Here is a 131,942-nt window from a genome sequence, read left to right as displayed (position 1 = left end):
AAGATATAAAAGATGTGCAAGAGAGCGGAGGAGGGGCAGAGAGAGGGGAGGGACATAGAATCCTAAGCTGGCTCTGAGCTGATGGCAGAGAGCCTGATGTGGGGCTAGAACTCACAAACCCTGAGATCATGACCTGAACTGAAGTCAGACGCTTAACTGACTAAGCCACCCAGGCACCCCTTAATATGTTTTTCTTATGTAATTTCAATATCCAGAATCTTTGAAGGTCTACTTTTGTCCATTATTTTTACTGCCTTTTCCTTGTAGTTTTCATTGCTTATTTGGTAATGTTTTTTTTTTTAATTCAATTTTCCTGTAATTTTATATAGGGGAATTATTTGAAGTCGGAGTCAATGCAGATTCCTCCAGAGAAGATCTGTGTTTATTTCTGATACACAGCAGTACTTTAAACTACATTCTTGGGAGGTGGGGTGGGGTGGAATGCCTGGTTGGCTCAGTCAGTAGAGCATGCAACTCCTGATCTCAGGGTAGTTTGAGTTCAAGCCCCACACTGGGCATGGAGTCTACTTAAAATAAGAACTAAGTAAATATAAACTACATTCTTGGCTTGAGGTTTCTTAGACCATCCCATATCAGAGTCACCATAAATTCTCAAGGGACATCTTGCATCTATCTCCCAGCACCAAGGTTTCACACAATTTTCTGTGTAATACTGGGAGTTAAGAGCTTACGTTCAGTTCATGCTGAATGCTGCCCTTTGAAGTCTCCATTTTAAGGATTTGGGGCAGGAAGCTTCTTAGACACACACACACACCCGCCCCTTAAGTTTTGTCTCCTGGTTTTCAGGTCCTTTGGGACCATAAACACCAAAGATGAATGTTTAGCAAATGCCCTCCAAGTTGGCCTCAGAACTCATCTTTGGGCTCCAAGTATTCTTTATTAACTTACATTTCTGATATATTTAAGTGGTGTTCCCCCCCCACACACACACACCCCCATTGTTTCTAGCTGTCTTCATCAGGGTGCCTACTTGGTCAGTGTCAAAGGAAAGGTACGGAATCCTCATCTGAAGCGGTAATATCTGAGAACAGACGAAACGATTTAAATACATTCTACAATGACAGATCTTCAAGTTATTTAAAGGGCGGTATGGGATTTTGGTGGATCTTTTAAGGCTCTTTTGACAAGGTCTGTTGGTGACACGCACGGAACGGTGCCCTGACACTGACGAGTCAGAAAGAAGTACTCTGGAGGTTAGAACCTTGTCGTCCTGCCCCACTTTAGTACCAATTTGGTCTTGAGGAAAAGCCAAGTCTTTGACTACAACAGCTGAGATGAAAAGGGTCAGAGGAGGCAAATATTATAAACATTTGTGTCTCTGCAATTCCACTGTAACTTCTTGAAAGCAAACACTGCCTTCTCCGAGTCTTCCAGTCCTTTCTCTCTTCCAATCCTTTCCCTCCTAGTTCTCACCCACCTTCTACAAGAATCAAAAAGGAGCAAGTTTAACCTGCTCATGGTAAACTTTTCACCACAGGCTCTCCTTAGCGCCCAATTCTCACAAAGATCTCACGTCATTCCGAAAGTGTTTCTAGACCCAGAAATGCTTCGTCAAAAACTAATTTAATTCCCTCTGTCCTTTCCAGAGCAAACCTCCTTGTGTTACCAAAGTAACCGCTAGTAAGAAAATGTCAGAGCTAGAAGGATCCTCTGAGATCATCTAGTAAACCAGTCCTAAACTCTCCATCTCTAGCCAAAGAAAGGGAGGCCCAGGGTGTAAACACAGTTGCCTAAAACCAGTCAAATGGGTATTTGAGAGCTGAGTTCCCCAGTTTCCTGACTCCGTAACCGGGATTTTCTTCACCCCCCAAGCTCCGTGTCTTGACATCCCCTGAATGGGGACGAATGGGGGCGAATGGGGGCGAATGGGGACCGGGGAAAGGGGGAGAGACCCGAGAGCTTCACAGGCAAAAGCAGCAACTACACTGTGGGGTAATACCTGTCCCCAAAGGGAGGAAGCCCGGCCTGATTTCACCCTGTGGCCGCGACCCAAGTACAGAAGTCTGCAGCAGGAGAGAGTGACAGAAAGAACGAGCAAAACACACCAAGCTGAGAACATGCGGGGAGGCCGTGAGTCCTGGGGTCCCGGGGCACCACGCGCGCTCGCTGGCAGAGATGGCGACCCGGGGTTTCCAAAGCGCGCCACCTCTCCAGCCTGGAAGCGCATGACGAAAAAGTGTGGGGACGGTCGCAAATCCAAGAACACGAAACAAGCCTCGGAGAAGTTTCTCGGCGACGGTGCGTGGCGCTGGGGCTCCGGCCCGACGCGGAAGGAGCCGGAGAGGGGTAGGGCAGAGCCCGGGGGTCGCGGGAGGAGGTCGGCGTTCGCCAGCAGCAGCCCGGGAGCCCCCCGGACCCCCAGCCCCACCGGAGTCCGGACCTCGAAGCCCCGCCCCGGCCAGGAGCTCCGCCATCCCGAACGCGCCCGCCAGTCGGTGCCAGGAGGACCCTTACCCGAGTAGGCTCCGACTCCGCCATGGCTGCCAGTCGCCCCTCAACACCCGGGCCCCGCCTGATAACCCTCGGGCTGCGTGCCGGTCCCCTGGGCGCTCCCTGCCCCTCCTCGAAGCCGCCACCAGTGCCGTGTTGATACAAGGTGCATTGTGGGAGTTCGGCCCTCCGGCGCCAAGAGCTGCTCCCGCCGCTCGTCCTCACCGCGCGGAGTTTCTAGGGCGCCTCCGTGCGGCCGGAGGGTGAACAGCAGCTCGGCCCTTGGGCCCAGACTGTGCGACCTTAGAAGGGCTCTGTCCCTCCAAGTCAAGGGTAGGTTCAGAATTTAAGGCGAACGCGGGCCTCTTCTACGTGCCGAGCGCTGGGCCAGGTGCTTTGAGGGATATAAAAATGTATACAAGTCAGACTTTGCTCTGAGGGAAGAGTATGTCATTTCGTCGGGGAAAAGAGATACGGTCCCAAATGGCAAGTGGTTTTATTCCATTAGTTCATCTGTCATTTGATTTTCTAGAAACTAGAAATACACTTTCCACATCAACAGTGTGGGGTCAAGGTGCCCAGGCCAACTCACTGTATCCTATTAACTATGGTAATCACATGCCATGGAAAATCCAAGATGGCTCTGATTTCAAGTGTTTAATCCAGTCCACATGTTACTGTTAGTTGAGGTCTTTGGAATTTTGATTTGGAAAGCACGACTGCATTTCCATTTGATCACCCAATACCAAACACGAGTGCAACCATACTTGCCTAATTTGTACCACATTGTCTCTATAGAGACAGGCAATGGACTTCCACTTTGAATTATAGGCCTGAGGCTCTTCCCCAGAAAACTAAACTCTTAAGATCAACAGAAAATTATGTTCACACGTAACTGACTCCTTCTTAGCATGCAGGGCTCAGTTCAGACTTTACCTCCTTAGAGAGACATTCTCGGTCCACCCTGCCCATAGCCCATCCCAACACACAATCTTGATACTCTGATCAAATTTTTTCACAGCATGATCACTACCTGAAGTAACTTCATCTTGTCATTGGTTTACATGGTAATTACGTCTCTCACTAAAATGTCCCTCCACAGTACATGCCATTTCTTGCACACCGATGTGCTCATAAAGATCTCTGGGTTACTGAATGGTGAATCAGAGAATAGAAATAGATAAACTCACCTCCAAGACAAGGTAGGATATCCATGCTAACCAGATCAACAGGGTGGTCAAGCCGAGGAAACTAGTCAGCCGTTGACATACGTCTAGGGTCTGACCTCCTTTCTCAGACCAACAAAAACTTAGACCCAGAAAAAAAATGGATCATGGTTGTGGAGACAGACATGTCAGGACATAGGATACTGAGGTCACCAAGCGGTTCAGTTCTAGAACTCTCTATTTTGCTGCTGTGTTCACCGGGCAGTCTGATGAGGCAGGTTCCCATGTGGCCACTGGGCAACCACATGCAGGGAAGGCTGACACAAATTAGTATCTTTCCACTGGGAATACAAACACCACACCTGAGGGTTGTTCACGGCATTAAAAGGAATAACGTGTGTAAGTAAAGTGTTGATATAGCTGAATGCCTGGTCTATAGCAAGCATTCAGTAACAGGTGATTTCTCACCTGTTTGGTACATTTGTGCTTTGGCGGGGTCCAAGCTTAGAGCTGCAATGAATTCACCAAGGTTAATGGTACCTTCTCTGGTCTCCTAGAAGCTTCCTATTTGTCCTTTCCCAATGACACTCACATCTAGACACAGGCCTTTAAATAAACGTTTAAATAAGGCTCATAATTGTTCTCATTGGTGGCAGTGGTACCAAAGGAACCAAGAAAATATACTTAGTATATTCACCTCTATGTCTGAAAATATACTTAGTATATTCATCTCTTAGTATAGTCATCTCTACGTCTGTAAAATATGAATGTAATATGCAGAGCTGAAGGTGACCTTAGACATTATCTCACCCACCCCCTCATTTCTAGTGACAGAAAAAAGTATCCTTTGAATCACCTATAATACAAATTAAGTTTGAGATAATGTTTCAGAAATGTCTTGTCCTTTAAATTTTCTATCATGCATATGATTTATAGCCTACATATTAACATATATATGTGCGTATATGCCCAAACATTTTTTTTTTACTCAAGAAAGGTTATAGACCGTGGCTTTATTCCACTTAGTTGAGACCCTTTCTATTCTGCTCCCCTTACTATCCTGCAAGACTCTAGATGGCAGAGACAATGTCTTGTGTGCCCCTTCTCGCTCATAAACACCCTCCTGGGGAGCACGCTAGGTTTCCAGGTCAGGGAGAATTCTCGAATGAATACATCTTGGTTCAAACTGCATGCCACCCTCTGGCCCCCATATATGTGTGTACGGACACAGTGGACAGTTAACACACACACATGTGCACACACAGACACACACAGTGTGTCCACGTGTAGTGGACATCTGTTAACTTTGTCAGTCTAGCACTTTTCCCTTCTTCTTCTGGGCATAGACGCACCTTCTTCTCTTTGGGGACGGCTCCTCCCTTGGCTCCAGCCATGTGTACTTGGAAATGGTAGTGCCATCCTGTTGCATGACAATTCCAGGCTGCTGGCAGTGATTGCTGAAGCACCTGACTCAAGTCCAATCATAGCACCCTAGCCTCCTGGCCACAGTGATTGAGCCAAGGGTGGCCGTATGACCTAAGCTGGAGCAGTCAGAGTTCTTCCCTGGGGTCTTTCTAACTGGAGCTGAGAGGACAGGTTATTTTCCTCTCTGGTGAAGTTATAAATATATGAGTCAGGAACAGTCTTGTCCCCCATTTCGGGGGGTAAGTGGTTTGAAAGAATGATCCCAACACATAGAAAAGATTAGAGATGAGAGATACATTTTTGTCTACGTCCAGGATTCGTTGTTCAACTGTACCTTTGAGTGTGTGAATGATTCCAGCTTCCTTCCAGAAATGTCCCCTTTCTCCATAGTTGACTAGTCTGCTTCAGGTAGAGGAACTGAATGACTGGGTGACAAGGAGTTGTGTTTTGTCTGTTTTTTGTTTTTTTTTTTAAGCATATCCTTTTACCCATTTTGAATGTATTAATGTAAAATCTATTCAAAACCCCATAAATGGATTAAAACCTGGTGCCGAAGAATCCCTCTTAGGGAGCAAACAGCATTTTGTTTTGCAAAAGAGTTTTACTGGTCATTTTAATTGTGGGAAAATAGGCCTCAGGGAATGGCTTGGAAGGCAGAAGGTAAGGAAAGAAAGAACTAAATTGCTATCTCTTGGGGCGCCTAAGAGGCTCAGTCGGTTGGGCCACCGACTCTTGATTTCGGCTCAGGTCATGCTCTCACGGTTCATGGGATTGAGGTCCGAGTGGGGCTCTGTGCTGATGGTGTAGAGCCTACTTGGGATTCTCTCTCTCCTCTGTCTCTGTCCCTCCCCCACTCGCTCACACGCTCTCTCAAAATAAGTAAACATTAAAAAACCAAAAATCTAAATTGGTCTCAAAGGGGGGAGGGGGTGCGGTGCCCAGGTGGCTCTGTCGGCTAAGCATCTGACTCTTGATCTTGGCTCAGGTCATGATCGAGTCCCGTGTCGGGCTCCACGCTGTCAACAGGGAGCCTGCTTAGGATTCTTTGTCTCTCTCAAAATAAATACATAAAATTAAAAAAAAAAAAACACCTAAATTGCTCTCCTTAATCAATTAGGATTTGGGGAATTCCTTGGATACTCCGGGAGGGGGTGAGGGGCCTCAGAAAGGAGGAGGAGAGCTACTTTTCCAAGAGGCAGGTGATACAAGACCAAGAGTGGGAGATATTGAATTCCGAGAAATTGCTGATGGTGAAAATTGTTCAAGGTCTTTTAAGAACAGAGATAGTGGATATTTTAGGTCTAAATTTTGGGCCATATGCTGTGCTAGGCTGAGATGAGACCCTCTCTGTAACCACCAAAGTATAAAAGTCTACTAAACATAACATCTTATCTGGGGAAGGAGCTGCCTGGGCTAATGCAGAACTGAGAGGAGACAGCAGCATGAAGGCAGACATACTTGAACTTCAGAATCCAGGAAGCGTGGGCTAATGAAGAAAAAGGAAATTTTCCTCAGTCCCACATCCTTGAGATGTGGGGCAGGGGCTGCTCGTTTTGACATTATTTGTAGGATGGGGACTTAAGCCATTTTATTTACATTTTTTTTTATTATTTTTTTATTTTTGGGACAGAGAGAGACAGAGCATGAACGGGGGAGGGGCAGAGAGAGAGGGAGACACAGAATCGGAAACAGGCTCCAGGCTCCGAGCCATCAGCCCAGAGCCCGACGCGGGGCTCGAACTCACGGACCGCGAGATCGTGACCTGGCTGAAGTCGGACGCTTAACCGACTGCGCCACCCAGGCGCCCCTTAAGCCATTTTATAGTTAGAGGATATTGACCCCTAGGGATGGAAGTTGGGGGGACGCTTGGGTAACCAACACTGGCTCTCACTTCCAAGAATGGATATGGGAGCTCCCTTGAATCTTGAATGGGATACTAATCAAAGATCGTTTTCTTTTGTAACAGGAGAGAATAAACCTAGACAAATTACTACAGTCAGGGGTGAGGTGGGTTTAAAACACACCCAGGGGTAGCTGGGTGGTTCGGTTGGTTGAGCGTCTGACCTTGGCTTAGGTCATGATCTCATGGTTTCTGAGTTCGAGCCCCACATTGGGCTTGGTGCCCTCAGCACAGAGCCTGCTTTGGATCCTTTGTCCCCCTCTCTCACATTCTCTCTCAAAAATAAATATGAAAATAATAAAATACACCTAAAGAAGTTTGAGTAGAGGTTCTTGACCTTTAGGACACAATCATCACACTAGAAGATTCTTATAGGAGGCTTAGTGGGCAGGGAGACGGAGATCCTCACACCCAAGATCCCTCTTCTCAAGAACTACTTTTAGAGGGGCACCTGGCTGGCTAAGTCGGTTAGGTGTTAGACTTCAGGACTTCCGCTCAGGTCATGATCTCATGAGCTTGAGCCCCGTGTTGGGCTTGTGCTGACAGCCCAGAGCCTGGAGCTGCTTCAGATTTTGTGTCTCCCCCTCTGCTCCTCCCCTGCTCGCTCTCAAAAATAAACATAATTTTTTTTTTTTACTCTTTTAGAGATATCCCTCCACAGTGGCTCCCTGAGTTGGTGGCAGATGGAGAGCCAGTCGTGGCCTCCCCCAAATGGTGCCGTCAGGGCCCCAGGCTGATAAGATGCTTTTATTACACGTTTTCCTGACGATAACCACCAGAGATCAATACCCTAAAATACAAGCATAGGTTGGTTCATCTTGACCCTGGGGTGAAGTTTCCTCTTTCACCTTACTTTCCAACAACACCCAATATCCTGGAATATCAGAGTCAGTTATGGTGCCCAGATCCTTGCTGGTAAGAGAACCGTCCCCTTGTGTGTTTTCTCATTTTCAATGGGGTCTAGCTTAAACTTGCTATCTCAAGAGTCCCATTTTCACCCTCTCTGACCTCTCAGAGCTATACACTCTGGGCTTCTAAAGAGTTCTAAAGATTTTTGGGGCGCCTGAGTAGCTCAGTTGGTTGAGCGTCTGGCTTTGGCTCAGGTCACGATCTCACAGCTTGTGGGTTTGAGCCCCGCGTCAGCACACAGCCTGGAGCCTGCTTCTGCTTCTCCCTCTCTCTCTCTGCCCTCTCCCGCTCATGCTGTCTCTGTCTCTCAAAAATAAACATTAAAAAAATAGGTATTTTTTCAAAGTAGTCCCTACACCCAACGTGGGGCTCAAACTCATGACTCGGAGGTCAAGAGTCACGTGCTCTGCTGACTGAACCAGCCCGGCACCCCTGGGCTTCCCAAGAATTCTAACGGTCCTATGAAGAATCTGTGGCCCAGTAGACCCCAGACTAATTGACAGCCTGTCTATGGAATAGTCTTGGCATTCAAGGTCCTCCCATGGCCTGGCCTTGACTCACCTTAAAACTGCATCACTGACCAGCTCTTCATCTCCCAGGTATGGCCAGGCCAGACTGCTGTTTTGTGATCTCAATTCATCCTTCCCCCACATGGCCTCCCACCTCGCCTCCCCCTGCCCCATCCAACTCATCCTGCAAGCCGTGACTTCTCCAGTTCTGGAAGGAGACAGAAGCTCTTAGCCGTGGATTATCTCTTAACAGGGAGTCTGGTAGGAAAGAGTTTTACTCTTGTGTCTTTTTTCTTTTTTTTTTTTAACCATTTAAAGTTTTACTGCATGCATTAATTTTTAAATTAAAATAGTTAATTTTAATTAACACATCGTCAGAAGGAAAATAAAAATCCACCTTCAAAGCAGGACCCCTGACCTTTGTCCTGCTTCAGTAAGTGGACTCCAGGGTCCACACTGAGGTCCCCTGCTGCCTGGGAGAGGTCCACACTGAGTGTCACCACCTTTGATCAGCTCCTGGGGTGGAGCTCACTCTAGGACACGCCCGAGGCCGGTGCCAGATGCTGGGGTGTCTCGTGGTGTAGCCGAGGGGCACTTGATGCAGTGGCGTCCACCAGACCAGGACGCAGGAACCAGACAGCCCTGGCCCCCCCCCCTCACTGGCTCAGTCACTAAACCTCTTTGGGAATCAGCTCCTTGAGGTTAAAATAAAGGGAGGGACTCCGGCTATGTGTTCAGGTGTTTCAAACCCATGTCTCAACAGTGACTTCTCCCCCTTCTTCACACTCTCAACAGCCAAAAAAAAAAAAAAAAAAAAGAAAAAAGAAAAAAAAGAAAGAAAAAGAAAAAAGTTGGTCTTATTCTCCATGATTTAGATTCTGAAAATATTGATTTCCTGCATATGCTCTTACAAGCAGAATACTGCCTCCTCCCAAAAGGAAAACACTGGACTAGAAGGTTCCCTTCTGCTCTACCAAAACTCCACGGAATCTGTTTAACTTCTCATTTCAACTCCTCTTCTTAAGATTTGCCTTCTTCAGAAAGCAGAAGGAAGGAAAAAAAGAAAATCGCAGTCGGGCTCCGGTTCCTCGAGGCTTTACCGTAGGAAGCCATGCTGCAGAGCCCTCTGGCCTTGTGAAAATGCAGTCTGCAATCTGGACACCTTTTATTTAATTTCAAGAACTCCCCTTGCCTGGCGGAAAGGGGTCTGAGCAAAAGCAGCGCAGCGCAGATGAGGGGAGGGTGGAAGCAGGACACTCGCAAACCGGTGCCGGCTGGGCTGCCCCGACTGGGACAGAAGCAGGAGCGACGGGAGGGGCAGAACAAGTCATTCTTGACGCAAACAAGGGTCTTGGGGCGCGCCACCCCATCCCAGTGCCTGGTCATGCAAGATGCAGAAATGGAGACCGTGGCCCCTCAGGACCATGGAGCAGATGCACCAACCGAAGGGAGTCCTTTGGGCGCCTCCCGAGGCGCCTGCAGGGTCTGGGGCAGAGTAGGGTATGCTGTCCACGAGCATGGTCAGATAACAGATAGCACCGGTTGGGAGGCTCAGGGCAGGAGACCGAGGCTCTCAGACTCTAGCACCTGCTTGCCCGGCCCTCCCGGGAAGAGACTCACTTCCTTGATTGCTGCTCCTCGGCCACAGCCTCTCCCTCACCCCTTCACCCTGGGAATAAATCAACTGGAGTAAATCAACAAAGTGAGGTCTGACCCAGGGCACCGGCTGCCTCTGGAGGGCCGGGTCACTACTGTGCAGTAAAAAGACGCACCGATTGAAGGACCGGAGGTGGGAAGAACAGGCTGGGGGCAGGGGACCTACTGCCCGGGAGCGCCTACACAGGAAGAGCCTTTCTGGGAGGCACCAGCCAGGGCATGGCGGAGCTGCTTGGTCCCCCGCCTCAGGGTAACCGGGGGAGCTGGCCCCCCGCTGCTTCTGATTTCTGGTGGGTCAGGGGAAGGAGGCAGGAGAGAGACTGAGAGAGGCCAGGCCAGAATAGTCTCTCAGACACGGGAGGTAGGCAGTGTGTGTGGTGGGGGACACTGCTCTGGGGCCCAGGAGCCCTGCCACTCTTCTTGCGGGATCCTGGGTAAGCCATCCATCTGGGGTCTCTCTTCTCTCAGTTGCCAAGTGGGGACGATCCTACCCCATCCACCTCAGAGGGACAGGCTAAGGGTAAAAACGGCTGACGGATAGAAAACACGTTTAAAAAAGTACAAAGCGCTATTGGAACGCGAGGCAGTGCTGTCGTAAGACACGTTACCCCTTAGCCCATCCCTCATTTCACCGACACACTTTGGCTAACCTACTCGGCATCTCTTAACCTTAGGACCTCATTTCTTTCGCTCAGAAGGCTTCTGGGACTCCCTAGTTGCTTCCCCTGATCACAGTCTGTGACCCCCGCGGCCAATGGGGCGCGCCAGGTGTCTGAGGGGAGTGCCCAAAGACTGTCGCCTCCTCACTGTCCCTCTGGCACCTTCCCTTGGGGAAGACGCTCAGCTGGCCCCTTGGTCCACCCTATGAGATGAGCTGGCCGTCCGTTCAGGCCGGACGGGTCTAGGGGCCCCCTGCCCAACCCCCCCTTGCCCCCCCCCCCCCCCGGAGGACCCTGTCTGGAGTGCAATTCCTCTTCCCAATTTCCAGCGGGCGGCAGGTGGAGGGAGGGAAGGCGCGCCGAGAACCACGAACCACGGGCAGGATCGGGTTGGGGGGTGGGGGTGGTGTTCCGGACTTGCCCCCAGCCCGGGGCCGCTCCCCACCCCCTGCTCCTGCGGCCGGGCCCTCCCCTCCCCCAGCCCAGCCCTAGTCGTGCTCTGGTGGCGCCTGGAGAGGCCGAGGGGCGCCGAGCCCCGGGCCGCCACTGTGCACGCGCAGGTGGTCCTTGAGCGACTCCTTGTAGCGGAAGCTCTTGCCGCACTCGCCGCACGTGTAGGGCCGCTCGCCGGTGTGGATGCGCTGGTGCTTGAGCAGGTTCTGCTTGCGGATGAAGCTCTTGCCGCAGAGCGCGCACTGGAACGGCCGCTCGCCCGTGTGCAGCCGCTGGTGGTTCTGCAGGTGCTCCTTGCGGCTGTAGGTCTTCTCGCACTCGGAGCACTTGTAGGGCCGCTCGCCGCGGTGCGTCATCTGGTGGCGGATGAGGCCCGAGTGGCAGTTGAAGCTCTTCTCGCACTCGGCGCACTCGTACGGCCGCTCCTTGGTGTGGCTGCGGTGGTGGATGATGAGGCTCTTGCGCACCCCGAAACTCTTGCCGCACTCGGGGCACGAGTAGGGCTTGCTGCGCGCGCCGTGCAGGAGCAGGCTCCGCCGCAGCCCGCCCGGGCAGCAGCTGCCGCAGCCCCCGCCGCCGCCGCCGCCGCCGCCGCCCCCGGGCCCCCCGCCCGCGCCCCCCGCCGCCCCCCTGCGCCCCGCCTGCGCCCCGCTCCCCGGCCAGCGCGGGGAAGCCGTCGTCCGGGGGCCCGCCGCCCGCCGCCGTCTCGGCCGCCGGGAGCACCGCCAGGCTCGGCGGAGCCGGCTGCGGCTGCGGCTGCGGCTGCTGCGGCTGCTGCGGGGCGGGGGGCGGGTTCTTCACCAGCAGCAGGCTGTCACCTGCAGAGGAGGACACACGGAGAAGTGACATGCTGATGGCGCTCTGTCCGGGGTCCCCCCCCCCCCCCCCCCGCACACCCTCCCTGAGAGGGGCCCAGGCCCTTAACGGATTTCCTCTGCGGCTATCTGGGCCTCAGCTTCTCCGAAAAAATGAGGGGACTGAGCAAGGGCAGGGGGCATGTTCCCTATGGTTCCGGGGCTCCTTGACCCTCTGACATGCCCAAAGCCACCCGCTGGCTGGAGAGCACCAGAAGCAGGTCCAGCAGGTGGCACTCAGTTAGGAGAGGAAACACCTGCAGAAAGCAGGGGCAGGGATGGGGGGGGTGGGGGTGGGGGTTGGGCTATGTGGAAGTCACGTTGGAAAGCCGAATTGCCAGGAAATAAGAAAACAACCGCATTCTGATGTTTGATGCTAATTTATCTAAGGAGAATCTCTGGACCAGAGGGAAAGAATTTACCAGAACTTATCCAAGGCGAAAGCCTGTCTGGGGGCCTACAGAAATGGAATGCAGGGAGTGGGGACCAGAACCACACGGCCATTTTCAGTCGTGTTTCTTTCAAGCCACTGGCCTTCAGACTTGAACAGCAGCACAGTGCCCGGACCACTGGGCCCAGCCTGCCGTCTCTATCCCCATCAAAACTGACCAGACAACGGGGGGGGGGGGGGTTCAGTCAGTTAAGCCTCCAACTCTCGCTATTTTGGCTCAGGTCATGATCTCGTGGTTCGTGAGTTCAAGCCCCGCATCCGGCTCTATGCTGATAGTGTGGAGCCTGCTTGGGATCTCTGTCTCCCTCTCTCTTTGCCCCTCCTCCAAGCATTCTCTCTCTCTCTCAAAAATAAATAAATAAACTTAAAAAAACCCCAAAAAACCCCAAAAAACTGATGAGGTAGAGAGCCAACTCCATAGGACACTGGCCAGGGGCCAAAGCCTCAGTAACTCTCCCGGCCTCGATCCAGGGTGCCAGGCCTTCAATCCTGTAGGACTGATCGTGGGCTGTGGCCTCCATCGCAGCTGCACCACGGGCCTTGTTTCTCCCTCCACCCAACCTGCTTCTCTCACCCCTTCATTCCCAAGGGGACCCCAAGGAACCACACGCACATAAGCCTCCATTTCAGGGCCTGTTTCCCAGGAAACCCAACTTGAAACAGTCGTAATTTCTACTCTGATAATTCTTCCAACTCGGTGTGCGCATCAATCCACTGCTCTCACCTTCCCGTCATGCACCTGCTCCCCTTGTTGCCCTCCCTTGGTCAGCACCGGGGTCACAGGGCCACGAAACACCCTTTATGCCTCTGCTCTGCTTGCCTGGGGAACCCCAACACAGCAACCATGCTTGAGCAGCTGAAGACGGCTGGCAAAAATTGCACAGATCTCAAAAGGGGCCCCCACCCAGCCTGTCACCCTACTCTACTTCTCAGCGTGCCCTGATTTAGGGGGCATACATCCCACCTCTTCCAGCCGCCAGCCTGAGAACTGTTGTTCCCGCCCTCACTGGCCAGTAATGAATTCAGACTTAGGCACGTGACCTCGTTCTGGCCGATGACACGTGAGGAGGAGGCTTCTGGGTGCTTCCTCACTCCTTCGAGTGTAGGAAAAGAGATGGCCTTTCCTTTCCCTCTGGTCTGGATGTGACTGCTTTGGAAGAGCTGTGCCCATCTTGCTCCAGCCATTCCAAGGAGGCTGAACAAAGAGCTGGAAAGAACCCAGGTCCCGGATAACGTAGCTTCATCCTTGAATCAACCTGAGGCTGAACCTCAACTGCCTCTTAGTTACGTAGTGGAATAAATGTCTTCATTGTTGAGGGCAGTTTCAATCAGGGGTCTAAAGCAGTGGAGAACAGCCTACCAGGCACGGTGGTCCAGTATCTCCCAATTTAAGAGAACATTCTCCCCGGACCCCATGTGCTCCCAGGCTCCGCTACCCCATCTCACCTCATCTTTGGTCCTTTTCATACCAATGTTCTTTTTTTTTTTTTTTTTTAAATAATTTTATTTATTTATTTATTTTTAAATTTTTCTTTAACGTTTATTTATTTTTGAGACAGAGCATGAACGGGGGAGGGTCAGAGAGAGGGAGACACAGAACCCGAAACAGGCTCCAGGCTCTGAGCCGTCAGCACAGAGCCCGACGCGGGGCCCGAACTCACAGACCGCGAGATCATGACCAGAGCCGAAGTCGGCCGCCCAACTGACTGAGCCACCCAGGCGCCCCTTCATACCAATGTTCTTGAAGAGTTATCTACCCTTGCTTTTACTGATCTCTTTCAAACTCTCCCCGCTGAAACAACTTTTTCAAGGTCATCAACAACCTCCAAGTTGCCCAATACAATGGCCTCTACGCAGTCCTGCATATTCAGGCCCCCTTTGTGTTTGTAGTTAACCCTCCCTCCCTTGAGAGTCTCTTCTCTTTAGCCTCTGGATTTCCTCCAGGCTCATACCTCGTGCCTCTTTAATTCTTTGTCTGCGCTCTCCCTAGATCTCTTAGAGTCCCCAGCCTTAAAATAACCTATGTATAATAATTTAGCAGGCCTTTGTCCCTGGTCCCTAGGAGGTAGCCTCTAAATCCTTGGAATTTCCAGGGTGAAAGGAGTGTCTTTCTTATTCAAGGTAGGCTCTGGTGTTATGCTAATGAGGCAATTCGTGGTGAGTGCCTAGATAGTGGAAGCCAAAAAATGATGACTCAGGATCTGGGCTGCCTATGCCAGTAAGACCGTCCCCACGACTGGAGAGAGGGGACAGGCTGGAGAACGATCTCAACCTCACCTCCAGTGGTTCAGTCAATCAGAAGTATGCAAAGAAACTCCAGTAAAAATTCTAGACACAGAAGCTTCAGTGAGCTTCTCTAATAGGCAATACATACTGTGTATTGTCACACATCACTGTGCTGGGACGGTGACACTCCTGATCCCACAGGGAGCAGACAACATAAGCTTCCATAAGCTTCAATGTTTAGGACCCTTCCAGAACTGGTCCTGTGGATCTCTCCTTTTGCTAGTTCTGATTTGAATCCTTTTGCTCTAATAAAACTAACTATGAGTATAGATGCCTTCCTGAGTTCTGTGAGTTGTTCTAGTGAACTGAACCCCAGGGGCTAATGGGAACCCCTGGATGTGTACCCAGATGGTCACAAGTGAGTGGGTTGGGGACCCTCAAATTTGCAGCTGGTGTCTGAAGTCAGAGCAGTCTCATGGAGGAGGGCACTTCACCTGGGAAGTCTGGTCTAATTCCAGGGAGCTGCTGTCAGAAGTCATTGCCACCTACAACCCCAGGTGAATCTAACCCCGAGTTCTCTCTTGTACTTCAGACTCCTGTGTTCATCTGCCTACTTGGATGCCATCTCAGATCTTACAGGCCCAAAGTAGAGCACTTGATTTACACAGTGAACCGGCTCTGTCCCAGGACTCACCATTCCAGGAAACGGAATTTTGGTTCAGGTCCTGATTTCACGGTGTGTGAGTTCGAGCCCCGCATCGGGTTCTACGCTAACCCCATGGATCCTGCCTGGGATTCTCTCTGTCCCCCCACTCCCTCTCTGTCCCTCCCTTTCTCTCGCTCTCAAAAATAAATAAAAATAAATGAACATTAAAAAAAAAAGAAAAAAAGGAAACCAGATCATGTCACTAACCTGTTTCTTCCCCAGGGAGGCCTTTCCTGACTTAACCCCCCCGGCCCCCACCCCCACCTGCCTGCTTCCCCCTCCCCCCCCCACCAAGTCATCACCTCAGAGCCCGGACCGCCCCTGACTTTATCTGGTATGCTCTCGAACTTGCTTGTCCCCCATCACCTTCCCACATAAGGAGCGACCCAGGCTCTTTTTCCCTGCTGTTCCTAAGTACTTGTAATACTGCATAGCACAGGGTAGGCACTGAGGAAATCTTTCTCAAATAACAGAAACTGAAAAAGGCGGGGACCAGTGCTTTAACCCAAGGCAGCGAACAACGTGGGAATTTCAGGAGTGGGCCTTCAAATTGCATTTTGTAGGTGTTGGCATCTGCGTAGGGGAGTCTGGCTCTAGGCTCCTGACCCCACTCGCTCCAGAAGCATCTGGTAGCCACGGGACTCCAAAGTCCTCCTCAGACTTCCTGCTTCGATGGAGCCTCACGCACACTCCCTTCCCTTTGGCTGAATTAGATTTTTCTTCCTGTCTTACACTAGCTATCAGATATAATTGAGGAATCCCTTTTACTACAATGTAGTGTCCAATCAGGCCGAAGTCTGACTTTGGTCAAATAGGATACCAGGTCTTTCTTGCACACCCCGGGGCAGGGGGAAGGAGGCTGGCAGAGACGGGCATCCTAGGGTTCTGTGTTTTACTCTAATTCCACTACCCTCTCCAGTCCCAAACCCTCTCCAGAAGACGTGATCCCACGTCTCACCAAAAGTCCATCCCGTTGTCCTTGAGAAAGGACGTGTACTCTCTAAACCTCAGCGATACCACAGGTGAGATACTAATTTCAAGACGAACAAGCGGAAGGCGGGCCCCCCCTTTGGGAGAAAGTCAGGAAGCTCTGATAAGAGGCTCTGGTGACCGGGCCGGCGGGAGCATTTCCCGACACTCCCGTCTCCCAAACGCCAGGCATTGCCTCCCAAATGCCAAGGTTCGAAGGCCTCCCAGAGAGAAAACAGCACGAGGCAAATCGTTCTGTGACTCAGAATATCCAAACCGAGTAGGTAAAATGGTCTGCTCACTTGCAAAGCTTTGCAGTCTCTGTATAGACACCCCTCGATCATTCCCACGGCCACACAAGGTCTCCAGGAAAAGGCTCCTCCAGGCCCACGCACCCCCAGGCAACTTGGAGAAATCAAGTGGTCGTGCTGAGGGACGAAGGTTTGGGCAGAATTCCTGGCACGGGGTTTGATGAACTAGCACCTACGTCTTCGAGGCCAGAAACGGCCTCAGCACCATCAAGAAGGGAGTGGAAAACTGCGGTCACTTCTTCCTGGCCTCAGTCAGTCCCCTGGCTTGCCCGGCCTCACCCCAGCCCAGCAGCAGGTCGGAAGAGGACCACTTTAAATTCTATTTTCAACAAGGGCACACGCGGCTCCTCTCCGGCTCCCTGACCAGTCCTCCAGCCCCAGCCAACTCTTCCAGACTGGACTCAACTGGTCTCACGGAGAGCGGGATCCACTTGCCTGGGCTTTAAAGGGCCTTCCCGATCAGAAATCATCTATGTGCTCAGCTCTTCCCTGGATTCTAGGCTCTTGGAGGGTTTCAGGAGTATGGACAGGGAGCATACTGACCAGAAGACACTAAGTCAGCCATCTCGAGGGCAAGGACATAGTGCTAAGTCTGGCAAGGAACGCCAGCCAGATGCTAAGGGTGTTAAATGATCTGCGAACATATGCCTAAGGTCACTGGCCAATAAGTGAAACTTCAAAAAAGACCCAGGAGACCCAAGTCATGTGAGACGTTTGGTCCCTTACCTACTGGGGGAAAAAAAATCCCCTCTGCCTGTTGGAGCTTTAGTATCTTTACCAGCTACTCCGGGAGGTCAGCTCAGGGCTGGCTTGGGACTACGGCCAGCGTCTTCTAATTACGTGAGCCACCTGGTGTCATCAACTCCTGCTCAGGCACCAGTGGCTCGGCTCTCTCCCAGCCCCCTCTCCTTTCCCTGCTGTTACGAGCTGAACTACAGCCCCCCAAAAAGAGGTGGAAATCCAAACCCCAGGTACTGCAGAAAGTGACCTTATTTGGAAACAGCCTCTTTCCAGACGTAATTAGTTAAGATGAGGTCATACCGGAGTAGCGTGGGCCCTGACGCCGTCTAACTTATGTCTTTAAAGGAAGACGGCCAGGAGAGGACACCGACACGCAGGGAGAACACCACACGAGGGTAAAGGCAGACATGGAGCCATGCATCTACAAGCCCAAGGAATGCTAAACGCTGCCACAAACACCAGAAGCTAGGAGGTTTTCAGAAAGGGCATGACCCTGCCGACCCCTTGATTTCAGACTTCTGGCCTCCGGAACGGAGACAATACCTTTCTGTTGTTCTAAGCCACCCCGTTTGTGGTGCCTTGTTAAGACAGCGCTAGGAGGGGCGCTCAGTGGGTTGAGCGGCCGGCTTCGGCTCAGGTCATGATCTCACAGTTTTGTGGGTTCGAGCCCCACGCTGGGCTCTGTGCTGACACTTCAGAGCCTGGAGCCTGCTGTGGATTCTGTCTCCCTCTCTCTGCTCCTCCCCCACTCGTGCTCTGTGTGTGTGTGTCTCTCTCTCAAAAATAAATAAACATTAAAAAAAAGAAGACGACAGCACAAGGACACAAACATGCCTGCCGTCTTCCAAGAGGAAAGGAGACAGTGCTTTGATACAGAACATCACCCTGTCAGGGGGTAGGCCAAGGCAAGCAACCAGCCCTGTGGACGACATACCCAGGGGCCCCAGGGGACGCGTTACTCACTGGGGCCAGAGTCTAATCCGAGCTCTCCTTCCATGGAGTCACGTGGGCCCCACGGGTATGGCTGCTCCTCCTGTTTGATCCACGACAGAATGTCATGTGCTGAGATCAGAGACTCTGTTCGTGGAAAGAAGGCAGCCTGAGATTCTGTTCATTCCCACTGAGCAGCCCATCAAGGGTTAGAAAACCCTCACATGCAAGGCCCGCCGCCCCGGCTCACAGGGCACGTGGCAGTGGGGCATCTTTGTCTCATTTCCTGGCCTCCTCACCCTCCCAAGCGCCCTCACGGATGGGATCTCGCTTGTGCTCGAGACATTGAGCTGGCCACGGAGGAGGAGGCTTCGCCCAAAGTCTGTGCAACTGCAGAACCCAGATGAGAACCTGCATCTTCCAATCTGTCTGCCTGCAGGTCCACAAGAGGCCAGAGGGAGGTCTGGTGTCTGACGGCCCATGGGACCGGGGTACGAGTAATAGGACTTAAGAACCAGCAATGGCAGGGGCGCGTGGGTGGCTCAGATGGTTAAGCGTCTGACTTCAGCTCAGGTCATGATCTCGCGGTTCCCGGGTTTGAGACCCGCATTGGGCTCTCTGCTATCGGCATGGAGCCTGCTTTGGATCCTCTGTTCCCTTCTTTGTGCTTCCTCTCTCTGTCTCTGTCTCTCTCTCTCAAAAATAAATAAACATTAAACAAAAAAAATGTTTTAAGTTCTAAAGTTGAAACAAGGAATGCTAGCTTTTTTTTTTTTTTTAATTTTTCTAATGTTTATTTTATTTTTGAGAGAGAGGGAGAGAGAGAGAACAAGCAGGGGAGGGGCAGAGAGAAGGAGACACAGAATCCAAAGCAGGCTCCAGGCTCCAAGCTATCAGCACAGAGCCTGATGCGGGGCTTGAACTCACGAACCGTAAGATCATGACCTGAGCCGAAGTCAGATGCTCAACTGAGCCACCCAGGCGCCCCAGGAATGCTAGCTTTTATGTCTGATCTGTGTCATTCTGTCACAGAAATATACACCAGTTCTAAAAGTCTTTCTGGTTATATTTATTGCTCAAAAATTGTCATTGCTGAAATAACTGTCGCGTCAGTTACGTTGACGCAATAAACTGTCAATGTAATGATTCTTTTAGAAAAGCCCTCTGTACTTTACGAATGGTTAGATTCCAAAATCTGTATGAAGTTGCTAACTGAGGGACACGCTGTATTCTATCCCCTGAGCCTTTCACTGGCCTTTAACCAAAAGTGATCAGACTGACTTCCCAGCAGTTACAAAACTCAGAGAGAGTCTCCGTGTCCTTGACATTCATCCTGGTATCTTGCTTACCTGAATTGGGGTCCGTTGGAATATCTCTCTCTGCCAGATCCTGCTGATCCCATACGCACGGGTGCTCCTCCTGTTTAATCCGGGACAAGAGGTCCTGGGCGGAGGCTGGTGAGTCTGTGGGGATACAGCAACAAAGGCCTCAGGGGACACGAGGGGGCCTGCAAGTCTGTGCTCTGAGTAAATCTCTCATTTCCTGCAACGATCTCTTTTCCCTAAAATTCAGGCATAATTGAATCACACTAATTAATTAAAGGTTTAAGTCAGCTTGTCCCCATTTAATGGAGCTTTTGTGGCAGAGTGGATACTGTGGGGCGAGCATCATTACCGGTGACTTCGAGAGTCTTTCTGTGCTTCGGGAACTTCAGTCGTTAGAGTAAGAGTCACATTTGAGCACAAAGCTCCACCATGGCCAGAGGTATTCCTCGCGAGGGGATTTTCCAGGAAAATGAGGCCTTCCATGAGCCTTTTAGATTCACCTTTTTATTGGGATTTTTCTAAGATGTATGCTCTCTCTTCTGCAGTCTGCTCAACCTCATTTACTCTTTCTTGTCTTCTTATCTCTCAAAGCTCTCTTTGAAGATACTAATACTGTGATGCCGTCTGGGAGCATGCCTGATGGAAAGGGAACAGGCTTTCCCCCACTCAGATGATGTGATCCCTTACCTGTGGGCGTGAGGCTCTGACTAAGTGGGGGCTGAGGTTTGTGGAACTCTAACCTCTGGATAAGTAATGAGCTATAGTATGTTACGAGATCCTGTGATGGGTAATTTTGTGACAGCTAGGCCATGGAACCCACATAGTTGGCCAGACGTCATTCTAGATATTTCTGTAAACGTATTTTTTTTTTTTCTTCAGAGATTGGTATTTAAATCAGGAACCCTTGAGTCAAATGGACTGCCTTCCACAACGTGGGTGGGCCTCATGCCAACAGCTGAAGGCTTTCATAGAAAAAGACCAAGCACCCCCAAAGGAAGAGGGGATCCGGCCAGCAGACTGGACACGGCAGCGTCCACAATCATTGAAGCCAAGTCCTTAAAATCAATCAGTCTGTCTCTCTCCACACCCGGACACATACCCACACTCACCTTGTGGGTTCTCGGGAATAGTTAAAATAGTTGAAAACTGATACAAAAAAGACAAGAAACAGGACAAGCTAAGCCCGGATGGGCGGCAGATTGCCGGAGCCATGTTCGTGCCCCTTCAGGAAACCCTGTCTCTCTGCCCGCCCGAGGTCCAACTTCTCCATTTCCAGCTCTGGCCTCTGGCCTGGCACACACAATGGACAATGCTGGGGGCCGTCAGACCATGCCGGGCCCTTCCTCTCCCTCCCTGGCTCGGGCAGCTCCTGGACTCACTCACCAGTAATGGACTCCGTGGGGATGGTTCTTTCCTCCAGGCCCCGCTGGCCCCGGACACATAGGGCTTCCTCCCGCTTTACCTGAGAGGACGAATCCTGTGCAGGCACCAGGGGCTCCGCTCCTGGGGAGAGGGAATCATGTCATTTTGGTGTCCTTTCTGAACAACATCACCCGGATGTTCTTGGGGTCAGGAGCACGGCTGACGGCACTTGTGAGGGAAGGACACGGGGGCTTCGGGTTCCTGGTGGGCAACTGCAGGGGACCCCGAGAAGCAGAAGGTCCTGGGAGCAGAGAAACAATCAGTATTCAGGACAAAGGGGTAGGCCTGGCCACAAGATGAGGTGTAATAAGGCCGGGAGAGAGTTCCAGAAATAGCCCAGGCTGGGTTCGGTGCTAATCAGGACCAGGTCAGAAGTTTGACCTCCGTGTAGGAGTCACTGATTTTCACTTTTCACGCCAGTCAGAAAGAGGTGGCCAGATACACACACACACACACACACACACACACACACACACACGCACGCACGCCAGGTCCTTCTGATGTTCCATGGCATGATGTACCAGCCCCGGCAGCAGGCGGCTTGGGTGGAGGGGGACAGATTAGATGAGGGACTGGGTTCAACACTGCCCGCAGCCCAGCAGGCGAGTCACCCAACCTCTCTCTCGGCCTGCTCGTTCCCCCCACTATGTGGGCATAGTGATCACGGCTCTAGCTCCCGCCCAGGGATGGATGAGAACTCGGGGAGACCGCTGATGTACCGGACTGAAACGTGAACGCCTGCAGCGCTGGAAGGCAGGGAAGGGGCCGCTCGGATGAACTGTCCAGAGACAGAGACTTGAGCAGTGGTGGCCGGTGGCTGGGGGCCGGGGACTTGGCAGGGGAAGTAGGAGTGACTGCTCATGGGTCCGGGGTCTCCCGTGAGGAAAATGTTCTGGAACTCGACAGTGGTGATGGTCACACAGCTGTGTGAACCACTGAATTACACACTTTATAAGAGTGACTTAGGGGCGCCTGGGCGGCTCAGTCGGTTGAGCGTCCGACTTCGGCTCAGGTCATGATCTCGCAGTTAGTGAGTTCGTTCGAGCCTTGCGTCGGGCTCTGTGCTGCCAGCTCAGAGCCTGGAGCCTCCTTTGGATTCTGTGTCTCTGTCTCTCTCTGTCCCTCCCCTGCTCACACTCTGTCTCTCTCTCTCTCTCTCAAAAATAAACTTAAAAAAAATTTAAAATAAATAAATACATACATAAAAGAGTGACTTTATGGCACATGAATTACATCTCAATGAAGAGAACAGACTGGCAAGGAGGGGTCGCTACCTTCTAAGGGAGCTTCCTTAAAAAGGACAGAGTTCAGGGGCGCCTGGGCGGCTCAGTCGGTTAAGCGTCCGACTTCGGCTCAGGTCACGGTCTCATGGCTGAGTTCGAGTCCCGAGTTGGGCTCTGTGCTATCAGTGTCGAGCCTGCTTCAGATCCTCTGTCCCCGCGCCCCCTCCCCTACTCATATCAGGAACTAGATCTCCTGGGGACCACACATCCCCTCTTGAGTAAGGAAGGCAGTGAGGAAGGCGTGAAGTGTGAATCTGCCTGTGGTGAGGCCCCAGCAAAACCCCGTATCCATGCGGGCTCCCCATCTGCCCCGGGGCTAGGCCCGGCTGCTCCCAGGCCTCCAGCCTCTCCCTGCAGGCGGAGGTCAGGCCTGGGAGGCTGCGAGCCTGCTCCTCTCTTCTCTCTGCCCAGCTCACCTGGGCCTCCACAGCTGCCTGGCTCTGACCCAACAGACAAGCTCGGTGCTCCTTGGGCCCAGAAGCCTCTTCCTGTAAGTGACTGCCATTATTTCGGTGGTGGCAGAACCGGCCCCAAGAACGACTCAAGGGAAGCCCGTCTTGAACTCAAGCAAGGATGGTGAGGCTTCTCTCCTGCCCTGACCTTGGCCCGGGACTTTTTTTCAGCTGCCATCACCTGTGTCTGGATCCATTAGGATTTCTTGCTCTTCTGGGTCTCGCTGCTCCCACACGCAAGGCTCTTCCCTGGGCTCCGCCTGTGATGGCGCATCCGGCTTGGGCACTGCGCCCTCCGCGTCTAGAATGAGTTGGAGGGGAAGGAAGGACACAGCGAAGTTGACCAATGGATCCCGATCAAGGGTGCTGGCAGAAGTCTCCCTCACCCCAGATGCCCTCCCCACCAGAGGGCCCCTCGATTACGAGCTAATCTCTTATGAGGAACCTTGAGAACCAGCGAACGGATTCCCAGGTTCTGGTGTAGAAACAGCTGGACTCTGAAAGCCAGCAGCAGACAGACCGTGGCTCGTCCAAGGCTATTGGGATGAGGCGTGTAGTCAGGTGCCAGTGATGCGGTTTGGCTACATTCCAGAACAAAGCAGCCCCGAGCTGAGTGCTATAGTGGCAGTTTCTGTAACTGGGCTTTCAACCATCGTGTTGTTAGAATCATTCTATCTTTAGGGCATTATAAGCACAGAGTTTCTTGCATTTCCCTGAGGGATAAACACGAACACCTTGCCTGGGTGGTGTGAACGTGAGTTGGGAAGCGTTTCACTGCCCTCTGCACACGCTGCCTGCCCCAGAGGAGGGAGGGCGCTCTTACCCAGGGACACCAGGGTTTTGTAGTTCTCCTTGACAAGGTTGTTGTAAAGCTCCTTCTGCCACTCGTCCAAGTTCTTCCACTCATCCTCAGAGAAGTAGACAGCGATGTCGACAAATGTCACCGGAACCTGGGCCGACAAGAGTCACAGTCCGGCACCTGCTTGCTTGTCCCCACAGCCTCCCCTCCAGGGGCCACGGGGACCCTTTCACCCCAGAGCCTGGCCTTCGATCTCCACGGCTCCTTGTCCCCCAGATCCCAGCCCAGTCCACCTCAGTGGGGACAGTCCACTCTACTCCCGATCTTCTTATGCTTCCAAAACAGGATGGTCAACATGCCATTGCCCCACCCCCCTTTTTTAACGCACTTAACCATATCCTTTGTAAGTTCGCTTTCAGGTAAACTGGGTACCTGAAGGCAGAGCTGAAATCCACATGCTGCTTTTGGCACTCCAGGTGTCGGAGGTGTGGAAGGTTCTCAGAGGGGGGGGGTCCCTGTCCCCAAACCTGTATTTCCAGTCAGGTTAGCTCGAGGTACACACTTACGTTTTTGTCACCAAAACATGTAAATCTAAGGGCGTGTGCTAAAGCTGCAGGACCTTGACCTCGATGGTTCAACGCTAGATCCCAAGCATCTGGAGGCACCTGCTTTGGAGCCAGGAACTGTGTGTTGAATATGTCGAACGGCTGTTGCCAGTACTGGGCAGCTAAGTCCACTGCAGCCTGGCTCACCCATCGCCAGTGTGGCTCCCTAGTGATTCCACCCAGTCTAGTCTGTTCTCCAGGACTCCTATTTCGGTATGACAAGGGTCCTTGTCTCTACTCCCCTCGGACGCTCACCGGCATGGCCCAGCCTCGCACCGAATCTTTCAAAATGGTTTCGCTTCATGACTTTATTATCTGAGCTTCCCCTCCGGGACACACGGCCTTGTCGTCATCGCTCGCACCCTGGCCTCCCACCCTCCATTCTCCCTGGCCCTAACTGGAGCGGGTCAGGCTTCGAACCTGCACACACCGCCAAGGCAAGCCCCTGCGGCACCTCTGGACACATTAGGTAAGGACAGCCCTCGGGACGCCTGGCCCACTGGCGTCCAGCTCGGTGAGTGGGCAGTGCCTTTACATGAATTAGAAAGGTCTAGGGGCACCTGGGTGGCTCAGTCTTTGGCTCAGGTCATGATCTCACAGCTCGTGAGTTCAAGCCCTGCACAGGGCTCTGTGCTGACAGCTCAGAGCCCAGAGCCTGCTTCGGATTCTGTGTCTCCCTCTCTCTCTGCCCCTTCCCTGTTCATGCTCTGTCTCTGTCTCTCTCTCAGAAATAAATAAACAGTAAAAAAATTTAAAAGAAAGAGAAGGAGAAGGAGAAGGAGAAGGAGAAGAAGAAGAAGAAATATCTAGGGGCCCCTGGGTGGCTCAGTCAGTTAAGCATCCGGCTCTTGGTTTCAGCTCAGGTCACAATTTCACGGTTCGTGGGATCAACCCTCACATCAGGCTCTGCAGCGACAGTACAGAGCCTGCTTGGGATTCTCTCTCTCTGCCTCTCCCCTGCTGGTGCACGCTCTCTCTCTCTCTCTGTCTCAAATAAATAAACTTAAAAAAAAAAAAAACTTCCATTAAAAAAAAGAGGGTACCTAGGAGGCTCAGTCGGTTAAGCGTCCAACTTCGGCTCAGGTCATGACCTCGTGGTTCACGAGTTCAAGCCTTGAGTCAGGTTCTGTGCTGACAGCTCAGAGCCCAAAACCTGCTTCAGATTCTGTGTCTCCCTCTCTCTCTGCCCCTTCCCTGCTCATGCTCTGTCTCTCTCTCTCTCTCAAAAATAAATAAACACTAAAAAAATTAAAAAAAAAAAAAGAAGAAGAAGAAGAAGAAGAAGAAGAAATGTCTAGGGGTCCCTGGGTGGCTCAGTCAGTTAAGCATCTGACTCTTGGTTTCGGCTCAGGTCACAATTTCACAGTTCGTGGGATGAAGTCCTCACATAATGCTCTGCAGCGACAGTACAGAGCCTGCTTAGGATTCTCTCTCTCTGCCTCTCCCCCGTTGGTGCTGTCTCTCTCTCTCTCTTTCTCAAATAAATAAACTTAAAAAAAAAAAAACTTTCATTAAAGAAAAAAAGAGAGCACCTAGGTGGCTCAGTCAGTTAAGCGTCCAACTTTGGCTCCGGTCATGATCTTGTGGTTCACGAGTTCAAGCCTTATGTCGGGTTCTGTGCTGACAGCTCAGATCCTGGACCCTGCTTCAGATTCTGTGTCTCCCTCTCTCTGTGCCCCTTCCCCGCTCATGCACTCTCTCTCTCTCTCTCTCTCTCAAAAAAACAAAAACAAAAACAAAAACACCAGACCCGCTGGTGCCCAGCTCAGTGAGTGGGCAGAGGCTTTATATAAATTAAAAATGTCTTGGGGGTACCTGGGTGCCTCAGTTGGTGAAGTGTCTGTCTTCTGCTCCGCTCATAATCTCACGGTTCGTGGGTTCACGCCCCTTGTCGGGCTCCATGCTGACAGTGCAGAGCCTGCTTGGGATTCTCTTTCTCTTTCCCTCTTTCTCTCTGCCCCTCTCCCACTCTCACACATGATGCCCTCTCTCTCTCTCTCAAAATAAATAAATAATCGTTAAAAAAAACCAACAGAATTGTCTGCTCTCACATCGGGTGCTCATAACCTCACGGGCATCCTGCACACCTATATGCCACCCGCTGAGTGATAGCTCACGCATCACCCATCTTTAGAGACAGAACAGAACTCCTAATTTCCTGGATCTTCCACCAGACTTCGGCAAATCCCCAACCTGGGAAAACCAACACAGACCACTTTCCGCATTTGAATTTCCTGCTGCTAGACGAAAGTCACAAAATTCTGCAGGTGACGCCCACCATACATTCGTGCCACTTGTCCCAAGGCTGCTTTGGAAGCCTCTCGTTGATCTTTTTTTTTTTTTTTTTTAATTTTTTTTTTTTCAACGTTTATTTATTTTTGGGACAGAGAGAGACACAGCATGAACGGGGGAGGGGCAGAGAGAGAGGGAGACACAGAATCAGAAACAGGCTCCAGGCTCTGAGCCATCAGCCCAGAGCCTGACGCGGGGCTCGAACTCATGGACCGCGAGATTGCGACCTGGCTGAAGTCGGACGCTTAACCGACTGCGCCACCCAGGCGCCCCGCCTCGCGTTGATCTTGTTGACATCTGCTGCGCTCCCTGAGAGGCATCTTTCAAACTCTTCCCTCCTCCCAACCCTCCCCTCCCCCCATCGGTCCCAGATTCTGATCACAGGTAGCTGCTGGTCTCACCAAGCCAACCCTCCTGCTAATGTGCCCCTCATTTCTCCTCCATCTCCTGCCCGGGAAACTCAACCCAAACAATCTTTTCTCTCTGACATCCCAGGCTCTCCCGTGTGGGTCACCCAACCTAAGATGAGCCCAACTCTGCCGTGTCAAGAGACCCTACCCTCCCTCTTCGCTTGAAACACACTTGGCACTTTCTTCTCCACACCCCATGCCTCCTTTAACCCTTTACAATCTGGCTATGAACCCCTCACACTCCGAAACCACACCCTGGATGGTCATCAGTGGCCTCTTGTTAACCCTCACCCTTTCAGACCTCTTTGAAAGGGCAGATCGCCTTTCTGGAATGTTCTCCTTGTTGGTTTCCACAACTCTGCTTCCTCCCGCCCACCACAGCTTACTGCTTCCTCTTCCTCCCCCAACCCCAAGGCTCTGCCCTTCCCCTTCCCTGTTCCTTCGCTTTTTCTTCGGCAAATTCATCCCCTGCACCACCTCAGTGGTTACCTCTTTGCACATGACACTCTTCGGCTTTCCTTGTTGCCTTCAGAGTTCAGATTTCCACAGCCCTCTGAGTGGCTCCATTCAGTCGCCTTTTAGGTACCTCAAACTACACGTATCCGAAACCAAGTTCATTCTCTTTTCCAACAGGCCGACTCCTCGGCCTCACTTCATCATTTCTATGAAGAGTCACAATTCTGGAATCATATTCTCACGGTCGGAAATAGACATCCCTTCATAAAAACTTCCCTGGGCCAGGATACAGTCTGAGACATGGCTGGAGACTACAGGGAGCCTACAGTCTGGCTAGACAGAAAAGACTGTGAATTATCTGTCAGCCAATTAACAGACACAATAGAACCCAAAAGGCACAGAGGATCTGAGAGACAACAGCCTTCCTTGGATCTGACAAAGCGGATGCATTTAGCACGGCCAAGAGTACACGATGAATTCTAACTATTACTAGCAACGTTAATTAACTTTCTCATGGTGCTTTACGGGCGTGGGTTTTACAATAGGCCCACGAATTCTGTGACCGTCCCTTCCAAAAGTACAGCCCAATTCTCCTCCCCCTGAGTGTGGGCAGAAGATTCAGTGACCCACTTCTAACAAACAAATTAAGCAGCGATGTGTACGATTTCTGAGACCAGGTCATAAAAGACATTACGGCTCCGTGCCGGTCTCTCTCTGGGGTCACTCAGTCTTGGGGGACAGCTGCCATGTCGTGAGGACACAACAGGCGTGTTGGGAGGTCCACATGGTGGGGAACTGAGGCCTCCTGCCATCAGCCAAGTGAGTGGGCCATACTGGAGACAGGGTCTCCAGCCTCGGCCGAGCCTTCAGGTGACCATAAACTGGATTATAACTTCATGAGACTCTGAGCCAGAACCACTCAGCCAGAACTCCCTAAATTCCTAACCCACAGAAAGCACAAGATGGTAAATACGCTAAATTTTGGAGTAATCTGTTACACAGCCACAGGTAACTAACACACAGCGAGCTTCACAGTGTTGTCCCATCAACAAAATCAATGAATCCTCACAATTCATGCGACACACGTATCATCATTTTCATTTCCCATGAGAATACTGAAACTCAGAAGGACCAGCTGGGCATTTACCTACAGAATCATTTACTTCTCCTTCACTTCTTTCAAAAGAGGGACTGAGGAGGCTCCGCGACAACCAAAAACAGACTTCAGCAGGTGTAGGAAGACAGTACGTGGCAAAAGCCGAGATTCACACCCTAGTCCTCTGATCCCAGACCCCATACCCATCCCATCGTTCTGCGAGGGCATATGTCAACTTGGAACGCCTAACACCCGATCCGATGCACAGAACACACAAAGGTGCCACCGGAGGCCACGGAGCCGGTTAAAGCATGCGGCACGGAGAAGGGGAAAGGGCAGTGTGTGAAGAGATGCCGGTTGGGCCAGATAAGCAGTGTGCCAAACCACACTGAGAAGGAGCGTCTGTGGCCGCAGCGGGATGGGGTATTCGCGGGAGGAACCAAACCACTCTTACAACTCAGTTCTAGGAGCCCGCAATAAATTGCTGTCACGCCACTCTGCTGGCAAAGTCACTGCCTTGGTTGCCTCAGCAGATATGGAGACAGAGGAGACCCAATCCCTTATTTGGAGGTGGGAGCTCTCCAGCTGGACAGAGTCACTCGGAAAATACTTTTGGAATACTGACTAAAGTCAGGTACGGCTATAGGCAAGGAGACACAGCAGTGAACCATGCAGAAATGACATTCCGGTCAGAGAAAACCATCCAAGGGGACAAAAAAAAAAAAAGGAAGTACATACTTACGGTGCCCAATGGCACAGAGCAGGGACAGGGAAAAGAGCATGTAGGGATGGGGGGGCGTGGTTTTCTTGTTTGGGGGGAGAGGCATGGAAGGGCAGACCCCCGGATGGATGGAAGCAATGGGAGGGGGCCAGGTAGGAACTCAGGGAGGGAGCTTGCTAGTGGAGGAAAGTCCCTGAGGTGAGACTGCGTGGCTGGAAAGGAGTGGACAGGAAGGGCGGAGGGGAGAGGAGGTCAGAAAGGTGCAGCTGGAGACAGGGCTCCTGATGGAACAGGGGCTTTTATGTTGCATGAGGGGGGAGCCATTTGGGGGTTTTAAGCAGAAGTAACTGATTTTTTTTTTTAATGTCTATTTTTGAGAGAGAGAGAGAGAGAGAGAGAACATGCACAATTGAGGGAGGGGCAGAGAGAGAGAGAGAGAGAGAGAGAGACAAAATCTGAAGCAGGCTCCAGGCTCTGAGCTGTCAGCACGGAGCCCTACTCATGGCTCGAACTCACAGACTTCGAGATCATGACCTGAGCCAAAGTCAGAGGCTTAAATCAGCCACCCAGGTGCCACTAACTGGTTTATATTTTTGAAGGATCGCTCTGGCTGCTCTGCTGAGAACAGACTGTACAGGGTGAGGGACGAGGATGGAGACCAGGCAGGAGACCATGGCGACAGAGGTTCCCACCAGATGATGGTGGGAGCAGTGGAGATGGAAAGCAGAGATTAGACCATGGATAGTATTTTGAAGAAGAGTCAGGCAGACAGCATTTACCAATCTATTGGAAGGAGGGTTGAGAAAGAAAGGAAGTAAACGTCACCCCAAGGTTTTTGGCTTGAACACCTGGAAGGGTAGAGTCGTCTTCCATGGAGATGAGGATGATTCGGTTAGAACAGGTTTCAGGCGGAAGATGGGAGTTCAGTTTGGTCCTGTTAAATCTAAGATACTAATTGAATACCACTGGATTAGCAGGTAGACATGTGAATCTAGCATTTAAGAAGGAAGACTGGGGAAGAGACAGAGAGAGAGTGTGGGAGGGGGAGACTGCATTCAGGAGCCGACAGCACACAGGCTGCATTCAGAACTCCGAGACGAAATGAAATCATGAGGGAGGGAGCGTAGATAATGAGTCAAAGGTCAACACCCAGCTCCGGACCTCTCCAAACAGAAGAGGTCGGGAAGTGGAGGTGAACCAGTGCGGAAGACTGAGCAGGAGCCACGAGTAGATAGGAGCAGAATCAAGAGAGGTGACTTGGGAGCCATGTGAAAAGGTGTTTCAAGGAGGGGGTGGCTTCCTGTATGCATTGCCACCTTCGGGGCAGAGAGGACGAAGACAGAACTGACTGTGGACATCATGAAGGCTTTGGCAAGATGAACAGGATGGAGAGGTGACAGCAGAAGCCTGGTGGGCAGAGGTTCCAGGGAGAATGATCCAATTACCAAGGTACTGGGATACTGAGAATAGAGGAACACGTTCAACGAGACCATGGAGGACGCAGAGGCAGAATCCAGACAGTCAGAAACTTGGGAGGACACACGGCCTACTTTCTTCTACACCTTTCTTTCTTTTTTTTTTTTTTAATGTTTATTTATCTTGAGAGAGAGAGAGAGAGAGAGAGAGCGAGCTGGGGAGATACAAAGAGAGAGGGAGACAGAAGATCCAAAGCAGGCTCTGTGCTATCAGCGCACAGGGGATCATGGGGCTCAAACTCACGAACCACAAGATCATGACCTGAGCCGAAGTCAGATGCTTAACCAACTGAGCCACCCAGGTGCCCCTCTACAGACACTTTTCATGGAAAAATGAAAGAGACGAAGGAAGAACTGACAGATTTTAAAAGACTTAAAAAAAAATAGCACCTTCTTAAGTTCTGATCCAAACAAATTAATAGAAAACAAATGATAACATGTTTGGAAGACCAGAAAATGTGACACTGACTGGATGTCTGAGTGGGCTGAGGCTTTTGTGGTGGTAGCAATATTGAGACATTATTTCAGAAAAAGACTCTACTTTTTAGAGCTATACACTGAAATATTTACAAAAAAAAAAAAAAAAGACTGATATCTGAGACTGGCTTCAAAATAAAATGGGAGGGGATGTGGGTAGGGATTTAGAGGAAACGGGCCAAGAGCTGACAGCCATTGAAACTGGACAAAGGACAGGCACCTGGGTGGCTCAGTTGGTTAAGGGTCCAACCGCAGGTCAGGTCATGATCTCATGGCTCGTGAGTTTGAGCCCCGTGCTAGGCTCTGTGCTGACAGCTCAGAGCCTGGAGCCTGTTTTGTATTCTGTGTCTCCCTCTCTCTCTGCCCCTCCCCACTCACGCTCTGTCCCCCCCCCCCCCCCGCCTCTTTCAAGGATAAAACATTAAAAAAAAAAATTAAACAAACAAAACAAAACTGGATGACGGGCACAGGACAGTTCATCACACTATTCTATCTACTTGTGTGTATATTTGAATTTTCTATAATAAAAAGATGAAAAAGGGGAGGGAGAGAAGGAACTGGAGACAGCAAATACTGATGACTCGGTTAAGGAATTCTGCTCTAATGAGGAGCAGAAAAATGAGGCACGGGCCGGAGGGAGAGGCAGGGTCTAGGGACGGTTTCATGACAGAGACAGGCAATGTTCAAAGATGTCTAGAGCAACCAGTAGAGGGGGGAGTGGACGACCCAGAGGAGAAAGGGGGAGAAGGCCAGAGTGAGCCCCGGGGTCGGTGAAGGGTGGGCCAGTAAGGCCGCAGGAACAGGGAAGGCAGCAGGCCCGAGGCAGCATCGGATGAATGTGGTGGCTTCACGTGCATCTCTTTTGGGGACTCCCATTTTCTCAGTGGACCAGAAGGCTGGGTCATCGATCGACCGTGCTATGTTGAGGATCCAGAGGGACAGTGGGAGAGCAAATGGAAGGGGGAGATGGAGCATGAATTCTGAGCTGCAAGAGGGGCCCACAGAGGGGACGGTCACAACTTCCTAGCAATTCCAGTTAGCATGGTTTGGGGTGTGTCTCAGCCACGCTCGGATAAGTTCATCCAAAGATAACCAATGACTCATGGTCCTCTGTAGGTGCCAAGGGGAAACCCCAAGCAGTGAAGAGCTGCAGGAGTCTGCAGACACCCAGGTACCTTGGGGGTATTGGGAAAGGTGACGGGAAAGGCCAACAGAGAGAAGCAGCACACGGATTCCGCGGGCAATGGGTAGAGGGCAGCCTCACGGAGCTAGAAAATTCAAGACTAGGTTGTTTAAGCGGAGGCAGGCTTTAAGAGAAACTGAAATCCCACATGGGGGAGCCAGAGAGTTTCATGGGCAGGACTGGCAATTTGAAATCAAGAGTTGTTCCCATGTGCGGGTCCTCGCTTCCATCTCTGCCCGCGCGGACCGCTACGTACCTTGGGGACCTCCCCCTTGCTGCCCGGCGGCAGCCTCAGCACCCAGAAGTTCCTGTTTCTCAGCAGGTTCTCCATGTTCTCCAGCCGCCTCTGCAGCAGCCCATACTCCTGCAGCAGGGTCCCCAGCACGGCCCACTTGCTCTCCATGTGGTTCCCGAACTCCACGGCCGTCTTCTCGCAGTCCGCCAGCTTCTTCTCGGCGGTGCCCGTCCGCCCCTCCAGATTTAGCAGCTGGCTGGCCTGGGCATCCACCTTCCTCTCCACGGCCTGAATGGCGGCCACCACGGTCCAGAGCGAGATCTCTGCTGTGGGCAGCTGGGGCTCTCTCATCATGCGGTCAGGGAAGACGGGTGCCCTATCTGGGAAGGGCGGGAACTGAAAAGGCATCGGTCGCCGGGCATCCATGTCCCATTCTTGAGCCTGTGTGCGGAGCGAGAAAGTGACAGCCTGGGATGAGACCCTATGTGAGTGGGGAGTGGGGCCTGACAACAGGAAACAACGAATCAAATGCCTCAGATTCTCGCCCTTCCGCCATGCCCCCACCCTCCAGGCCACGGTGTTCGTTAATGTCCCCAGTGACAGCTCAAACAGCCCAGCCAACCTTCCCATTTCCTGCCATGGTCACTGGTTCACCTACCTCGACCCTTGGCAGGTCAAGGCTGTGGACAACCCCCCCCCCCCCCCCCCCCCCCCCCGCCTACAATGTCACATATCGCTTTCACAGAACAGCGCTTTCCTCAGGGGCTAGACTTAGTGATGAACTCTCTCTCTGGAGTTGCCTAGTGCTTTCTGTTTCAGAGTAAGAATTTTCTTGTAAGTCATCTGACCCTAATCTTCCCAGCCATCTCTAAGCAGGTTGGGGCAAGAATGATTATCTCCGCCTTCGAGATGATGGAACTGAGGCACGGAGAAGTGGTGGTCATTCTACGGCACCTGGTTCCACCGCCAAATGGGGCAGCTCTAGGTGCCGCAGGGAACAAAAACACAGTTGAGGAAAGTGCCACCATACCCAGCAGGGCTGTGACCCAAGGAGCCACCAGAGAGCCCCAGTGAGTGAGCTGAAGGGCAGCCTGTTTTCCATACACAACTACTTATTCATATTTTCTAAAATGAAAATAGGCTCGCCAGAAAACATTCACTGACGAGGGGAGAGGAGGACGTGCCTAAGAGGAAGAGGAGACTTCCCAGTCCCGTCCTTGCTTCCTGGAGGAGGGGCACCCCAGGGTGCAGCTCTGCCCCCAGAAGGTGAGGCCCCCTGGGTACAAGTTGGGAGCTAAACCCTGTGACCAAGAGGGGGTGGTCACAGTTCATTGGTGACCTGGGAACCAGCCCCATACCATAGCAGCAACCAGGGCTTAATAATGGACAACAGCAGGGATGATAAGCCAATTCTCCTTACATGTGCGATGGGAGGAGGTATCGTTTTCCTTTCTCCCTGTTGCTGCTGAAGAGGCCCTCAGGCTGGGCAACGTGGTGGCCTGCTGCTTAGGGGTGAGCCGGGCAGGCTAGGGACAGGCATGCCAACTGCCCTAACTCTAAGCAGCTGTGACCGTCACAGAGGAACACCCCACAGCTTCCAGGGAATCGCTCGGTGACCTGGGATAAAGGGGAACAGGGCCCTGAATGCCAGGCCCTGCAGAAGAAAGAGGCGATGTTTCCATCAAAGCCATCCATCTGAGCAGATTTAGGCTTGACTCCTCCGGGCCCATAGGAGGAGACAAGGGCCGACAGCGGAAGCTCAGAGCGTCCCCAGGCCCAATTTGCTTTTGGAAGGTTTGGAGACCTAAGGCTGAAAAATGATCCAACACAACGGAGCAGCTCCCGGCTAACTTGTCAGAACCCGGTCGAGAAGCAGGCCAGGAACAGAGTGGGCTTCTGGGGGATCCGCCCAGGGTCGGTTCCCACACTCTCCGGGGGCGGGGGGGGGGGGGGGGGGGGGGGGGGCGGGGAGACCCGTCCAGGTCTCCATGGGCACCACCTCCTCGCCTTTTACACAGTACACAGCTCCCAAGCACTGGCTCTCAAACTCCTCTGCACACTGAGATCCTCACGGAGCTTTAAAGAACTGACTGGTGTCTCCTCTCAACCTTAGAGACGCTGATTTCACTGGGTTGGGGCCAAGTTGGGCGTCAGGAGTCTTAACGCTCGGGTGACTCTAACGTGCAGCCAAGTTTGCCAACGGCTGAAAAGAAGGCAAAGTCACCTCTCGACGGCCCCTCTCCTCCGTCACACCCGGTGCAAGGGAAAACCGAATGACTCGTTAGACTTGGTGCAAGATGGCAATACAACATCCAAAAATATCTTTTTGTCAAAGTGGCTACGGTGTAAACCTGTTGGGGTACGCAGGTGCGCACACGCCGGGGGCCGGGGCACGAGTGCGGCGGGCCGAGCTCTCGGCCGCCAGGCGCGAAGGTGAGCCGCGGTCACAGCTCCGCCAGGTCTCGGCCCCCTTCCCCGCGGGGCCTCCTCCGGGCGCCTGCACCCCGTGCACGCGGCCTCAGGGCCTGCTGCTCGGCGGCGCGCGCGGGCCGGGCCTGCTCGGGCGCCGGGGCCGGCCGCGGGACTCGGGGCCGGGCCTGCTCGGAGCCGCCGCGCCCCGCCTGCCGCGCGAGTCCGCCCGGGCCCCGGGCCCACCGGGGCCTCCGATGCCGCGCCCGCACGCCGAGGGCCCCCGGGCGCCCGCAGCCCCGCGCCCCGCCCTCACGGCCAGGCGGCGCGGCCATGGCGCTGGGCGGGGGCTGCACCCACCTGCATGGGCGGCATTCCCTCGGCCATTTCCCCGCGCAGCGCCGGCTCCTGGTGGCAGACCTCCTCCGGGGGCAGAGCCTGGGCCCAGCTCCAGCTCCCGCTGTCCAGCCCCAGGCCCTGGATGCCCAGCTGCTGAGGCTGCGGCCGTGTTGACACAAACTGCATCCTGGGAGTGCTGTTCCCCGCTCGGGCCGGCCAGGGAGAAGAAGAACGTTTTCCAGGCGCCTTCCCCCTCGCCGGGGCCGGACAGCTCCATCTACAGCCCGTAGGAGCAAACAGTCCCCTTCGGCGGCGCTCCCCGCCCCTGCGCCGCCAGCTCGCCAGCCAATGGCCTCCGAGCTCCTGCCCGCCCGCGGGGACCGGCGGGGGCCACTTCGGGGCCTGGGCCACGCCCACCGCCGCCCCCCCCCCCCCCCCCCAGGTGGCCCTGGGTGGATATGCTCGTTGGATCCCTGCGTGTGGGATGCTGGCCCCAGAGTCCCAAACAATGCCGGGTCCCGATTTCTGTTAATGCTGCAAATATGTATTGGGCATCCCCAAGGGAAATGGTGTCTGACCCTACTGAAAAATTTGCAAGAGTAACTGTGCCTGCGGACTGTATCTTCTGGCCTTTCCCCTTCCTTCGTTCCTTCACGGGCTTTACCTCCCACTCTCCCTCTTCCCAATCCAAATTTACCGCGACCGATTCCAGGCCTTTGCATTGGTCTGGATGACAGAGAAGTGATCTGGGCCAACGTGTCAAAAGAGGGCCGAACTCTTCCTCCCAGGTAAGGTGCACCGTATTTTAATAGCAGCCTCTTCCAAAACCTTTAAATACAGGTCAACATCACTTTGAAACGTCAAGCTAAATCAGAGGAGGAACCAGGGGGAGGCCCTGGTAGGCTGATGGAGATTAGGGTGAGGGGGAAATTCACTCATTCATTCCACAAATATTTACTGAGCAGCTACTATGTGCCCGGTACTGCTTAGGCAGAGGGTGGGCTTTGCAGTTGGATATACCTGAGTTTAAGTTCCAAAATCACCACTCGCTAGCTGTGACCGTGAGCAGTTTAACTTCTGACCTTCCCCTCGGTCTCTTCCTATAGAAATGAAGCAAATGTCTACTCCACAGCTGTAAAATCAAATGAGACGAGAACAGTGCTTAGCACGTAATAGGCACCCAACTAAGGTAGTTACCCCCCAAAGATGTCTTACAATTATCCTTAAAATTGTATCTACTTTGTCTTTTTAAAGGACTGGTTCTTCTCTTCTAAAGACCAAGATCTCCGAAGCTACTTACTGCCCTGTGTAGAGGCAGGCCTACCACAGAATCACCCCAGACTGGTACCCTTTGGTCCTATTGCACTTAGTAAAATAAAGGGCATTGTCGGCCCAGGTGAGACCTGTGCTTTCAGCATCATATTCCGATGAATAATTATCAAGTGGTTTCTCTGTTAGACACCCTTTCCAGATACAGAATGAGTCTCTTGTGGACAGTCGTATCCTCAAGGAGCTTACAGGCTAGTGAAGGTTCTATTCCCTGCATGATAAGCTCAAAGCTACTGAACTCAAACAATTTAAATGTACAGCTTTCACTGTACCAGCATTATTCTAGAACCACCATGCTTGGTGACCACAGGCCACAAAAACCAGTGGTAGCTACAGCTGGGTGGGAGGGAGGGAAGGGGAGGCAGGGCGGGGCGGGGGAGAATGGATCAGGGACACCTCCCAAAAGGAAAACAAGAAGGGCCCGAGGAAGGGGCTGCTGGAGCAGCACTGCCCACAGACCCTCTCTGATGGGTACGCCAGTGACCGATGGCCTGATGGGGCTGAGGGCTGTGCCAGGAAGGCGGGGAGATCTCATACTGGGAGGGCTGTCTGGTCATTAGACCTGTTTCTCTGAGTCACTGGGTAACCAAGAGGCACTTTAAATTATTGAGGGGCAGAGTAAGCAGCTGGACAATGTGGATTATAAAATGTCAAGTATCGTTGTTGATAAACAGCTTTTGTGAGGGAAAGAGACCCAGGCTGTGGACCCTCTGTCTCTCTGGTGGGAACTGCTTTTCATCTCCTCACTAGAAGTTCCATAACTACTGCTCTGGCCAGGGTGTTTGAAGTGATAGATGCTGAACCAGAGGATGTGGGAGAGGCCAAAGGAGAGGGCATTCATAAATGCCAGAACATTTATGTGTTGTGATGGGTCATTTTACACACCAACTTGGTCGGGCCCAAGAATGGCCGGATGGTTGGTAAAACATGATTTCTGGGTGTGCCTAGGAGGGTGTTTCCAGAAAAAAAAATTAGCATTTGAATAGGTAGACTGATTATGGAGAAGATGCCCTCATCCAAGTCATTGAGGGCCTGAATAAAAGAAAGAGGCAGGGGAAGGGCAGATTAACTCCTTCCTTGAGCTGCGACATCTATCTCCTCCCACCCTTGGACATCACCTCTCCGGGTTCTTAGGCCTCTGGACTCAGAATGAATTGCACAACTGGCCTTCCTGGTATTCCAGCTTGCAAGTGGCAGATCATAGGACTTCGGGACCTCCGTAAATGCATGAGCTAATTCCTAGAATGTATCTCCATATACCCTTTTAGTTCTTTTTCTCCGGAGAATCCCAACACGTGTGTCTATCACTTCCTAGGTATTCCTGCTGCCCCCATGCCCTCCACGCCCCTTCAACAACCACAAGCTTTATTTGAGGAAGGGAACCTCCAGATTCACTCAGCGAAGCCAACACGGTAACCGGATTTGCACTCCTATCTCGGTTGTCTCCCCACGCCTAATTTACCAAGCAGGCTTAGGGCCTACAGTGTAACCCACGGGAAGGAGAACAGAGCAGCAGCAGGTCCCCTCACCCGCTGGCGTGTCTGTGGTGACAACTTCCTGTCTTCACGTTAGGCTCTAGTGCTGCCAACCTCCAAGGAAGGGTAACCTGTGGGTGTCAAAGTCGCTGATATCCTAAGTGTGACTAAAAATCAGGCAGGGCTTATGGAGGGGCGGGCACTGCGGGGCGAGGTGATAAAGCTCCTGCTACTTAAAGAGGCAGAGTGCTGATGGGAGGGTCACAGCAAAATGTTTTGTATTCTAGAGTTTTAAGGTCAGTTTGCTCTCGCTAATGAGTTTCCAACATACTTGCCCTTTCAGACCCACCTTTGCCAACGTTTTTATTCAAACTTCAGTGTGTGCGTGCATGCACACACACATTCCCTCCTTCTCACTAACTTCTGAGAATTCCTGCTTTGCAGAAAGTTTAGAGAAAATACTACTTTTTCCCTCCTGAGTTTATTCTTAGCCTACTTCAAGTAGGCATTTCGTCACCTTCTTAACAAGTCTTGGCACAGCAGATGAGTGAAGTTCCCTGGCTCTTCTTCAGTTCTTAATGACTACGGTACTTTGCTCAGTGTCAATAAATATGTGATTGCTTGGGTGCCTGAGTTAGCTACTCAACAGTTCTACTGCGACAGGTGTCCAGGGCTTAGAAACTCTGTGCATGCAGAAGACAGGTTTTGTGTTGGTAAGTTAACAATCGCAGTGTGCTCTCTTGAATCCTCCCGACGGGCGTCACTTCAACTTTTAAGTGTGGATTTGATTACTAAAACTGGTCAAAATTCATTCCAAATGAAGTCCAGTGCTCCTACAGAGTTAATACTGGTTTTCCTAAATGCGACAAATAAGGTGTGAAACCCCGTATTATTGTTAAAGCCGAGCCGGTAAGGACATCACCAAGATCCCTTTTCATTCTTCATCAAACTGCTAGTGTCACAATGCGAGTCAGGGTACGCTGCAGGCACCAGAACGGATCCCATCTGGGCTCGTCCGGTATGCTGACAGTGTGTCACACACCCGGTCTCTCTGGCCAGAGCCCGCAGTGGGCGCAGCAGAGAGAATGCGGCTTTTCCCGCGGCCTCTAGAGGTCCTACCGACTGCGATCAGTCAGAACTTTTTCAACCACCATGCCCACAGCCTTACTTCCTACGAAATTAGGACGGCCCGTTGTGGATTCAGTGACCCTTTATGAATCTCCGATCCACAGCTCCCTGCTCCAGTAAAGCAGGCTAACTGCTCATTTCCAGTCCAAGAATTCACTTTCTTGTTCTAGGATCTTCTAAACTTGCAGGCACATTAGAATCGCGTGGGGCGGGGGGACTTAAAAAAAAACAAAACACCCAGGCTCCACCCCAGGCAAATTAGACCATGCCAGGGTGGGCCCTGGCACAAATTTATTTTTTAAGGTCCCTGGCTTCGTCTCACGTTCAGCCGAGATCAAAACAGTGTGCCTGTCTCCGCCTTACAGGATCACCCTGTGGCAATGAGCATCCCAATAATTAGTACTTATTGGCTAATAAACATGGGACTGATTGAACTATTCTTGTCCATTGTTTTTATCCTGCTGTTTACTCAGTGAGCTTGGCTTGTAGATATTGTTTCTCTTACACAATTTTTTTACAACTACAATTCAACGCCAAGAACTGCCGTATGTAGACTGCTTTCTGTACTTCCTTGATTTTGAATTCAGCCTGTTTAGCCCGGTCTCTCCAGTAATGTGCCCGCCTTTCTAATTTGTTACAATTCCTCATATACATAAAACTGGTTATCTGGCATAAGTTGCTGGTAGAAGTGAACGCATTATATAGATAGGTCTGACACTTTCTGCATCAAGCTTTGTTTTCAGTCTCTGCTCACACATACTGTTCTTCCCACTGCTTCCCAAATTGCCGTCTCGGGCCAGCTTCTCCCCAGCACAGGCAGGCAGACTGGAAGCGAAGAAACAACCGTTGCCTGGCCTTGAACGAAAAGATGCACCAACAACATCCAGGAAATTGTTTAACTGGTCAACAAGTAATTCTGCATCGATGTCAACACTTTCTTAGGCCTGCAGTATGTTTCAAAATGCTTTCAAAGACCTTTCCTCATTTGAGTGACCTATGTAAAGTTAGTAAAGTGGGCATTATCCTCATACTAGGAATGAGAAAACCAAAATGAGATTCAAACTCTGGCCTCCTGACTTCCTTTCCAAGAACTTTTTCATTACGATAAGCCTTATTCTTATAAAAGCATTATAGATGCTGGACATAAAGTATTTTACATTACAAACACGGGGAGGAAGAACCCACTTTCCAAAAAGAACCACTGAATGGCCCCAGCACCCTAGATCCATCATTGTTATTTTGGTATGCCTTCTTTTTGTTTTCTTGTGCTTTAAGTAAAATGCAGTCGAATGTGTACTGTGTATTTAAAACAAAATGTTATAGTTTTGCTGGAATTTTGTCAGTTTGTATGGCTTTGGAGTAATTATAATATGGTTAGAATAGGAGTCTAAGAATGCATACCTCTCCAAGGTGTTTATTCTACTGTGTCAGATGCAATCTCTCAACAGGGCAGAATCTGGGGAGAAACCAGACAAGGAAAACAGGACCCAGATGTAAAATGTTTAAATTCCACGATTTTGGAGTTGGAAGAACCATCGTGTTCTGTCTGCATATTAGAATTAGGAAGATGAGACCTACAAATTAAGTGGCTTGCTCCCTATCAAGAAAACAGTGTTCAGCTAGGCCAGAATCCCGTTTTTAACTCCTGCTCAGGTGGTCTTTCCACTGGATGATTATGCACTGAACACCCATGTCCCTATCAGCACGTGGCCCGTGAGGGATACGAAACAGGATATGGCCTGTGTTCTTGGTTATTAGCTCACTTTTTAGACCAGTTTCAAGATTTTACAGTAAATAATGGCTTTGCCATTAAAGCCACATAGCTCAATGAGACTTTATCAAATATTTCAAATGTACCTGGCAGTTTTTGAGAGCATTGCAGCACGCTGCTTCTGAGGCTTCTCTGATTGGGCCGTATCTCTCTGCCTCCTTTAGTGGTTGATTGGCCCTAGGGGTGAAATACTTTTTTGTTTTGAAGAGACAACTTGACCTAGCTGACAGAAGTCATTGTGTATGCGTATATATAGGATCATGGCCAGAGTTACACATTTGAAAAGAAACTAGAGCGGGCCAGAAAGGGAGGAGTTAACACCTTAGAAGGTAAGAGATTGCTCATGTTGCAAGATACATAAATAGTACCTTCTAGTTCCCTTATGGTAGGGACAATAAGCTCTGGTCTCTTAAAGTCCTAATGAAGTAGACGTCTTTGAAACAGAGACTGTCCCCTGTCCTGGTGGTGCCAGAAATACAACCCTGTGCCACCGTTTGCCCATTCCCAGGCCCACAGACCCTGGTGCAGGAAGCACAGGACGTTTCCTCCTGACCACAGCTGACTGAACCAAGATGAGCGTGCAACCCAAGGGCAGCCAATCCAAGGGTTGGCTGGAAACCTGTGTGACCTGGTATAGAAAGGGGAGCTGGGCCACATCGCAGGCTTTAGAATCTGAAGAAAAAAACAAAAGAATCAGAGCCACGTGGGGTCAAGGTACACAGAAACCTGTGGGAACCAGGAGGTACAGGAAAGACAGAATACAAGAACAGGTTAAACAGAAGCAAAAGACAGCAGTCAAAAAGCTGAGACATCAGGCAATTAAATGCTTCTGTAGAGCAGCCCAGACTTAGGATCGTCTCTCCAGTCGGTCCCGTAACCTTTCTGGATAGTTTCCATACTGACCCCTGTGTTGGCAGGCTCTGAGCTAAGCACTTCACACAGGCTTCCTTTTCCTCTAAGCCCCAAACCCTCTTGAGACCTAGATGTCATTCCATTTTACAGATAAGGAAACTAGGCTCATGATGGTTACATAGCATATGTTATGATATTTCTGATGATGCTAGGACTTGAATACAGGTCTGACTCCGAGTCTGTGCCCATTAAGCTCTACTAACCCACGTGTGTCCTTTAGTTAAGGTGCTGTGCACTTCCCCCTCCCCCTCCTCCCCTCCCTGCCAGTTTGACCTAACTTGAGGTTCTTTTGCTTAAAGAACCTGGTACTTCCCTACTCAAAGGATGTCCTATGTATAGACCCTGTGAGTTTGTAGAGTTAACGGAACAGGGTCAAAGCATCCACCAAACACAGAGAAGAAACCTATCTGATGATAACAGAGTTCCTCATCTATAAGAGCCATTTGGAGAAAGACTTGCTTTGACTCATTGCTATTGAGCAGCCCTCAGACAGCTTTTTGTTGTCTAAGAAGCTTCAATATGGGGTGGAAGGTGGGGGGGAAGGACCAGGGCGTTCTGACTCTCCTCGGAGAAAACCTGAGCAGAAACTGGGTTCTCCATCCCATTTGTTATGAATAAAGGAACCCGGGTCTTTTATTATCAACAAAGTTTTTGCGGACTGAGACAGTGAACGTTTGTTATTCCCCAGTGAGCAGCCATCCGATCTCATCCTGGTTGAGATGGGCATGGTCACCCAAGTCTTTCCAAAACGCTCCAAAAAGCAGCCCAGCAGTCTCCCACTGGAACCTTGCAGTCTTATTTACGTAAAGCACTGCTCTAGCCAGAGCCCAGCTACCGTGTTTCCAATACTAAATTTCCAGCAGAAAGGACCAGAGTCTTCTTTCACTTTCTAGACAAGCAATCAACTTCCATTTATTTTCACACCTGTGGCTGAAACAGAGGCTCATCTAATGGTGACGATGAAAAACTTGGCAAGCAAAGAGTGAATCTGGTTAGAGTCAGTATCTGGATCTACTCCAAGGGGATATGCCTATTTGTACGTGACAGACCTCTTAGCCCAGGGGCAGACTGACGGAGAGCACATTTCTGGGCTCTCGTCTTTCCTATCTTGCCTGGTCATGACAACCAATCCTCAGCTACTTCAACTGCAGTTAAATGGTCTCTCTCAAGAGCCCTCGATGGACCAAGTTTCTCCACACTCTGAAACCTTTCTGTTGGGCTTAAGTTTTCCACTGATACATTTATGCATCCGCTCAGGAATCTTAAGCAAACAAAGTCTAGAGCTGGCCCGGAGTTCTACCTGTTAGAGGATCGGTGCAGGGAAAGGAGACCAGAATGCACAATCGAAAACCCCTGGTGTGTATGGGGCTGAGGATTAGAACACGGACTTCCATCTTTCTGGCATGGCCCTGCCCATTCCCTGTCATTCAGCTTCATGGCTATTGCCATGGCATTTGAACCACCTCATTGATATCTGAACCGTGTTCAACTTCTTGCCAGAGTGTGGGTCCCTGCTGACTACAGTTCCTTGCAGAAAAGACTGTGGGATGTATATGTAGCATTTTAACCCACAGGTCTCTCTCATTAACAAGCTCTGTACCCTCGTTAAATCTTTGAGAGTTTCTGACGTTATCTAGACCAGCACCACACCTAATGTAGGAATCCCTTTCTAGCACACCCAGGCAAATATTCAAATCCTTCCAGAAAAGGGAACTCACCACCTAAAGGTAGTGCTTTGATTCTTGTCCCCTTTAATGAGGAGACAAGGTTCAAACCAGAGCTGGATCTCACACCAAGTTCCTAGTAGGTCACCAGTGAAGCTGGAACCCTGGCTTTGGGAGCCCCAGAGCCCCTACATTTACCTATAGTATTGGTCTAGATTCTAACTAGAAAGCACTAATCCCAATATGCTGGGGTTCTTTTCATCAGTTGTCCTGGTTTGTTCTACACTGGATTTTCTCATTGCCTTCAGACTATAAGTTATGGCAGGGAATCGGGTCTCACACTCATTCTTAGGTCTCCCGTGATCCCTGGTATTGTGAATGCCACAGAGCAGATGTTTCATAAATGCAATTGTCCTCTAAGGGCAGCATGTTCAGACAGAGCCTTCCCAGGAGCAAAGCTAGCCAGGGCAAAACCTTTTTCCTAGTGTGTTTATGCATAGCTAGGCTGGGTGAAGGCTGGGCTAGGTGATAAGGGAAAAATGGGTGCCTCCCTTATCATTTCATCAAGAAACTGTGCTAAGTACTTGCAGACCTTGTTTCCAGGCATCTGAGAAAGATTCAGGGGAAACAAGAGAGGGTAGGAATCAACAGCGTTACAGCCCAAGACTTAGGGCAGTCTCTCCCACCTCAGGCTCCCAGCCGGAATAAAACAAATCGAGTTTGGTCAAGTTTCAACAAGAACGTCTCTGCTTGGATTTGGGGGGGTCTTATTTGGCTTCGCCTGGAGAGAAGCCAGAGTTAGAGATAGAATTTTGGCAGAAGAAATGAACCATGAGTTTTGTTAATTTCTTTGTTAATTTCACTTTTTTTCCTTCCACCAGCCTCATCATTTTGCAGATGAAAATTTGCAGTTTGTACAGGGAAAGGGACTTATGTCCCACTGCAAAGCCACTTAGTAGCAGGACCACACTCCGATGCCCTCCTCTGACTGAATGATCTCGAGCACATGGGAGCCAAGGTCCCTAAAAGCAGAACAGGCAAGAAGGGGCTGTCCTTGTCTGTACTGGTGCTTAGTGCTCAGGGACCCACAAAGCCCTTCAGTCTGCCCACTGCCAATGGGGAGAGCCGGAAGGGGCACGCAGACACTGGTAACTCAAGAAAGCTGCAGGAGAGCACCATCATCTCACTACTGAGGAAAGGAAAGCTGAGAGCCACGGGCACTTTCTGAAACTCCGTAACGCTTCTGGAAAGCGCCGTGATCTTTTCTGCTGATGACTGTCAAGAAGATGAGACAGCAGGAACGGAAAAACCAGCTTATTAGCTTGGAAATAAGGAAAATCTGACATAAATTTTTATGTCATGGTTCAGGCACAAATTTCAGGCTGTTCTGTCATTTCTCTGGGCTCTCTAGATTTTAAAGCTGGGGCTAAGGACACTGCTCCCGCTTTTTTAACGAGGACCTCCACAAAGGCTCCTAGCAGTTTAAATGCCAATAAGAGCCTGAACTCTTCAAATCAAACTATTCAAAGTTAGGAACTGTTCTCCTTAAGAAGCTTTTAAAGTCAGGCTTCTTGCTCCCCGGATATTAAACAAAACGTATTAGAAGAATTAATCTAGGAAACCTAGGAAGGCAGTCTTGAATTCTCATCTCGGGAGAGGCAGTACATCAGCACAGGAGCAGATTTTAGCTGGTGTCAGGAAGGGGCGCACGTGACCCAGGCTCCAGCACTCCCTCCTAACAACCATCTCACCATCAAGGAATTAACCAGAGGTTCGGTGAGACATTCTCATGCCTCAGGATGGGCTTCGAACTTTGGAGGCTCTTCCTACCTAGAGCCACAATCATTATTACCTTAGGACCCTGTGATGGATTACCAGAGGACAAATCTTGCTTCCTAACCTCTCTGCAACATTCGTATGTAACATTCTTATACAACTTCTGCTTAGGTAATACTTTTGAAACGATCGGGATGCTGGGTCCCTTTCCAGGTCTTTCTGGGTTTCAAAGTGTGGTGTTCTTGTAATGTTGTCAAGTTCCAAATTCCGGCGTGTCTGTAGTCAAGTGTGTAAGATCCCAAACTCACGGACGTGCCACACGGCGATCACTGCGGAGGGCCCAGGGGCCAGCGGGCACGGACAACCGCGAAAGGAGCGAGATTTACAAAACCCCCCCTCCGCTCCCTTCCCCGTACCACTGACTGGTCTCTAGACCTTCGGTGTTAACGCCCAGGCCAGAAGTCTCGAGCCCAGTTAGGAGCGGCCCCGGGGGGTCGGGCGGCTGTCCAGAGGGGTCGCTGTCGCCCGCACAGCCCCCGCTGTGGCCCGAGCGCAGGTGGTCCTTGAGCGTCTGCTTGTAGCGGAAGCTCCTGCCGCAGTAGGCGCAAGGGTAGGGCCGCTCGCCCGTGTGGATGCGCTGGTGCTTCATGAGGTGGTGCTTGCGGATGAAGCTCTTGCCGCAGTGCGCGCAGCTGAAGGGCCGCTCGCCCGTGTGCAGCCGCCGGTGGTTCAGCAGGTGCTCCTTGCGCATGAAGCTCTTACTGCAGTCAGTGCACGGGTAAGGGCGCTCGCCCGTGTGGATCATCTGGTGGCGAATCAGGGCCGAGTGGCCATTGAAGTCAATGCCGCACTGGGGGCAGGAGAAAGGCCGCTCCTGCGCGTGCCCCCGCTGGTGCAGCAGGAGGCTGATTTTCAGGCTGAAGCTCCGGCCGCACTGCGCGCAGCGGAAGGGCCTCTCGCTCGCGTGCGCTCGCCGGTGGCTGGTGAGCCGGGCCTGGTCCGCGAAGCGCTTGGGGCAGTCAGGACAGGGGAAGGGGCGCTCGGTGCTGTTATGGACCCGGAGGTGGTAGGTGAGTCTTGACGGGTGAGTGAAAGTTCTGGCGCAGTGCGGGCAGGTGGGGGGCGTGTCACTGGCGTGGGGCTGGGAGCTGCTGCTGAGGTCGGCCTGCTGGGGAAAGTGCTTAGGGCACTGGGCACAGGACAAGGGGTGCTCACCTGTGTGGCTACACTGGTGGGTCAGCAACATGTCTTGGCTGAGGCTCTTGCCACAGTGGTGGCATGAAAATACCTGTTCCCCGGCCGGAGGCGGCAGGGGGTAGCTGCCCAACTGCGTGAAAGTCACTTGTCCCTCAGAGGCTTCAGCCAGGTCTGCGGCTGGACGTCCAAAAGGTGCCATGGACGCAGACGGCTGGCTTTTGAAAGCCGCATCGGAAAAAGCGTCCTTCGCTGCCGGTGGTGGAGAAGAGAAGGTGACGGGAACCTCGGGGCACAGGGAGGCTCGGGCAAGGCCTTCAGCTTTGATGACAAGCTCCTCATCTGAAAGAAAGGACTCAGGGTCACCCCCGTCAATAGCCGTCTGATGGCAACTCCCGGTACAAGGCCTAAAAATGACACATTCATCTACTCTGACTTCTCTTCGGTCGGCCAGATAAATGCTTCATGACTATTAGCTCTCTTTACTTTGCCTGAAAATCCAGTCATTTCTGGCTCTGAATCTTTGCTCATTCTGCCCTCCCTTTTGTAGCCTCCATCCGTCTCTTCCCATCTTCCCAAATCACACCCGACCATGTCACGCCAATCTCGCAAGGCCCAATTCCGGCTTCACAACTGGCTGGAGGCCACAACTAAACACCTAAACTAAAACTGACAGATCTTCTCCAAACTCCTGATTTCTCTTATAGAAGTCATCCACCTCACTCACCCTGGAGACTTAACAGTGGGCATGCCCAGTCCTGGGGCATTGGGGGGGGGGGGGGAGGTGTCCGATATAAATATCTGGAAGAGCACCAACTGGTATTTTTTATTTGTTTCCTAGAGTCTAATGGAACACAGGGCATAGAGGATATTTCAAACAGGCTGCATCAAGTCATATATATGAATGGGTTCCTTCTGACCTTGGGATTCTCTTCTACAATTCAGATGGCAAAATATAGATGGTGCTAAATCTCTGGGAAGGAAGGTATTTGCTGCTTCTGCCGTCACTTTGTCCCACGGGAGAGCTTTGTCAACACTTGCGCCTCTCCAAGGACATTCTTGTCTCTATGGCTCATCTCCTCCCCCCGTTTTTGTTCTATCCTTTCTACACAATCCTCAGATGGTCTTCGCTCTTTCCTCATCCTCCTACTTTTGGTCCATCCTGTGGGCACTTATCTTTCTCCCTCTAACAAATCGACTTTGTCTTTACACTTAAAAGGGTGTGTTTTCACACATAAAATTCATCTCACTTTGATTTCATTATTTCTCACCTACTTGAGTGTGTCCTTTTCCCCCTTTCCCCAGTCTTCTTCCCCGTCCTTGCCTCCACAACACCACCCCCCCCCCCCCCGCCCCGGCCCCCACCTGCCGCTTCCTCAGTCAGTCCTGGCCTGAGCAGAATCTGGACGGGGGCATCTCCGAGTCCTCACTCACCGGCATAGGCACCCTTGTGCGGGTCACTCTCCTTAGCCTCCTGTGGGGCCCCAACCTGGGGTTCTTCCTCTTGTTTGATCCAAGACAGAATATCTGATGTTGAAATGCCAGGCTCTATTTGTGGGGAAAAGAGAATGGCCTTCAGGGCTTGACTCCAAAAGTGAAAATGATCGGGTTGGCTTGCTGAACACTATGTTTTGCCCAAATATTTATCTCCAACTGGAAAACCAAAACTAAACCAGCCTTTGAAAAAAAGGCATACATCTAGAGAACCAGATTTATGTATTTTTACATGGTATACTGAAACCTGACTATTTTGTTTTTTTATTTATTTAGTAAACTTTCACTCGTGGCCCCAAGATCAAGAGCCAAATGCTCTGTCGACTGACCCAGCCAAGCATCCCTTGATTCACTATTTTCATTTTTTTTCAATACAGTATGAGTGCCCTAGGCACACCCACATTTCTAGAATACTTTTTAAGTTTATTTATTTTGAGAGAGAGGGCAAGTGAGGAGAGGGGGGGAGAGGGGGAGAGAGAGAGAGAGAGAGAAAGAGAGAGAGAGAGAGAGAGAGAATCCCAAGCATGCTCCACACTGCCAGCGGGGAGCCCGACACAGGGCTAAAACCCACACACTGTGAGATAGTCATGACCTGAGCCAAAACCAAGGTTGCCTGCTTAACCGACTGAGCTACCCAGGTGTCCCTCACTACTTTCATTTTAAAACAAATCAGAGTTTTTACCTTGGAGAGGACACCCTGACATAATCTAGAATCAGTAGTGCTTTCATTTTGTTAGCACTCTTACTTCCAAAATGTTTTCACCTCTCACAGCTTTTTAATGAAATAATAAAGCAGGGAATGTTTTCTCCATTTCGGTAGAGAGGGCCCCCAGAGGTTAAATAAATTGCCAGTAAGGAAGTATGTATGGTGAAATGCCATATTAGCAAAGGTCTGCTTTAAAACATAGCAGGAAAAAGGCAGAAGAAACAAGATTGACCAAGTTTTTCTTAGATGTTAATTAAAAAACAAATACATTCCCAGAATTACAAACTTAGGCCTATTTATTTTATTAACGTTTATTTATTTTTGGGACAGAGAGAGACAGAGCATGAACGGGGGAGGGGCAGAGAGAGAGGAAGACACAGAATCGGAAGCAGGCTCCAGGCTCTGAGCCATCAGCCCAGAGCCCGATGCGGGGCTCAAACTCACGGACCTCGAGATCGTGACCTGAGCTGAAGTCGGACGCTTAACCGACTGAGCCACCCAGGCGCCCCAACTTAGGCCTATTTAAACACAGATCTGACTCCTTAGAAACATACTTTTCAGGTTCTCAGTTCTAGGCTCTAAAAGATCATAGTACTTTAAAAATCAAAAAAAAAAATTTTTTTTTAACGTCTCTTTATTTTTGAGAGAGAGAGAGCAAGCAGGGGAAGGACAGAGAGAGGGAGACACAGACTCTGAAGCTGGCTCCAGGATCTGAGCTCTGAACTGTCAGCACAGAGCCCGATGCAGGGCTTGAACCTACGAACCACGAGATCATGACCTGAGCCAAAGTCAGATGCTTAATCGACTGAGCCACCCAAGCGGCCCTAAAAATATTTTTTTAATGTTTATTTTTGAGAAAGAGAGAGAGTGTGAGCGGGGGAAGGGCAGAGAGAGGGAGACACAAAATTTGAAGCAGGCTCCAGGCACTGAGCTGTCAGTGGAGCCCGATGCAGGGCTTGAACTCACGGACCGCGAGATCATGACCTGAGCTGAAGTTGGATACTTAAACACCCGAGCTACCCAGGTGCCCCAAGTTCATATTACTTTTGCCTATTAAATGATACAGCTCATTGTTCCCTGAGCCCCCAGGAGAGGGAAGAATAGTATTTCCAAGTCCCTCAGGCCTAGTGGATTCTTCTAGAAAGAAAAAAAGAACAGCCCCCAAACACTTTGCACATAACATGCCTCATTTGGTCAGTACAGAAACAGCTGTGCTTGCTATTTGAGCCAAGGCCTATATGGCCTTTTTTGGCCTAAAAGGACAAGCTGGCAAGCTGAGAAGGTACAGAGAGTAAATTCAAACTATACTATTTCTCAAAAAAGCCTTGTAGGTAGGTTCTGGTTTTATTTGTAGCAAATGAGCAGAACTCACTGTTCTGCCCAGTGCCTTTAAAATCAGTTAGAGTCCACTGAAATTTGGTGTGCCTAAAGCAGAAATATGAGGTGGACAAGACTAAGGCCCCAAAGACTCTCAGGTTATGCAGAAAGACCAGGAAAATACAGGTTCTAGTGCGCACAGCAGGTTGCCTTTCCAACTTCCTGCTTTAAACTACAGGCTGAAATGTACTAAACATAGTCTATCTAACCAGATCTTTTTTTCTTCCAGATTTTATACCCACACACATATATGGAAAAGAGCAGGAGGGGACAGACTAGGTGTAACGAAGAGGGTCTTTTTACAGACATCCAGAGGATGAACTATTCATCAAAACTATGAGACTTTTGGGGCGCCTGGGTGGCTTGGTCGGTTGAGCGTCCGACTTCGGCTCAGGTCATGATCTCACGGTCCGTGAGTTCGAGCCCCACGTCGGGCTCTGTGCTGACAGCTCAGAGCCTGGAGCCTGCTTCAGATTCTGTGTCTCCCTCTCTCTCTGACCCTCCCCCGTTCATGCTCTGTCTCTCTCTGTCTCAAAAATAAATAAATGTTAAAAAACGATGAGACTTTTAAAACAGTGCTTTAGAAACCTCTACATGTGATTCAAGTGGTTTTGACTTTTTTTTTTGCGGGGGGGGTGTATGTGTGTGTAATATATTTGATGAGTTTCAATCCATTGCTCAAATTGTGCCTTCTTTGGCCAGTGGGAGCCTCTTCAGAGCGGCTCCATGTCTTTTCATATCATCAGACATCTAGTTTCTTCCATTTCTGGCATGACAGACTATCCCAGGTTCATCCTGGACATTTCCTGTTCCACGCACACAATCACTGATCTGAGAAACAGAATTTAGAGACCGCAATCTGGATGATGAGGATGCCAACAGTTAACAGGTTGTTGTTACTTCTCTTTTCAATGGACACAGCTATTGAAATACATACCTTTTAGAAAAAATGTCATGAGTTTACATTCATATTCATGATTCATATATAAGATTACACGGCTTTCATTAAATCCTTTCATTTTATACTTGTATCTTTTCTCCCTTACCTTGAAAATTTTGGTTCCTAATGACATTAATATAATCTTTGCTTTATCTGAAGACGTGTGTCAAAATAATAGCAATGTTATAAACAAAAATATGAACTAGATTTGAGATTATTTTGTGACTCTTTTATATATCCTCTAGGGATATATAGTTAAAATATTACGTTTTACTTATTAAAAAACTTTTTTTTAATGTTTATTTATTTTTGAGAGATAGAGACAGCACATGAGTGAGGGATGGGCAGAGACAGAGGGAAACAGAATCCGAAGCAGGCTCCAGGCTCTGAGCTGTCAGCACAGAGCCCAATGCAGGGCTCAAACCCACGAAACACCAGATCATGACCTGAGCCGAAGTCGTATGCTTAACCAACTGAGCCACCCAGGCACCTCAAATATTATGTTTTAAAGCCATTTGAAAGAAATCTATTTTATGTATTTATGTCACACATGAATTATATAGTTTAATTATTTCAGCCTATGCTTGATTTTTAAATTCTAATTGTTTTTTTTAATTATATAAAATAATTACAAGGTAGTGCGCTTGGGTGGCTCAGTCAGTTAAGCGTCCGACTTCGGCTCCGGTCATGATCTCACAGTGTGTGAGTTTGAGCCCCGCGTCAGACTCTGTGCCGACAGCTCAGAGCCTGGAGCCTGCTTTCAATTCGGTATCTCTCTCTCTCTCTGCCCCTCCCCTGCTCACGCTCTCTCTCTCAAAAATAAAGATAAAACATAAATTAATGTACAGAGATCTTTCTCATTCCTTTCTAGAGCTGTACTAGGTAGCTATACCATTGTTTATTCAAGAGTCCCCTACTGATGGGCATTTGGATTCTGTCCAATCTTTTGTCAGCAGCTAACCATAAAAGTTATGGAAGGGTAAAAAAACCCAGTTCTCCACTTTATTAAAACCCACTGGCGCCTGGGTGGCTCAGTCGGTTAAGCGTCCGACTTCGGCTCAGTCATGATCTCACAGTCCATGAGTTTGAGCCCCACATCGGGCTCTGTGCTGACAGCTCAGAGCCTGGAGCCTGCTTCAGATTCTGTGTCTCCCTTTCTCTCTGCCCCTCCCCTGCTCATGCTCTGTCTCTGTCTCAAAAATAAATAAAAACATTAAAAAAAAAAAACCCACTGGCTAAGTATATCTTCACTGAACTTGGGAAATCGTAGGAAGCCAACCTTTCCTGTGGAATAATGATGCTAAAAGTTCCTGTGGTCATTTAGCTAGATCAGTACAAATAACGACATACTGATTTTGTTAAATAATTCGGTCTCGGCACTCCAGTCACAGAATGCAAAGAATACTGTGGTATGTCCTATGCTGGAGTGGGAGTGGTGGGAGTGTAGCCGGAGAACCTTTTGGACCCGAAATGAAAGGAGCAGAACGTGAATACTGTGATGGCCTGAGACAGAAACCTGCATGGTGACAGTATGGCAGCTGCCGGCCGGGCCACCACAACTTTCAGAGCACATTCCTCACAGGCCTGCGGAGTCCCAACGGTGGATACTTACAGAAACATAAAATGAAAGTCAAATCGTAGGTTTGTGCAAGCAGCAGGCTTTGGAAAAGCCAGAGAATAGAGAAAACCTGAATAGCAATGAGGAGGAAGTCAAAAAATGCTGAGGTTCTAGGTCTGAGAGGCAGTTAAAAATAGAAAAGCTGATCACAAGAAAATATAAAAATTTAATGTCTACACCAGTTCAATATTATTTTAACTATGAGGAAATTGGAGTGTGAGTGTGTGAGTGTGTGAGTGTGTGTGTGTGTGTGTGTGTGTGTGTGTGTGTGTGAAACAGGTAAGGGCCCATGCCGTCTGAAAAGGAGCTGGAACCTTGACGTTTTGGGATATATACAAAGGTGTTATAAACTGAGTTACAAATGGTACAGAGATCTGACTTTTTAAACAGACAATGAACAATACTTGATACATGAAACAACCATTGGTAAAAATACAAAAATTTTCTTTTAAAACTTTTTGTGAGGGGCGCCTGGATGGCTCAGTCGGTTAAGCGTCCAACTTCGGCTCAGGTCACCATCTCGCAGCTTGTGAGTTCGCGCCCTGTGTCAGGCTCTGTGCTGACAGCTGGGAGCTGGGAGCCTGGAGCCTGCTTCGGATTCTGTGTCTCCTTCTCTCTCTGCCCCTTCCCCTTTTGCACTCCATCATCTCTCTCTCAAAAATAAATAAACATTAAAAAATTTTTTAAAACTTTTTGTGAAACAGGTGTGGAATGGAAACGTTGCCAGGTGAATGTGTTAAGTATTTGTGTGAGTTAAAACCTCAGAGTTTTATCATTCCCAGGATGATTCTTGTTTTTAAACAGGATAAAGCAAAATCTAAGGGGTATCATACTGGGATGTGCTTTAATCACTGAGTTTGTATAGGAAACGATGGCCTCACTGGACTAGGGTCAACAGGCATCATCAACAGGGGCTAATGGCAATGCACCTGAAACCATGACCAAGGAGATCTCCCCAGAAGTGTAAGACTTAAAAACGAATTTGTTTTACTTTTGGGTCATTTTAGAATCATTGCTTGAGTTCATGGCTTCTGAACTAGAAGAAGGACAAAGATAATGGACTTTCAGTAATCATTCCATTGGAACTTCTTGGGTAGTTTTTCTCCAAAGAATTGCAAAAACTTGGGAGTTCAATATTCAAACCGTTAGTGACTAAATAATGGCCATGCCCCCCCCCCCCACACAGCTGATCTGCACTTGGCCCTAATAATAGAGTTAAAGAAGAACTTCAGAAAATCTCAAGATTATATTTTTCTGTATTCTCCCATTCACCACTCTTCTCTACTAAGTGTATGGAATTTTATCCAACACATCAATAGGCATCCATGACCATTCCCTAGGGAGGTATAACAATTTCTCTTTCCTTTCATCGGATTCAGATGATGGTGATAGGGACAGCATGTAACATTAATTCCAAGATATTTGGCCATAAAAAGGAAGGGGACTCGCATGGTACCATTACTATCCTCAAATCCATTCTAGCTACATATTTTTATTATAACGCACAGTTCTTTCTAAAGCTCTAAAATGTAATACAATAATACATTATGGGCTTTATTTTATGAGAAATATGGATAAAATCCAAATTATTTCAGAAGATTAAGGTTTCTAGGAGTCCATCAATTATTCCAATATAAATACACTGGAAATAATAAATTATACAATGTGTTAAAATTGATTTAAAAAATTTGTTTAGGGGTGCCTGGGTGGCTCAGATGGTTAAGCATTTGACTTTGGCTCAGGTCATGATCTCACAGTTCATGAGTTAGAGCCCTGCGTTGGGTTCTGTGCTGACAGCTCGGAGCCTGTAGCCTGCTTTGGATTCTGTGTCTCCCTCTCTCTCTGCTCCTCCCTCATTCATGCTCTCTCTCTGTCTCTCAAAAAATAAGTAAAAGTTTTAAAAAGTTTATTTTTCAGAAAGAGAGAGACAGAGTGCAAGCGGGGGGAGGGGGGAGGGGCAGAGAGAGAAAGAGAGTGAGAGAGAAAGAGGGAGACAGAACCCGATGCAGGGCTCGAACTCACAAACTTTGAGATCAAACTGTGGCAAAGTTGGATGCTTAACCAACTGAGCCACCCAGGCACACCTAAAATTGATTTTTAAAAATATGATGTTGCTTTATGGAAGAAAAGCTGCTTGCACAAAAGTAAAAAAGCAAACAAACAAAACAAAAATGATTAGTGTTTCCATTAGAACAAGATGAAAATAGGATTTAAATGGTTAGAACTCTAAGGGAAGAGGGGTGCCTGGCTGGCTTACTCTGTAGAGTATGCAACTCTTGATCTCAGGGTCATGAGACCAAAGGATTGTGAGTTCAAGCCCCATGTTGGGTGTAGAGATTACTTTAAAACAACAACAACAACAACAACAAAACCTAAATGGAGAATAATCTATCAAAAAGATATTTTATTAGTTATGTCACTAAAGTGGCCTAGAATGAGTACCTCTGCCTAGTATTTGTATGCACCCTAATAACCAGTTTATTCTCCACTGAAAGGAATCGGGATTTTGTGTGTGTGTTAGGAGCAGAGAACTCTGCTGGGCCTGTGTTAAGGCAACAGCCTGAGCCTGGCTGTCGTCAGAAACGCCTGTTGCAAGGTTTACGTCCCTACACCAATTGGAAACTTCCCCCAAATGTTAGGAGGGCTTCGCCTGGCCTAGTTGTTTGTGCAGTGGAGGTTATGCTGAACGTTTCTTTTCCTTCTGGGAGTCCAGAACTTTGGAATATGCTAGGCAGAGGATGCCTATGTGACCAGCTCGTAGTGAAACCCTTGAATGCTAAGTCTCTAAGTTTCTTTGGGAGACAACATGCTGTGCATGTTGTTACAAGTCCCTGCTGGAGGAACCGCATGTGTCCTGTGAGACTCTACTGAGAGAGGACTCTGGAAGGTTCCCCTGGTTCCCTCCAGACTTTGCCCTGGGCACCCTTTATCTTTGCTGGCTTTGCTCTGTATCCTTTTGCTGTAATAAACCTCAGCCCTAAGCATGACATTATGCTGAATCCTGCGTGTCCTCCTAGTGAAGGACCGAACCTGGGGGTGGCCTTGGGGACCCCCCAGAATAGACTGGAGCATATTTTTTTTTTAAGAACACAAGTACTGAGGCAGTACTGGAAAGACACAGGAAACCATTTAAAAATCATCTCACTTGCCAAGTTGACAATTTCAGCAACCAAAAGAAAATAGGCTTAAATGAATGAAAAGGCATGAATATATGATTAAATCTATAAGCAGGGAAATATAAAGGATTCTAAAGTAGAGACACATCTGAGGGGGTTTTAAAAATGCTATATATTGATCTGCCCAAATAATATGAAGCCTGTCCTCAAGTTCTAGTAAGTACCTAGGTTGATAATCACCAATGTAAGCTAAAACTGTACGGAATCAAACCAGAGCATTAAAGAAATTCAATGCTTACACTGTTTGTTAATTTTCCGTAAACATGTATTAATACATTTGGTTGACCACCCACAAATGGAGCCTTAAAAACCATGATAAGGGGCGCCTGGGTGGCTCAGTTGGTTAAGCATCCGACTTCAGCTCAGGTCATGATCTCATGGTTCGTGAGTTTGAGCCTCGCGTCGGGCTCTGTACTGACAGCTCGGAGCCTGGAGCCCGCTTCGGATTCTGTGTCTCCCTCTTTCTGATCCTTCCCTACTTGCGCTCTCTCTCTCTCAAAAATAAACAAACATTAAAAAAAAAAAAAAAAAAAGCCATGGTAAAAATAGACAAAATGGCAACTAAATGAAATTTTCATATATTATTATAAAACCAAATTATTTACACCTTTTCCATTCATCCTCAAAAATAAGATGACACACTGATTTATACTGGTTGAAAACTATGTTAGATAGCCAATAACATCAACTACGGCATAATTTCCAATAATTTCTGTAATCGAGTCACCCATCTTTGTGATATGATTTTAGATTCATTACTTAGATCCATGATATGAAGGTTCATCAAATTCAACCTGTTTGATTGCTTAATACCACCACCCACAGAGACTGTAGAATAACATAATGTGTGGCAGATATATACATTCTTCAAAATTCAGAGACTGTTGGGGTGCATGGGTGGCTCAGTCAGTTAAATGTCCAACTCTTGATTTCAGATCAGGTCATGATCTCAGTTTGGGAGGTAAAGCCCCAAGCTGGGCTCAGTGCTGACAGCGTGGAGCCTGCTTGGGATTCTCTCTCCCTCTCTCTCTCTCTCTGCCCCTTCGCCTGTTCACATACTCTCTCAAAATAAAGAAACAGACATTTAAAAATAAAAAACTCAGGGCGCCTGGGTGGCTCAGTCGGTTAAGTGTCCAACTCTTGGTTTCAGCTGAGGTCATGATCTCGTGGTTCGTGGGTTCAAGCACCGTGTTGGGCTCTGAACTGTCAGTGCGGAGCCTGCTTAAGATTCTATCTTTCTCTTTCTCTGCCCCTCCCCTGCTCTTCTTCGTACTCTCTCTCTCTCAAAATAAATAAATAAACTTAAAAAAATATATTGAACTCTAGGCTAATGATATTCATACTGAACTACATATGGGGAATTTTTTTTTTTTTTTTAAGAAGGAGAGAGAGAGAACTCAAGCAGGGGAGAGGGGCAGAGGGAGGAAGGAAGAAAAGGAGGACAGGGAGGGAGGGGGGAGAGAGGGAGAGAATGAATGAATCTTAAGCAGGCTCCACACTGAGTGTGGGGTCAATCCCACAACCCTGGGATCATGATCTGAGCCGCAATCAAGTGTTGGGCACCAAGCCAACTGAGATGGCCCAGGCGCCCCTCTGGGGAAATGTACTGATGTGTGTATTGAACTGGAAATACACTGAAAATAGGATGGATTGATAGGGATGCAGAGATGGATAAATACGTGTAAACTGTTAGTGACAGAATCTAGGTGGTAGGTATCTAGGTGTTCACTGTAAAATTATTTCAACTTTTCTATTTAGAAATTTTCATAAGGAAACGTTAGAAAAAAAATAGTGCCCGGGAGAGGGGGTGGGTTCCAAGAAAAGTTCATCTAATAGAGTGGTCTGAAGGATGAACTTTCTGTGAGCTTTCTGTCCAACAAAGAACGAAATGGTGAGCTTTTTCTGACCGCAGAGGTGGGACTTGAGACAAACACTACAACTGTACGTGGCTGAGCAGTCTTTGCACACGACAGCAGGCAGCTGCCAACCAAATAAAGTAGGGAGGGCTCATTAATGACAGCTGGCTCCCAAACCAGGTGAAGTTTGCCCAGGTGGCCACCATTGGGCTCCGCCCGTTAAGTGCATCTCCGAGGGACCCTGCGGACGCCCACCGCCCCCCATCATTTCTGACCCGCCCAGTGTATATTCACTGAAGCCACTTCCCTCCAGGAAAGCATTACCGCTTCCCCTGCCATCTAAGGATGTTAATTTTACCAGATAATTAGGTGTGGGAACCAGTCACGGAACACCATGAATAGCCCTCAGAGGTGCGGTAGTCGTGGGGACAGGCCATGGACCGGCCATCTCTAATACTCCCTCCTATTTAAGTGTCTGAGGGTCAGGCATTACTCACAGTCTAGCTGATTGAGACGGGAGAGGCTCTAGAAGCCCCATCGTCTCTGACCAGGAAGGGGAGACAAGGAGGGGATCATCTCCTCTCCTACTTACCTTCACTGGGGTCTGTGGGAATCTCACTCTCCTCTGGCCCTGCCTGCTCCTCTGTGTTATGCTCTCCTTCCGGCTGAATCTGAGATAAGACATCAGGTTGATTCATGGCATAATCTAGGAGAGGAAGAAGGGAAAGGAGGTATGACGAAGAGCTCAATGAGGATGACAACTTATTGCCATTAAAGCTGAATTGTAGGCTCTGAGGTCCACAGTCCCAGGGAACTTGTTTCAGATTCTAGAGCGCTCCTCCCCTTCCATTCCCCTCCTGTACGGATGACATCTCTTGGGAACGCACACAGAGGAGAGGTGATGGGAAAGGCATGCGTGCCGCTTTAGCACTGCCCACCTGCTACTTTCACTGAGGAAGAGGGACAGTTGCCTCAAGGGGGAGAACAAGGCCCTTTCAAAGTGAGGAACACCTATGGAAACCACTGCAACTGGGAGACCCCTAACCCTGAGCTTCATTCTCCATCCGATGAACTGGCAGGAGAGATTATGATTTCCTACTTGGGAAGGGTGAACTGGAAATCTCTCGCTTGCACCTAGGATCTGAAGTGTGTGGGGACAGAGGGAAAATGAGGACCGCTGGAGGGAAAGGGACTGCTCTAAGCCCCCGTGGAGCTGGGGTCCCCTCATTCAAAAGGCGCCAACTTAGCCTCACCCATGGAGATAAGAGACTCGTAGTTGCCCTTCATGATATTCTTGTAAAGCTCTTTTTGCCATTCTTCTAATTTTTCCCACTCTGGAGTGGAAAAGTAGATGGAGATATCATCAAATGTCACAGGCACCTGAAATTATAATCATATTGGAGTTAGTCCCTCCCACTGCAATTCAGTCATTTAGCCAATCTTACTAAGTGCCTACTTGTCACACAAAGACTGTGTGGGATGCAGGAGGGATACAGGAAAAACAGGGCACAGACCCGACCTCTAGGAGTTGAAGATGTTTTCAAGGAGAAAGGCAATAAACTTTAGAGCGACGAGTTTTGGGAGGTTGGAGCACATGACTTGTAAACAGTCCCTCACGGAGAGAGGCGCAGATGCAAAGCAGTATATAATTCACACAATACAACATGTTCTGAATACCCACCACGTACAAGCTTTATCCTAAGTGCCAAGATTACAAAAATACGGTTTCTGCCCAAAATAAGCATATGGTCACATTCAAATTGAAGACATGGGCCAGAAATTTTGGATATCGAGCTATAATAGGGCTGGAATGAGTCCAGAAGAGATGGGGCTCTGGTGTGTTATTAACAGGCCTAATGGGAACAGGAAAAACATGTAAGCATGGAAAACTGGAATTTACTTTCAGACGACAATGATGAAGCCTGCCGAGTTGGGAGCTCGGGCTTCATGTAGGGAATGGTCATACGCAGAACAGAATCCCCCCACCCTCTGGCAACGTTTCGTCCAAAGCTAGGCACTTTTCCCTAGGTAAAAACTGGAAGGCTCTTCTGTAATGAAGTATAAGAGTTGCCTGGGGAATTTAAGGTATCTAGTACGGGCACTATCGCCTCATTCTGGCATCTAGCTGATCATAAGGCTAGCTCACCCTCCTGTCACCGGACAGCTTCCTGTAGTTAAATTCTGAAATACAAGCTAAGCACTAAGTGTCAATGCCCATTTAGCAAAGTCGGCCACTTGAACAAGAAAGACTAAAATAAGGGAGGAAAATGTGGAAGGAAACAAATACCCAGGCAACAGAATTTAAAAAACAAAAACAAACCACCACCACCTCCTAACTAGTATTCCCACAAAGATTTGAGAGATATTACACCACCCATAAAATAAAAACAGGATACTATGGAAAAAGGAATATCAGAGAAGAAGAAACATTTCTGGTATCTACTATACACACACACACACACACACATTTTTTTCCCAAAATTAAAAAATTCAATGAAAACCATACATATTTATTTTCATAAACTTAACATACTCATTAAGGGTCAAAGGTCTATGCAATACTATGAGGCAACTGGGTTTATTTTCTAATTGCTTCATTTTCCAACTAGAAATTTTGTTCTTTAGGGGCTAGAACTTTAAATTACTTACTTTACACTTGCTCAGCACCTAAAGCCAGGGTGAGGGCAAGTGTAGATGACATAATTGTATCTAATGTCACTACACAAAAGATTTCTGATACCTTACAACAAAAACACATGACAAAATAATGATTAAAAAAAAAGGATCAGGATGGGATTCTGGTTCAAGGCTATGAACTAAACACATATGTATCTTCCTTCCCTCCCTGAGTTCTACTGAAATGACAGTAAATAAGATCAGCAGGGACTAAATCTTTTTTTCTTTTAATGTTTTTTTATTTTTGAGGAGGGGAGGGGCAGAGAGAGAGGGAGACAGAGAATCCGAAGCAGGCTCCTCACTGGGAGTGCAGAGCCCAATGCAGGGCTTGATCTCATGAACCACGAGATCATGACCTAAGCCGAAGTCAAACACTTAACTGAGCCACCTAGACGCCCCATAAATCTAAAGCAGTGCCAAGAATAAGGAGAAGCCATCACTAGACCAGAGTTTTTGATGAGTTTCGCACCGAGACCCAAACGATGGGCACGCGCTGGGGTCCAGGGTGTGGGAGGAAGCCGCAGCTCCGCTACTCCGCGAAGGACAGACTGCAGTTGAAGAATCCAGAGAATTCCAAGCTCAAAGCCGGCAGAGACAATGAATGAGTGGGAAGAAAAGTGATTATGGGTTGGAGTTTGAAGGTCTATCTTGGGACTAGCAGGGACCCCTTCACTGCCCTGGCAGAGGGAGGAAGCGGCAGCGTTTACCCCAGAGCTGAAACGGCAGACATCACCTCTAAGGACATCTAACAGCCCAGCCTGCCTGGAGACAGCATGCACTTCCAGGGGGCATGTGATGACACAGAGTACCGCTTCCCTCCTGGTCTCTGGGTGGTCCCTGCACCCCCTACTTGCTCCTCACCAGGGCACCTCAAAGCAAAGCCCAACTATGTCTAGCATCAACGGAGGCAGCTCTCTGCTGTAAAGGAAAGATCTTTTGGTTAAACAGACTCACACGGTGGCCGAGGAGACATGCCAGCTTCCTGTCATTAACCTATTAATCAGTTGAGCCTGTCACTTATGGATACACAACCTAGGTTTACTCAATATTAAAAAAAAATGATGCTGTGAGGATACACAAACACTACAACGATCCTAGAAGAAAAAACAATGAACAGGGGCATCTGGGTGGCTCTGTCGGTTAAGCATCCGACTTCGGCTCACATCATGATCTCACAGTCCGTGAGTTTGAGCCCCGCGTCGGGCTCTGTGCTGACAGCTCAGAGCCTGGAGCCTGCTTCACACTGTGTCTCCCTCTCTCTGACCCTCTCCCATTCATTCTCTGTCTTTCTCTGTCTCAAAAATAAACAAACATGAAAAAACAAAAACAAAAACAAAAAAACAATGAACAAATCAAACAAGCCTCTAATACATATTCCCAGAGACATTTGAATATCACATCCATTTAAATAAATTCAGGTTGCTTCAAAAAAAGGAGATAGAAATAACTATTCTTGAAAATTAAATATGTAATTTTTTTTTAATGTTTATTTATTTTTGAGAGAGAGAGACAGAACATGAGTGGGGGAAGAGCAGAGAGAGAGAGGGAGACACAGAATCCAAAGCAGGGTCCAGGCTCCAAGCTCTCAGCACAGAGCCCGACACGGGACTCGAACCCACGAACCATGAAATCATGACCTGTGCTGAAGCAGGTCACTCAACCAACTGAGCCACACCCAGACGCCCCTAAATATGTAATTTTTAAAATAAAAATGAGAAAGTCTGGAAGGGAAGGTGATGAAACTCTAAAAAGGTGAACAAGGGGCTCCTGGGTGGCTCAGTCAGTTAAGCATCTGACTCTTGATTTCAGCTCAGGTCAGGATCTCATGGATCGTGGGTTTGATCCCAGTATCAGGTTCTGCACTGACAGTGCGGAGCCTGCTTGGGATTCTCTCTCTCCCCCTCCCCCCACTTGCACATGCGTGTGCTCTCTAAATAAATAAATAAATATGGGGCGCCTGGGTGGCTCAGTCAGTTGGGCGTCCGATTTCAGCTCAGGGCATGATCTTGCAGTTTGTGAGTTCGAGCCCTGCGTCAGGCTCTGTGCTGACAGCTCAGAGCCTGGAGCCTGTTTCAGATTCTGTGTCTCCTCTTCTCTCTGCCCCTCCCATGCTTGTGCTCTGTCTCTGTCTCTCAATAACAAATAAATGTTAAACTTTTTTTTTTTAATAAATAAACAAACTTTAAAAAAAAATTTTAAAGGTGAGGGGCACCTGGGTGACTCAGTCGGTTGGGCGACCGGCTTCAGCGCAGGTCACAATCTCATGACTCGTGCCTTTAAGCCCCGCGTCGGGTTCTGTGCTGACAGCTCAGAGCCTGGAGCTTGCTTCAGATTCTGTGTCTCACTCTCTCCCTGCCTCTCCCCCACTCATGCTCTCTCTCTGTCTCAAAGGTAAATAAACATAGGTGAATAGGGGGTGCTTGGGTGGCTCAGTCGCTTAAGTGTCTGATTTCAGCTCGGGTCATGATCTGACAGTTCATGAGTTTGAGCCCTGTCGGGCTCTGTGCTGACAGCTCAGAACCTGGAGCCTGCTTCAGATTCTGTGACTCCCTCTTTCCCTGCCCCTTCCCCGCTCACGCCCTTTCTCTCTCTCAAAAATAAACATAAAAAAATTCTTTTGAAATAAAAAAAAGAAAAAGGTGAATAATAGGAAGGGAAAGTTAGAGACAAAGATCACAACCCACTATGAGTCAGATGGTAGTTCCAGAAAATACAGGAGAAATGGGGATGAAATATTCTAAAAATAGGATTATGGAAGAAAAGTTTCCAGAGCCGAACAAGACACCCATCTTCCGAATGAAAGATAACACCAAGTGTGTGACACAAATGTTAAAAGACCTACACGAAGACACACCCTCAACACGTTTTAGAAAAACAAGTACAAAAAAAAAACACCAAGTACAAATGGGAAGATTCTAGAGAACAGATTTCTTGTAAACGGATTTGGTGTTCATTTGGAATTAATGCTGAAATATTAATTTGGAATTGATTTGGTATTAAGGTTTATCATCAATGGCATTCGATGTTATGAGACAAAGGACCGATGCCTTTAAAATTCTGAGAGAAGTGGAGTATTCAGCCTTAAAAAGGAAATGCTGATACAACATGGGTGAACCTGGAAGATATTGTGCTGAGTGAAATAAGCCAGTCACGGAAGGACAAATAGTGTATGATCTCATTTATATGAGGGACTCAGAAGAGTCAAATTCACAGAGACAGAAAGCAGAATGGTGGGCGCCAGGGGCCGGGGCGGAGGGGCTGGGGGATTAGCGTTTAATGGAGACAGAGTTTCAGTTTGGGAAGTTCTGGAGATGGATGGTGTTGGTAGTTGCACAGTGATGTGAATGTACTGAGTACCACTAAACTGGGCATTTAAACGTGGCGAAAATGGTACATTTTAGGTTGTGCACATTTTACCACAGTTTAAAATTGAAAGTACGAAGAAAACTGAGGGAAGATTATTCTGAACTTGGCACTCAGAAGTAAGGACAGGGTCACCTGGCGGCGGGGGTGGGGGGGAGGGGTTCAGTCAGTAAGTGTCCGACTCTTGATTTTGGCTCTGGTCATGATCTCATGGTTCATGAGTTTGAGCCCTGAGTCAGGCTCTGTGCTGACAGCGAGAAGACTGCTTGGGATTCTCTCTCCTTCTGCCCTTCCCCAGCTCGCTCGCTCGCTCTCTCTCTCTCTCTCTCTCAAAAAGAAATAAACAAACATAAAAAAAAAAATAAAGACAGAATAAGAAGAGTATTTTCAACAAAGCAAAGATGCAAATTTTGCTTCCCATATTTAAAGCTAATAAATCTCTAATATGTTCTAACTTCATGAAGATATCTTAAAGAAATATCACATTGTCTTCTATACGATTTTGGAGTTTAAGATGGAGAGTTTAAACGTTATCCATTTATCTAGGTAAGACAATGGGTACACACTTTAACTTACCTTTTCTACTAATCTTATGGCAATACTAAGTATAAATTATCCCAAAGAACTCCTGGAGGGGCTCCAGACACACAAGTAAAACACACTGGGGAAGGTTCTCTATCAGATGCTGACTCTGATATCCCTCCCTGCAAATCTGGAAAGAGACATCGGTCATCATTCTCTCCCTTTTCTCCCTTCCCACTCACTCTTCAACCTGCCCTTCCCAGACTTCTAGGCCCCGCGTCTTAGCAAGGTCTCCGGCAAGGTCTATGTTGCCAAATCATCCTCTGTCTGCATCTTTCTAGATCTCTCAGTGACATGCAATCCAAATGACAGCTTTCTCCTTGAATGCTTTTCCTCCTCGTCCTGTGATGCCACATACACTCCTATCTTGTTTCCATCTCGCTGGCCACTCCTTTTGGTCTCCTTTGCCAGCTCTGCCTGCCCCTGGAGCATGGTCCTTGGACTCTTCCCCCTGCTTCGCCATGCTTTCTCCTGAGGCAATCACCTCCAGTCTCAGGACTTTCAACAGGGTCTGTGCACCCATAACTGCCAAATATTACTCCTCTCTGAGCCGCGGGGACCACTTAACATCTCTCCTGACTGTATCACGGGCACCTCAAACCTAATGCTGCCAAAAGAGAGCTCCTAATTCCTTCCCACTCCTCAAGATAGTCCCCATCTCAGTAAATGTCACCACCATCCATCGGGTTCTTGGAGCCAAAAGCCTAACAGCCAGTAAACCTAAGGTGGTTAAGAGCATATGCTCTGGAGCCAGCTGGGTTGCAATACCACTCTATTACTTATATTTAGTAACTAAATGATCTTGGGCAAGTTAGGGTTCCTATGAAAATAACCAAAGCACTTAGAACAAGTTCTACGTAAATTATCACACACTAAATTTAAAATTATCGTTGTTCTTCATTACCAAATTCCCATCCGTGACTCCTACCCAGCATCTCCGCCAAAAGTCCGGAATCTGCCCACTATCCGTCTCCACCACGGCTACCCTCACCCAAGCCACTCTCATCCCTCCCACTATTGCAGCTGCCTCTTGTTTTCTCCCTGCTTCTATTCCTACCAACCCGATCCGTCTCCTACGGAGCAGCCAAAGTGATTTGTTCAAAATAGCAACCAGATAGAACTCCTCTGTTTAATACCCTCAATTTCTTTCCATTATACCCAAGATAAAACCAATTCCTTACCTTGGTCTCAGACCCCTACATCAGTGATTCACAGCCCCGGTTGCACACTAGACCCCACCACGGAGATGTTAAGATTTGTGTTTTAGCCTCATCCAGGACCCACTAAATCAGAATCTCCTGGTGTGATGCCCACCAAAATGGAAAAAGCCCTCGCGTGATTCCTGTGTACAGTCAGTGCTGAAAAACACTGCCCTAAATAACGTGACCTCATCCATTTCTCTAGGCACAGGCCTGTTTTCACCGCATACCAGCTAATGGGTTTCCCCTTGCCTTCAGTGTTCCACGTTTGTTTGTCTTCAGGACTTTGCACGGGGCATCGTCACCGCCTAGAAAGTTCTTCCTCAGATCTTCTCACAGCTGCGTCCTTCCTGTCATTCAGTCTCAGCCTAAATATTAGCACCTTTATGAGAGCTGCTCTGAAAACCCACCAAAAACTAAATCACCGAATAGCACTTTTTTAATCTACTCACACCTAAATGGATTTATTTTCTTGTCTGTTTATATTTTCTGTCTTTCTCCACTAAAATTTAAGCTCCAGGGAAGCTTACATGAATTGTTCAGTGCTGTGCCTCCAGGATATAGATATTCAGTAGACAGTATGTGCTCAGGAAAACCAGATGCCTCGAGGCTGTGTTCCATAGATTAAGAATGAAGTTTATTTTCTTCTGGTGTATGGGCCACTCCCTGCAGAAGGGCCGGGCCCTAGCCCCAAAACATACTTCCGTAAAGGGTACTAAAGGGCAGGATCATGCCAATCTTAGGCCTACAGAGAGTCCCAAACCATCTACTTGCCAGCTCTTCCTCCAGACTCCTCTTTTCACCAGAATTACCAACAAATTCATAAGGGCTGATTGAAATGATATTTAATTTAGCTTCCGCACCAAGAACGAAGCAGACAGGTTAACAAAGACAAAAGGGACTCGGAGATAAAGGGCAGGAGAAAGCTGAAGAGAAAAACAAAATCTATCTGCCAGGTAGCCAACTCTGAATTGGAAAGAGGTTTCTAATCTTCAGTCGGACACTTCAATTCAAATCACAGCTAAATTGAACGTGAAATGTTTCCCAAATAGATGAACAAAACCCAACTTAATCGCTCCTTTAGCCTGACTGGCCAACAGAATCCCTTACTCCTAGTCTATGGACTAGTGGTACCACTTTCCACCCAGAAGGGGCGAGGGAATTACCTTTGGGATATCCCCTTTGATCCCCGGCGGCAGTCGCAGGATCCAGAAGTTTCGGTTTCTCAGCAGGTTCTCCAAGTTCTCCAGCCGCCTCTGCAGCAGCCCGTACTCCTGCAGCAGGGTCCCCAGCACGGCCCACTTGCCCTCCAGCTGGTTCCCGAGATCAGCCACTGTCTTTTCACAGCTGGCCAGCTTCTTCTCCGCCGTCCCCGTCCGTCCTTCCAGGTGCAGGAGGCGCCGGCTGTGGACCTCCACCTTTCTCTCAATGGCCTGCACGGCTGCCACCACGGTCCACAGGGAGATGGCTGCCGTCTGCAGGTGGGCCTCGTTTGCTGCCGGGGGCGTGGGAAGAGGAAGGGGCTGCAGGGAGGTAAGGCATTCAGAATCCCATTCAGAAGTCTGTACGCGGTGGAGAGAGGAGACAAGACACTGAGTGTTGGAAGGAACCCTAAGCCAAACTAAAATCAAAGAAGGACTGGTTAGCTGGTTAACCAGCTGTGATTCATCTAAATACAGTTTTAGCACTGCCTGCAAAAGCTTCATCTTTATGGTGCTCGTCAGCAGCAAAAGCCAAGAGGACTGCTTTGGCGGTTCAGGGATAAATGAAGTCAGACAGTGAGGGACACTGGATTCAGAACCAGCCTGGCCTATCCCCTGGGGTGTTACGCTGTAGAGCCAATTGTCCAGAGGCTCGGGTTGCTGCTGCATCCTCTATTTCTGGAAAAGGCCTACGTGCACCAGATCTTTCTAGGTTCCTTTGAACTCACTGCCCTCTGATAAAACCTTTATTGATTTATGCTCCAGCCCTGTCCACCACCCTGCTTACGAACCTCAACCGTACCATTCTGTAATACTTTAAAAAGCTGAGAGTATTGAGCATGGAGAAAACATATTTTCAAATATTTGATGGTTCTAAAATGTTAGGCAGAACAGACTTTTTTCAATTAAAATTTTTTTTAATGTTTTAAATGTTTATTCATTTTTGAGAGAGAGAGAGAGAGAGAGAGAGAGACAGAGTGCAGGAGGGGCAGGGGCAGAGAGAGAAGGAGACACAGAATCTGAAGCAGTTCCAAGCTCTGAGCTGTCAGCACAGAGTCCGATGCAGGGCTCGAACCCCCAAACCTGCAAGATCATGACCTGAGCCAAAGTCGGATGCTTAACCGACTGAGCCACACAGGAGCCCCCTTAATTAAAATTTTTTTTAATGTTTGTTTATTTTATTAAAAAAAATTTTTTTTAACGTTTATTTTTGAGACAGGGAGAGACAGAGCATGAATGGGGGAGGGTCAGAGAGAGAGGGAGACACAGAATCCAAAACAGGCTCCAGGCTCTGACCTGTCAGCACAGAGCCCGACGCGGGGCTCGAACTCACGGACTGCAAGATCATGACCTGAGCCGAAGTCGGATGCTTAACCGACTGAGCCACCCAGGCGCCCCAACGTTTATTTATTTTTGAGAGAGAGGGTGCATGTGCAAGAGAGCAGGGAGGGGGGGCAAAGAGAGAGGGGGTCAGAGGATCTGAATCTTCGCTGAGAGCAGAGCAGCAGAGAGCCCAATGTAGGGCTTGAACTCACGAACCGTGAGATCATGACCTGAGCTGAAGTCAGACACTTAACTGACTAAGCCACCCAGGTGCCCCCAGAACATTATCATTTTTTATTTAATGTTTGATATTTTAAATATTATATTGCATCTATTCCAGAGGGCAGAACTAGAACATGGAATTTCCAGGCAGGCAAACTCTGTCCTACATAAATAATTTTTGAAACTAGATCTTTCCAAGAAAATACCAGGCTGCCCCATCACTGAAAATGCTGTGAAATAAAATGTATATTAAAAAAAAGAAATTCCAGGGAACCTAGGTGGGTCAGTCTGTTGAGTGTCCAGCTCTCGCTTTTGTCTCAGGTCATGATCCCAGGGTCATGAGACACAGCCCCCGCTGAGCATGGAGCCTGCTTAAGATTTTCTCTCTCATCATCCGACTTCAGCTCAGGTCATGATCTTGCGGTTCTTGGGTTCGATCCCTACACCGGGCTCACTGCTGTCAGTGCAGATCCTGCTTCAGATCCTCTGTTCTCCTCTCTGCCCCTCCCCCACTTGCGCTCTATCAAAAATAAATAAAACATTAAAATATTTTCTCTCTTTCTGCCCCTCTCCCCAGCTCATGGTCTCTCTCTCTCTCTCTCCAAAATTAAAGAAAGAAAGAAAGGAAGGAAGGAAGGAAGGAAGGAAGGAAGGAAGGAAGGAAGGAAGGTCCTATAACATAGGGGAGATTGGAGCAGAATGACCTCCACAAAGCCTTGCGACTCTATGAATTTGACAACACGCTCCCTGGCCACAACCTCCCATCTCTCCAGCTCACCCACCACCTGCTCTGCAATCCCACTAAACCCCTGCCCAAGCCATTTGCTCCTGGCTTCCCAGCCCGTTACAGGCTTTGTTTCCTTCCTCGGTGCATCATTTCAACCACCTTCAACCCCTTTCTGTCTTTCTGCCTCACCTGCTCCAGCTCTGAATCAGTCTAACTGTTCCTTCTCTGTTCCTGTAAGCAAGCTGGTAAACCCTACTAAAGGAAGTCACACGACAGGGAAAACTGGTGTCACCCCACACCAGTGGTCTCTAAGCTCAGCAGGAACTCAACATTGTCTGGTGCCCCCTACGCTTTTCTTCCCATTCCATATAGTAGCCACTGCAACCCCCCCCCACACACAACCCTTAAACTTTTAGTACAATACTTCTTAAACTAACGTGCCCGAGAATCATCTGCAGATCTCGTTAAAAGGCAGACTTTGACGGTTGAACGTCCAACTCTTGATTTCAGGTCAGGTCATGAGATCGGCCCCGCATCTGGCTCAGCGCTGACAGTGTGGAGCCTGCTTAGGATTCTCTCTCTCCATCTCTCCGCCCCTCCCCCACTCGTGCTTGCTCGCTTGCACACGCGCGCATTCTCTCTCTACAATAAATAAACTAAGAAATAAAAATGCAGACTTTGATTCAGCAGGCCTGGGAGGCAAATTGAGATTCTGCATTTTTACCAAGCTGCCGGGTGATGCTGATGCTGGTGGTGCAGAGAGCACACGTGGGGCAATGAGACCCTTGTCCACTGCAGGCCCCCTCAACCTCAGGGGACAACATGGCCTCCTACTTTGAGAAGAAAGAGTAATTAGCCTGCAACTCTCTCAACTTTCTCCTATTACACTGGCTTCTCACTTCAAACTCATCAGTAGCTTAATCCATGCTTTCTTCCTTCCTTCCCACAGGAAAAGGTTGCACGCATCCTATTTAAAACTAATCTCTCCACTTAGGCTCTGAATGCCAACGCTTTCCACACTTTTAGGGACATTGTTCTTTTCTCTTTTTTATGGTCAGTAGTTCAATGTCTCCTAATTCTTCTCGGTAAAGGCAGACCCGCACCATTCAAAATGGGACCCGCATGTGGCTATTAGCACTTGAAATGTGGGTATTGTGACTGGGACGTGCTGGAAGTTTAAAATACACACCAGATTCTGCAGACTTAGTATGAGGGGGGAAAATGGAAAACTTCATTAGTAAGTTCTTAATATTGGGAGCACCTGGGGTGGCTCAGTGGGTTGAGCATCTGACTCCTGGTTTTGGCTCAGGTGACGATCTCAGGGTCCTGAGATTCAGGTCTGCCTCTGGCTCAGGCTGTGCACTGAGCATGGAGCCTGCTTGGGATTGTCCCTCTACCTCTCTCCCCCTCCCCCGACTAGTGTGTGCTCTAAAATTCTAAAATTCTTTTTTTTTTTTTAAGTTTATTTGAGAGACAGTGCACGTGGGGGAGGGGCAGAGGGAGAGAGAAGATCTTAAGCAGGCTCCATGCAGCCAGTGCAGAGCCTGAGTCAGATGGGGGGGGGGGGGAGGGTTGAACTCACAAAACCAGGCGATCATGACCTGAGCCAAAACCAGCAGTCAGATCCTTAATCGACTGGACCTGCCCCCCACAAAAAACATTCTCAATATTGGTTACACACTGAAATATTCCGTATGCTTTGGATTAAATAAAATATATTAAAATTAAGTTCATCTATTTGCACTTTTTAAATGCCAGTACTAGAAAATTTAAAGGTACATATGTAGTGTCCACTTTATTTCTATTAAATAGGGTTGGCATTGAGGCTTGATCATCTCTACCCTGGTAAAAAAAAAAAAAAAGGAAAAAGGAAAACGGATCCAAGGGCAGACACTGCGTTCCTCTCTACCCTACTCCCCACCCCATTGCTACCTGCTCCCTCTTTCCCTCCTCACTTTCCAGGCACTCCATTGCCCATCCTGTTTCCTGACTCACTAAAACGGCTCTCCTTGGGGCGACCAAAGGCTTCCTGGCTGACAAAATGCACGGCGTCCGTTTCAGTCCTATGCTACTGGGCCGGTCCCTGCTCCTTCTACGTGGCTCTCGTGCGCAGGGACTACGCTGGTCACCTCCGCGGCCCTAGCAACTGGGAGAGGGCCTGGCTCGCTGCCGGCCTGCGGGAAATAGCCGCGGGACGAATGAACACGTATAAGGCTATCTGGTCCTCGGAACCGCACCAGTCGTTCAGCAGCACAGACGGAGGGCCTAGAGTGGCGCGCATTGTCATCCACCGGGCGCTGGGGACCCCGGCGCTCACGCAGTCCTTCGTCCCGCCCGGGGGTTACCGTCCGCGCCGCATCCGCGGCCGCGCGCGGCTCCGGCAGACGGCCCCGAACGTGATTCCGTGCGGACGGCTGCCGGAGCCGGAGAACGCCGATGGAAACACCCAACCAAGCTTCCTGCCCGCCGCGCGTCTGGCTGGCAGTGGCGGGGCTGACACCGAGCGGGAGGAGCCCCTCTTCACTCATTCCTCTTTCATTAGCGGAAGACGCGCTCTCGGCTCTAAACGTCCGAATGGGAAGGAGGAGCCCCGGGCCTCGCACCCGAGGCGCCGGGACCGCACGATGGGGGAGGGGGCGCCGCCGTCCCGGGCCGGAGTTCGGCGTCGGTGTCCCCACTCGGCGCCTCAGGCCCTTCCCCGCCGGCGGGACCCGGGGAGCGCCCTTGCGCCGGGGCCCCGCGCCTGACAGGCCGGGCGACCCGACCTCCTCCCCTCCCGCGGGTCCGCGGCGCCGAGCCCTAGGCGCCCAGACCGTCCCAGGCTCGCAGCGCTCGGCGCGCGGGCCGCTCTTACCGGAGCCGGGGCCGCCTCGGCCATGGCCCTGCGCTGTCCGGCCCGGGCCGGAGTCGTCGTCGTCGTCGCCGCCGCTGCCGCCGCCGCCGCTGCCGCCGCCGCCGCGCGCGGCCCCACGCAGGCCGGCCCCGGGTCTCTCCGCAGGCGGCGCCCGCCCGGCTCTGCCTTCCCTGCCCGGACTCGCGCGGCTGCTCGGGGCGCCGGGACGCAGCGGAGGCACGGCGGCCGGCCGGTGAAGCTTAGGAGGCGGGCAGGCTCAGCGGCGCTCGGCCCGCAGCGGCCCCTCAGCTGGCGCTTTGTGGCCACCGAGCGCACCCTGGAAACGGCTCCGGCCTAGACGCGCCGCAGGCCCGCGCCGCCCGCCCGCCGCCGCAGCGCGCCCCCTGCCGGCCCCGGCGGCCACTTCCGTCCCGGCGGTGGAGGTGCGGCGCCCGAGGCTTCTGGTTTCCCGCTTACCCCCAGAGGCTGTATCTATCAGAGAGGAGTTTAGGACCCAGCCAACCCAGGGCTCGTTCCCGGGATCGCCTTTCTTCCTGAGGGCCCGGTTAGCGGGCACCGCACGACGGGAGGCGCACCGGCGGGAAGACAGCCCAGTTTGGAAAGGTGGCGATCGGCGGAGTGCGAGAGCCAGACCGGCCGGAGCGAGCCGGTGCGTTACGACGAGTGACCGAGAGGCACAAATCTGCGACGAAGAGACGTCCGTCATTTGCAGACATAGCACTTGTGGCTAACAAGGTGAAGCGGCTTACGTCTCATGTGGCCTGTGTTAGGACCAAAAGTGAAGTCTGCAGTCTCGGATTATTGAGGTTGCGATTTGCTGCGTCTGTGCTGATGAACAGGAGAGAGCCGAGTGTTATTATGGAGGTCGTGGGTGTTACAGTTAAGACAACCACACAATCCTGAGTTTCTAGCACAGCCCTCAGTTCAAACATGCTCGACGTGAATGAAAATCCTCCCGAGCCTGTATTTCAACAAATGAATCAAGTCAATGCCCGTAACGGTCAAAGTAAGGCTAAATCACAAAAGTATGAGAATCATCCCGTTGGGGCACCTGCTCTTGAGCATACAAACTATCTTTAGACTGGAGCTATACCTGAAAATCTATTTTGGTCAAGTGGTGAATGTTTGATAGTTAAAAATTAAAAATTGCTATTCTCTAAATGAGAATGTCGCCATAACAGAGTGAGCTTTTAAAAAAGAAAAAAAATACGAACTTCCCTGGAAACTCAGTTTTTATGGTTTTATTATTAAAAGCGTAGCAGTTAAAATGTTAAAGTTTGGCTTTGTAAGGCAAGAACAGTAACTTCTCAGCCCTGGCGACTGCTGGATGCTTATGGCCAATAAACAGGTTCATTTGCATCACCAAATAAGATACTTTCAACTGGGCTTCAAGGAGTAGCAAGGCTACATCTGCCAGTATAATATGGTAATATTGCCACCAATTATGTGTTTCTTCCTCTAAGAGGAACTGATTATGGTAAAGACTTTATTCCTTTTTAATTGTTGGCCTTGACAATTTCTTGGGCAATGACAGCATTCCATTGAAGCAATTTCACTGACTAAAGTTTTGTGCACTTTCAAGAAAAGGCATGATACTTTCAGAAGCAGGTTTTAAGATGCTTGTACTCATTTATTTAGATTCTAAGTTGTAATATTTTTGTCTGTTCTTGCCACTATACACAGTGACCAGAGATGAATTTGTCCTTAAAGTTTGGATCTAGAAATGTGACAATGGAGCGATTTAATTACCTTTCAAGTTAAGAAAATAATCGAAGTTCCGTCTGTAGCTTATCTTGTATGCACATCGATTTCAGCATCTTCCCTGGAGTAGAATCAAAGGAAGATCTTTTCAGCGGGAATCATGCAGGAAATACTTACCCTCTTAAGCCACATCAATTTATGCATCAAGTTCCAACAAGCAAAGTGCTTTCTATGTAATTAACCATTGGTTATTAGTAAGTCTTGCTATGTTGGTAATGTTCTTTGGGAAATACAGAATTAAGGCCTTGTTCATTACCTTTGAAAAGCATAATAGCTGTTATTCCACCTTGTGTAAATATCTCGTATATGAACTGACAATCTCACAATCTCTTGTATATCATATAATTTGTTACTGGCTGAAGAAAAATTATGGAAGTGGTCTACAGTCTTTCTGCTTGCAGCCAGTCGTTTTTTGTTACATCTTTTTAAGCCATGACCATTTTATGAATGTAAAACTGAAGGGTGTAAACAAATTACGGTGTGTTTGTGTTCATAGCCTTTTACCGTATGTGTCCTGTAGTCAATGATAATTTCATGCATAGGTCTGTGTGATTTTATATTTCATAAATATTTCTCAACGTCAGATCCACTGTGTGAGACACGAGAATCTTTCACCAAGTAAGGAAAGTGGAAACATGGTTGAATTAATCTTTAATCCTCTTTGTTGTCAAATCTAAAAATTAAGGTTGATTCTTCCAACCTTGTGTCCAAAGGTCACACCATATACTTTGGGAGCATATTTAACATTCTCATTAACCTTTTTGTGTATAACAAAATATAAATCCAGCAACAGTTTTTAGGAATGTTTTCTAAAATAAATCAATATTTACAATCCATAGCTTCAGCAAATCTCAAAAATCCTTTCTCTTCAAATGCAGAAACGGTTATTACTCTATTGCAATTGTTTCTACAAGCTTTAAAAAGCATTAGCCTTCACAGATCCCAAACCATGAGGTATTATCTTATTAAAACCATTCTTGAATAGTTCGTTATTTAGAGAGAACGAATGTATTCTGGGTGTCTCATTTTATCTAAAAATTCTTTTTTTTTCATTCTGTCTTTATACTTTTAATCATGACGCAAAGATGATTTATCATGGGCACCTGGGTGGCTCATTTGGTTAAGCATCCAACTCTTGATTTCAGCTCAGGTCATGATCTCATGGTTAGTGAGTTTGAGCTCCATGTTGGGCCCCGGGCTGTCAGCATGGAGCCTGCTTGGGACTTTGTCTCTCCCCCAACCCCTGCCCCTCCTGAGCGGTGCTCTCTCTCTCACACAAAATAAATAAACTTAAAAAAAAAAAAAAAGTGATTTATCATACATCTGTTGTATATGAGTTTTTGTCTTTGTGAAATTTTGAGGTAGCCATGTTGACATTCTGCTTTTTATTTATTATTTTTTTTTTAGTGTTTATTTATTTATTTTGAGAGAGAGAGAACACAGTTGGGGAGGGTCAAAGAGAGACAGGGAGAGAGAGAGAATTCCAAGCAGGCAGAGCCCGCCTCAGGGCTCCATTTCAGGAACAGTGAGATCCTGACCTGAGCCGAAATCAAGAGTTAGACACTTAACAACTGAGCCACCCAGGCATCGCCCCCCACCGACATTCTGTTTTTAATTTATCCTCCTAATATGTGAAAAATTACCAAATAGGGCTTTTTGAGATTCACAGACTAAATGGAATTAAGTAAGCAGACATTAGTTTCTACGTATTTTTTATAAAGTATTTTTATTTTATTTTATTTTATTATCTCTTTTTAAGTAAGCTGTATGCCTATCGTAGGGCTTGAACTCACGACCCAGATATCAAGAGTTGCGTGCTCTACCTACCAAGCCAGCCAGGAGCCCTTCTACAGATTTTATTTAGTGTTATGAATGCCACTGCACCAAAGAATTCCACAGTAATTAGAATTATGATATAATCTAATCTATTATTTTGCCCTGTGTTCATATTTATATTTTTGTAAACATCTGTAGGCTCAAAAAAGATAACAGTGTTCTTTCTAAAGTTATCTGGGCAGGAACGCCTGGGCCTGGGTAGCTCAGTCGGTTAAATGTCCAACTTCAGCTCAGGTCATGATCTCACAGTTCGTGGGTTCGAGCCCCTCATTGGGCTCTGCATTGACAGTGCAGAGCCTGCTTGGGATTCTCTGTCTACCTCTCTCTCTGTCCCTCCCCCTCCTCTCAAAATAAACATTTTTAAAAAATCTTTTTAATGTTTATTTTTGAGAGAGAGACACACAGTGTGAGCAAAGGAGGAGTAGAAAGAGAGGGAGACATAGAATCTGCAGCCGGCTTCAGGATCCCATCTGTCAGCACAGAGCCCGACGCGGGGCTGGAACTCACAAACCGCGAGATCATGACCTGAGCCGAAGTCGGAGGTTTAACCAACTGAGCCACCCAGGCACCCCAAAATAAACATTTTTTAAAAATCCAATCATATGTACTTCAACTGACTGTTAGCAGTACAACATATAAAGGACATCACCAAATTTAGCTTTCCAAGTTACCAAGAATTTAGAATACCTAAACTTGAAAGTAGATATTCAGATATTAACAATAAATACAAGTGACATGCCATATTCATGCTACTGAGATCGAAGCACCAATGGGACATGATAGAAATCTACCCAATTGTACGGTCATGACTCAAGTACAGGTCTAAGAACACCAGCAATGACACTGAGCAAGTATTCAGCTATTCCACCTTGCAATGGCCAAGCCCGGATGGCAGAATTTGGTCAAGCTCTGAGTCCAAAACCAAAGGTCAGCACGCCCCTGGTACAAGTGCATGTAGCTCTCGTCTAGGCATACGTGAAATATCGGGCAACTGTGCAGTGATCAGATTCCTGGAGTTGTAGATGAAAATTTCCGTAATTCCACCCACAAGAGATACAAACACGAAATGCTTGTACTACAGTAGCTGGAGTATTTCTGTGTTTCAGGGAGTTTCCGGGAAGGCTTCCTGGAGCAGGTGACCTGATAGCTGAGTCTTGAAGGAAAAACAGAAGTTACCAGATGTCCTGAGAAGGGAACACAGTCATTCCAGCAACGCAAAGTCCTGGAGGTGTGCTCGGCAAGGGAGGTCCAGAGAACTCCAAATGGGGCAGTGCTGCTAGATGTTAAAATGTGGGATCGTGGGGAGGAGAGCACAGACGCACGTGCTGAGAGAGGCTTGCAAGCTGTGAACTCACAGAAGCGACAACCGAGGATGGAAAGAATTAAAAACGGCAATTACCAAACAGGAAGTAAACTAACATTGAGGGGCGCCTGGGTGGCTCAGTCGGCTAAGAGCCAGACTCTTGATTTTGGCTCAGGTCATGATCTCACGGTTTGTGAATTCGAGTCCTGCGTTGGGCTCTGCACTGACAGCATGGAGCCTGCTTGGGATTCTCTCTCTCTCTCTCTCTCTCTCTCTCTCTCTCTCTCTCTTTCCCTCTCTGTCTCTCTCTGCTCCTATCTCTCTCTCTCGCTCTCTCTCTCAAAATAAACTTTTCAAAAAGGGATGTTTTTAAAAAACCTATCTGTAAAAACAAAAAACTAACATTGAACTGGTGATTCGTATTTATTGAGCACTTTAGACAATCATCTAATTGAATCCTTACATCAACCACATGAGGTAGATGTTGCCATTGTTACACCTCAGTTTATGTGAAATTTTACGTGTCTCTACACGTGTTGTGACACCTTTTATCCCGGACAAGTTTTGCCAGGATATTTGTCTGGCAAATAATCTGTGAAACAGAGGTAGTGTCTTCCTCTGGGGAAGAAGGCGTATTTGTTTCTTCATTAGGATGATAAAGATACTGTCTTCCCCCAGGTCAGAATTTGCACATGTAGGGGAACCTGGGTGGCTTAGGCAGTTGGGCATCCAACTTCAACTCAGGTCATGATCTCATGGTTCGTGGGCTTGAGCCTCACGTTGGGCTTTATGCTGATCAGATTCTCTGTTTTCCTTTCTCCCCTCCCCTGCTGGTGTGCTCTCTCTCTCTCTCAAAACTAAATAAACACTTAAAAATTTAAAAATTAAAATAAAAATAAAGAAGTTGCACAAGTATGCTAGTATCACCCTCATAAGATTAGGATAGGACTGCCAGGTGAAATATAGGATGCCCAGTTAAATTTGAATTTCAGGTAAACAACAAGTGTGGACTGTGCGATACTTACACTAAAAATTATTTGTTGGGGCGCCTGGGTGGCGCAGTCGGTTGAGCGTCCGACTTCAGCCAGGTCACGATCTCGCGGTTCGTGAGTTCGAGCCCCGCGTCGGGCTCTGGGCTGATGGCTCAGAGCCTGGAGCCTGTTTCTGATTCTGTGTCTCCCTCTCTCTCTGCCCCTCCCCTGTTCATGCTCTGTCTCTCTCTGTCCCAAAAATAAATAAACGTTGAAAAAAAAATTAAAAAAAAATTATTTGTTGTTTATCTGAAATTCAAATTTAATGGACATCTGTATTTTTACTTGCTAACTCTGGCAACTCTATGTTGAGAATTTCCTAAGCTTGCTGTCCCCCTGCTGTGACACAGAACCACACTGTGTACAGCAGCCACCTGAGCCACCTGAGTTGTCTGTATGGGCGAACTGATGGGAACGTGAAGCTTATGCTCTCTGCTGCTCTGTGAGTAATAAAGTCCCTCATCTCTGACCCAGGAGTCTCCTGTCTTCTCCACCGTCTCTGGAAACTATAGCAGGCTAACTTGTGAATTTACAAATCGGATAAACCCCAGAACCAACAGTTCCTTACTTGACAACAATCCCTATGGAGAAACACTGAGGTTATTTCTAATCTAATTAGACAATATTACTAATGTAAGCAATACTGTCCCAAATATCCTGGAACATACTTCTCTGTGCATAGGTATAATAAGGTCTGTTGGAAACTTTGCTAGAAGTGGAAATGTTTGTTAGGTCAAAAGGTATGTATACATAAAATGTTGAAGTATATCAACAACTTGTAGAGGTCATATCCATAAAGGTCTATATCCATGAGGTATAAGAGTATCTGTTTCACTCCCCACGTGAATCCACTGTATCCTGACCTTTTTTGATCTCTGCCAACCTGCTGAGTAAAAAGTGAGATCTCATTTAGTATTACTTGTATTTATTTCTCTTATTATGAGTAAAGCTGAACATCATCAGCTTAAAAGCCTTGTGAATTTCCTTTTCTCTGAACTGTTCACATTTTAAGCATTTTTCTGGCTTGTTGGTATTTTCTCTTTTTTCAAGTTTTTATTTTAATCACTCAGTGCTCATCATGACAAGCGCCCTCCTTAATCCCCATCACCTATTTCACATATCCTCCCAACCACCTACCCACCCTCTGGTAAGCATGTTTGTTCTCTATATGGTTTTTTTGTTGTTGTTCTCTATATAGTTAACAGTCTGTTTCTTGGCTTCTCTCTCTCTTTTTCCCCCTCTGCTCATTTGTTTTGTTTCTTAAATTTCACATATGAATGAAATCATTTGGTATTTGTATTTCTCTGTCTTACGTATTTTACTTAGCATTATAGCATATACTCTCTAGCTCTGTCATTGCAAATGACAAGACTTCATTCTTTTTAAAGGCTGAATAATATTCCATTGTGCACACACACACACACAAACCTAGCTCACATCAACCGATGAACACTTGGGCTGCTTCCATATCTTGTCTATTATAAACAATGCAGCTATCAACATAGGGGTGCATGTATCTCTTTGAGGTACTGTTTTTGTATTCTTTGAGTAAATACCCAATACTGTGATTACTGGATCGTTAGGGTAGTTCTAGTTTTAACTTTTTGAGGAACCTCCATAATGTCTTCCAGAGAGGCTGCAACAGTTTGCCTTCCCAACAAGCATGAAAGAGGGTTCTTTTTTTCCCCACATCTTTGCCAAGACCTGTCGTTTCCTGTGTCATTTTAGTCATTCTGACGGGTGTGAGGTGATATCTCCTTCTAGTTTTGATTGGCATTTCCCTAATGATAAGCAATGATGAATATCTTTTCACGTGTCTGTTGGCCATCTGTATTTCTTCTTCTTTTTTTAACGTTTATTTTTGAGAAGGGGGGGAGGGGAAGGGGCAGAGAGCCAGGGAGACACAGAATGTGAAACAGGCTCCAGGCTCTGAGTTGTCAGCACAGAGCCCAATGTGGGGCTCGAACTCACGAACTGCAAGATCATGACCTGAGCTGAAGTGGGACGCTTAACGAACTGAGCCACCCAGGCATCCCGATGTGTACTCCTTCTTTAAGGAAATCTCTGTTCATGTCTTCTGCCTATTTTTAAACTGGATTGTTTGTTTTTTGGCTGTTGAGTTTTATAAGTTCTTTATATATTTTGGATGCTAACCCGTTATCAAATATGTCATTTGCAGTATCTTCTCCCATTCCATAGGTTGCTTTGTAGTTTTATTGATTGTTTCCTTCGCTGTGTGGAAGCTTTTTATTTTGATGTCGTCCCAATAGTTTATTTTTGCTTTTGTTTCCCTTTCCTCAGGGGACCTATCTAGGAAAAAGGTTGCTATGACTGATGTCAGAGAAGTTACTGCCTGCTCTCTTCTCCAATTTTTATGGTTTCAGGTCACAGATTTAGGTCTTTCATCCATTCTGAATTTCTTTTTGTGTATGGCATAAGAAAGTGTTCCAGTTTCATTCTTTTGCACGTTGCTGTCCAATTTTCCCAACTAACTTCTCGATTAATTCACCATGTAGTTGAGGGTTTATTTCTGGGTTTTCTATTCTGTTCTGTTGATCTATGTGTCTATTTTTATGCGAGCACCATAATGTTTTGATTACTACACCTCTGTTAATGATTTGAAGACCAGAATTGTGATGCTTCCAGCTTTACTTTTCTTTTTCAAGATTTCTTTGGCTATTTGGGGTCTTATGTGTTTCCAAACAAATTTTAGGACTCTCTGTTACAGTTCTGTGAAAAATCTGTTGGTATTTTGATGGGCATTGCATTAAATCTGTGGATTGCTTTGGGTAATAGAGACATTTTAACAATATTGTTCTTCCAGTCCACGAGCATAGCATATCTTTCCATTTCTTTGTGGATACTCAGTCTCCTTCAACAGTGTTTTATAGTTTTCAGGGTACAGATCTTTCACCTCCCTGACTAGGTTTATTCCTAGGTTTTTTACTATTTTTGGTGCAGTTGTAAATGGGGTTGTTTTCTTAATTTTACTTTCTGCTCCTTCATTATTAGTGTATAGAAATGCAACAGATTTCTGTATATTTTGTATCCTGCAACTTTACTGAATTGTTTCTCAGTTCTAGTAGTATTTATATAGTAGTATTATCTAGTAGTCTATATATAGTATCTATCTATCTATATAGTATATATACTATATATATACTATATATAGTATCTATATATATATAGTATAGTATCTATATATACTTTCTATATATATATAGATATCTATCTATCTATATATATATATCTATATATAGTATATCTATATATAGTATATATATATAGTATATACTATATATATATCTATATATAGTATATATAGATATATATATAGTATATATAGTATATATACTATATAGATAGATAGATACTATATATAGACTACTATATACTACTATATATATAGTATATATAGTATCTATATATATATAGATACTATACTATATATATATAGTATCTATATATAGTATAGTATACATATATACTATATATAGTATAGTATATAGTAGTCTATATATCTATATATATATATCTATAGATATCTATATATCTATATATAGATATATATATATATACATATATATACATATAGTATATATACATATATATACATATAGTATACATATATAGTATATATATATACTATACTATATATATAGATACTATACATATATATAGTATACTATATATAGTTGTATTATCTAGTAGTCTATATATAGTATCATGTCATCTGCATCTAGTGAGAGTTTTACTTTTTCCTTACCAATTTGGATGCCTTTTATTTCTTTTTGTTGTCTGATTTCTGTGCCTGGGACTTTCAGTACTGTGTTGAATGAGTGTTGAGAGTGGACATCCTTGTGCTATTCCTGACCTTAGAGGAAAGGCTCTGTTTTTCCCCATTGAGAATGATGTTAGCTGTGGGTTTTTCATAGATGGCCTTTATTATGTTGAGGTAGGTTTCCTCTAAACCTACTTTGCTGGAGGTTTTGATCATAAATGGATGCTATACTCTGTCAAATGCTTTTTGTGTCTATTGAAATGATCATATGGTTCTTATCCTTTCGCTTATTGATGTGATATATCATGATTGATTTGTGAATACTGGACCGCCCCTGCAACCCTAGAATAAATCCTACTTGATTATGGTGAATGATTTTTTAAATGTATTTTTTTTATTTGGTTTGTCGATACTTTGTTGAGGATTTTTACTTCCATGTTCATCAGAGATATTGGCCTGAACTTCTCTTTTTTGTGTGTGCTGTCTTTATCTGGTTTTGGTATCAGGGTAATGCTGGCCTCATGGAATGAATCTGGAAGTTTTCCTTCCTTTTCTATTTTTTGGAATAGTTTGAGAAGCATAGGTAGTAACTCTTCTTTATTTTCTTTTTTTTTTTTTGCATTTATTTATTTTTGAGAGACAGAGAGAGACAGTGTGAGCAGGGGAGGGACAGAGAGAGGGAGACACAGAATCATAAGCAGGCTGCAGGCTCTGAGCTGTCAGCACAGAGCCGGACATGGGGCTCGAACCCATGAACCGTGAGATCATGACCTGAGCCGAAGTCGGACGCTTAACCGACTGAGCCACCCAGGCACCCCAGTATCTCTTCTTTAAATGCTTGGTAGAATTCGCCTGTGAAGCCATCTGGTCCCGGACTTTTGTTTGTTTGGAGTTTTTTGATGACTAATTCAATTTATTTCTTGGTTATTAGTCCATTCAAATTTTTTATTTCTTCCTGTTTCCGTTTTGGTAGTTTTTATGTTTCTAACAAGTTACCCATTTCTTCTAGGTTGTCCAATTCATTAGCATATAGTTTTTCATAATACTCTTTTGTGATTGTTTGTATTTCTGTGGTGTTGATTGTTATTTCTCCTCTCTCATTTGTGATTTTATTTATTTGAGTCCTTTCTCTTTTTTTTCTTGGTAAGTCTGGCTAAATATTATTGATTTTTCCAATGAACTGGCTCCCGGTTTAATTCATCTGTTTCATTGGTTTTGTTTTGTTTTTTAGTTTCCATATCATTTATTTCTGCCCTAATCTTTATTATCTCCTTCCTTCTGGTTTTTTAGGTTTGTTGTTCTTTTTCTAGCTTCTTTAGGTATAAGGCTAGGTTGTTTATTGGAGATTTTTCCTGCTTCTTGACATAAAACTGTATTGCTATAAACCTCCCTCTTACGACTACTTTTGCTACGTCCCAGAGGTTTTCAGCCTTTGTGTTTTCATTTTCATTTGTTTCCATGTATTTTTTTTTATCTCTTCTTTATTTCCTGGCTGACTCATTCACTTAGTAGCATGTTGTTTAATTTCCATGTATTTGTGGTCTTTCCAGATTCTTTCTTGTGGTTGACTTCTAGTTTCATGGCATTGTGGTCAGAAAAGATGCATGGTGTCACTTCAATCTTTTTGAATTTGTTGAGACTTGTTTTGTGGTGTAGTATGTAATCTATTCTGGAGAATGTTCCATGTGCACCAGAAAACAATGTGTATTCTGCTACTTTAGGATGGAATGTTCTGAATATATCTGTTAAACCCATCTGGTCCAGTGTGTCATTCAAAGCCATTGTTTCCTTGGAATGCCTGGATGCCTCAGTCAGTTGAGCATCTGGCTTGATTTCGGCTCCAGTCATGGTCTCATGGCTTGTGAACTTGCCCCCAACCCCTCATTGGGTTCTACGCTGCCTGTGCAGAGCCTGCTCGGGATTCTCTGTCTCCCTCTCTCTATGCCCCTCCCCTGCTCTCTCTCTTACTTTCTCTCTCTCAAAAATAAATAAATAAACATTAAAAAAAAACACATTGTTTCCTTGTTGATTTTCTGTTCAGATGCTCTTCCCATTAGGATTCCTGAATGTCTCAGCTGGTAAAGCATCTGACTTTGGCTCAGGTCATGATCTCGTGTTTTATGAGTTCAAGACCCACATCAGGTGTGCTCAAGCCTCATTTTGGGTCAGCTCAAGTCCTGCATTGGGTGAGCCCCACTTTTCTCTCTCTCTCTCCCTCTCTCTGTCTGCCCTTCATGGGATTCTCTCTTTCTCCCTCTCTCTCTCTCTGCCCCTTGCTCACTTGTGCCCTCTCTGTTCCCAAAAAATTAAAAAAAAAAAAAATGGAGTGCCTGGGTGGCTCAGTTGGTTAAGTATCTGACTTCGGCTCAGGTCATTATCTCGCAGTCAGTGAGTTCGAGCCCCATATCAGGCTCTGTGCTGACAGCTTAGAGCCTGAAGCCTGCTTTGGATTCTGTGTCTCCCTCTCTTTCTCTCTCTGCCCTTCTACTCATGCTCTGTCTCTCGCTCAAAATAAATAAATAAATAAATAAATAAATAAATAAACAAACAAACATAACAATTTTTTTTCAAAAAAAGGAAAGAGATGATCTGTCCATTAATGTAAGTGAGGTGTTAAAGTTCCCTACTATGACTGTATTATTATCAATCAGTTCTTTTAGTTTTGTTACTAACATATATATTTGAGTGCCTCCAAGTTGAGTCATTATAGTGTTGACTTTAAAAAAATTTTTTGTTTACTTATTTTTGAGAGAGAGACAGAGACAGAACGTGAGTGGGGAAGGGGCACAGAGAGAGGGAGACACAGAATCCGAAGCAGGCTCCTGACTCTGAGCTGTCAGCACAGAGCCTGATGTGGGGCCTTAACCCACAAACTAGGAGGTCATGACCTGAGCCGAAGTTGGACGCTCGACACCTAGGTGCCCCACTAGTCTTTGTTTTAAAGTGCATTTTGTCCAACACAAGTACCGCTACTCCACCTTTCTTTTGACATCTATTTGCATGATAAATATTTCTCACTTTCAACTTGCAGGTATCTTTGGGTCTAAAATGATTCTTCTGTGGGCAGCATATAGATCGATCTTGTTTTTTAATCCATTCTGTTACCCTGTGTCTTTTGATTGGAATGTTTATTCCTTTACATTCAAAGTGATTATTGATAGATATGCATTTACTGCCATTTTATTACTTGTTCTGTGGTTGTTTCTGAAGATTTCTGTGAATGTTTCTTGTCTTTCAAGGTTTGCTGGTTTTCTTTAGTTATATGTTTGTATTTCTTTCTCTTTATTCTTGTATATGTATTAGTGGTTTTTGATTTGTGGTTACCATTAGGTTTGTATACAACATCTTCTACATATAGCAGTCTATATTAAGTTAATGGCCATTTAAGTTTGAACCCATTCTTTCCTCCTTTCCTCCCCATTTTTTGGGAATATGGTATCATATTTTACATCCTTTTATTTTGTGAGTTCCTTGACTGATTTTTTTACAGAAATATTTTATTTTACTGCTTTTGTGTTTCCTACCTTCATACTGTCATTTTTGGTCCCTCCTTTCCACTCAAAGAGTCCCCTTGACTATTTTTTGTAGAGTGGTTTAGTGCTCATTAACTCCTTTAGTTTTTGTTTATCTGGGAAACTCTTTATCTCTCCTTCTGTTCTCAATGATAGCCTTGCTGAGGTAAGTATTCCTGGCTGCAGGTTTTTCCCACTCAGCACTTTTAATATATCATGCCAGTCTTTTGTAGATTGGAAAGATTCTGCTGAAAAATCCACTGATAGCCTTTTGGGTTTCCCTTGTATGTAACTGTCCTCTCTGTCTTGCTGCTTTTAATCATTTTTTATTTATCACTACATTTTGCCACTGTAATTACAATATATTTTGGTGTGGATCTGCTTCTGTTGATTTTGTTGGGGGTTCTCTGTGCCTCCTGAATCTGGATATCTGTTTCCTTCCCCAGATTAGGGAAGTTTTCACCTATTATTTCTTGAAATAAATTCTCTGCCCCCTTTCTCTCTCTTCTTCTGGGACTTCCATGATACGTTATTGAGTTTCCCTGTCTATTCTCATTTTGCATAATTATTTTTTCTCTCTTTTGTCAGCTTGATTACTTTCCATTCCTCTGTCTTCTAGATCACTGATTTGTTACTCCAGCCTAGTGTTCATTCCATCAAGCATGTTTCTCCTTACATTTATTGAGCCCTTTATCTCTGCTATGTTATTCCTTATCTCTGTGTTAACGGTCTCACTGATTTCTCCACTGTTTTCTCAAGTCCAGTGAGCATCCTTATGATCATTGCTTTAAATTCTCCATTAGGCATGTTACTTATATCGGTTTCCCTTAGATCTCTGTCATGGCCTTGTCATATTCTTTATTTGGGACAAATTCCTCTGTCTTCTCATTTTGTCTAAGTCTCTGTGTGTGTTTCTCTGTGTTAGGAAAGTCAGCTATGTCCCCTGTTCTTGAGGGTAATGCCTTTATTAGGAGAGGTCCTGTAGTGCCCTGCAGTGTAGTGTAGGGCTGGGAGTGTCTTCGCTATGGGCTACATGTGCTCTGCTGTTGTGTCCTGGCCGCTTGGTTCTTCAGGCCAGTCTGCAGAGGCTCTCTTTGCCTCTTGTGGGCAGTGTTTAGTCTGTGGCCGGAATGTGGCACGTTTTAACTAGGTGTGCTCTTGTGAAATGAGACTTGTGATCACCACCGCTGGAACCAAGCCTTGCAAAACTCCTGGGTCAGTAAGTGCAGTGTTGGCAGGGGGTTAGGCCTGTCTTCTGGGGGAGGGACCCACTGTGCTGGGAACGAGGCAAGTGTAAATCGGAAGGGCAGTTCCACCAGAGCATGAGGGGGCGGGGCTTGGTGTAAGCAAGTTAAGTAGTGAGTGTCAGCCACTGTGCTCTGTGCTTATGACGTAAACTGTGCAGGCCTAGTTTCTTTGTTCCCAGAGCGCTTTCTCCATGAATGCCGCCTCTCTGGGACGCACTTCAAGATGAGCAACTAACCTCCCCACTGTGTGCCCCAGGTGCTCACTGACTGCTTCCATGTTGTATGTCTATGGGCTGTTTGTCCTGCCTTCTCTCCAAGAGCAGCCCCGTGTCCTCCAAGCTCACGGAGCCAATCACGCTAACCTTCAAAACTCCAAGCTTTAAGCCCCACTGGTTGCAAGAACTCACAAAACTCAGGCCCTCTCGCTTTCCAAGCCAATTGCTATGGGGATTCGTGTGTTCCGTCGAGCGCTTATGTGTCTCACTCTTTTCCATGACTGTGGCTCCTTCCCCACCACAGTGGTCAGGATCTGTCTCTCTCCCAAGCCATGTCTCCACACTTCTATGTGGCCTCGTCTCTACCTTTATTTGTGGAGATTCTTCTGTCAGACCTCAGATCAATTTCTGGGGTATTCAGGATGATTTGATAGTTATTTAGTTGTATTCATGGGACGAGGTGAGCCTAGGCTCCTCCTACTCCACCATCATCTTCCCCTCCACTATGAGTTGTTGATATTTTCTTATTGGGTTGCACAAATTCTTTATATAAATTAAACACTTGTTTTTCTTGTTATATATACTTTACCTAAAGACGTCTGCCATTTTGCATCTTGCCAAATAGAAATTTAAAATTTTTGTGTAAACGTTTTCAGTGTTTTGGTGAACACTTTGGTTTGGTTTTGATGCCTTGCTTAAAAAGGCCCTCCCCTCGGGGCGCCCGGGTGGCTCAGTTGGTTAAGTGTCCGACTTCAGCTCAGGTCACGATCTCACACTCTGTGAGTTCGAGCCCTGTGTTGGGCTCTGTGCTGAAAGCTCAGAACCTGGAGGCTGCTTCGAATTCTGTGTCTCCCTCTCTCTGCCCCTCCCATGCTCATGCTCTGTCTCTCTCTGTCTCAAAAATAAATAAAAACATTAGAAGAAAAATTTTAAAAAGGCCCTCCCCTCTCTCAGTTTTTTTGTTTTGTTTCTCCAATCCTTCACATTTAAAAAAAATATATATCTTTTTAATGTTTGCTTATTTTGAAAGAGAGAGAGAGTGAGCAGGAGAGGGGTAGGGAGAGAGAGGGAAACAGAATCCGAAGCAGGCTCCACACTGTCAACGTGAAGCCCAATGCGGGGCTCAAACTCACCGACTGTGAGATCACGACCTGAGCCAAAATCAAGAGTCAGAGGTCCAATCGACTGAGCCACCCAGGTGCCCAAATCCTTCACATTCTTTGAAGAAGACTTTGTGAAAGAAACAATGACTCAATACTTCAGCCTCCCTTTGGAAGCATTTTGTATCATCTTTGGGATCCTTGTGGATCACTGGCATTTTCACAGCACAAAGTATTTACTCAATTGGCACACTTGTGGGATTCTCAGCATTGGTACAGCACAGGCTACCATGAGATTTATCAGAGGAAACTCTTGATCATATCTGGGGTGCTGCAAGCCCCAAGGGACCTCTCTCTGTCCAAGTTTCATTATTCAGGAAACAGAAATTTTCACATCACCAAAGCAAAACACAGCCAGAACAACAAAAGTCATATAATTCAACAAGATGATGAGGCAACCACAGGGTCCCAACGCTTCCACATGACCTCTTTCTCCAAATCCACATTTTGTAAATTCATATATGGATCTGAGGGAGTTATTTCGGGAACTCCCTATCTGTATTATTGTTACATTTTCTTCGACTATAACAGGTAGAGAGTCTTGAACTCACATATATTTTTTTATGTTCACCACGACTCCCAGAAGAGCTTCCTCAATGTAAGATTAGCAGTGTCAGATCTTTAGAAAGGAAAGGGGGTCGCCTGAGTGGCTCAGTCGGTTGAGTGTATGCCTTTGGCTCAGGTCATGATCTCACGGTTCGTGGGTTTGAGCCCCGCATCGGCCTCTGTGCTGACGGCTCGGAACCTGGAGCCTGCTTTGGATTCTGTGTCTCCCTTTCTCTCTGTCTCTCCCCTGCTTGTGCTCTCTCTCTCTGCCTCTCAAAAAATAAAGAAATGTAATAAAAAAATTTTAAAGAAAGGAAAGGGTAATTTGATTACCAGGTGATGCATTTTTGCCCCTTATGGCAAGTAAGGCATGGCTAATATGGTCTCCAAACAAAACACTACGACAGGGGTCTGTTAATGTGTGACTGAGGATCAGACTGTCACATTCGCCCTGAATTTCTAGATTCAACACAGATTCCTCCATTCATTCCTGTTTGGAAAACAAGATTTTGCCTCCTGCTTATTAAGGAGAAAACAACCTTGTTTGCCTATAAGTGGCGATTCAACTCACACTTCAAACTTGACAAATATAACATTACAATCTTAGCTGCAGTTTAGAGTGTGTTTTCTCCTTGGGGGTTAATGTACCCTGGCCACCTCATTTCTAGCACCCACTTGAAACAAGAACAGTGAATAGGGGTGCCTGGGTGGCTCAGTCAGTTAAGCATCCGACTTCGGCTCAGGTCATGATCTCGTGGTTTGTGGGTTCAAGCCCCGCATCAGGCTCTGTGATGACAGCTCGGAGCCTGGAGCCTACTTCGGATTTTGTGTCTCCCTCCTTCTTTACCCCTCCCCCGCTCATACTCATGCTCTGTCTCTCTGTCTCTCTCTCTCTCAAAAATAAATAAACATTAAAGAAATAAAAAAAAAAAAAACAGTGAGGGGCGCCTGGGTGGCTCAGTCAGTTAAGCGTCCGACTTCAGCTCAGGTCACGATCTCGCGGTCTGTGAGTTCGAGCCCCGCGTCGGGCTCTGGGCTGATTGCTCGGAGCCTGGAGCCTACTTCCAATTCTGTGTCTCCCTCTCTCTCTGCCCCTCCCCTGTTCATGCTCTGTCTGTCTCTCTCTCTCTCAAAAATAAATAAACACTAAAAAAAAAACAAAAACAAAACAAAACGCAGTGAACAGTGAATTCTAGTAACTTAAACAGATCCTGGCTTAGTAAGGCCTTCAAAAGAAAAAGTAGAAATAAAACATTAGAATAGTATACGTAATTCTAGGTAAGATTCTTCCTCCTCTTGTGAGTATATGTATGATTTTTTGGAGTCTCTGGTTTCTCCTAACCCCATATTTAAAAGGGACTCGTCATGTATTTTCATTTAAGTGCATATGATGCTTCTCAGTGAAATGAGAAAGACAGTTTTCCATCTGGTTCTGGGATTTTAGGTTCTTTATCTGAAGCCTTTCAAGAAGATGATAAAAACAATTGCTAACTTATATTAAATGCTTACTATATGCCAAGCACTGTGTGAATAAGCACATACTTTGTAGCTTTTCGCCCTCATAATGCCCCCATGTGATAGATACTTCTTTATTTTTTTTATTTTTTTTTAACATTTTATTTATTATTGAGAGACAGAGCATGAGCATGAGCATGGAAGGGGCAGAGAGAGGTGGAGACACAGAATCCGAAGCGGGCTCCAGGCTCCGAGCTGTCAGCACAGAGCCCGATGTGGGGCTGGAACTCACAGACCATGAGATCATGACCTGGGCCGAAGTCTGTCGCCCAACCGACTGAGCCACCTAGGCACCCCATGATAGATACTTCTTAAGTCACATCCCGTGTCTTATAAGGTGGGGTAATCCTCTAACTAAACAAGTCTATTGACTCCGTTAAGGTTATAGAAATTTAATATTAATGTGGAATGGAGTAGGCCCAATAGGCAAGCACCAACACTTTCGTTTTCTCCATTTGTTGCTTCACTACCTCCAGAGATTTGATGATTATCTTAGAGGCAGAATGGTTTGAATGCATACACATCTATAAACGGGCTTTCCTTTCCTTCCTTCCCTTGATCTAAGTCAGTGGTTCTGAAACATCGGTGTATATAAGAAATGCTGTGCAGAACTGCGTAAAGCCATTTATACCGTACTTTAGGAGCAACTTAAGAAATGTCAAAGGCGACTTGACTCTGTAAGATTTTTTGCCTATTAGGTTGGCTTTATGCTGAATCATTCGTGGGGAAAAAACACAGGACCAAGAGATTCAGGTTAGGGGAGAAAAGAAGACTCGAGAGAAGGGAACTGAGGAGACTTCCACGTAGGGTGAAAGAGGTGCCTATCAGCATACTAGACAATCTAAAGCTGAGGGAGATGGGAAGGAGGCAAGGCCAGGAGGAATAAATGCTAGATACTGTGGTGAAAGTGCTTTATCTATGTTATCTCACTTAATTATTTAAAAAAAATTTTTTTGGGGGGTGCCTGGGTGGCGCAGTTGGTTAAGCGTCTGACTTCAGCCAGGTCACGATCTCGCGGTCCGTGAGTTCGAGCCCCGTGTCAGGCTTCGGGCTGATGGCTCAGAGCCTGGAGCTTGTTTCCGATTCTGTGTCTCCCTCTCTCTCTGCCCCTCCCCTGTTCATGCTCTGTCTCTCTCTGTCCCAAAAATAAATAAACGTTGAAAAAAAAATTAAAAAAAAATAAAATAAAATAAAATTTTTTTAATGTTTATATTTATTTTTGAGACCGAGCTTGAGCAGGGGAGGGGCAGAGAGAGAGAGACACGGAATCCAAAGCAGGCTCCAGGCTCTGAGCTGTCAGTACAGAGCCCAACGCGGGGCTCGAACCCACAAACTGCGAGATCATGACCTGAGCTGAAAGTCGGATGCTCAACCAACTGAGCCACTCAGGCGCCCCCCTTACTTAATTATTACAGCAACCCTTCAGATACGGAAACCAAAGTTACAGGTATTCAAATGACTTGCCTGATGTCACAAAGATGGCAAATGGTAAAGCCAACACCCAAACCCAGGTCTCACTCTAAAATTCAAGGTCTTTCCACCATAGCTGGCTTCTTTGTGGGTTAGGACCTCCTGAAGTCAGCCAGAAAGAACTCTAGGGAACGGAGATGTGTTGTCTTGGGATGGCCTAAAGCTTGGGGCGAGACTCTTGTCAGGCCATGTAGTGGAAAACCTTCATTCCTCGTGGAGAGCAGAGAGGCTGACCTGGAATGGATAGTTTAGGAAACTAAGCAGAATTTTACAAAAATAGCTGCATCCATGCCTCTTCGTGATTTCTTTCCTTCTGAACACATGGAAGAGACATCAAGATACTGGGCTGTCATGTACACAGCAAGTGTGTAACACGTGGTGGTGTTCCTCAGGTGCTCACTTCTCCGGTCCCCTGGGAATATCATTTGAGTGTCCAGTAAAAGTCACAGTAAACCCAGAGGACAGACCTTACTTAGACTGAAAACTGTAATCGTTCCAGGAAAAAATATACATGCCCCTAACTTTGAGGACCTGGTAGCAGCTTTAGGAGAAATAGTCCTTGGCTATAATGACAACAGTAAAGATGTGGAGCTGACCCGGCCAAGCTCACCGGCAGCAGGGGAAGGCAGAAGGCTGGAGAAATAGAGGAACCACTAAGGAAGTCAGTGAGTGTCCTTGACATTCATAAAGAAGAAGGGGCTCCACTGGCTTAAAATTTTGTTTTTACTGTTTATTTTTGAGAGAGAGAGAGAGAGAGAGAGAGAGAGAGAGAAGAGTGCGAGCAGGGAAGGGGCACAGAGACAGACACAGAATCCAAAGCAGACTCCAGGCCCAAGCTGTCGGCACAGAGCCCCACGCGGGGATCGAACTCACAAACCTGACCTGCGTCGAAGTTGGCTGCTTAACCGACTGAGCCACCCAGGTACCCCTCCATTGGCTTTAAAGGCTCATGAGCACTTCTAGTTACCGGCATAAAGTGAATTTCACTAAAACAGGACAAAGGCTGTCCACGTGGTAAAAGTGGATATTAGAACAAATAAAAATTATTCCATATCCACATCTAACACCATATCCTGCAATAATTCCACATGGCCAATGAGTTTACTCAAAGAAAAAAAAAATTCCTTTCCGTAATTTTTTACCCTACCTTATATGTACAGAGTGTCTAAGACAATTCAAAGACAAATTCTTGCATAGAGAGAAATTCTAAGAAATTCAAAGACAAAAATGAATACATCTCAATATATACATTTTATAAGACCTAGTAAGTCAAGCTACTGAATCAAAAAAAATATGAGAAAAATCACTGGATTTTGTGATGTGACTGTGATGTGACATGAAATTTATTTAAATAGGTAAAATCGTTTTCTAGGATCCACCAGTGAATTGCCAAATAGGAAATGAAGAGTTTACAGAGGAGGAAAAAGAAATTAGTGCACAGAAAAGCCTACAGCCTCATGAAACTAAACAAACGCACACAAATGCACACCAGTAAAACATGGGATGTTTCTGTATTATTTCTTATACTCCCATGTGAATCTACAATTACGTGGATAAATTTTTCTATTTAGAAAAGAACACAGCGTCAATCAATTTTTGTGAAATGAATGCAAATCAAAACAAAATTAAAATATGATTCCATGAAATGGATGGCAGAGCAAATAAAAAATGTTGGCAGGGGTGCCTGGCTGGCTCCGTTGGTAGAGCATGTGACTCTTCATTTCCGGGTTGTGGGTTCCAGCCCCATGTTGGGTGCAGAGATTACTTAAAAATAAAATCTTGAAAACAATGTTGGCAAAAGGATGGGAGACATGTAATATTCTTATATTGATAATAACATTGCAAGTCAGTCCAATCAGCTCTGAGACAGACTTTTAAATTTTCTACAGTTAGAATTTTATATAGGTCATTGTGCAGTTCTGTTTCCTTGGATTTTCTTAATCTTGAAAATCCTGCATGCTTGTTTTAATAGGGGAAATCGAGGGAAGGTGGGGGACTAATGAGAACTCTGTATTTAACACTCATTTTTCTGTGAGTTTAAAACTGACTTTTAGGGGCGCCTGGGTGGCGCAGTCGGTTAAGCGTCTGACTTCAGCCAGGTCACGATCTCGCGGTCCATGAGTTCGAGCCCCGCGTCGGGCTCTGGGCTGATGGCTCAGAGCCTGGAGCCTGTTTCCTATTCTGTGTCTCCCTCTCTCTCTGCCCCTCCCCCGTTCATGCTCTGTCTCTTTCTGTCCCAAAAATAAATAAACGTTGAAAAAAAAATTAAAAAAAAAAAACCTGACTTTTAAAAAGTCTATTATTTAAAAAAGAAAGAATAAAGGAAGAAGCTGTGATAGACTAAAAGTCATTGAACTACTCTTTAAATGGGAAAATTGTATGGTATACTAATTATATCCGAATAAAGCTGCTCTTTTAACAAAGTAAAAGAAAATTAGGGGTGCCTGGGTGACTCAGTCGGTTAAGGGACTGATGTGGTTTCAGCTCAGGTCATGATCTCACAGTTTCATGGGTCTGAGCCCCACATTGGGCTCTGCACATTGACGGCGTGTGGAGACTGCTTCTGACGGCGTGTGGATTCTCTCTCTGCCCCTCTCCTGCTTGTGCTCTCTTTGTCTCTCTTAAAATAAATGCACAAACTTTTAAAAATGGTAAAAGAAAATTAAATGCGTATTTTAGAGTTCCTAAAGCAACTACGAAATAGAATATAAAAAGATACAGTGAGGGGCACCTGGGTGGTTCAGTCAGTTAAACCCCAGACTCTGGAATTCGGATCAGGTCATGATGTCACGGTTTGTGAGTTTGAGCCCCATATGGGGCTCTGCGCTGATAGTGTGAAGCATGCTTGGGATTTTCTCTCTCTCTCTCAAAATAAATAAATAAATTAAAAAAAATAAAAAGACACAGTGAAAATTATAAGTAAATTAAAATGCAATACTAAAACAAAGTCAAATAATCCAGAAGAGAAAACAGATAAATGAAAGGCAGAGAGGAAAAGCAGAAGACTAATAATAAAAAAGATCTAAATCCAAGTACTTTAATAACTACGTTTAGTGTAATTATTAACAATAAAAGAGAGATGATCAGAGTAGTCGAGCAAATTGCTAACAGCTCCACTTTAAGAGTGGGAATGCCATGGTTTGGGTTCCTCACCTGCAACACAAAGCCATCATGTGTGCAGGATCCACCTGGGCCACCCCATATCATTCCCATGGGACTTGAGGACAAGGTAATGAACGATGTGAACATAAATCTCAAGCTGCCTATGACCCATGAATTTTGTCTATTGTCAACGCCTATGAAACTATGGCAGGCTGATTTGTCGGCTTGTAAGATGAGTAGCATTTCAACCCTCCACAGGTCTTCCCCGTAAGGTTTATGGCAGGAATGCAAGGCTGGTTCAACGTTCAGAAATCAATCTATCTAACCGACCGTATTAATTGTTTAAGAGAGAAAAACCACATAAAAATATAAATTGATGCAGAAAAGGCTTTGGGCCAAACAAAACACCCACTCACAATATCAATTCCCAGCAAACTCAGAATAGAAGAGCACGCCCTCAACCTGAGACGTATCTACAAAAACCTACTGTTAAATATGGGCTCGACGTGTGTCCAAGGTAGACCAGAAGTGGTTTCACTGAAGAAGCAGGATTTGGTGGATGACTTGCCTGCCTTCTGGCCCCTGGCGGGAGGATTCTGAGCGGGGGCGGGGGGTGGGGGTTGCACACTCTCAGAATCCCTGGCAGGACGGACTCCCCATTGCCCATGACGGGGACCTGCTCGTTGACCCCCTGGGCCGGTTCACCTCCCTCGCTTCATTCCCGGGATGGCCTCACAGATGATCCTCCCCTCTCCTGGGGTCCGCTTGGGGGAGGAACCAGCCCCGCGTCCCCTCTCCGTCCGGGGCTCAGTGAAGAGCGAGCCTTCTCCCCACTTGCAGCTGAAGCCCCACGTCCGCCTCTCCGTCTTCCTCTCTCCAGCTCCGTTCAGTGCCTCTCGGTCTGTCTTCCTCGCTTGGAGACCCAGACCCAGCGCCAGGACCCGGGGACGGCGCTGGCTCCTCCCGGCCGCAGGGGGCGCTGTGGGGCCGGGCCGGGCGCGAGTCCCAGCGTGCACCGCGCGGGGGCTGGGCCTAGCGGGGCTGGACGGGGGTGGGAGGCCGCGCGCCGTGGGCGGTGCCGGGGGGGTGACCCGTGAGCTCGGAGTCTCCAGGGCAGCGGCGAAGGCAGGGGCAGAGGCGGGGGCCGTGAAGGGCCATGGCTGAGCTGGCTCCGGTAAGAGGGGCCTTGGAGGATGCGGGCCCTGTCGAAACTCGTCCCTGTCGCGATCTGGTGTGGGGTCCCGATTCGGGCAGTGAGGCGGCGGGGGACTGTCCGTGCGTGACCCTGGACTGAGCTCGGAGCCCCCGGCGGGTAAAGGGACGGTTTTGTGCTCAGGTTGTTTCTGCAATGGAATAGGAAGAGAAGGGGTCACTGGGAGAAATTCAGGGTCTAACCAAGCGTCCCCTCTTGTCACCCGCTGTTTCCGCCGTGTGTCGGTCGGAGTTCTTTGGTTTCTCTTGGGTTCTCGTTCTGTGCTCTGCTGATGGATGTAACCTCAGAGAAGCTCATCTGTATAAACGGATGAAAAAAAAGTTAGGGGAAGGAAGACTGGGAATGAAAGGAACTGGAGACTGCTCCCTCTAGGAAATGACAGAAAATTTGAAACCAGTTGGGGTGGTTGATGGGAAATTTCAACACCGGTTTTAGAGTTTAATAGGCATATCCTGGGCTCAATCCAGGAAACTCTGTTAAATTCAACTAAGTATATAACCTGCCTACTTATGCAAGTTTTGCTTCTACCCTTACTGAGATTTTCATATCTAATAATCTTACTAATGTAATGCATTTTTTCCCCTTCCGCTTCTCACCTCCTCCCCCATCAGGTATAGGACACAGGGAATCTTTCTGTACTGTACTATCTTTGCAACTTCCTGAGTCTATATTTCAAAATAAAAAGTTTTTAAAAGTCTTGCATACCAATAATTGGTTGTTGCTAAGTAAAGGATCCCCCTTTAGGTGATGCATGTGTTCAAAGGCCTGCTGGTCATTAATTCACTATGTGGGTCAAATAGACTTCTGTGACCCCTTTATTACATTGTTCATGGCAGCATCCAGAGAGAATGATAGAATATATATATCACATATAATTATATATATGTATATGATTTTCTTTTTTTACATTCTTTAACATTTATTCATTTTTGAGACAGCACGTGTGTGCACACACACAAGCAGGGGAGGGGCAGAGAAAAGGAAACAATCCAAAGCAGGCTCCAGGCTCTGAGTTGGTTGTCAGCACAGGGCCCAACGTGGGGCTCAAAGCAACAAATCACGAGATCATGACCTGAGCTGAAGTCCGAGGCTTAACCAACTGAGCCCACCCAGGTGCCCCTATATGATTTTGTTTTTAAGTAATCTCTACACCCCTGTGGAGCTCAAAGTTACAACCCCAAAATCACGAGTTGCATGCTCCACCAGCTGAACCAGCCAGGCGCCCAAGAATGAGATTTTAATACAGCTTCTTCTCGTCTCTTAAAGACATGGGCATTGAAAGATGGTAGCCTGAAAGTGAAAATGTATGTATGTACTGTTTGTGATTCCAGGTGACAATGACATTTGATGATGTGGCCTTATATTTTTCGGAACAAGAGTGGGAGATCCTGGAGAAGTGGCAGAAGGAAATGTATCAGCAAGTGATGAAGACCAATTATGAGACTCTTGATTCCCTGGGTAGGATTGGCTTCAAAGAAATCATTTTTGGGGAACCAGCCTAATACTATTAGGCTTTCTACTCTGTATTAGCTATTGAGTATGATTCTGTGGCCAGTTTCCACTTAGAATATCTTCTTAACTTCCTATTATGGCCTGGGAATATTTAACAGGTCATTATTTTATCTAGTGATATCTGCACCTCCCCCCCCAGTCTTATTAATTCAGAATTCTCTTTCACCCCAAACCTCCCTTGTTTGTCCCACAGTTAGAATTACTAAATAACCTCATTGCCTCTCTCTCTCTCTCTCTCTCTCTCTCTTTTTTTTTTTAAGTGTATCCTTTTTTAAAAACTGATACTCTGGTGCCTACTTATGTTGCCTCAACAAGATGAGTTTTCTGTCCTCGTAAGAACTGGGGGAAAAGTTCCCTGGTACAGGGAGAAGGGGTGGTGGGATGGGACACGTAGGTATACCCAGAGAAATACTCATGGGGTAGATTTGAAGAGAAAGTTGAGATTATACTTTGCCGTTTATCCAACTTGCTTTAACTCATTCTTACATCGTTAAAACCATTTCTACCGTTACCAATTTAACAGGTGATCTCAATATAGCCTGTAGGATTCTCTCGCTCTTATGGGGTTTATAATCTCTTCTATCTGAGATAGGGATGACAAGATGAGTCAGTTGTGCGAAATCAGAGGGAAGACAATTCTAAGCAGAGGAAAGATTAGTGCAGAAGTTTAAGGGTTGGAGTGCATGAGCTCATTGTGTGATGGGAATCACGCTAAGGCTAGTCACACATGCAGAGAAGGCTAGGAGATGAGAACTGTGATGCCAAGTCTGGAAGGGGCCTCTAGGTCAAGGTACAGAGTTCGATTTAGTTCTGTATACAAAGGGAAGGTGATGAGAGGATTTATACAGGACTAGTAAGACAAAATTTGTTGGAACAATTAATTACTTGGGTTGCCATGGGGAGAATGAATTGTAGCTCACAGCAATGAAAGGAGAGACACCAGCCAAGAACCTCAACAGTGCAGGTGAGGCTTCATGGCAGCTGAACGAGGTAGGTGGTGATAAAGGTAGAGGTAGACAGGCTCTGAATGTCTTTCGGAGGTAGTGTCCCGGATGTTGCTGGTGGGTTGGATGTCGAGCCTAAAAGTGAAAGAAGAATCAACTCCTAGATTTTTGGCTTGAGTATGTTGAAGCCAGTGGCTTTATTCGATGACATCAGGAACGCTTGGGGAAAGGACCTTAAGTGTGAGATATTTATTAGACATTATATGGAAATATTTATAATTGGGTATGCAAGAGTGGAATTCCAAGTGAAGATCAGGGCTGGATTCACAAATTTGGAGTCACTGTATAGATGGTGTTTAAAAAAAATTTGTTTTCATGTTTATTTTTGAGAGAGACCATGACTGGGAGAGGAGCAGAAAGAGAGGGAGACACAGAATCCAAAGCAGGTTTCTGGCTCTGAGCTGTCAGCTCAAAGCCCCACGCAGGGCTCGAACCCACCAGCCGTGAGATCATGACCTGAGCCAAAGTTGGACGCTCAACCGACTTGAGCCACCCAGGTGGCCCAAGATGGTGTTTGAAATCTCAGGGCCAGGTGGAATCATCTAGGGAGAATGTGTAGATAGGACAGAGCCCCGGGACACCTCAACATTTGGAGGTCAAGCAGAGCAGTCTCAGTCCAGTAAGGTAGGAGACACTCGAGCTACGTGCTTATCCAGGGTTGAGTTGGGAGTTATCACAACTAGTGTCCTTGTGCTTGGAAAATCCAGTCTGATTTTCCCACTTTTTAAAACCCGAAGGGCATTATTTACAAATGATTTTCTGGACGGGCATCCAGATATTAGCCCCAGAGATTAGGATTTAGCAGGTCCAGCCTCAGGCCCAGGAGTCCACATTTTTCACAAGCCCTTCAGGTGCTGCCAATGCTTGATCCAAGGTCTCAGCGGTAGGTGACACTACTACAGGGCATCCATTGGATCTTCTAAAATCATTCCTTTACTTTAGAACTGTCCTTCTTCCCTTCATGCTTATGTCACTAGACACATTACTCTCTCTCCCTTCATCATTGCCATCATTTAACAACTTCCTGGTTCCTTCACTGCACCTCAGTAGTTAGTGTCCTTGAATATGGGGAGTCTAGTCAGAAGCGTTTAGTGATCAGGCTCCCTTCTTGACCTCCTGTGATTTTGCTTTTTATTGCACTCACATTGTTCTCATAATGATCATTTTTTAAGACTTTCTGCCTGGGTCTGTTGGCCTTTTAAAAATCATTGTCCAGGGGCACCTGGGTGGCTCAGTTGGTTAAGGGTCTGACTTCGGCTCAAGTCATGATCTTACAGTTTGTGGGTTCAAGCCCCGCATCGGGCTCTGTGCTGAGAGCTCAGAGCCTAGAGCCTGCTATGGATTCTGTGTCTCCCTCTCTCTCTCTGCCTCTACCCCATTTGGGCTCTGTCTCTCCCTCTCTCTCTCAAGAATAAATAACCATTAAAATAAAAGTAAAAATCATTGTCCTTAACTTCCCCATCTCCTTTAGTTTTATGAAACATTGCAGAGAACATTTAAGCTAAGCAGTCTTGGTTAGGCTATATTTTATTGTCATTCATGTAATTTCAAGGGTTTCAATTTTTTTTTTTTTATCGCTTATTTATTTTTGAGAGAGAGAGAGAGAGAGAGGCAGAGTGCGAGTAGGAGAGGGGCAGAGAGAGAAGAAGACACAGGATATGAAGCAGGCTCTAGGCTCTCCGCTGTCAGCACAGAGCCCGACGCGGGACTCGAACCCACCAACTGTGAGATCATGGCCTGAGCCGAAGTCGGACGCTTAACTGACTGAACCACCCAGGCGCCCCGGGTTTCCATTTTTTTTTTAACTTAACTTTGATGTCCTGTCTTCAGGAATCAAAGTCAACTCTGATAATCATGTTCAGTGAAGAACTCAGATAAATCCAGATTGCGTCTGTGTGGACTCTCTTTGCAGGTAGTGTTTTTTCCAAGCCAGATTTGATCACTTGGATGGAACAAGGGAGAACGCTGTTAATCAGAGACCAGGGACCCTTGGAGAAAAGAATGACACTTAGCCCTTCTGCTGATGAGCAGTGCAGCACGCAGAAGACTGGAAAGTTGCTGTATTTTGGTGAGTGTGATGGATTTAGGGTCGTGGCTGATTTCTTTTATCTTTGTGGATAGTCAGCTGGACGTTGGGAATAAGCATTGTTTTGATGGAGAGTGTTCTTTTTTCCCTCAAGTGGGAAGCAAATACAGGAACGTATTACTTTTATAAGGAGGGAAATTGTGTATGTTTTGTTAAAAAAAAAAAATTACGACCCTGGAAAGAAGAATTCCCTGTGAAAGAACAAGTTGAGGACCCATTTGTCAAGTCCTGAGGAACAGCCATCTTCCCCATGACACCACTGTGTCCATTTGAGTATAGAGAAATGGAAAACCGTCCAATTTGGTATAACATACTATTTTTTGATTGTACAGATTTTTAGAACTTGAGTTCTAAAATCCTGTTGAAAGATTCCTTTTTTTTTTTTTTTTTTTTTAATGTTTATTTTTGAGAGAGACAGAGACAGAATACAGTGGGGGACGGGCAGAGAGAGGGAGACACAGAAGCAGGCTTCAGGCTCTGAGCTCTCAGCACAGGGCTCGACGCGGGGCTCGAACTCATGAGCTGTGAGATCATGACCTGAGCCGAAGTTGGACGCTCCACCAACTGAGCCACCCAGCTGCCCCAGAAGGATTCCTTTTTGAATTCCTTGTATCACAAGAAAAACGTTGGAAATACTTTAAATGCTTAAGGGAATGTTATTTTTTAGACTATACTAATGTTTTATTAAATGGAGATCTAAGTCCCTGGAAGTCATAGGACTCCCCTTAAGAAGAAGGGATTTGAGCCCAGGGAACGTATGGACTAGCTCCATCAAAACAAAAAAAGAATTCCCAAGGACTTCATTTCATTGCCACTGTCTGTTATTTCATTTATCTAACGAGCATTGAGTCCCTACCATGTTCATAGGACTGTGTTAGTTATTACTCAGGTTGGGGGTGGGAAGGAGACACGTACATATACCCATATATATGTTCCGCTGGAGGATTTGGTCTTCGTGCTCACCTGGGATGGCAGTTGTTAGTCGATCATATTGAACTTTTGGACTAGTCATCTATATAATGGGACTGTGTACAATTTAATAAAATAGTAAGTGGCAGTGGTAGTAGGAGTTGTGTAGGGATTTAGAGGAGAGTGAGTGGAGTAGAGACAGCAGTTTCCCAGGAGGCCTTCTAAAGGAATTAGGATTTAAATAGCAAAGAATGGATGGATTTGGTTAGAGAAGATCAGCAGGGGTTACACATGAGCTGTCTCAAAGGTGGGAACAAGCCCATTGTGTTTAGAAAACGTATAGCTGAATGTGATTCTTGGGAGCGTATGGGAGGTGGAGAAGGGGACGCATGACATGATGTCAGATTAGCTGGGGCCAGAAATCCCAAGGAGGAAGTTTGACTTCATCCTTTAGAAAGGGAGGACCCAGAAAGGTTTTTGAGTACCAAAGCCAACTTTGGTGGCTGTCCCTAAAAATGAACGTTCCCTTCGTGCCAAGTGGTACTCACCCAATAATCACAACTGCTCCTCTGCCTGGAATAAATAGTAAGTGATAAGAAATAGAGTTCAAGGAGACAGGTAAGTACGCTTTTGCCATGACCTAGGCATTAGCTATGGAGTGCTACCTTAGTAAATGACATCATCCTGTTGTTAACAGTGACCACAGAGCATAATCAGAGTTCTCTGGGGGCAGGCCCACCCTTCCTGACAGGTGAGGTTTCCTCCTGTGTTAAGAGATTTTAAAAAAGGAGAGGCCTAGGACCCAGTTCAACAGGCAGGAGAAAAAGCGGTCCTGAAATACATCAGCTCAGGCCAGCATCTGGAATTGACCGCTCCAGTTTTTGCGGGTGAGAATACGGTGCGAGCTCAGCTCCTCATTTCCTGCCATCATGGTTTTTGCTCTGGGAACAGCAGTGACTATGCGTCTATTAATATCTTTCTTACAATGCAAAGTTCCTTGGAAAAGGTCATTATTTCCATAGTGTTCTTTGTGGAATTTAGTAAATTGTCATTTTGACATTCTTCAGAAAGATACTTTCTTTTTTTTTTATGTTTATTTCTGAGAGAGGGAGCACAAGTGGGGGAGGGGCAGAGAGAGGGGGACAGAGGATCTGAAGTGGGTTCTGCACTCACAGCAGAGAACCCAATGTGGGACTCGAACTCGTGAACTGTGAGATCATGACCTGGTATGAAGTTGGACACTTAACTGACTGAGCCACCCAGGTGCCAAGAAAGATATTTTTTATTAGCATTTCTTCCAGAAAGCTTTTCCTGAAATCTGTGGTAGAAGGGGCAAGAATATGACCCAAACCCTTTATACTTCAGTATTATGTGATTTACTTCACAGATTTAAGGAACTAGAATAGAATGGTCATATTCTCAGACTAGCTCATTTTTATTTTCTTTCAACTTCTGCTTATTCTCTGAGGATAATCCATTGGTTCACAAGATGTATTTGCCTGCAGTTTTTTTTCCACACGCAGCCATTTCTTAACACTTGATGGAAGAATTTGCATGTCACAGCTAGATATACTTGGCCTGTGGCAAGCAGATACACAAGGTCGTCAAGCTCAATGGGATTCCTTTTCCCGTGCTGGTAGTGACGTGAAGACCATTCTTGACCCCATCGTAGCACAGACGCGTCATTGGTAAGGGTGGGTCTTCTTTTTTTCTCTCCAGGTGACCAAGGAAATCTTGGGGCAGAAGAGGAGGAATGCCGTTCAAACGGCCTCCAAAAGCAGGGTTCGTGTGCTACCTTCCCGGGGGAGGAAAGAAAGATCTTACCAGATCAAAGAGCCACCTTACGGCACCCAAGTCTCCAAGAAATAGGGATTCCACATGGAAACCTTGACAGCATATCCTCTAATCGGGATAAGAACGATCCATGGCCTACGCGGGTAGGTACCCCAGGTCACTTGGAAATTCCACCGGGGCCAAGAATTTATTCCTGTTTTGTCTGTAGGAAGGCCTTCCAGGTAAAGAGAGACTTGGTAAAGCACAAAAGAAACCACGCCAAGAGCCAGCTCTGTAAATATCCACAGCACAGAAACGAATCCAGAGGGAGCTCTGAACTCCGGTGGAACCGGCCGGTCCCGTGTAAGAAGAAGCGTTTCCGGTGTGGCAAGTGCGAGAAGAGCTACTATCTGAAGTGCAGCCTGATCATTCACCAGGCTGTTCACACGGGCCAGCGCCCCCTCCCATGCCCCCAGTGTGACCAGACCTTCCAGTTTAGAGCCACTCTGAAGAAGCATCTGTGTTTGCACAAAAGGGAGAGACCATTTTCCTGTGAGCGGTGCGGCAAGGGCTTCGTCTCGCGGCGCAAGCTCACGGAGCACCTCAGGGTGCACACTGGGGAGAAGCCTTTCCGGTGTCCAGAGTGTGACAGAAGCTTCCGCCTGCGGAGAAGTTTGAAGGCCCACGTTTGCCGACACGGCGGGAAGAAGCCTTTCCGCTGCCCGGAGTGTGGCAGCAGCTTTTCCCGAAAGGCTGCCGTGAAGGCCCACCAGAGGATCCACGGTGGAGAGAAGCCGTTTTCTTGCGACGAATGTGGTCGGAGATTCACGCACAAGACGAAACTCACTGAACATATCAGAGTTCATACGGGAGAGAAGCCCTTCCAGTGTCCCGAGTGTGAGAAGAGCTTCCGCCTGAAGAGAAGCCTCAAAGCCCATCTATTTCAGCACAGTGGGAAGAAGCCCTTCCAGTGTCCCGAGTGTGACAGGAGCTTCTCTTGGAAGAACGCCATGAAGGCCCACCAGCGTTTACACAGCGAGGAGAAGCCGTTCTCCTGCGGGGAGTGTGGCAAGAGGTTTACCCGGCCCTCGAAGCTCGCTCGCCATAGCAGAGTCCACAACAGGCAGAGGGAATTCTCCTGCGATGGGTGCAAAAAGACGTTCCCTCGGCAGTCGAGGCTCACGGAGCACCTCAAGGTCCACGCCAAAGAAAAGCCGTTCTCCTGTCCCGAGTGCAGCCGGAGCTTCAGCCGACACTCGCACCTCGCCGAGCACAGGAGGCTTCACGGCGGGGGGGAGCCTTTCCGGTGTCCTGAGTGTGACAAGAGCTTCTTCTGGAAGGCCTCCCTGAAGTTCCACCAGCGGATACACAGGGGCGAGAAGCCGTTTGCGTGCAGCGAGTGCGGGAAGACCTACACCCAGCAGTCTCAGCTCACCGAACATCAGAGACTCCACAGCGGAGAGAAACCCTTCCGGTGTCCTGAGTGCAATAAAAGCTTCCGTCTCAAAGGGAATTTGAAAAGCCACCTGCTCCAGCACAGTGACAAAAAGCCGTTCTCCTGCGTTAAGTGCGGCAAAAGTTTCACTCAGCGGTACAGGCTCACCGAACACGTTCGAGTCCATAGTGGTGAGAAGCCCTTCCGGTGTCCCGAGTGTGACAAGAGCTACTGCATACGGGGAAGCCTGAAGGTCCACTTGCACACGCATAGTGGAGAGAAGCCCTTCGGGTGTCCGGAATGTGGCAAAGGCTTCCTCCAGAAGAGAAGTCTGAAGACCCACCTGCACCATCACAGAGGGGAGAGGCCTTTTTCTTGTGACGAGTGTGGAAGGAGCTTTACGTACATGGGAGCACTCAACACCCATATGGCCGTACATGCCAGGGCGAAGCCCCTCAGTGTCTAGGCCAAGCCACGCAGAAAGGCAGCAGTGACAGTTCTTAGGTGGCGTTAGCAGCTCTGTCGGATCCACGGTAGAAGGGGGATAAGGGATTCACGGGACACCGGCCTCACATACGCTGGCCGGATGCACAGCAGGCAGGGCGTGACAGCTCCTTGACAAAGGTCCCCGGTTATCCAGGCACAAGAGGCGTCTCCCCTCTGTGATTCCTGTGGACCAGGCCTGCCGGTTCTGGAAGAAACACTCGACTCTGCCGCCATTCCGGCAGTTTTTAGCAGCGTCATCCAAGAGCACAGTAATACCTGTATTAAATTCTGAAACCTTGGGGCACCTGGGTGGCTCGGCTGAGTGGTTGATTTCAGCTCAAGTCATGATCCCGGGGTCGTGGCATCGAGCCCCGCGTCGGGCTCTGCGCCGAGCTTAAAGCCTACCTAAGATTCCCTCTCTCTTTCCCTCTGCCCCTCTCCCCCACTCGCGCGCGCTCTCTCTCGAATAACAATAAAAGAAATTCCGAAACCACAGCTCGATTGAAGAAATGTTACAGACTGAAATGTTTCCCCTCAGACGCCTCAGTCTGCTTTCTATTATCAGGCCTCCTTATTTAAATTTGTACTGAGACTTTCAGTTTTTTCTCATATAGTGAATTTTCATTTTCTCTCACATGGTGAGAGCATCTGTGTTGCGGGGGAATTTCTCTATATTACCAAAAATAAGTGTTGTCTACCATCTCCTTTGTTAACGATGGTGCACATAAATTTTTGTTTCCCTCTGGTTTCATTTAAATCACCGAAAAATCCACCATTGTCGGTAACAAGCAATGATGTAACTAACCCCTCTGCATTTTCAGTAGTATACGTCAATTCTCCAGGAGACATACTTGCCTTAATATTGGGGCTTTTGGGTAAATACCAAAGGAAAAAATATTGCCAGTCCAAGACATCACTCCATTTTTTGTTCTGTGGCCCAATCGATCATTCTAAGGCGATTTTCCAGCCTGTTCTAGCGAACCTTCATCTGTCTCATGGACTGCCAGTCTTTTAACATCATTCCTACAAAAATGTACGGCTGTGCTTCCTTAGGGAATCTTTGGGGCCTATGGAAAATTCCACTGCTGTAGTACACGGTGGTTGCTGATCACCTGAGTCAGAATCAGCTGGAATCAAGGACACCCTACAAGTCACAGTGTCTCTACGAGAACCAACGTCTGGTCGGTACACTCCTGTAGGTGCAAGCCTCTTGGCGAGTCAGTGGTGTCTTTGTGCAAAGAAAAATGCACTTCCTCTAACCTGTGCCAGGGCGCGTGTGGGCTGGATGTCAGCCTCGGCGGCCTCTTCACCAGCACACCTCAGGACAACGCCGTGCCTTCGCCTGGGATACGTGTGGAAAACGCAGGCCCCAGGGACCCTTCCCACACCTACTGAGTGACAGTCTGTTCAAGTGAACTTGTTGGAAAAGCTCCAGAACATTTGTTCTAGTGAGTGGAGAGACTGGAGGAAGGAAAACTCTTTGAAAGCACTCTAGTCATCCTGCCGTGAAATTCAGGTTAGACCTTTTCCTTTAAGCCTTTCCCTCCTCCATTTTGTAATCAAGCTCCTTGGGATAAAAGTTTCTTACGTTATGTGTGTGTTAGGTCAGGCTGCCATAACAAAACACCGCAGACTGGGGGGCTTAAGGCACAGAAATTTGTTTTCTTACAGATCTAAAGGCTAGAAGTCCAAGACCAAGGGGCCAGCAGGATTGGTGTCTGGTGAGAGCTGGCTTCCTGTGTCCTTATGTTGTTTTTTCCCTCTGTGCACAGGGTGGGAGTGGGGGATCGCCGGTGTTTCTTCTTTTTGTTAGAAGGATACCAGCCCTATTGGATTAGGGCCCCAAGCCTATGGCCTCATTTAACCTTAACTAGTAGACCTGAGCAAAGCGAATAAGGAGGCGTGGAGATTAAGAATGCTGTGTGTTCCTTGGGGCGCCTGGGTGGCGCAGTCGGTTAAGCGTCCGACTTCAGCCAGGTCACGATCTCACGGTCCGTGAGTTCGAGCCCCGCGTCGGGCTCTGGGCTGATGGCTCGGAGCCTGGAGCCTGTTTCCGATTCTGTGTCTCCCTCTCTCTCTGCCCCTCCCCCGTTCATGCTCTAGTCTCTCTCTGTCCCAAAAATAAATAAAAAACGTTGAAAAAAAAATTTAAAAAAAGAATGCTGTGTGTTCCTAAATGGAAAGAAATACCAAGAATGGGGAGGAAGTACTTCCTCCTCTGCCGCTGCCACCACCACCACCAGCCACTGCTAGCTGTGCGTGTTTGTCATCGGTTCCTCTCCTGAGCCACCACTTGTGCAGTAATGTCTTATCTCCTAGGTGCTGATGACTTTCAGATCTGTACATCCGTCTCCCTAGTTCACCTTCCCCCTGAGTATTTCTGATTTCCACAGGCATCTCAAACACAAAAGGCCCAAGATAAGACTTTGCATCCAGGGGCGCCTAGGTGGCTCAGTCGGTTAAGCATCCGTCATCGGGTCAGGTCGTGATCTCATGGTTCGCGAGTTCGAGCCCCACCTTGGGCTCTGTGCTGACAGCGTGGAACCTGGAGCCTGCTTTGGATTCTGTATCTCCCTCCCTCTCTGCCCCTCACTCACATTCTCTCTCTCTCAAAAAATAAGTAAACATTTAAAAAATTAAAAAAAAAAAGACTCTGTATCCATATCAACCCTCACTCTGCACTCCACTCTTCCTTACATTCTTGTATTTCCCACCTCTAAAATTACCCTAACTAATCCCAAAGCTGTAAATCTGATAATGATCCTAGGTTTTCCTCCACCCAATCTGTCTCCTAAATTCCTCCCAAACAAATGCCCTTCTTTATCTCTACCGTCACCACTGACTGAAGCCAACTTTTAAAAAAATTATTGTTTAAGTTTGTTTATTTCTTTTAGAGAGAACACAAGCGGGGGAAGAACAGGGGGAGAGAGAGAATCCCAAGCAGGCTCCATGCTGTCAGCGCAGAGCCTGATGCGGGGCTCGAACTCACAAACCATGAGATCATGACCTGAGCTGAAATCAAGAGTCTGACGCTTAACGGACTGAGCCACCCAGCTGCCTCCTCCCAAAGCCAACTTTAAAAAAAATTTAGTGTTTTTATGGGCAGATTTTCCTGCTTTCTCCTGCAGTGCATTCATTACCCTTATAACAGGTTGATTTCCCTAATATCCAACTCTAATGTTATTCTCAAAAAATATTTTTTATAAGCTTCCAATTTTATTGCAAACGTAAACTCCCTAACGTGACATCAGAAAGAAACCTTTGAGCTGACCCAGACCTGCCTTTTCAGCTTAATCTTGTTACCTATTCACAATATGAACCTCACTCTCACCAAATGACTCTGGTCTTTCCCAAGTGTGTCATATCCTCATGACCACTCCCTCATCTTCCCGACTCCTGCACATTCCACTTTCAGTTTCCACACCAGCAGCATTTTCGGTATGTGCACAATGCCACAGCACCCTTTCTCTAATAGCACTCTTAGTGTTCAACTGTAACCTGCCTGCTTCTCTCAGAGACTGCACTCCAGCCCGGGCAGGGGTTTAATCTTGTTTTTGCATTTTCCCACCCAGATCAAGCCACTCTCTGGCTTAATGCCTGGATCTGTGATGTACCCACTAACAGGGCGGGGTGGGGGAGCACTGAACCACATAGGACTTGATTATGGACCTGAGGGCCCCAGGGAATCAGGCAGACGCAGTCGCAGGACAGCTAACCAAGAACGGTTGGAGGTGCATACGTTCTCACACAGACACAAACCCTACCCATCCCCATGCACGATGATCCTGCAATCCGTAATTCCAAAACCCATAAAGAGATGGAAGTTTAAGTGAGCCAACAAAACAAAATCAGAAGATGAATTCACTCCGTAGACATTTAAATAGAGATACCTGGAAGATACCTTAAAACCAGTGCACTTGATTCACCAAAATATAAACGAATTATAACATTTTAAAATACTAGGAAATAAAAAATAAGCAGAAGTGATAAACAGGTGGATATGAAAAAAGACCTTGGAAATGAGAAAGTGAAGTTACTGATTGAACGAAAATCTCGAATAGAATAAACAAGCTTTAGGAATTTACCCAGAATGAAGTAGATAGGTAAATACAAATAATAAAAGTATGAAAGCAGTGAAGATCCATAGAGAATCGACTGAGAGCTTCTGATGTATACCTAACAATTCCAGAAGGAAAAAATAAATAAAAGGGAGTGGCTGAGAAGCAATACTTGAAAATGGCTGAGAGGTTTCCAAAATCTTCAAATGAAAAGTGCACTACCCGGCACCTGGGTGGCTCAGCCTGTTGAGCATCTGACTTCAGCTCAGGTCATGATCTCGGGGTTCATGAGTTCCAGCCTTACATTGGGCTCACTCCTGTCAGCATAGAGCCTCCTCTTTCCCCCTCTCTCTACCCCTCCCCAGCTTGTGCTCTCAAAAATAAACATTTAATGGGGTGCCTGGGTGGCTCAGTCGGGTGAGCATCCGACTTCGGCTCAGGTCATGATCTCGCGGTTTGTGGGTTCAAATCCCATGTCGGGCTCTGTGCTGACAGCTCAGAGCCTGGAGCCTGCTTTGGATTCTGTGTCTCCCTCTCTCTGCCCCTCCCCCATTCGCACTCTGTCTCTCTCAAAAATAAATATGGGGTGTCTGGGTGGCTCAGTCGGAAAGCGTCCGACTTCAGCTCGGGTCATGATCTCACGGTTCATGAGTTCGAGCCCCGCATCGGGCTCTGCGCTGACAGCTCAGAGCCTGGAGGCTGCTTCAGATTCTGTGTCTCCCTCTCTCTCTCTGCTCCTCCCCCACTCACACTCTGTCTCTCTCTCAAAAATAAATAAGCATTAAAAAAATTAAATAAATAAATAGACATTTTAAAAAAAAGGAAAAGTGCACTTCCATTACATGAGAGGATGGTAAAAATCCACACCTAGCAATGATGGTAAAACTACCATCAAGAATAAGGAGAAGAACATAAGGGCATGGAGAATTTGGGGGGATTATGGGTCTGTTTATTATCTTGATTTTGAGGATGGTTTCACGAACTTCTACATATGTCAAAACTTACCAAATTGTAAGGTTTAAATATATAGTTTATAGTGTGTCAATTGTACCTCAATAAAACGGTTCAAAAATCAACAGCAATCACTAAGATGTTATATATAATTTCTAAAACAGCTGAAGAAAAAAGGAATATAGTAAAGTACCAATTCAGGGGCGCCTGGGTTCCTCAGTCAGTTGAGCCTCCAACTTTGGCTTAGGTCACGATCTCGCGGTTTGTGTGTTTGAGCCTCGCATCAGACTCACTGCTGTCAGCGCGGAGCCTGCTTCAGATCCTCTGTCCCTCCCCCCCTTGTGCTCTCTCTCAAAAATAAATAAAACATAAGAAAGAAAGAAAGAAAGAAAGAAAGAAAGAAAGAAAGAAAGAAAGAAAGAAAGAAAGAAAGAAAGAGTACCAATCCATCTGAAGGCAGAAAAAGAAAATGATGAAAATAATAAAATAGTGAATTAAGTACACAATCAGAAGACTGTCAGATATTTTGAAAGTTCATACTATACAAAGTTTACAAGAGACAGGACTACAAACACTAAACAATGAAAATAAAGTGATGGAAAAAGATTTGTCAAATGAAGCCTAGTGAAATAAACTATACATGAGAACAAGTTAGAATTTATAGCAAAATCCATAAAAAGAATCAACTAAGAAGAGTTAAGAATCACGAACTTGTAAACACCTAACAATGTAGGCTTGTGCTATGAAAAGCAAAAGTTACCCAAATGACCAAAATAAACATACCATATTTTAGTTGAGTAGTTAGCACACCTTTCGTAAATGTATTCATCTAGCAGACAATAAAGCATTAATAATTTGATGTGAACAGCAAAAAATTTGTAAGTTTTACCCAACAGAAAACCCTGTATGAGAAATAACCTCAGGTTTTTTTTTGTTTTTTTGTTTTTTTTTTTAACAACGTTTAGTTCTTTTTGAGACAGAGAGACAGAGTGTGAGTTGGGGAAGGGGCAGAGAGAGAGAGGGAGACACAGAAGCCAAAGCAGGCTCCAGGCTCTGAGCTGCCAGCACAAAGCCTGACATGGGGCTCGAACTCATGAATCGCGAGATCGTGACCTGAGCCGAAGTCGGACGCTTAACCGACTGAGCCAGCCAGGCACCCCAGAAATAACATCAGTTTTAAACACAGAGCACTTACAAAAATTAACTATGTAATAGGGCACAATGAAGTCTCCACATATTTTTAAAGTTCATTTCATTGTGATCCAACTTCTACCATGAAATATTAACTTAGAAATAAAAAAGAAAACTTTAAACAACAAACAAAACTTCCTAGGCTTGGAAACTTTAAAAATACACTAAAGAACTCTGGTTAAAGAGGAAATCACAATGCAATATTAGAACTAAACATTCTAGGTTCTATATACCAAATTTGTGAGATGAAGTTTAGACATAAATCATGTGTGTGTGTGTGTGTGTGTGTGTGTACGTAAATATTTTTTAAAATTTTGTGAAAGAATTAGTTTCATAGTCAAAAAGCTAGGAGTTCTCAAGGAACTCTACCTCTGGAGATAGCCAGCTAATCCCTTGTCTGATGCTCCCACAGCACTTTGTACTTTGCTAATAGTATTGGATATTATTTTCACATTGTTCTTTACAAGCCTGTGTCCCTCCCCTCAAGATGGCAAATACTCTGATGGCTTGATTCATTTATTTAAATGTTCCTTATAGTGTTAAAGATGTTCAGAAGGTGTAAAGAATGTTCACCTGTGAGCAGTTGGCTCCTCTTGAATAAGTCATTTGCAGTACAGACCTGTGACTTAAAATGGGATTGCAACCTGATAAAACCATTGCATGTTGAAAATACTGTTTAAAACACCTAACCTAATGAGCATCATAGCTTAGCCCAGCCTACCTTGAATGTGCTAAAAGCACTTACATTAGCCTACAGTTGGGCAAAATCCCTGAATACAAAGTTTATTTTATAATGAAGTGTTGCATAGCTCGTGTAATGTATGAATACTGTAGCGAAAGTGACAAACAACGGGTGTGTGGGTGATGGTTGTAAGCACATCAGTTTTGTGCCCCTTGTGATGGTGTGGCTGACTGCAAGCTGCATCTGCCCAGCATCATGAGAGAGGATCCTCCAACAAATCGCAAGCCTAGGAAAAGATCAAAATGCAAAGCGTAGTTTCTATGGAATGCGTATTGCTTTCGTACCATTGTAAAACTGAGAAATCGTAAGTGGTACCATCACAAATCGGGGACCATCTGTACTGATGGAGCACCTGTGTAACCTTGGTTTCCATCCTCTCCTGCCCACCCCTTCCCCATCCCAGCTCCCAGCGTTGGCTACTATCCCAAACTGGGTATTTATTCCTGTACATGTCAGTATACTTTGCATACATACATGTTACTTCTAAATAATACATAGTACTGTTTTATATGTCCAAAAATTTCTGTAAGGGCTACCATATTGTACGTAACCTACAACGTGCCTTTTCAGTCATCCTTATGTTAATGTCATTCACGTATGCTCTTTTCAGCTGTAGCTCAATAGTTTTTGCTGCTACTTTTCAGGGTATGGGGGAAAAAACCCACAAGAGATCCATCCTCTGGGTGATAGACACTTAAATTGTTCTCCTGTTTTTGCTCTTAAAACAATGCTGCTATGGAGATTCTTGAACGTGGCTCCTATGTAAATGTGCAAAAACAGTGCCAAGGTTAAGACTTGCTGGGTGTAGGATGGGCGCATCTTCAAGAGCAGATACTGCCATTTCCTAACAGTAAGAGAGAACATCTTTGTGTATTTTGTGCCTATTCATGTTTCCCCCTTTCCTGAATTCACTATTCATAATTTTGCACATTATCCTCCTGAGTAGTCTTTTGATATTTAGAAGTTACTTATATTCTCTAGATGTTGTTCCTTACTGCAAATATCTTTCCCCAGTCTGACTTAGTTTTGGTTAGGCTATTGTGGTTTTTGATGGGGAAAAAAAAGTTTTTTGTTTTTTTTTTTTTTTTCAACGTTTATTTATTTTTGGGACAGAGAGAGACAGAGCATGAACGGGGGAGGGGCAGAGAGAGAGGGAGACACAGAATCGGAAACAGGCTCCAGGCTCTGAGCCATCAGCCCAGAGCCCGACGCGGGGCTCAAACTCCCGGACCGCGAGATCGTGACCTGGCTGAAGTCGGACGCCCAACCGACTGCGCCACCCAGGCGCCCCTAAAAAGTTTTATTTTTTATTTTATTTTTTTCTTGAAAAAAAGTTTTATTTTATTTTGTTTTTTCAACGTTTATTTATTTTTTTTGGGACAGAGAGAGACAGAGCATGAACGGGGGAGGGGCAGAGAGAGAGAGGGAGACACAGAATCGGAAACAGGCTCCAGGCTCTGAGCCATCAGCCCAGAGCCTGATGCGGGGCTCAAGCTCACGGACAGCGAGATTGTGACCTGGCTGAAGTCGGACGCTTAACCGACTGCGCCACCCAGGCGCCCCGAAAAAAAAGTTTTAAATCTTAATCTAATTTCATGTATTTGTCTGTCCTTTGCACTTTGTACTTTTTGTGTTTTAAGATTATACGCATGGAAATATTCAAGGAGCATTATTTATGGCCACATTTTTTTTTAATGGCCCCTGAATATTTTACACTACCCTACCTACTATGTACTGGTATTCTCCAAAAATTCATATGTTGGAAGTCCTAACCCCAAGTATGTCAAAACAGGACTTTATTTATTTATTTATTTATTTATTTATGTTATATAAATATGTATATAAATATTTATTTATTTGAGATGGTGGGGGAGGGGCACAGAGAAAGGGACACACAGAATCCAAAGCAGGCTCCAGCCTCTGAGCTGTCAGCACAGAACCCGACAACCCCGATGCAGGGCTTGAACTCGAGAACCAGGAGATCATGACCTACGCCGCAGTCAGATGCTTAACGGACTGAACCACCCAGGTGCCCAGAACAGTATTATATTTAGACACAGGGCCTTGAAAGAGGTAAGTAAGGTAAAAGGTCATTATGGGTGGGCCCTAGTCCAATAAGATTGGTATCCTGATAAGAAGAGATTGGGATACCGAACGCCCAGAGAGAGGAACATCCTTGGGAGGACACAGGAAGAAGGCATCCATCTGCAAACCAAGGAGAGTCTTCAGAGGAAACCAACTCTGCTGATACCTTAATCTCAGACTTTGGGCTTCCAGAACTGTGAGAGAGTTCATTTCTGTCTTTAACGTGCCCAGTCCGTGCAGATTAATGCATTGCCTTGCATTACATCCATTTAAGAGTAGAACTGTAAGATTATGAGAAACATGGAAAACTCTGATGTGGTAAATGAAAAACAAAAGAAACAAAGTGACGCATGTCTCAGAACCATATAACAAGTACATGTCTGCGGGCAGAGACTGGAAGTTTATGTGAAAATCTTGGGGCACCCGGGTGGCTCGGTTGGTTGAGTGTCCGATTTCGGCTCAAGTTATGATCTCCCGGTTGGTGAGTCTGAGCCCCACACTGGGCTTGCTGCAGTCAGCACAGAGCCCGTTCCGGATCCTCAGTCCCCCTCTCTCTCTGCCCCTCCCCCGCTCACTCCATATCTCTCAAAAATAAAAACATTTAAAAAAATAGACCATTTACATTGGAGTGCCAGAATTATAAACAAATTTTACACTTATTTATTTATTTATTTTGCAAAACTGATTTTATTAAAGCATGGGGACAGGCCCCATGGAGTGACTGATAATACACTTGGGAGTTGGGGGAGGTAAAAGCTAGAGGAAGTTTCCCAAAGGATTTACATATGCTAAAGACACTGGATCCTGGAGGCCTAGCTATTATCAAGCTAAGGCGGTTTTCCCCTCTGGCAAAGCATTTACATTAAGACAGTAGGGAGTTCCTGCAGGAAAGTTATATACTCTGCTGGCCTCAAGTATTTGTCAGTGGGCTGCAGGCCATAAGGAAATTCAATGTTATCTGCTATCTCCTTCTGCCTTTGTTTCCCACATCACTCTGATAGTTAATCAGAACTTTCCTCAAAGTCCTTCATTGTCGTTTGAAGAGCAATTTGAGGTTTCCACAGGTTCACAGGAATAAGAAGCCGTGTCAGCTGACATACCAGACTCCTGGTAAGGCTGCTGGAAACTCTAAGCAAGGTACCAGGCTGATGAGGGAGCGTGGGGCAAGCTGAAGGCAAAGTACAGGCTAACAGCACCCCCCCCCCCCCGGTGGAATATGTGTGATATTCCTGGGACACTCCTGCCTACCCAAGAACAAAGGAAAGAGGTTTACGTGCTTGCCATGCTTAATGTGGGAAACTAAGGCAAATGAAAAATTAAATTCCCTTACTGCCTTACAGCCCATAGGTAAGTCCCTGAAACAGGCAGTGACCTCCCTGTAAGGAGCTCAGCTGCCTAGATGATGACACTTTGCTACAGGCAAAAGAGAATCTTAGCATAACATTACCTCAACCTCGAGGATCCTGTAATTCTACTTCATTTCAACCGCCCCGAGATACATACTGGCAATCTTACTCCAAGCTTATGCCCCTCACCCCCCATATACATCTGAAGGGTCTCATGACTGAGGTTTTCTTAAATGGTAATAAATGTTTCCCTAGCAACAGGTAGTCCCTCAAGGTCCTGGAAACCTTGCTTCCAAAATACCTTCGAGACTTACGCTACCCCTAACTCCCTCCCAACCTGAGGGTATATAATGAGTTACCTGTCAGGAACCCAGTGCAGCTCTTCCTGCCCATGGGTCCTGTCCCCACGCTTTAATAAAATCACCTTTTTTGCACCAAAGACATTTTCAAGGATTTTTTTTCTTGGTTGTTGGCTCTGGACCGCCCCGCCCCACCATCACCCCAAAACATCATCAAGGTCAATAGTTCCAAGGGGCTCTATTGGCTTCATTCTTCGACAAGTCAACCTTAGTTCCTTAAAGCTTTGGCCATCTAGCTGAGTCTATGCATGGCTCTCAAATGACATTCCAGCCAAAGTCTTGGTAATATAAACAGTATTTCGAATGGCGTCCAAGTTTGGACTAAGCCTCAGAATCATTAGGATGCCAAATGATGTGGTTTGAAGTGTCAGGGTTCAGAGCCAATGGCCAAGAAATAATTCTTGAGATGTCTGTCTTCAGTGTAAAAATGTGGTTTTACTAAAGCACCGGACCGACCCACGGGCAGAAAGAGCTGCCTACTTCTTTTTAAATTTGCTTTATTATTGTTAAATTTCAAATTTTTTTTAATTTATTTTTTTATTAAAAAAATTTTTTTTAATGTTTATTTTTTTTTTTGACGGGGGGGGGGGGTGGGGAGAGACACACACACACACACACACACACATAATCTGAAACAGGCTCCAGGCTTTGAGCTGTCAGCACAGAGCCCGACGAGGGGCTCGAACTCACAGACCGCGAGATCATGACCTGAGCCGAAGTTGGACGCTCAACCGACCGAGCCACCCAGGCGCCCCCCAATTTTTTTTTTTTTAAAGAAAACCTTTAAGGTAGGGGGAAGCAATGACATATATCCCAGCGCTTCAATCACACTGGGTACTTAAGAGTGAAAGACAAAGTAAACTGAAGATCCATTTCACATTTAGGTTATAAGACCATTTCTTGGATTTTATAGACTGTAAGTCACGTCCTAATTTAAGTCCATGGGGTCAGCGATGCCATGTGTCTGCCTGACTCCCTGAAGATGAATTCCCAGCCTCCTGGTCCCTGGTGGGAGGATTCTGATGCGGGTAGGGGGGTATTGCACACTCTTAGAATCGCCGGACGGACTCCCCATTGCCCATGACGGGGACCTGCTCGTTGACCCCCTGGGCCGGCTCACCTCCCTCGCTTCATTCCCGGGATGGCCTCACAGGTGATCCTCCCCTCGCCTGGGGTCCGCTTCGGGGAGGAACCAGCCCCGCGCCCCTTCTCCGTCCGGGGCTCAGTGAAGAGCGAGCCTTCTCCCCACTTGCAGCTGAAGCCCCACGTCCGCCTCTCCGTCTTCCTCTCTCCAGCTCCGTTCAGTGCCTCTCGGTCTGTCTTCCTCGCTTGGAGACCCAGACCCAGCGCCAGGACCCGGGGACGGCGCTGGCTCCTCCCGGCCGCAGGGGGCGCTGTGGGGCCGGGCCGGGCGCGAGTCCCAGCGTGCACCGCGCGGGGGCTGGGCCTGCGGGGCTGGGCGGAGCTGGAGGCCGCGCGCCCGAGGAGGTGCCGCGGGGCCGCCCGGGAACTTAGCGTCCCCGCGGGGCCGCGGGCCTGGAGGGACCGTGAAGGGCCATGGCCGAGCCGGCTCCGGTAAGAAAGGCTCCGTGCGCGGACGCCCAGTTTCGGGGCTCGGGGCGGGTCTTCGGGCTCCGGCGTGGCGGGCCTCCATCCGGGGTCCTCGCGGGGTGGCAGCGGAGGACGGGTGGAGCTGCGTCTGTCCGGGTGTAAGGTCCGGACCGTGGACGGAGCCGGTGGCCGCACTCCCGAACAAGCCGAGCGTGGACCAGGCCCACTCAGCAGCGGGCCCTGCCTGGCCGGGGGCGCCCGGGCGTGGCGGGGGCTGACAAGGGAAAGGAGAGAAATGGGTCTGGTTCCCTTGTGGGTGTCACAGCTCAGCCAGTTTTACATGGCAGTTACTGAATTCAGAACAAGTGTTTAAAAAATTTAAGACTCTGAGTGATTGAAATGATGGCTGGCAGCGGCTTGAATACGATAATTCACCTGCTAACGTTTGAGTGTAAGAAGGAAGGAAGACAGGTCGGAAGGAATAGAATAGGATATAAAAATCTAAGCAGAATGCACACTATTTGTTTAATGTTTTGTTGCAATCGAGGTTTAGAAGGAATGACCATTTATTATGTTTTTGTTTAATACCTTAGAAACTTTCATATTGAGCATTTTTTCTTTTTTTTTAATTTTTTTAATGTTTATTTATTGTTAAGAGACAGAGAGACACAGAACGTGAGCAGGGGAGGAGTGGAGAGAGGGGGAGACATAGAATCTGAAGTAGGCTCCAGGCTCTGAGCTGTCAGCACAGAGCCCTAGGCGGGGCTTGAACTCACAAACTGAGAGATCATGACCTGAGCCAAAGTCGGTCGCTTAACCAACTGAGTCACCCAGGCGCCCCGAGCATTTTTTTCTGATCACTAAATGAATTCATGAGGTTATTTCAAAGTAGCGTTAATAGTCTCAGCTAAGAAAGCATAATTCCTAGGATTAAATATTCAAAAGATATGCAACACTTTTATGGAGAAATTATAAATAAATGGGAGATAGCGAGGCCCGTAGATGGAAAGACTAAATACAGTAAAGATGATACTTTTCTTCCAAGTTAATATGTAAATTTACCGCAGTTTTATCAAAATGGCAGTAAGATTTTTGTGAATGTAAACAGATTTTATTTTTTGTTTAAAAACATTTTTTTAGGGGCGCCTGGGTGGCTCAGTCGGTTAAGCGTCCGACTTCAGCTCAGGTCATGATCTCATGGTTTGTGAGTTTGAGCCCTGTGTAGGGCTCTCTGCTGTCAACACAGAACCTGCTTTGGATCCTCTGCCCTTCCATGCTCGTTCTCTCCCCCCCCCCCCCCCAATAAACTTTAAAAAATTAAAAAAAAAAACAGAAGACATACACAAGGAGAAAGTATTTGTAACCTAATTTAGTCAACAATTAATCAATATACAAGTTATGTAAAGAAATTGTAGAAATGAGCACCTGGGTGGCTCAGTCAGCTGAGCATCTGACTCTTGGTTTTGGCTCAGGTCATGATCTCAGTTTGTGGGATCGAGCCCTGCATCAGGCTCTGCGCTAATGACGTGGAGCCTACTTGGGAATCTCCCTCTCCTCTCTCTGTCCCTCCCCTATTTGTGCTGTCCCTCTCTCTCTCAAAATAAGTCTACCTAAAAAAAAAGAAATCCTAGAAATGAAAGCATAAGTCACCCAGTAAAAAATATAGGTAAAAGATCTGAACAGTCAGTTCAGAAAACTGAAAACAAATGGTCAGTGGATAAAAGAATGGATTAAAAATTGTGACATATTCAGATAATAGAACAGGACACAAAATTAAATCAATTCTGTATCTATCAATATGGACAGATCTCAAAATGTTGAATGAAAAATCCAAGCTGCAGTATAATAAAGCATTTGTGCACAAAAATTAAAGTAATACTTATTTATAGATACTTATGTGTATTTAAAAATTAAAAACATGAATTGAAAAGTTACTACACGCACATAATGTTCGCTTCTTGGAAGAGAGAATAGGACTGAGTATAAGATACATTGAAGGGGCACCTGGATGGCTCGATTTGTTGAGCTTACATAAGGCTCTTGATTTTGGCTCGGGTCATGATCTCACGGTTTGTGAGATCGAGCCCCACGTCAGGCTCTGTGCTGACCAGCATGGAGCCTGCTTGGGATTTTCTCTGTGCCCCTTCCCAGTGCCCATGCCCTCTCTCTCAAAATAAATAAACATTTTTAAAAAAACAATAGGACACCTGGGTGACTCAGTCGGTTAAGCAGCTGACTCTTGATTTCAGCTCAGGTCATGATCTCATGGTTTGGGAGACTGAGCCCCACGTTGGGCTCTGCACTGACAGTTGGGAGCCTGCTTGGGATTCTCTTTCCCTCTCTACCCCTCCCCCACTCACACATTTTCTCTCCCTCTCCCTCTCCCTCTCCCTCTCCCTCTCCCTCTCCCTCTCCCTCTCCCTCTCCCTCTCCCTCTCTCCCCCTCCCTCCCCCTCCCTCCCCCTCCCCCTCCCCCTCCCCCTCTCCCTCTCCCTCTCAAAAAAACTTTAATAAATTTTAGAAAGATTTTAAAAATATTGAAGAGGGACTAAAGAGGACTTGAGTTTCATCTGTCATATTCTATTTCATTAAAAGGAAGTCTAAAGAAAAATGTTGAATTCTTAAATCAGTAGTATACTGATAACAACCCAGGATACTTGTTATAATGTTCTAATTTTCTGAATCTTTAACTTCTGAAAATTAAAGTAATAATGAAGGCTTTTTGAGCATTTCTTGAAAACATTTTTAAAGTAAGGAATTTAATCAGAGGAGAATAAGTATATTTTAAACAAAAACATGCATTCATTTCTGCTATAACATATCACATGCATTTCTAAAAATCACAGTGCAGTGCAAAATCATGTAGTAAAAACCATAGCTTACCGGAGGAATGGTGTTTAGATACACAACATTCAAAAAGTTTGTCAGTGACATGTTGAAAAGATAGGAACCTAGTAAAAACACACTTCTATGCATGTTAAATTATTAACAAAATAAACTAGCTTAAAAACTACCTGAAATTTGCTTATGGAAGTGGGTGTAAGAAGGGGCAGTGAGGTGGAAGGACCATTATCCGAAATCAGACGGAAAGTTTCAACACCAGGTTTGGAGAGGTTGGGCTCATAAAAGAGGGTAATTAATCTGAGGAAGCTGGCGGATTCTTCTCGAAGGGTATGTGCGGGCGTGTTTTGTATATTCCTTCTCATCTCTCTGTGGCAGCCTGGCACGGTTCCTTCCCCCGCCGCTGCTGACATTCTGTAACTGGCTAGTTTGTGTTGTAGGGGGCTGTCTCGTGCTCTGTGGGATGTTTACCAGTATCCACTACATGCAAGTAGCAGCTTGCCCAGTCCTGACATAAGCGTCCCCAGACATTGCCAAACGTCCTCTGGGGTGTAAAATTGTCCTCATGTGGAACTGACCTAGAGTTTCTCACTGACAAACTTGCATATAAGCAAGTGTAAAATTTTGTGACAAATTATTTTTGTTTCAATTTTTTTTTAATGTTTACTTTTGAGAGAGAAAGCGTGAGCAGGGGAGGGGCAGAGCGACAGAGACAGAGACAAGAGACAGAATCCGAAGCAGGCTCCAGGCCCCGTGCTGTCAGCACAGAGCCTGACTTGGGGCTCGGACTCACGAGCTGTGAGATCATGACCTGAGCTGAAGTCAAACGCCCAGCCTACTGAGCCACCCAGGCCCCAATATCAATCATGTTAGGACAAATTCACATTTTAAAAACATAGCAGAAATGACTGTTTCATTAAACTTAATGAATTGCTGATATAAATGTAAAGGAATAATTAGATTTTTTTAAAAACGTAAATCTAAGCTTCATATTCCATATAACGAAAAGATGAATGAAAATAAAAGTTGAAACAAACTGTACTTTAATACCCATAGGAAGTAAACACATACGGCAAAACATTGGGAGTTAAAACTGATGTAAAGAAGACAATAGGGGGCACCTTGGTGGCCCAGTTGGTTGAGTCTCTGACTCTTGGTTTCACCTCAGGTCATGATCTTGCAGTTTTGTGAGTCCAGCCCCACGTCAGGCTCTGTGCTGACAGTGGGGAGCTGTTTGGGATTCTCCCTCCCTCTGCCCCTTCCCTGCTTGCATTCTCTCTGTCTCTCTCAAAATAGATAAATTTTTAAAAAACTTAAAAAAGAAAGCAGTAGGGGCTCCTGGCTGGCTCAGTCAGTAGGGCATGTGACTCTTGATCTCAGGGTTGTGGCTCAAGCCCCACGTTGAGTGTAGAGATTACCTAAAAAAAAAAAAAAATCTTAAATATAATTTGAAAAAGAGAGAAAAGGAAACCATAAAAGAATGTGCATTTAATGTAAATTACTTTAACAAATACATAATTTACATGCTTCTAGTTATAAACCTTAGACAGATGCATGCTATCACCACTCTTATTCAACATCATTCCAGCCAATACAATAAGAAAAATAAGAAATGATAGGCTTAAATGGTTAAAAGAAATGTTAATTTGCAGATCTCATTCTCAACACAGACACTCCAAGGCAGTCAACTAAAGTGTTAGCCAACAAGGGAATTCATTTCCAGAATAAACACAAAAATTAGCTTCCCAACCTTTCATAATTAGAAATTTTAGTGGGGGGAAAAAGAACCCAAAACATGGTAGCAACAAAAATTCTACCATCCCTAGAAATGAACCTGTTGAGAATTATGTAAAATCTACATGAAGAAAACTAATTTTACTAAAGCACATAAAATGTCTAGAAAAATGAGAGACATGTTTCTGCGTGGAAAGAACCCATATTTTAGAGGTCCATTTCTCCCCAAATTAATATATTAAGCATATTCGTATCAGAATCCCATGAGAATTTGTATAAATTTGACAAAATATCTTTACTATTTATGTAGAAGAGAAAACAGACAAGAAAGGCCAAGACGTTTTCCTATGGGAAATGATGGAGGTTAGTGGTGGATGGCCATGCCCCCTTAAAAAGCAAAATATCTAGGGGCGCCTGGGTGGCTCAGTCGGTTAAGCGTCCGACTTGGCTCAGGTCATGATCTCATGGTCCGTGAGTTCGAGCCCGCGTCGGGCTCTGTGCTGACAGCTCGGAGCCTGGAGCCTGTTTCAGATTCTGTGTCTCCCTCTCTCTGACCCTTCCCCGTTCATGCTCTGTCTCTCTCTGTCTCAAAAATAAATAAAGGTTAAAAAAATTTTTTTTTAAATAAAGCAAAATATCTGATAAAACTATAAGAATTATACTGCAGTATTGGAGCAAAAAAGGATAAATGGAAGTATAAATGGAGTATAAATGCCAAGTATAAATGGAAGCCTAATTAATGAAAAACAATTCCAAATCAATGGTGAAAGAATAGACTGTTGAGTAAGTTTTGTGATAACTGAAAATCCACTTGGAAAAATAATTATATTCCTTCCTGTTATGTTACACATAAATAAGTTCCAGATGGAAAACGGTCTAAGTCTAATAAAAGTTATAAGAATGTTAAGAAGAATTTAAGAGAATATTTTATAATTTTAGAATAGGAAAAGTCTTCCAAATCAAGATACTAAACCCTAAAGTTTTCTCCTGAAAACTATAATAGAGAGAAAAGCAGTGTATAATAATATGAGAGAAAACCCTAAAGTTTTCTCCTGAAAACTATAATAATATGAGAGAAAAGCAGTGTAGAAGATGGAGAAATTATCTTTATTTGAGAATTTTTATTGTATCCCACCATAAACTTAATAGGATTGATAAATAATATGGCACATTAATTGGATACACAGTAAGCTTACAAAAATCAGTAACTTTTTAAAAAACTATTAATAATAATTTGAAATGGCACCCCAAAAGGGGTGGTCTCATTTACAATTGTTGGAAAGACCACAGAATACCAGAAATAAAGTTAATAAAAAAGACTCAGAACATTTATGAAGAAAATAATTTTATTAAGGATAGCAAGCTGGACCAAATGAATGTAGAACATGTTTCTAGATGAGATCAATCTTTCCTAAATACATATATACAGTTAATGCAGTCCAGACTGGAATTCCAATGCACTTTTTTGTTGTTGGACTAAATAATTTTGGAGTTTATAAGAAAGGATACATATCTACGAATTCACAGCAATAACTTTGAAAAGAATGTGAGGAGAGGGTAAGACTTACCATCCCATTATTACAATATTGCATAGGTACTGTAATCAGACACATATAGAAAGTGTAAGAGAATATATAGATTCACATATTTATGAAAATCTAATACATGCAAAGATTAAAGGTTGACATTCCAATCTAAGGAGAAAGGATAGTATACTTATTGGTGTGTGATTGGCTCTCCATATGTATCTATTAAAGATGCCAATCTCATCTGTAGAATTTTCTTTGATTTTTACTAAAAATATTAACTTATTTTGAGAGAGAAAGAGATTATGTGAGCAGGGGAGGGGCAGAGAGAGAGGGAGAGAGAGAATCCCAAGCAGGCTCCCCACTGTCAGCACTAAGCCTGATGCAGGGCTCCATCTTGCAAACTGTGAGATCATGACCTGAGCCAAAATCAAGAGCCAGAAGCTCAACTGACTGAGCCACCCAGGTGCCCCTCATCTATAGAATTAAATTGCAAATCTAAGGGCAAAAAATATTAGTAGAATATTTGTATAACTTTTTGGTGTGGGGGACACTTAAAAAGCTGGAAACTATGGGGGCACCTGGGTGGCTCAGTCTCACGTCTCTCTCTCAAAATAAACCTTTAAAAAATTAAAAAACAGGGGCGCCTGGGTGGCGCAGTCGGTTAAGCGTCCGACTTCAGCCAGGTCACGATCTCGCGGTCCGTGAGTTCGAGCCCCGCGTCGGGCTCTGGGCTGATGGCTCGGAGCCTGGAGCCTGTTTCCGATTCTGGGTCTCCCTCTCTCTCTGCCCCTCCCCGTTCATGCTCTGTCTCTCTCTGTCCCAAAAATAAATAAACGCTGAAAAAAAAATTTTTTTTTTAAAAAATTAAAAAACAAACCTGGAAACCATGGAAAGGACTGACAGATCAAATTAAAGACTCAAAATGCTCTATTTGGCAGAAGATAAAATCAAAATACAAACGACTGGGGGAGAAAATGTTTGCTAGTCAATCAAAGGATGATTCACCCTGATATAAAGAAGTTCATTCAAATTATAGGAGTCCACGAGAATGTTGAGCAAAGGATGTGAACAGACATGTACAAAGATACTGGAACATCCTCCACACCCGAAAAGTATGAAAAGGATGTTAAGCCTCACAAATGAATGCAAATTAAAACAATGAAATTTTTTTACCCATTGCACTGCCAAAAAAAATAATAAAGGTTTAAAAACGTGCTGTGCTGATGAAGGTGCAAAGAAATAAGTCATCTTATTAGCAAAAGGGCAAAAGTGCTGGATTTTTTTTTGGAAGGCAGTCTAGTGGTATTTATTAAACTGAACATTTTTATACCTTTTGATTTAGTAGTTCTCCTTTTTAGGCTTTATCTTACAGTGGTAAAAGCACTAGTATATCAGGAAGCATATCAGAGCATTGTTTGTAATTTATAAAGGAAATGGAAACTATATGTCCCATTCATGGGGTATGTGTGCCCATGCAATGGAATATAATGCAGTTTGCAAAAACCTGGTTTTGCCTGTACACACTGACCTGGAAAAACACCTGACATATTAAGTGAATGAAGTTACACAGTGCTTTATTCCCTCTTTTGTTTTTAAAAGAAGAAAAATATCCTATACAAATGCATATGTAGTTTGAACAACCATAACGAACCACGGTTAACAAAACCACATGGTTGGAGTAGGGGGAGGAGCAGTTCTCAAGGAGGAAGCTGCTGAATACACAAGAACAGGATCCTCTAAAAAAGTCTTTTAAATTGATGAAAAGGAGGGGCACCTGGTTGGCCAGTGGGTAAAGCGGGTGATTCTTGATCTCAGAGTTGTGAGTTCGAGCTCCACGTTGAGGGTAGAGTTTACTGAAGAAAGAAAATAAATACATTGATGAGAAGGAGCCGAAATCATTTTGAAGCAATAATGACTGTGTATGTATTATGTCTGTAATTTCAGTTACCTCTGACTTTTGAAGATGTTGCCATTTATTTCTCTGAACAAGAATGGCAGAATCTGGACGCATGGCAGAAGGAGCTTTACAAGCATGTAATGAGAACCAATTATGAGATTCTTGTTTCTCTAGGTAAGAAGTGCTTGATTTTGTGGGTAGATCCTGGAAATGGGCCTGACAGAGGTCTTGGCCACTTGAGTTTCCTGTTTGGTAGGTGGCCAGATTTCTCAGAAATTAACTCAGAAAGGTATTTTTGTTTTTGTTTTACCCTAGAGTCATATGTTAAATACACCTCGGGACTTTTAGTCGCTACACAGTCATAGGGTGCCATGATTTCCATATTGGAGCACTCCTAGCTCCTATCCATAATGTACCCATATTATCTTTAATATGGGTAGTGTCCCTACTTGTCAGCTTTTACAGTGGGGTCTGTATAACTCAGAAAAGCTATAATATTTCCCTGCAGTGAGATTTTGTAAGGTTATACCCTGAGATGTTTAACAGGAGCTGTCTCTGCTTGGTTATATTAATGTGTTCTTTTTAGTCTTTTTCCTTACTTGGTCTTCATATGTTTGTTTGTTTTTTTAATTTATCAAATGTGATTTTTAAGAATCAGTCTGTTCAGAGAAGTGTCGAATGATAAAGTCTCTGCTTCATCCTCACTCCTGCACTCAGTTCATTTCCCAAGGCAACCACGTTTAACCTTTTCTGTTTTAGTTCTTACTGTGGTTTCCTCCAATCTTACTATCATGATTGTATCTCAGTTTCTTGATTTATCACGTCTAGACAGCATTAACTCATTACTATGAAAAATGAGGGATTAACTCACTTATAGGATCTTCTGTCTCCTTTTTTCCCTTTCCCCCGAATTTTGAGGTTTTTTTTTTTTCAGGCCTCTATGGGCTAACTTTATAACTTAAATAATAAACTTCTAGATCATGTTCTGTGAACTTCATATTACATCTCAATTACTTCAGTGTATGAAGATAAGGTGATTAGTTCTCCTGTACTTCCTGTCACCTCTTCTGCTAGCTCCTAACAGCCATACCACTTCTTTATATCGTAAGGTTTCTAATACGTTATATTCTATTCTTTCACCATAATTAAGTTTTCTAGTCTTTACATAGAGAGTGTTGTTTCTAAAACATATAATCTAAGATATTACATATTTTTATTTTTACTGAAGAACCAATTAAAGTAGTTGAATCTATAGAGAAAGAAAGATAATCTTATTATCATCCATCCTGTTCTACCCAGAAAGAATGTTCCAAACATCAGGATTAAATGGATGTGAAGTGGTATATTGTTGTGGTTTTGATTTGAATTTCCTTAACAGCTAATCGTGTTGAGCATCTTTTCATTTGTATACCTTCTTAGGAGAAATGTCTGTTCAAATACTTTGCTCATTTTTAAATTTATTTCTTTGTCTTTTCATTGTTGAGTTTTAAGAGTTCTCCATTTGTAGGGCGCCTGGTGGCTCAGTCTGTTAAGCATCTGACTCTTGATCTCATCTCAGGTCTTGATCTCAGGGTCATGAGTTCAAGCCCTGTGTTGTATTAAAAGCCTATTAAAAACAAATTCCCTATTTGTTTTGGATACTGGACCCTTATCAGATACATAATTTGCAGATAATTTTCTCCCATTCTGTGGTTGTCTGTTCACTTTCTTTATTTTTTAAATTTGGGGGGGGGGTGAGAAAGAGATAGAGAGGAGAGAGAGAAAATATGAGTGGGGGAGGGGCAGAGAGAGGGGAAGGACAGGATCCTAAGCTGGCTTGGTGCTGTTTTTTGACATCTCTTCTCACAGACTGAGATCACGACCTGAGCCGAAGTTGGATGCTTAACCGACTGAGCCACCCAGGTGCCCCTGTTCAGTTTCTTGATACTATCCTTTGAAGCACAAAAGTTGTCAATTTTCATGAAGCCCAACTTCTTTTTCTTGTGTTGCTTGAGCTTTTGGTGTCATATCTAAGAAACCATTGCTTAATCCAAAGTCACACTGATTCACTCCTATGTTTTCTTCTGAGAGGTTTAGAGTTTCATTGCTTACATTTAGGTCTTTGATCCCTTTTGAGTTAATTTTTGTATACAGTGTGAAGTAGGGATCCAACTTCTTTTGCATATGGATATCCAGTTGTCCCAACACCATTTGTTGAAAAGTCTTTCCCCATTGAATTCTCTTGGCACCCTTTTGGAAAATCAGTTTACCATAAATGTAGAGTTTTATTTGTGGATTTTCAATACTGTTTCATTGATGTATATATGTTTGTCTTTTTGATTACCATTACTTTTAGGATCAGTTTGTCAAAAAACAAGGCAGATTGGATTCAGGGAATATTGTCATTTTAACAATATCAAGGCTTCCTTTTCATGAACATGGGATATCTTCCTATTCATTTATGACAAAATCTCTTTGAACAATATTTTATAGTTTTTATTGTATAAGTCTTGGATTTCTTTTATTAAATTTATTCCTAAATGTTTTATTCTTTTTTGTGTTATTATAAATTGAATTGTTTTCTTGGTTTTGTTTTTTTTATTTATTTTTTCATTTTTAAGTTTATTCACTCAGAGAGAGAGAGAGACAGAGAGAGAGAGAGAGAGAGAGAGAGAGAGCAAGCACAAGCTTGGGAGGGGCAAAGAGAAAGGGAGAGAGAATACCAAGCAGGCTCTGCACCATCAGCTCAAAGCCTGATGTGGAGCTTGAACTCACAAACTGTGAGATCATGACCTGAGCCAACGTTGGACACTTAACTGACTGAGCCACCCAGGCTTTACTTTTGGAAAAATACTTTCATTTTAAAAGATGCTGGGATTTCAACAGATGAAGATTGAGAATAGGTATATGGATTTAAACAAAAGATAGGGATTCCTTTTCTCATGAAAGAAGTCTTAGAATTCTTTTGGGATTGAAGTCAGATTTCAGAGGACAAGGAGGAATCTAGAACAGTGATCTGTCTCCACATGTACTACACCAGTCTGACATTTTCTTCCTGAGGCAGGCATTGCCCAGTGTACCCTCTTTCTCTTATTTGAACCATACACTGATCTCCCTTTAGCAACCTATGAAGCATACTTTAGATTCTGTTAAATATATTTTATTGAAAGAAAATTTTACTTGAAAATAAATAAATTAAACATTTCTTTTGGGAAATGGGGGTCATATATTAAAGAATCTTGCAACTATTTTCATCTGTTTATTTCATTGCTTACAACCCTTTTTATTCTAGCAGAACTCCACCATGTTTGGAGTCATGATTAGCACCGTCACCAGAGAACTTCTGAGAATATTTTAGCTGGAGCGACCTACTTTGAAATTGCCTAGGACAGGCATTCGAGTTATTTTTCCATCTCCCCCTCTTCTCGTGATATCTGTCCAGCTGTCTCCAGGGCTGTCCCACCATTCTCAGAGCACCCTACTAGTGAGTTTTATGAAACCCATGGCTAAATACATATTGCTAGACATATGGGGACCAAGACAGGATTTAAACAGTATAACTGATTTAACAGGTCCAGAAAGATTAGGAAGAACTTTTAGGATGTGTGGGCAGTTTTACTCCTCTTTGTGCAAACCTATAATCTATTTTTTGACATCTCTTCTCATACATTATCCCAGGAATACATTTAAAAAATTTAAAAACAACTCCGCGTGCTTTAAATTTAGTGCTCAAAGAAACCAAAATACCCTGTCTAACTTCTTTGTACAGATGATGGACTTCCCAAACCAGAGCTAATATCACGGATTGAACAGGGGAAAGAGTTCTTCAAGAACTGGGGAGAATCACAGAAATCAGGAAACATAATTTGCTCTTCAGCTGATCTGCATTTTGATCCAGTTATTGAGGGACATCTGTTTTGGCGTGAGTATTAAGAAATTAGGGCCCTTTCCTGAGGACATCACATTCAGATATCTTTGTTCCAGTTCTCTGATCATGTCTTCCTGTTTGGCTAGGCTGAGGCTTGATGTCTGGCATATTCTAGAAAAAGGCAGTAAAGCACAGTGGTTAGGAGTATGGGTCCTGGACTCTGAGTCTGGATCTTGCTTTTCTGGGTCGCCTTGGGCAAGTTATTCAACCTCTCGATATTTCAATTTCCTGGCCTATGAAATGAAGATAATAAAAGCACCTACATTATAGGTTTAAGTAGGTTAGTATACATAAAGTGTTAAAATGATACATGGCACACAGTAAGAGCTCAGTAAGTAGGCACTATTGTTAGTAGGCAGGGCTGGTGTGGGGCGGGGTGGTAGCGAAACTGGTTATCTAAATCCTAGTGACCAAAATTGCTTCCTTCCTATCTGGGAACTGTTGTCTCTACTTGAATACCTAAAACTTAGCTCTCCTCTGTTGTTTCTTGTTATCATAGGAGAGTCTGAAATTTTTGGATTCTTAAAAGGCAGCATTAAAATACGGAATGAGAAAGCCAACGGGAGCATCATTCCCAGAAATTTGTTTCGTTTGCTTAGTTTGTTGCTGCTGCTTTCTGGACAGTAAAGGAGTTTTGCTTCACAAATTCTTTCACTTTTTACCATCTGTTATCAATTCTTCCAAGAAACCTTTTTAAAAGGTTGGTGGAAATAGGGGCGAGGAGTGGGGAACAGAGCCCAAGCCCTGCTGCCTGGCCTGAGGGACATCCCCTGGGTGACATGGGACCGTGGTGTTAGGGTCTAATAGTGACACCGTCATCATCCTGACTCCAGAAATGCCTCCACATCAAAACGGCACAAGTTGGATGGTCCTGTAGTCATGGCGGTGAGCACATGGGGTGTGCAGTATGCCAGGCACGTGTTCAACACCGTAACTGCAGGAACTCAATCATGACAATCAAATGTCCTGTTGTTTCCCTGTTTCTACGGGAGAAGGAACCAAAGCCAAGAGAGATTCACTTGACAGAGGCTAGACAGCGGAAAGGTGGGATTTGAACCCAGACGGTCTCATTTCAGAGCATAGGCCCTATTAAGACCTATATTTTCCTTTTTTTTTTTAAGTTTATTTATGTAATCTCTATACCCAACATGAGGCTCGAACTGATGACGCTGAGATCAAGAGTGGCATGCTATTCCGACTGAGCCAGACAAGCGCTCCTAGATTTTCCTCTTTTAAGAAAAGTTTTTTTCGGTTTAATGTTAGCAGACTCTCACCAAACTCCTGGTCATTAAATGGAACCATACTGAAATGTCCTTGGTTGTGGAGCTCCGTGGGAGCTGGGTTCCCAGAGGTCACTGTTACTGCTCCCTTTCCTGGTGATATAAGCCTTTAGTCATGACAGGAATACGGACTGAAGTTTTGTTTTCCATTTCAGGAAGTCAACAAGCTGTGAATTCAGGAGAAGCTAAATGCGGGTTCCAAGTAGATCTACAGGGCCAGTGCCCCTCTGAACCCTCACTAGGAGGAAGGGCAGATGCTTCCTTCAGGCCTGACGGGAGGATCGCTCTCGTGAATCCACACAGACAAGTCGCATGGGCTCCAATTCCAGTAGTCCCCTGCTGCAGGGAACCTACCCGGAGAGAAGGAATCCCAAGTCCCAGAACTCTGGCTCCCCCTGCCTTTCAGGAGGTCCCCTCCCGGGAGGGCACCCAGCACCCAAGCGCTGTTAGCGAGGAAAGCTTTTGGAAGAAGAATCACTTAGAGAAGCACCAGAGCCACTTGAGTGACCAGCCATGTAGGCCCTGGAAGAAACTCAGCAAACAAGCCGATCCACAGCAACAGCGCAGCATCCCTCAGGGTCGGAGGCATTTCCGGTGTCACGACTGCGGGCGGAGCTTCCACCGGAAGCGGTATTTGCTCAGGCATCTGGCTGTACCCGCGGGGACGAGCCCCCCGCAGGGCCTTGGATGTAAACGGTGCGGCCCGCGCAAGCAGAGCGTTCTCGGCCACCGCCTCCGGCGCAGGGGGGAGAGGCCTTCCCAGTGCCCCAGGTACGACCGGAGCTCTCTCCCGAAGAACAGCCTGGCGGCTCCCCAGGGCCAGCCCAGCAGGGGGAGGCTGGTCTCCCGTGGCGAAGGCGACCTGGCCCTCCCAGGGAAGGCACGGCGGGCCAGCTTGCGCTCGGGAGGGAAGCCAGGCCCGTGGCCGGGGGCCGCGGAGACTGTCCGACACCGCCCCGCCGGGGAGAGGCCGTTGTCTTGCCCCGAGGGTGGCGAACGCTTCGCTGCCGGGTCCCAGCTCGCCAGCCACAAACGGGTGCACGCGGGAGAGCGGCCCTTCCGGTGCCAGGAGTGCGGCGACAGCTTCCGCCCGGGTGGCTCGCTGGAGGTCCACCGGCTCGCGCACGGCGGCGGCAGACCCTTCTCCTGCGCCAAGTGCGGCAAGGGCTTCGCCAAGCGGTGTAAGCTCACGGAGCACGTCCGAGTGCACAGCGGGGAGAGGCCCTTCGGGTGCGCCGACTGCGGCCGGAGCTTCCGCCAGAGGGGACAGCTGCTGCGGCACCGCCGCCTGCACACGGACGAGAAGCCCTTCCAGTGCCCGGAGTGCGGGCTGAGCTTCCGCCTCCAGAGCATGCTGACAGCACACCGGCTCCGGCACGGCGGGGAGAGGCCGTTCTCCTGCGGCGAGTGCGGCAGGGGCTTCGCGCACCGCTGCAAGCTCCGGGAGCACCTGCGAGTGCACAGCGGGGAGAGGCCCTTCCGGTGCCCCGAGTGCGGCAAGAGCTTCCGCCTCAAGGGCATCCTGAAGGCCCACCAGCGCACCCACAGCAAGGAGAGGCCCTTCTCGTGCGGGGAGTGCGGCAAGGGCTTCACCCGGCAGTCCAAGCTCGCCGAGCACTTCCGCGTGCACAGCGGCGAGAGGCCCTTCCGCTGCTCCAGCTGCGACCGGAGTTTCCGCCTCAAGGGGCAGCTGCTTAGTCACCAGCGCCTGCACA

General features: G+C 46.7%; 5 protein-coding genes and 1 long non-coding RNA gene across 10 annotated transcripts in view; 3 read left to right on the top strand and 3 right to left on the bottom strand.

The window, feature by feature from the left end:
• The window catches only part of ZNF212 (zinc finger protein 212), a 16,064-nt gene extending 13,433 nt beyond the window's left edge, over window positions 1–2,631 (bottom strand). The window contains exon 1 of one of the 2 annotated variants that reach the window (XM_043589834.1): window positions 2,476–2,631. In XM_043589834.1, coding sequence (XP_043445769.1) covers window positions 2,476–2,499 — 24 coding nt within the window. In that variant the 5' untranslated portion in view covers window positions 2,500–2,631. The remainder of the gene's footprint in view (window positions 1–2,475) is intronic. The other variant, XM_043589836.1, reaches the window with a different exon arrangement.
• Window positions 2,632–11,118: 8,487 nt separating this feature from the next.
• On the bottom strand, window positions 11,119–35,587 carry ZNF282 (zinc finger protein 282). The gene is given in 9 exon segments (XM_043589833.1): window positions 11,119–11,748; window positions 11,750–11,946; window positions 18,350–18,463; window positions 19,666–19,779; window positions 21,025–21,144; window positions 22,980–23,099; window positions 23,622–23,748; window positions 32,569–32,988; window positions 35,317–35,587. Coding segments are annotated over 9 exon segments (1,962 nt in total). The 5' UTR covers window positions 35,482–35,587; the 3' UTR covers window positions 11,119–11,163.
• LOC122488483 lies at window positions 35,543–36,695 on the top strand. Its single transcript, XR_006298625.1, has 2 exons — window positions 35,543–36,083; window positions 36,550–36,695. It is a non-coding gene; the product is annotated as an uncharacterized LOC122488483 (long non-coding RNA).
• A 1,750-nt stretch (window positions 36,696–38,445) lies between these two features.
• On the bottom strand, window positions 38,446–72,230 carry ZNF398 (zinc finger protein 398). 2 transcript variants are annotated; one of them, XM_043589832.1, is made up of 6 exons: window positions 71,860–72,230; window positions 66,698–67,093; window positions 58,965–59,091; window positions 58,304–58,417; window positions 47,979–48,092; window positions 38,446–46,886 (listed from the first exon to the last, which is right to left on the bottom strand). In XM_043589832.1, the coding sequence occupies exons 1-6, from the start codon at window positions 71,881–71,883 to the stop codon at window positions 45,733–45,735; spliced, it is 1,929 nt and encodes a 642-aa protein (XP_043445767.1). In that variant the 5' UTR covers window positions 71,884–72,230; the 3' UTR covers window positions 38,446–45,732. The 2 variants fall into 2 exon arrangements, with proteins under 2 accessions (XP_043445767.1, XP_043445766.1); XM_043589831.1 differs by lacking the exon at window positions 71,860–72,230 and having other exon boundaries at window positions 66,698–67,687.
• Window positions 72,231–95,387: 23,157 nt separating this feature from the next.
• ZNF425 (zinc finger protein 425) lies at window positions 95,388–106,348 on the top strand. 2 transcript variants are annotated; one of them, XM_043589829.1, is made up of 4 exons: window positions 95,388–95,512; window positions 96,883–97,009; window positions 99,980–100,135; window positions 102,782–106,348. In XM_043589829.1, exons 1-4 carry the CDS (start codon window positions 95,495–95,497, stop codon window positions 104,734–104,736), a joined length of 2,256 nt encoding a protein of 751 aa, XP_043445764.1. In that variant the 5' UTR covers window positions 95,388–95,494; the 3' UTR covers window positions 104,737–106,348. The 2 variants fall into 2 exon arrangements, with proteins under 2 accessions (XP_043445764.1, XP_043445765.1); XM_043589830.1 differs by lacking the exon at window positions 96,883–97,009 and having other exon boundaries at window positions 95,429–95,512; window positions 102,782–105,060.
• Window positions 106,349–116,932: 10,584 nt separating this feature from the next.
• Window positions 116,933–131,942, top strand: part of ZNF786 (zinc finger protein 786) — a 19,214-nt gene continuing 4,204 nt past the window's right edge. For both annotated transcript variants that reach the window (XR_006298624.1, XM_043589828.1), the window contains exons 1-4: window positions 116,933–117,063; window positions 125,088–125,214; window positions 128,789–128,941; window positions 130,383–131,942. The exon at window positions 130,383–131,942 is cut by the window's right edge. Coding sequence is in view for 1 of the 2 variants with exons in the window: in XM_043589828.1 (XP_043445763.1) it covers window positions 117,046–117,063; window positions 125,088–125,214; window positions 128,789–128,941; window positions 130,383–131,942 (1,858 nt within the window). In the remaining variant the exon portion in view is untranslated. The remainder of the gene's footprint in view (window positions 117,064–125,087; window positions 125,215–128,788; window positions 128,942–130,382) is intronic.

Source organism: Prionailurus bengalensis, chromosome A2 (genome assembly GCF_016509475.1).
Source record: "Prionailurus bengalensis isolate Pbe53 chromosome A2, Fcat_Pben_1.1_paternal_pri, whole genome shotgun sequence".
Taxonomy (NCBI): domain Eukaryota; kingdom Metazoa; phylum Chordata; class Mammalia; order Carnivora; family Felidae; genus Prionailurus; species Prionailurus bengalensis.
Note: the sequence above shows the minus strand (reverse complement) of the source record. Positions and strands in the feature narration are given on the sequence as shown.

What these genes read in the sequence shown, in the direction of transcription:
- ZNF398 (XM_043589831.1), bottom strand. Translation starts at nt 67,402, where the DNA reads ATGCAGCAGCAACCCGAGCCTCTGGACAATTGGCTCTACAGCGTAACA. An exon ending in TCCCACAGACCCCAGTGAAG is followed by an intron (nt 48,093 to 58,303) that starts GTAAGTAGGAGA and finishes CCCCACAAATAG; the next exon opens with AGCCTGGCATTTCAACATCA. An exon ending in GCACAAGGGTGCCTATGCCG is followed by an intron (nt 46,887 to 47,978) that starts GTGAGTGAGGAC and finishes CCTTTCTTTCAG; the next exon opens with ATGAGGAGCTTGTCATCAAA.
- ZNF425 (XM_043589829.1), top strand. An exon ending in TGAGACTCTTGATTCCCTGG is followed by an intron (nt 97,010 to 99,979) that starts GTAGGATTGGCT and finishes CTCTCTTTGCAG; the next exon opens with GTAGTGTTTTTTCCAAGCCA. An exon ending in TGGAAAGTTGCTGTATTTTG is followed by an intron (nt 100,136 to 102,781) that starts GTGAGTGTGATG and finishes TTTTCTCTCCAG; the next exon opens with GTGACCAAGGAAATCTTGGG.